Source organism: Mastacembelus armatus, chromosome 5 (assembly GCF_900324485.2).
Source record: "Mastacembelus armatus chromosome 5, fMasArm1.2, whole genome shotgun sequence".
NCBI lineage: Eukaryota > Metazoa > Chordata > Actinopteri > Synbranchiformes > Mastacembelidae > Mastacembelus > Mastacembelus armatus.
The window spans coordinates 7,063,139-7,185,034 of record NC_046637.1 but is presented as its reverse complement, the minus strand read 5'-3'; the positions used below and the strand labels follow the sequence as shown (position 1 = coordinate 7,185,034).

General features: G+C 38.7%; 1 protein-coding gene across 3 annotated transcripts; it reads left to right on the top strand.

Annotated features, from left to right (window-relative positions):
- Window positions 1-1,459: 1,459 nt before the first annotated feature.
- tafa3a (TAFA chemokine like family member 3a) lies at window positions 1,460-81,450 on the top strand. 3 transcript variants are annotated; one of them, XM_026307381.1, is made up of 6 exons: window positions 1,460-1,555; window positions 2,103-2,720; window positions 45,926-46,038; window positions 72,484-72,633; window positions 73,411-73,535; window positions 80,839-81,450. In XM_026307381.1, the coding sequence occupies exons 3-6, from the start codon at window positions 45,927-45,929 to the stop codon at window positions 80,848-80,850; spliced, it is 399 nt and encodes a 132-aa protein (XP_026163166.1). In that variant the 5' UTR covers window positions 1,460-1,555; window positions 2,103-2,720; window position 45,926; the 3' UTR covers window positions 80,851-81,450. The 3 variants fall into 3 exon arrangements, with proteins under 3 accessions (XP_026163166.1, XP_026163168.1, XP_026163169.1); XM_026307383.1 differs by lacking the exon at window positions 1,460-1,555 and adding an exon at window positions 1,703-1,736; XM_026307384.1 differs by lacking the exons at window positions 1,460-1,555; window positions 2,103-2,720 and adding an exon at window positions 11,231-11,308.
- The last annotated feature ends 40,446 nt before the right edge of the window (window positions 81,451-121,896 follow it).

Genomic DNA, 121,896 nt, shown 5'->3' with positions numbered 1-121,896 from the left:
ATGGTTTCTTTCTTTTACATAACTTTTTTTTTTTTTTTTTAGTTGATATTTTCTTCTTTCCTGCCCCATTAATCACCTCATGATTCTATGAATTTATCTTGTGGAAGGTGTCCAAACCATACACCAGGAACCACTAGACAAAACTACCCAACTGTATAAAAAGTAGTTACAACTAGCTCTGCCTCAGCCAGCTACAGTCTGTCTTTTTTGTGGACACTATTTCTTTTTATGTGGTTACAGCTGCCCACATGGTATCTGAGAGAGTTGGTGCAGTTGGAAACTCCATTAGGACGGGTCCCTGATGAAAACCCATTAATGGCTCCGCAATCAGGATTGAGGTCGGGGGAAAGACCTGGCAGTGCAACTGCACACAAAGCCATAAAGCCTGATGTAGCTGCCTCTCATCCAGTATCTGCAGCTGAGGAAGAATAACTGTCCCGGTGTTTGCAGACCTGTTGAATTAAAGGGGGCATTAAGTGCAGCTTCCTCTGCATTATTGATGGCCGACTCCATTCCTGAGGCCATTATGCCTCCTATTTTTCCTCTTGCAATTTTCTAGTAGACGTCCCACTGTCTTCAAACACACTTCAGCGGTGAAGGCGAGTGAGGGTTCAGACAGAGGCCTCGCAATGCTCCCTGCAGGGTGCTGTTATTTTAAGGTGAACCACTACAGTCGAGATGTCAGGCCACAAAGCACCCACAACTTTTGTTCCCTGTGTGAAGTGAAAGTAATCACAGGATGACAAGCATGGGATGATGCATGTTATGCAAGTCACCACCTACAGAACAAAACCTAAAGAGGCAGCGAGCTTTCACTGTGAGGGGCCAAGTCACACAGCATCTCAAGCTCAACTGATGTTTGTTTCTCCTTCTGGTGTGGCCTCAGAGAGAAAACCCAAAGACTTTTAGAAGATTTTGATGCCAAATGCTCACTAACTGGGATTATGTCATGACTCACCTCAGCTGCCACCTATAGTACATTTGCTTTTGAGTTCTCCTACTGCTGGCTTTATCTGCTCTCACACAGCTTGAGACACCTTACCTCATAGCTGACCTTATCCTGTCATATGATTTAATGAGCAGAGCTGTGTCACAAACCACAGTGTCAGGAGTGTGACAGGATAGGTCTATACAGTGCACTAAAGATTAATGAGGTCATCTCTCAGCTCAGCGAATTTGCGTGTGTGACAGAGAGGGTGGAAAAAAGAAACTTGATGACTTTGGGAATTACATAATAAATGACCTAAATAGAGTCAAAATAACAGCTTCTGTATTCATAAGCAATTATTGAGAGATATGAGACCTGGCTCTGGTCTACATATCTGCTTTGAATTTTATAGTTCAGCCAGTCAGTGATAATAGGTTGACTTTTTTTTTTTTTTATTCAGGCCTTTAGGATTTGTGTATTCTGTATATGTGTGTGTTGCATGGGTGTGTTATCTATGAGGAAGTAGATGGCTTTGGCTTTATGATGATAACACTCTCTGAGGGTGTCCAAAATCAATCAAATCCAAATCCGAATGTTTGGCTCTCATCTCCACAGGCTTTTTCAAAGGTTGGTATTGATTATTCCACTCATTCCTGCCTTTCAGGGTGGCCAGACGAAAGAGTCTGCTTGAGAAATGGAGAGATGATAATGCAATTACTGGGGGGAAGCCTTTGTAGACAGGGCAGTAATGCTCAAGGAAAACGGAAGTTGAATGTCAGAGACAAACAGATGTATTATCATAACCTTGGTAAGTAATGCCTCATAACATGCAAGTTTGTTTTGAGTAAGGGGCTGTATGCAAATTATTAGGGAAAGGGCACGTGAGGATCTTTTAGTTTTATGTTTATTTGGTTTTATAATTGATTTTATTGCATATTTTACATGAGCAAGGACTTTTATACAACAATGAAGCAACAGAAACATAACATAACGAATAGTAGGTTAAAAAGCACAAAGCCGCTCCTGCTTCACTATACAAAACCAATCAGTCAATCTAGAATGTAAATCTAAAAGCTAATGCTGGAAGTCATTCAACATGTAGTGACAAGGACGCTTATGGTTCCACACTGTTTTTATTTACTGCTAATATATATCGTGTTGCTGCCTTCAACAGGGCTCAATCATCCATTTATCACAATGTGAAGCAGCTGAGGTAAACATCTGCACTCCTTCCGGACACTAACACAGACCTGGATCACAAGCTCTCCACTGGATGGAGCTATATCACCAACAAGCGTCCACACACGGTGTGATGACTCCGGCTGCTCTCTCATCCCTCGGACGCCTCAAATCTGTTTATCTCAACTGCATGAAGACGCTGCCAAAAGCGCACCTGCAGCCAGAATGTGGAAGGAGGATTGTCAAAAATCGCATCATGCTTGAATCCGGAAAGTATGAGTGACGTTCGGGTGTGTTGTCCAGCTGCTGTGTCGCTCTGGCGGATGGGAAGTTGTGAGTCACAGCCGGAGGACCAGCAACTTTTATAGACTTTTAAGTCCACCGCCTGCAAGTAGACAGCAGCCCCAGTGTAGACTTCTTGCACTCGGATTGTGCGTCTGGAGAGCTGTGACGGCAGAGCGGCGGTGTTTTTAGGTTATGTGCTGTCGAGGGCGTCTTGAAGCGACAGGGAAATGGCATTTCTCTAAAAAAGACGATTCTGTTGTTTTGGGGTTGACAATGGAAAATAAATGAGAGGGACGTTTCCCGGGATTAATTGACAGCACAACGACAGGTAGGTTGACATACACTGAAAAACACTTTGTCATACATTTTGCACAGTTAACTGTAAATTCTTTGGCTTTTATTTAGATTAAGTAGAATTGATTATATTTATTATTGTGAATTTCTAGAGCCTCCCCCAGCTCACGTGTGACATGCGAAATAACCAAACAGCCAGATCTCTGATTTAGACTGTTGATTGTTTCCACTATAATAAATAATTATTAACTTGTGAGACTGCAAAATAATGACTTAAGGTGGCGTACAGGTGTAGCTGGCAAATGTTCAGCTGAATACTAGATCCAGAGAATATCAGATCAGTGCAGCAACGTGAGCTCATCATCCCCCTGCTTTAATTAGACAATAGAAAAAAAATCAAGTTCCCCCTCTTGGGAGATCTGCCTACTCATTTCGAGGGGGCACAGGAAGACACAATAGGAGCCATCTGTGAAACTTTCCTTTATATTATTACTCATATATATATATATATAAAGTCGTGTATGTCTGTGTGTGTGGTAATATCTGCATGAAGAAAAGTTGTTGTGTGACCATGGGATTAAAAGAAGAATCTAAAAACTGCCTAATTATTGATAATCTTGTGCAAACTTGCATCTAATAATCGCTCTATCTCTTCTCATCTGTTTATCTAAAAAAGAAAAAAAAAAGATGCATAATGTTTTCTCAGCTTTTCCACTAATCTGAATCCTAGTGTCTTGGCCATTGAACCCCGAACATAAATCAGCCAAATCATCTTGCTGCCCTGAAATGGGACCTGGAGCTAAATTCATATCATGGGCCATTTTCTCAGTCCGTGTGATTTCGCCCCTCCACCCCCCACCCCCCACCCCCTTTAATAGAAGAATAAAGCCACCACAAGCATCCTCCTTGTATAATTAAGAAAGGTGCAATGCTTTTATCTTGCTGAAATATGTAGAGAAAACCCACATGGAGTTCCTAATGAAAACTGACTCTTGCATTTGCTGTCAGGTGTTCTCCACACAGACTGTAGATATTGATGATACACACGGCTGTATTTCTTTTTCTACAACCTCTCCTCTCTTCATTCTCCACCTCCCGCTTCCTCTCTTCTTTTTTCTATCTGTCTATCTCCTTGTTCACCTTGTTCTTTTATCTGGCCTTCATCCTCTTGACAAGTGTCATGTGGTCAGCTGTTTTTTTTTTCTTCCTCTCAATTAGTGCTATCATTGTGTTTCATCCTGTGGAATATGAGGATGGTAATAACCTTACACTCATACTGCGGGGTGATACAATTCTGCTGTGATTAATTGAAGTCCCCTCAGAGAGTCAGAGGAGGCGTAGATCTTCCCTTTCACACTTACTGACAGGCAAGCCATTATATTGTTTTATAGATCGCCGTCAGTAGCCCTTGAAGCTGGCTGTGGCCCACTGTTGTTCTGGAGGGTTTTATTGTGCAGTGTTATTGGTCGGTATTGCTGACAGGCAGAGCAAAGGCCACCCTGGGATTACTTGAGATTGGATCCCTGTGACAGTTCCACTGTATTTGACAGCAACACTGGAAACTTGGAAAAGATTTGTGTGCTCTGCAGTGGTTGTTGAGAAAAGTGGGAATTTGTTATGGAGCTTAGGGCTTATAATACAGTTGTGTCTCTCCCTGTAAACACCCTGCTACCATAACCTTGCCATAGTGCACTTTGCCATGCATATTCCCAGTATTTGTTTCACCCAACAGGTGGAACAAAAAAAGTTACTTCTGCTGGTTTGGAGGCAGCAAAACACCCCACATCTTCGCCAAAAAACCCAAGTACAGAGGTTAGACATAATGCAGAGGTTAAAAAGATTAGCTTGCAATTTTAGTTTCCTGTGTGTATATATTTTTTAAAGCCACCATCACACAGATATTGAAACAAACAGCAGAGCCTGCAGAAGGTAGAATGCAGACTGAGGCTTGAAGAGAATACTTGATATGCATGAGCCACCAGGTGATTTCCAGAGGAAGTGAACACCATGGATAAGAGGCTTGTCTCTAGTTTTAAAGAGCCACCCCAGGCAGTATTTGTGTTCTCTGCCAGCTTTATGCTCACTGTGTCAGATCAATAGGACATAATATGCGAGGCTGGCCTGTGTTTGGAGACATGAGACAAAACAATACATGTACTTTAGTTTTTAGATTCTGTATGTATGCACAGCACTGTGGTAGTTGTACTGTTAAAACTGCATTTTGAGACTGCAATCCTTACATATGTTTCCATGTAAGATTGACGTTTTTACATTTCCTGCGGTGTGGCCATGCTAAACATGCCAGTTTATGAAGTATGCATACCCAATATGTGTGACAGCCCAGTATCTTGTCACAGAGAACATAACACTGCTGCATCATGAGTTAACCATAAAATCCTAGGTGTTGCATCATTTCAGAAAGTGACCGGTATTCATCTCCTACCCTGCAGATTTGGGCTTAACGGCACAATACAAAGTCAGCTATCTATCTATGTGATTACACCTGATTTCAGCATCCTGACATTTACTGCTCAGCAGTGTCCATAGGCTAATGTATTTAGAAAGTGCAGTTTGTTCCACCGCTCAAAGCTACTGGGGTGAATTCGTCGGGTGTTTCAAGGAAATTCAAAGCCTTTCCATAGCAAATGAAATGCAGCATTGTGATGCTCATGTGCAGCTTCATCATGTATGGAGGAGGAGGAGGACATGGGGAGAACACATCCCATGTTTTATAGATGCCATTTAAAGGAGCATACCCAAGATGGGCTGGCTGCAATGAACTGTAACCACCAACAAAACACCAAGACAATAAACAAACAAATTGGTTTCCTGGAAGCCAGCAGTGTCCCACTCACTCGTTCGGGCTGATCTTTGCCGATGCGGCAAGCTGTTCTTTCCTTAGAGATTAGGCTGTGAAGCACAACTCCATCTCTTATTTATTCATGCTGATTTGCTATGTGCATGTTTGGTTGGTGGTGTGTGTGTGTGTGAGAAAGTGTGTGTCTGTCTACAATTGGAGTGCATCGGTATTTGTAAAAGTGAGTGTTTTCTTGATTGTTTCTGTGAATGATGTGTGTACAGGCTTCTGTTTCTCATATTGCTCTATCAACGCTGTGTGTGTGTGTTTTGATGCCATTGTATTATATCAGTTCCTTCAATTGCTCGCTCATGGTACATGACTGGAGTACAGACTGTGACCTTACAAGGTTTGATCATGTAAAGTTCAAATGACTGTTGTAAAAAATTACACAGCTTGTGTCATTTAAAGGCTTTGTTCTAATTGATTTTACTTTTAACTTAAAATCCTGGATTTTTTTAAGTGTTAGAAGTATTTCTCTGCTAAATCACAGTCTATGGCATTCAAAGTGGGAAGAGCTTTTTAAGTGATCCCCAGTTTCGGAGTTAAAGGTCCCATTGACTTTTCATACAAACGGTGTGGATAGCCATGAAATTCTTCTGTAGAAATGATGAATAGCTTCATTCAAAAATATCTTGTTCTTTGAATAAAAGTCAAACGTGCCAGGTTGTGTCCATAAAAATATAATGTGAGGAATTAACTAGAATTTCCAAGATACATTTTCCTAAGAAACATGCAATCACAGACCTTAAAGCGAAACTTAAAACCATTCTGAATACACGAGACCTCTTTGGTGTCAAGCCTGCTGTGGTCAGAAAAATCCTCTGTTGCACCTATAACAGAGATGTCAGTGTATATAGTAATACGTTATTGTTGCAGGGTGATATGTTAAATCGAGGGAGGTCAGCAAAAACAAGTTTTTCAGGTTTGCCTCCAGTATTAATAAAAAAGCCAAGATTTGAGAGAAGTCAGAAAAGGTAGTATTTCTAATCATCTTTTAATCCTCAGATTTAGTATTTAGAAAAGTATTAAAGTTTCAGTTCATAATATTATAGTGCTTTCAAAAGATTATATTACTATCAAAAGATTTAAAATCATTTTTAATATATGCATTCTCTCATTACTTTTTGTGTATGATTGACATATTGTATGTAAGCAAATTCTCATACCTAAAGCCAAAGTAGTCTGAACGTGGTCTGTGTACAGTGGAAGAATCCCGTGATTCTGCCTGGGAGTTTCTTTAGCTGACACTCTGAGAGCTCTGGACACTGAAGACAATAAAGTTTGAGTGGAGGAGAGACCCAGCAGAGCTTAGGAATTCATGATGCCAGGATGAGGATTTTAGCTTTGTTGGGCATCACACATTTCTAGCAACCCTCTCTTTCTGCTTCCTTCTTCAGTCTTTACTCCCTGGGTTCAATTTCCTTGAGGTAGTCAGTATTTGGCAGCTTTCACTCTCTATCTTGTGCCATTGTGCTGACTTCCCATCAATTCCTTCTGCAGCACAGCAGAGAGGAACTCAATTCTCCAAGCCCTTAACCATTGGCCCAGTGAAAAGGCTGGGGAATTGCAGATTTCTAAACCCTGGATCCTATGGAGTAAGAGAGCTCTCATTTTTTGTTTTTTTTTTTTTTTTACTGCTCTCTCTCCCTCTCTTGTGGTGCCTAAGGGAACTTAGCAATATGTTTTTTTTTTTCTCCTACTTTTTTTTCTAGTATTGTCAAGCTCCACCTCATGCATGTAATCATTAGATCACAATTTGGGTAGAAAATTGTAATTATAGGGTTTAAAAATGAGCCAGTTATCTTCCTTTCTTGTTAGTTGTTTTCTCGAGAATGGCAGCCTTGTTTTCATTATAATGAAATAAATTGGCAATGAAAATAGCAATCAGTGTCAAAGGTCTCTCCACATATTTCGCAGAGGTACTGGTCGCGTTTAAAGAGTTTTTTTTTTTTTTTTTTGGCTATTGAATTTTTGCATGGGACTTTGACGAGGCAGTTTTCTTTATCATTAGATTAGAACAACGAAGAGCCGAAGGCTTTTCTTAGCAGGTTCCTGGCATCATATGAAATGTATCCAAGACCTTAAATGTATTGTGCAGAAGCCAGCATCTGAGCCTTGATCTAATGTACTAGATGAGAGTGAGAAACCGTAATCTGGGTACTTCTGTTATCTCTCCACCATGGTAGAATTAGCTCAAGGGTAGCTGCAGTTCACGCTTCTCTTTCATCTGTTCAAACACACCTCTTCTGTCAGTCAGTTATGTGCACAATGTATTTCTGCTATAAATACATACAGAACATTTCACTTCTAATTATTCTTATTGAGTCTGACTTATGAGTGAGTAAGCACAGTCATGCGTGCAACCTATGTAAGTATAGATTTACCGCATTGCAAATGTTGGGGCTGATTATGAGCTGGGGCTGATTATGAGCTGTTTCAGTCAGGATTGTTTGCAGATTTACCAGATAACAGATACTAGTTTCATTCGGTTGTTGTGAACTTAAGCTGGTGACACTTTGACATGATTACATGTTTCTTTAGTACTTGTATGGTGTAGGGGTATAATGTACTGCACATATCTTCTAGAAAGAAGTGTTTGTGTTTAACAAATCAGTGTAGAAGCAACATAGAAGAGAAACACCATTGCCCAAACTACACACATCTGCAAGACAAACATAAAAGAATTCTGCTCATTATGGGGCAATGACATCAATTTAAGTGCCTTGAAGAGGATTTTATTACCCTGTGCACTTGCTGGATTATTATTTGTGACAGTACAGCAGAGTGTACGCCGAACTCTGAAAGCAAAAAAAAAAAAAAAGAGAAGAACTTTGCAACAGGGTGTTGAATCAGCCAATTAGCTGTCTTCATCTGCAGGTTTAACTCACAAAATACTTTTGATAGAGCTTATGAAAATAAAAAAACTGTTAAAAGCATTGATCTCGCCCTTTATTTTTATGGGGAACAATTAGGTGGTGGGAAGTTGTAGCATTTATGGGCTTCATTTACATTTAAGGACCATGTAGCATGGCTTGTAAAGAATTTTATGCTTTACGGGCCATTTTCATGAGGGCATACTTTGGCTTAAACCCTGTTGAAGTCTCAAAGCTCAAACTCTGAAGTTTTTGCAGAGCTTCTTCTAATTTTCGGATCTTCCTTTTGTGGCCACTGTATCCGAACAGTGGGAGGCTTTTCCTGTTACTGCAGCAGATTTCTGATGCTTTGATTGATGCCTTTTTTCCACACCAGCATCAATTTTCAGATATAAGGCGGATTTTTAAGCCTTGGGATGGAAACCAATCTCTTCCTCTCTGCTCAGTGTCGTCTCTTTCCTTCACACACACACACACACACACACACACACACACACACACACACACACACACACACACACACACAATAACTCCCTGCATGTGTGGGGTGACTAATTTCTCTTGGGCTTTGGACTTTGGCGTGAGAGAGGGTGAGAAGGAGAAAATGAAAGAGAGAGGAGAAGCAGTGGTGCACTGGCAGCTCGGGGGAAACCGCCCACATCATGATACCACCTCTCATCTCGTCTTTTTGGCCGCCTGTCTGTCTGTGCTGTCTCGGAAACCAGTCTGAGCCCAGAGCAGCCAGCATGCGTGTAGCCTCTTTGGGCTTGTGTCAATTTGATCATTGTTTACTCTCCAGTTGCAGGTGCTGGAGACAAATCACATGCAATATATGTGGTGCTCCCATCTGTGAGGAGAAATTGAAATCTAAGTGTGCTGTTTTTGCATCCAATTTGAGTTGTCTTTGCTGTGTTCTGTAGAGTGGAACGGCTGCCAATCAGTAGGGCTTTGTTTACTCTCTCTGTCCTGCTGACAACTGGCTGGTACAAATATCAGCTGCTGTAGTGTCACATACTGTGTCTTTGTACAACTGATTAAACACTGAATGGAAATAGATTATGTTGCACTTGGGCTATATAAGTTATTCTCATATAGTACTCATATAGAGTTTTAAGAGTCATTTATGGAACTTTTTTTTTTTTATGGATTCGTCACCAAATAAAATAATTTGTTTTTTGGACAAAATAACTAATGAAATAAAGCTTCATTTCCTAAAATCTCAAAGAAAATAAAGTAGTTTATTAAAAGGAAAGTAGTCAAAAAAAATTATCTACAGCTATAATTTCAAAGGCCAGTGAGCTGTTTTTCCCAGCACAGACTGAGGGACTGAGGTTGAAATTCTTGGCAGCAATTCAACAGGAACATTTATTAGCTGTGTGTAGGTAAACATGCCCATAGAAAGGTTTCCCTCAGACTTCAAAATAGTAGTGAGGAGGAAGTCTGGTACTGTTTTCTAACTCAGGTGTTCACTGTGTTGCATTCAGTTTGTGTTATGTCTCTGTCATGTCTCCACCATAGTTTCTGAAGTAACCCGTGTTTAAGCTGAATTCATGAGCGACATTAGGAAATTGTTTTGCCTTTTTTGTGTTTCACAGGGTACTTTTGCTGCATACAATATCCTCTTTCCTGTTTTTTTCCTGCATAACCCATCTTATCATCCAATGAATTTGAAAAATGTCCAAAAGTAATATCAAAAAATCTTCCAAACAGTGCCAAATTCAAACAAACCAAGTTTCATCTTTTAAGGAAAACAAATGCCACTCAGATACATTTTTCACAACCTGCTAACCATACATTTCTTCCTAGTAACTGGTTTCTAAAGCATCAAAAAGGCCACTATAGTTACAACTTAGAGTTGCAATGCGTGGCGGGGAGTACAACAATGCTAGCACGGAGAAGGTTGTGAAGGACTGCCAGGTAGAGCAGAAGAGGAATCAAGATCAACAGCTCCAAATGTTGCAGGTACCAAATTAAATACAAGAAAAGATGAGGCAGACTTACCCGTGGCTTCACCCATATTATGGGCTGTTAGAGTGACCACAGTTTGTTCTATGTCTCGAAACATTAGCTGCTGACAGTATGAAGCTGATTGAGTTAAGATGACATTTCAATGAATTGGATAGACTGGATAAGGCAACAACTATGGGGATTGGCATGAACATATTTCACCCCATTAATCACATGATTTGGCAAGTTTTATTTCCGACACAGGACACAGTCCTTCATGATTGCAAACATAAATGAGATATTTGCTGCCAGTCCCTTTCTCCCACTTGTACATTTCTTAACAGTGCTTCCCCTGGCCCTGATTCAGTTAAACATTTAAAACAGGGGCCTCAATTATTCATGTCCCCTAGCCGTCTGTGGCCGTGGCCTGGCCCCCTGCGGCACTTCAGTGCACAGTGTGTCTGCATGGACACATTCCCAGGTTGCTCATTAATTGATGCCTCAGTTGATGCCAGAGGTCTAATGCACTATCGCTCTCTGCTTGCTTTCCCTGCATGTCATCTCTTCCCTCTCTCTCACGGAGGGCGTGAAGCATTTTCACAGAAAGCATGATGTCATGTTAAAAAGGTTCTTCACCCATTGGCCTGCTAAGAGGCAAGACTGTGTTAGACAAGGGGTTAGATCTGAAGGAAAACTCAGTTCAGAGCCAGACTGCAGGAGTCAAGTCTTGTCTAAGTGGTCAAAGGGCATTTTTCTTTTTTTTCTTTCTTTCTGTCCTCATTTTATTTCTCTAGAGCTGGATCTCATATTCTCCATCATTCTGCCCAGTATGTGGGTGGTGGTTACCTCCTCTGCCTATTTTAAAGAGCGGACTGCACCAGAAGGAAAGGTTCAAGAAGGTCATTACATTGAACATTCACCATGGGAAGCACATCATGAAGGGTAAAACAAGATGAAAAGTTAAGTAATTAAGAGTTGCAAAATCATACAAGAAAGACTTTCTTTTTGCTGTCTGAGTAGATGACAAGAGGAATTAGCTTTGGGCAAAACAGAAGCTTAAGATGAAGAAATGCAGTAGTTTCTTGTTTTTTAGTGAGCCATTAATGCGTTTTGCAGTGGCCTCTAATTCTTTTGGCTTCTGACGCTGTAAAAAAATTATAAAATGTACAACTTCAGATTTTGTAAGTGTAGTGAAGGATAAATTGCTCTACTGTCACTCAATGCCAGCATATTCTGCTAGTGTATTCTGGACTTCTGTGACCTAACCAGAAAGACTCTAGATTTTTATACATTTAAAGGTCCAGGCACAGAAAACATATAGAAGCAATGTAACACTGGAGACTTCCTGGCATCCTGCCTTTAAATAATGTAAATCTTGTTATATATAGATTTCAGCCTTTGAATATTGTAGATTCGGTCTTGTTTTCTGGTCTGCTTGCTGTCATTGCCCATAATAGGCATTCCATCAGAGGCAGCCAGATCAGGAATTGTAAATGTCAAACATGTTTGATATTTATGCTCCTGATCGAGTTGGAGCCTCCCAACTACATCATGAGCAGTAAATAATATATAATTATATTGACATTACACACGAGGATTATTTAGACAAATAATCAGTTGCAAAAAAATGTTGAATCAGGTCACTCCCCCACGATTGTTGGTGTCAGCTTTAGGTTTAGAAATCACTGCCACATTCATAGTTAATAGTTTTGTGCATCATTATTAGGTTAATTTAGAAACTGTGACCTACAATAACTGGAGCTGAATGTTTCTTCAAGGGATTTTTGTTTTGATTGCTAGTGCTGACCTTGACAACAAGCTGTAGAAATTAAGTCTTGACTTAAAGTGTTTTTTTTTTTCTTTCTTGAAATACAAAGCCTGCAGTACAGGGGCCTGTCATGGATGCCTGAGTGCCAGTCTGACCACTGTATTAGAACTGTGGAAAAAAATCAATTCAGGAAATATATAGGCAATTATTTTGTCTCCCACATTCGCTGACAAAGTAGCAGATAAGCATGCCAAGAAGAAAATACAGAATTAAAGAGAAGAAAATAAATAAGTCTGTACTGTGGGTTTGGGGACTGTATATAGAACATGGGGGTGATTTGAAATGCTGTATACCTCTGCAAAGGAGCTGTAATTAATGAGAACTGTGAATGTTATTGATCTGCTGAAATGTGCTGATATTTTAGTGTGGTGGAAACACAGACTTAGATTTGCATCAACTTTAAAGTCAGGGAAGAGAGAATTAAGCATCAACTGTTGTTTTATTTCTGTGACCATGTTACCTATATAGTCAGTGTTTTGTATGGGTCTTTTGGATAGATTAATGATGCACAGTATATCTGTGGTCATGTCTGCTAAGTTCATTCAGTGTCAGACAAGGCCATGTTGTAGAAAATACATTAGTTCTACATGTTATCCTCTTTTTGTTATCCTAGGTGTTTTGTAGAGTACATTGTAAGCTTCCTTAAAGTTGCTGATTGGTTGAATTTAATAACGGCAGAATACATTTTTGCTGCTGGAGGTAGCAGAGCTGAAGATGTTGAGGTTCTCTCTGGGAGTGACGAGGATGGATAGGATCAGGAATGAGGACATCAGAGGGACAGCTCATGTTAGATGTTTTGGAGAAAAAGCCAGGGAAGCCAGACTGAGGTGGTTTGGACATGTTCAGAGGAGGGACAGTGAATACATTGGTAAAAGGATGCTGAGGTTAGAGCTGCCAGGAAGGAGGCCTAGAGGAAGACCAAAGAGGAGGTTCTTGGAGGACATGAGGATAGTTGGTGTGGATGAGGAGGATATAGAGGATAGGGTTAAATGGAGGCAGATGATTCACTGTGGCGACCCCTGAAGGGAGCAGCCGGAGGGAAAAGAAGAAGATGAATACATTTTTATGATTACAGCAGACTATTAGGAATGTAGGTGAATACACTTTCTGAGGACTTACATCATTAAATTGTTCTGATGTTGTAAACTTTAGCCATTTCCTACAAAAAATACTGGGAAAAATACTGTAAAATGAAATAAAACTCTGGGAATCATTTTACTGATTTATGAGTTATAGTCACCACTATCAAATCTTTCTCATCAGTATCTTTTATTATTCAAAATGAATACCTGATTGATTCCATCTCTCAATTCTGTCAAACTGTGTGAGTTCTGGCATTTACTCCCTAATCATATCTCAGAGCTTCATTATGCTCACAGGTCTCTTATGCAGCGCTTTTCAGGCTTTTATTTTGCTGTCAAATGAGGTGTGCAAAGATCAGCTGTAAGCCATCAGCAACAGAGGCCAAACGGAAGGGTAATATACTCCACCTTATGCAAAGATGCAAAGATGCACAGCTGCAATTTATGTATTAACATTTTGGAGAAACTCAAACCTCATAATCCTTGGGATAATTAAAAAGGACACTTTCCCCTTGTATGACCTGTTATTTGCAAATGAGGTCTATAAGAACTGAGAGCGAGAGAGGGGAAAAAGAGGGACTTGATCGCTTGACAGTTAACAGTTTGTGGAGCTTCTTTAGAATTAATGGTATGAGACTTGATAGACAGTTATTCTGTATTAAGATATGACATATCTTGCCCTGAAGGCTTCTTGGACATGGATTGGACAATTGAATTACACCGAGGGCTGTGAACGCATTTCCCCTCATAGTGCTGTAGTGGAGTGAAGAGAAGGCGAGACTGGATAGAGCATGTCCTTTCCACAGAGCATGTTCTGTCAGTTTCTTGTAGTTGTGTCAACGAACATCATCCTGACTGCTGTGAAAAAAAAAAAGAATAAATCTTCACTGAAAAGGCAGGAAAATGAAATGTCATCAAATCTAGCATGGAACTATACACTGGCAGTTTCTTAGGTATTCCTAACTAAAAGCAATTCAGTCTAAAAAAGCAGTCCTACATTAAATCCATCTTTTATGAAGGCGATAATGTTAATTTCTTGTTCAAACTGTTTTTAGAGATGGTGCTTCCAATGTGCCACATCACACAGTCCTGGCCCATGATTTTAGCAAAGCTAATCAATGATTTATTTTTTTTTGCATACAAGAAAAAAAAACCAAACAAAAAAGCAAAACGACAGCTGCTAGGACATAAAACCAGACAACAATGTGAGTAGCTATGTCATTGTTTTTTTCATCCATACTTTCATCCATATTCATGAAAATACCCAAAACATGCTAGCTGTGAATCTCTACAGTTATTACACACGTCTGAGTTAACGATGACCCCTCCACTGGCTCATTGACTCACCTCTACTGCTGAGGCGTGATGTTTAGCCTGCCAACATCTGCTTATGGGAAATTGTTTGTTAAAAGCAGCTGAAAACATACACTGGGCTCTGTTTGAAGGCTGGACTTGTAGCTGTTATCGATGATAGAAATCTAAGCAGGATTTTGAATTAGGCTTTCTTACTTCTGGAAATCTAATTAAACTTCTAAAGCTCAGTTCTGATTAGTGCATGGGAGTACTTGACATCATCTGTTTTTAACAGCGCTCCGCCCATTTCCACCCAACATAAATCTCACTTGATGTACACAAACTTGTTCTTACTTTGGCGGAAAAGACCCCATCACTCATAGTAAGATGCTAATTAAGAAAACGGTTTTTCAGTCCATTTATTGACAGTATTGGTTTTCACTTTAACCAACAGTAACATTTGCTGTTGGCTTTTTCCTTATTAATTAGCCTTCTCTCTCTCTCTCTCTCTCTCTCTCTCTCTCTCTCTCTCTCTCTCTCTCTAACCTCTCAGCTTTTCTTACCTGCTCAGAATTTCAATTACTGAGATTTTTTTCTAGAACACTGCTACACTGCATAAGTGTATCTTATATGTTTGCTGTTCATTATTAATATACATAAATATTTGTGTCTGTGTATGGGTGTAAGAAGCACACAGTTCTGTTTATGAGTGCCCTGATAGTTGTGCCCTGTGAAGGGGTGGAGCAGAGACTGTACTAAGACACACCTATTCATCACTCTGAAGAAGGGAGTTCATTAAAATAGCCCACGCAACCTCCTCTGTGGCTCCTGAAACTCAGCTAGCTTTTCTTGCTAAACAAACAGGGTCAAAAAGTGATTTCAGCAATAACAATTGTTGGAAAAAATCCTCAAGATACAAAAGTTGTTGGTTACTGTGTTTTTACACCAATAATTGACTCTGATGGCTTTTGTTTAAATGATATTTACCTACAGTTAATACAGAATTGTATTATTATATTTTTATTGGTCTGTTTCTGCTGTGATGGACTGGTGACCTGTCCAGGATGTACCCCTGCCTTTCATCCTATTACATAGTAATATGTAGTAATAGGTTGTGGTAACATGTAATCACAGTTAAGGAACTTGGCTTTTTACTACATTCTCCTCTTTGAAATATTCAGCAATATACTGTAGAGATTAAAAAAAAGCAGACAGAGAGAAACAGTTACTGACTTTTCGCCTCATTTACGGTGCTTAATTAACAAAGATCAAAAACCAGAGGAAGGGAAAAGTCAATGCTTACAGCAAAGGCTTCTCCACTAATACTCTGCACTCGTTACTCAATCCATATAGTGTAGAATAAGAAAATAAAAATCTTTAGAGATAAAAAAGAGAACTGTCTAAAGGTTCAAGCCATTACTGAAACAATTATGTTGATTAAAGACTCATATCACAGAAACACCACAAAATGCCCATAATAATTCTTTAAACGTCTCTCAAAATACAGGGTATATGACAGTTAATCAGAGCCAAAGCCAAAGGTAGTAAAGACTGTATATCAAAGTTAATATTATTGACTATTTTAATTTTTCTGAGTTTTTGTATAATTTGAGACCTTGATTGGAGTCACACACATCCCCACAATCACTTTTTCTGCAGAAGGTTTTCTTGGGGCAGAATATTTCTGTTTAGACTCCTATATGTCTTTATATAGTAGCTGCATGGATACTTGTTTCCCTTCTTATGTGCCTTGTATATACCAGCTACAGTGGTTTTGGAGCTCTGTGTTTTTTCACAGTGCAGTACAGGAACATTGAGAACACAGACAAGCAGAGTCATAGAGCTCCTCTATGTGTGTTTCCATTTGACTTTGTATTATAAATCTGAATGAGAACATAAGACAATTTTATCTGAATCTTTGAAAATGACATTGACAAAGACACAATAGACTTGCTAGCTGCAAAAAAATATCATTATTATCATCATTAATTTTGGGAGAGTTACTCCAGTATAATAATGCAGTGTTGTCTAGGTTGGTTGACGGTACAAATTATACAAATTATACTGTCATTAAACAATGTCGTCCTCCTTACTGGCTGTTTTTACCTTTTAAGTGTGGCACAGCATGAAATTGCTTTCAATACATCCTATGATAGGAAAGGACATGGGAATAACAGTAACTGAAGGGCAATTTGATAAGACCAGATAACTGAGACAACTCACTGCAAAAGTGAAATATAGTTGGTCACAAATCTGGAAAGTATATTATTGAATACTGAATAGTGACAGTAGTTGATAGGGAAATTGCTTATAATGTAAAAAATATTTATTTGAAATTGATATTTATCAGTAAATATTCTTTCTACCAAAGTTGCATCACATTTTATTAAAATGTGCAATAACAAAAAAGCTGACAAAGAAACGTAACTAACAAAACTTTTTATCTGTGGGGAAAAATACCACAAAAAATTTGACACTGGCACGTTGCAGCTCAGCCAATCTCCTCGCATCATTTCCATGCTCATACACAGTTGCACAGCATGTGAATTTATTGCACACACAAGTACAGCAGAGTTCATACAGTGAGCCAACAAAACACAGACAGTTGGTCGGATTTTGCTGGACTTCATTTGTCGTGTGACCAGTGGGCGTTTGGTTCTCAGTATGTGCAGCCTGGGTGACCTCTGAAGGCCATCCTCAACCATTTCTAAAACATGACAGCTGTGCATGCATCGTTTGGCTCTATGTGGGTTAGGGTTAACCAAAAATTAGGTTGTATATTAATGTTTTTTTTTGTTTGTTTTTTTGAGGTGGTTAATCATCAGTATAAGCTCTTCCCATGTGTGTTAAATATAGATAATATTCTGTGTGTTCAGTGAGTGCTGTTTTCTGGTGTACTTTTATATTTTATGGTTGGCGGATGGTGGTGCACTGGAGCAGATGTGGCATTTAAATGGCCTTCTTTTTGGGAAGCAGGTGGCTGAGTGTGATAGATCATAGATGTCATCTCTGGCTCTGCTTTGTTCTGTACTAGTACTACCAGAATGAGTTCCTGTCTTGAGATGTGAACAGGCACACACACGCATGACAATCCTCATGCAAACATTCACATTCACTTTTGTGTACTTACACACAAACACACACACACACACACCCACACACCTGCAGGGAAGAGCAAACCAGCTATGATAAAGGAGCATTACTGAAATCCCACAGCAGCGCAGTGTCAGCCCTATCCTACTCTCTAATGACCTTTGAAAGTCCACCAGCATCGAGTCAAAGTATAATGTAGTTTGATGTGGAAAATATTTTAGTCAGGTGTGTGCTGTGCTAACACTTGAACTGAAACACCTGATTTCCAGCTCCTAAACTGTCATTTCTTCCAGTTTACACCCATCCCCATATTGACCCACTGTAAAAAAAAAAAAAAAAAAAAAAAAAAAAAGAAACCTAGTGATCATAATTATGGTTTTATCTGGTTTTCTAATGATGTGTGTGCCCTGTGTACATCCTCCTCAGGGCCTGCTCTATTTCTCTTTTCAGGCTGCTGCTCTTTATTCCCGGGGAGGAGAGAGGGCGTTTTGAACAAGCCCATAGCAAACAGGACTAAAAATAATGACTCTTGCTCTGTTTGAGCTTTGCTGCTCTTTGCCTTCCCCTCAGGAACAGCTCTCTAAATACATGCAGTGCTGAGGCTGTGGTGCAGCTCTGGACTGTCTGTGTGCCTCCTCAGTCCTTTACTTAAAATATCCAAAAGCTTTATTGATCTGGTCCCTGCCAGCCTCAGATGCATGTGATCTCTCCACTGCCATTTTCAATATAAGTTGTGTGTGTTTTTGTTTGCTCTGGCTTTGTGAAAACTGAAGAAAAATCAAGTAGAAAACCAACTGCAAGCAGCTGAGAAAGCACACTAAAATATTATTATTATCCCATAATGACATCATCTCTCAGAGGATCATGAACAGAGTTTGTGAACAATCTTTCCAAAACATCAGATTATTTATTTTTTTTATGTGCAGCCGCATGTTCTGACAGTGCTCCCAACTGCTCAATTAATTTTAATCAAATGTTTACAATGCACTAACAGCTTGGAATTTTGTGTGTTATAATGATGCAAAATTAAACTTTGTTTGAAATGATCGCCCCAAACAAACAGTAATTAGTTTGCTGCGAGAGGTGATGTATTTATGCTGTCCAATCACAGGCAGAAAGGGAGAAGCAGCAGGAATTGTAGATAATTGAGCTCCTACTGTTCATTCTATCAGTCGCCATAGATCTTTGTGCCATACGTACATTTCTTTTTTTTTTCTGTTGCCCTCATTTCACTGCTTAGTTTCATCTCTCCTCATTTACTTTCTCCATCTATTTCTTTTTCTGTCTTCTTGCCTCTTTTGTTGTTTCTAAATACATCCACTCAGTGTTTTCAGACTTTCTTCTTCTTTTCTTGTCCCTCCACTTTCATCCTTCAATTGCTAATTTTTCCCTTCCTGGGTGTCTCTAGTTTTCTTACTCTGTTTAATTCTTCTTTTTCTGCCTCAGCTCCTCTTTTTGCTTTTTCACTCCCTCTTAGCTCTGAAAGCCTCCCTCTCTCCCTCTGTGTCGTCTTGAGCATCACTCCTGCAGCCTCTCCCACCTGTCTTCACTGAGAGGCACCACACATGGCCTTCTGGTCTTTGCCTGAGTGTGTTTACTGTTCACTGGTGCTCTGCTAAGGGGTGGCTGATACTCTTCGACTGGGGATCCGGCAGCCTTGATTCCAGCTACTTTCTCTGTGCAAATTTTTGTCTGTGAAAGATTGATAACCCATCTCTCCAAGCTTGCAATTTGTCAAGTAAATTCACTTACAATGAGCTGAAGGCTTCAAAGAAGGTACCTTAAGATACTGCTGCTTGGAATGTCAGCTTGCATATTTTTTTGCAGTCATTTACTGTTGCTACACTATGTCCTCAGGCTCCAGCTGTGAATATCAAACTTGTTGTTATCCACAGCCCTCACCTTACACTGAGTTTACAAATTCAAGAATGTGCAGTTGATACTTTGTGGTGGTGCAGAACATTTTTCCAAACTTGTCTCGGAGAAAACAGGCACCTGAGGACCAGGAGTGCAGACATAACACCTTCACAGTTGAATGGTACTTGTTTATTTCAGCTGAGTGTTGAGCAAAAACACCAGTGAGCACTTAATTAAGAATGGGGAGTAAGTGTGTTTCTATTCCAGAAAAAGTGACAGTCTCACTAGTGAAATCTGCATATGCTGTGGTAGCAGTGCATTATGGGCTTTTGGCCGCTGTCTTTTGGCTAATATCTCTGCCTGGTCTGCAATACTGTAGCATTGTGTCTGTGTCAGTGTTAAGTATTGGGGAATCTAGAGAGAAGCCTTTGCTGTTCGGTTGTAAGCGACTACTCACCTACAATATGTACTGTTGTTATTAGGCTACATAATTTACACATTTGTGCTGTCAAGCCTGTTTGTAGCTGCAAATACCTGAATGCTATGTCACTTACATTCTGGTAGGAGACATGAAAAATAAACCACCAAACAAAGAGCCCACAGCTGATGCATAAATTGTGCTGCACCAGTAGCTTTTTATAGTCACTGCTAGGTGTTGAAGGTGGTGGAGATAAGCAAAGCAGTCACATCTAATAACACTTGGATGTGATATTTCTTTCAGGCTTCCCATTCATTGTCATTTTGTCATTATCGCCCAGTTACCATCTGGTGCATCCTCAGTTGGCAAATAATTAATAAATACCAATCTACAGTCTATCCATTCTGTGTGTTTTGTTTTAGATTTGAACAGCTAGTAATTGCTAGTAATTACTTAATGAATAGTAGAGGAAATAATATTGCACCACATTAAAAAAAGTTGTAGAAAATAAATAAATAATTATCAGCTGGGGACAGTTGTTGAGCCCAAGCTGGATTGGCTTAGGGCCCATCTGGGTAAACGGTGTTTAATAATGATAATTCTTAACCTTTTGTGAGTATCAAATGTTTGGGCTTAGTCAGTAATTCCATTAGTGCGAGTAAAACAAAATTTGCATCCCTTAGGCTATTGTGTTTTCTGTTGGCCCTGTGATCAGTAGGTTAGTAGTGTTTAGCCATGTCTCTAGAGATGGCTGTGGTGGTCTGTTGGTCCTCCAGCTTTGTCCAGACTGTTCTAGGGACAATATCTCATCATCTGTGTTAAGGATGGCACCTCAGTTTCATCAGCCATAGCTGTAGGTTATTAGTTTAGTTTTATTGATAAGTAGCAAATGTTAATGCACTGACATGCTATATTATTGTTGTAAACATTACACCTGCTGAACACCAGCGTGTTAGTGTTATCATCGTGAGTATGCCAGCATGCCTCTATTTAGCTCAAAGCAGTTGCTCTGGCAAAGTGCAATGTCACAGAGCTGCTGGCATGGCTGCGGACTCTTAGTCTTGTTTCCTCTTGTTTGCCATATTTTAAATTACTTTTGTGTCCTTTGATCTTTAATTTTCTTTTAAGCCTTGTGAGTTTTAGTGTAGTAAACTGTTGCAAACATATTGAGAAAATAAAAGTGACTGAAAATGCATCATTCTCTAGCTCTGCTTAACACAGACCTCACTAACATTGAACTCTTTCACAACAACCAGGATGAAGCAATCATGTCACACCATTGATTATGTGATTGCAGTTTTAGCCTTGTGGACAGCTGCACTCCCGACGCCTTAACCTGCATGAGGTGAATATTGCACACTACTGGGGACTGATTGAATATGTTTATTTCATTTCTGTCCAGAGGCGAGACAGGCAGCTCAATGTCTGATTACCACAGGGTGTTACTTGAAGTTTGAAATATTTGAGAAATGGTGTGTTTTCTGAAACACAGGGTGGCAGCAGAAATAGAAACGCATTGTGGTGGTTTAGATGTAATGCTTCCTGTGGGTTAGATCCTTTTTGCAGCGTAATGAATCTTTCTCACGTCACTTGTATCGTAAATGCCTCCTCCATGTGATTCACCACTGCAGATCAAACTTTCTCTCTATGCTCTCTCAAGCAAGACCATATCCCTTTAACAGATTCTTCACACAGAAGATAGTCTGACAATAAAAGCAGATATTCATGCCCCGGTATAGCATTTTGTCAAAAGATAAAAGCTTTCCTCCCCTCTATCTCCCTTTTCATCAATACAGAAGAACACAGTGTAGAGGCAAACCCCATTTTCTTCTGCACTCCAAATGTCTCCACAGTGCAATGTGGAGGGTGTCATTTGTAATGAATAGCCCTGAGGTAATTAGAAACATGCTGCTCTTCCAGGAGGAAAACAAGATCTTGAAAAAGTGATGATGAATAAATAGAAAATAGAAAAAACAAAATAGGACAAAGGAGGGATGGGCCCTCCTGGCTGAGAAACAGATGCCAGGGCTGTATTGTTGATTCTCTCTGCTGTTTGGCAGAGGATGCAGGGGGCTTTTGTCAGTTCATTAACCAGTCTAGTAGGGAGACTTCACACTGTCTCTAGTATATATTCATTTTACTCAAACTAGAAACACTGCCTACTTGTCTTGTGAGTCACAAGCATGTTTGGGTGATGGCGGAGTGTTCATGTGTGTCTGAATGGTAATTATGTCTGTTTGCACAGACATCTGTGTTTGAATCTCAGAGGCCGAAAGAGCCTGAGTGAGATGGGAAATGATTTAGTGTAATTGAGAACTATAAGGCCCAATGGCCTTTATCAAATGTGACCCCAGCAAAATATATTTGCATTTGACTAATTTGCTTGTAACATGGTTTGGAGTATGAAGCATGTGACATGAGACTGCAGAAGGTTTTGTTGTATTTAGATGCTAAAACACTGAGTTTTTAATACTCAAACTGTACATGACCTGCCCAACACCAAACAACAGACAAAATGTGAAAATAGTGGAGCATTTAGTCTCTAAAGAGAGCGATGTTACCCCTGTGAGTTGGTGGTGAACATAAACAGAGCTAAAAGGAAACTGAATGTTGAAATTATAATTTAAAGGTGACCAGAAAGACAACTTCAAATGATTGCTAGATTTTCATTTTAAAGGGTGAACATGGTTCACTCTATGTTAAAGTTTTTAATAAATTTTGGAAAGGACATGCTGTGCCAATGTTGGTTTCTCATCTTCTCACGCTGAAGGTTACAAAAAATTGCGCATTTCAGCTTTATGGTTAGATAAAGATTGTAATTGTGGTTAAACACTGACAAAGTACATGCATCTCATACACCTTCCAACTTTTCTAAACCAACAACATGATCTTTTCCTAAACTTAGCCAAGTGCTTGGAGTTTTGCAGACATAACGGTGAAACATTAATCTTTGAGTTGCCAGATATCACAGAGGGAACAAATTAAATATGCTGAGTGAACATTTTGCATATATGGCCAGTATTGTTACCAAAACACACACTTCTGGGACAGATAACCTTTTCTCCAAAAGATATTTCTCCGCTTATATTAGTTGCTTATGAAAATAGTTTTAAGAGATTTTAGAAGACAGTTTAGTGTCAGAATATTTTTACCTTGGTTGGAAATCAGTCGATATTTTAATTTCCTTTCTCTTGTCTTTGCTGAAATACATCAAATCATAATTTGACCTAAACTACAATAGCAAGACACAACAACAAAATCTACAGGAAGAGTACAGGGAGGAAGTCTGCCAAGAGTTTGAATAAATCATCACTTCTAACCTGGTGCTTTGAGCTGCCATGTTATTAGACACATTGATTCAGTGCAGTATAACTTACAGGCAAATAGACATCGGATAGAGTGTTAGTCATTGCTGAGTGTGACATGTATGGAAAAGGAAAGATGCTCAGACTAATAGAGAAGTCGATGTTCACCATTGTGTAAGTTAAATGAGTTTTTCTGATCAAAAGATGGGCAGATTGACCTGATAATTCCAGCCAGCTTTCGATCAGGCTTGTACAGATGTCAGTGCAGCTGTCTCTGAGCTCCTGCAATGAATCATATGCAGCCTTTGTGTGTACAATGTGCATGCTGGTTATTGTCTGTTTATCAGTTTCTTCATGTTTTTTCATGAGTATGTTTATTGTTTTTGTGTAATAAGAGTGGGGAGGTAAATGTAGATGTGCGATAAAAAATGTGTTCAACTTCTCACACATCAGATGCCTTCAGTGGAAGCTCAACAGTTCCTTTCTCACTTTCGGAGTCATGTGCTGGGTTGTTTCTGTGACTGTTTGCAAACACACAAACGTCACTTTTTGTTCTTGTTTTCTTCTTGGAAACATCATGTACCACCATTTTCCGAAGCTTGCACAGTTTGAGATTATTCTATTTGTATTTTGGTAACCATTCCAGTCAGCTATGGTGTTTCAATTAAAGATTAGTTTGTTAAGGTCTGTACAGTAGTTCATTACATTATTGGTTATTTATTATGCAATATGAATTAAAATGAATGCAGATGCATGTATATGTTCACTGTGCAACTCAATCGTTTTTGTGGTATATTTTTTTCATATGTAGAGAAATGCAGATATGCTAGCTGTAATGTAAAGTATATATGACTTAATAGACTTGGAAGTAAATACTTTATGATTATTTAAATGCGGAGGCAATGTGGCTGCTAGAATGTCATAAATACTGGTGTCTTAATTTCCCCAGGGCCACAATTCTTGTATTAGACCACCAAAAATGTTCTTTAAATGGGAAATTCCCATTCTCTTTATTCATTTAAGTGTTGAAATATTCTGTTAATTGTATCTGCCCGTATAAATTGTATGCACAAGGTTTTTTCATTATACAAGAAACATTATTCTGGTAGACACAGTAAGTATAAAACTACAGAACGATTAAAGAACTGATTTCCTGAAAATGAAAACAAACACACTTGAAACATTCTCCCTCCTTGGCTGAGACAGCTGTGTGAACATGAGATTTACATAAACAAGCAAATGAGGAATTATGTGAAATGAGTTAATGAAACATATCACGTATGCATAAAAAATAGCAACACTGCCAAATGAAGCATGCAGACCATTTTGAATTTTTGTCATTTTACTTTCTCCTCCTGGGCCATAGCAACTGCATAGTTACAGCTGCTGTCCTGTCTGTGTTGAGTTTGTCTGTTAGGTGAAACATTTCAATTGTCCTTTGTAATGCAGCTTAACAGAGCTGAGCATGAGTCAGAATACTAAGCCTCTCAGGTTGCAGCATAGTGTCAATAGACACTCAGCTTCACTACTGAGAGATGACCAGTAAACGTAGCATAACAATAATCTGTGGGTGACTGACTGATGTAGTGGGTGGTCTTGGCAGAAATATTTGCCTTCTAACAATTTTTACTACTTCTCTGTCACAACTGCTTGCACTGAAACTCTTAAAATAATCTAACCATTTGCAGCCCGACCAAAAAACACTTGCATGCTTTAATATTTTGTTTGCGTTTGGCTTCGATTAGGGCACAAGATTGTCACAGCATATTTTCAATTCACAGTTTTTGGTCAAGATTTAGTGTTTATAATGGAAGAGTCATTCCACTTTTGTAAAGTCTTCTCCAACACATCCCTTTGATCGAGAAAAAGTCAGGAAAATGAGCCCACTCTTTCATAATTTGAGCCAATGAATCTTTGTTTGCACTGTTGTCCAGGAATATACCTGTGCCATCCATTAATGAGATAAACCTGGCCATTTAGTACATTCAGGTAGTCTGCTAACTTTACTGCCATTTAACGCTGGCGAATAATTGAATTAATTTAAATTATTCAACCCCAGATTATAATAGCACCTCCAAAAGGGCACAGATATGATAGGTGCATTTCTTCATGCACTTCCCTTCTTACCGATAGGGATCTATTAATCGGGAAGAGGAAGAATCTGGACTAATAAGAACACATCATCTTGTTCCTGTGATCCTAAGACCAATCTTTAGGCCCATTGTGTGTGTGGCAATGATCTTCCTTTCACTAATAAATGTAGCTTTGATTTAAACTATGATGCAACTTTATCTAGCTCTAAATGATCTCCAGTCAAACCACATTTCTTCTCTGAAGTCAAATGTTTATCATTATACTTCCAGTTTGTAATAATGTGTTGGACATTCATCACCCAACACAACACAATCCTTAGTTGCCTTGTTTGCTATATGCAAGCCAATAACTTTATGACTACAGTTTATTAAAACTTTTTTTACTGTTTTGGACATAATTTTCAGTTAATTGAACATACTGCAAGTGGGCTGCATTTGATTTCAATAGAGTGAAATTGCCACTCTTAGATACCTTATTAAACTGTCAAGAAAATGGAAAGTTAGGACTAAATATGAATGTGTCTTAGGTGAAGAGGTTTTCTTAATTATCTCTTGTTTCATGTTTTGTTGTTTTTTGTTTCTAATTTCAGGCAGTTTTGCTGTTATGTCGACATGTCTAAGTTGTCAGTTTAATTATACTTAGACATGCTTAGCAGGAGAAAACGTGACTCTGTGTTGTTTGACATGAGAACTGAATGCAGGAACATTGAGAGAGAAATCCTGGAGATGGAAATGCTTTGATCAGATTCAAGAGGAACTGAATGTGAAATGTGATGAAAGAAGAGAAGATGGAAAATAAACCTCTCACACACACACACACACACACACACAAACAAAAAAAAAACATTTAAGATAAGCTATGATTTTCAGGTGTTGCTTAAATATTATGTTTTTCAAAGACAGCAACTCTACACTGGGTTTGCTCATACTTTTTTAGCATTATGGAAAAAGGAGAAATCTCTGGTGCATATTTTACATTCATGCCAGGAGATTATTCACTTGATCCATGCTAATGCTTTGGCGTACTTAGAAAAAAAAGGTCACTGTGGCAGTAGACCTTTTTCTCTCTTATCTACACCTCTGCTGCAGAACAGTAGTGCAAAAACAGGCTTATTCTACTGTATGGGCTGTACAGAACATATTGTTGACTGGAAGGTGATACTGGGAGTTGAAAGGACAGCTGCCATAGACGAAGTAGGTGTAGGAGGAGAGGGAAAGAAGAGAAAAGGAAAATGCAGGGGAAAAACCAGATGAGAGCAGAGGAGAAGCAAGGCAAAAACCTTGGAGTCAGCAGTCAGCAACCTGTCAAAGTCCACATTATGTGGGCATACCAGAGGGGCAGTAACACACATGGTAATGCTCACATCTCAGAAGGCATATTTTAAGGTGCATCTAGTAGAAGAATTAAAGAAATACACTCACTAATTGGTTTGTGATCTCCTCTCCTGTTAAGAGTGAGAGTGTGTATGTGTGGTTTTTAGTGTGCTGCTTTGCTGGTTACACCGCGGAGATTATGCTAAGCAAGCTTATACAATCCATTTATAATACGCACTGTAATAAAGCATTAACATGCACAATCACAGGCCGAATAAATCATGAGTAAAAAAGTGGTGAATCTTCAGCAACTATTTTAGTCACACAATAAAGGGTCGATCAAAGAGAAGTCAAAAACAAGCCCTGTTTTTTTTTTTTTTTTTTAATATTGACAGTCCAAATATAGAACATCAAGTAGTTTTGAATTTTGTGTGTGACCAGTTTGCCTCACATTGTGCACACTGTTGATCTGAGATGCTGTGTCCTAGAAAAGTAGAGAAATTTCTGAATTGTCAAACAAGATAATGTATAAATGTATAAATAGAAGGATCTATTTTCATTCCTTGAAGCATCTCATTAAAACGCAGTGACAGGGACTGATGTTTGTCATCTCCATCTCTGCCTTACATTCTCAGCCTCAGACAAATGTCAGTCATTTAGGTGGTTAAAAAAATAATGTATAAATCTGCTTCCATTGACTTTCCATCTTCGAAGATCAGCTGTCATGGCTGTGCTGTGAAACCATCAGCACCTTCTGTTATGTGACACAACTTCTGTTGCTCCTGCTGCATGATCTCTTCTCAGAGTTTCTCAGAGGAATCGTGTCATTTGTCACATTATTCATCATGTAAACTATGGACAGTTGAATCACAGCATATCTACAGTAATGTGGTGCCAATGTGTTTACAGGTTGCGTATGGTTGTATAAATAGAAAGCATAGACTGTGTGCACTAGTGTAAATTAAAGCCTCAATCAAGACAAGAAATTCTTAGTAATTTTAAAACATTGTATCCTTAAAGAATGAATTTAATTTAAATTAATTCAAATTAAACTATGGATTTTGCCAGATTATAGGATAGCTCTCACTAATATATTTTGTTAGGTAGCTCAGTTATTTGGGTGAGATTTATGTCTCTGGCTAATATTTTTATGTTTTTAGCATAATCTTAAAACTAGATCCATGTAAATAGAGCTATGATCTTACATGTGTACTTGATGGTTACATGAATGATATTGTGCTCATAGATGGAGGCTCAAGCTTTATGTCCCACATAAATGTTAGCATGCTCAGAAGACAAGAAAATACACATTATTCCTCTTGTATTGCATTGTAGAATTAGTAAGTGCTAGTAAAAAATGTGTTTTTAATATCACCAGAGAAAAGGCTTTTAGAAGGAGAACTAATCGATATGTCTGACAAACACAATGTTATATTATGGGTAACTTTGACTGTGATGGATGGACTCTAACTTTCCCCACTTCAAAAAAAGAACAATGATATTGTGAACATGCTGCCTGTGGTTTGAGTCTGCAAGCTTATTACATATATACTGCAGGTGTTTATAGTAGTGTTATAATAGCTCTACATTTCAGAACTAATTTAAAGAGAGTAACAGTGTTTGCTCTGAAACATTCTGGTCAATTAAATGCCAGACATAACGACAAACGAATAAATTAGAGTAGGAGAACATGTAATACCACCAAACCTTCCCCTGTGTTTACTCTTTCCTGTCTTTCTTAAGTTTAGCTATAAAATATTTTAAATACTGTGCAAACTAGATTGATTAAACCTTTCCTCTTCACATAAACCCATCTGTTGAACCAATCAGGCCTTTCCTAATGCATGACCCAGTCTGTGGCCCAGAGCTGTGTTTAATCCAGCATCTTACATTAAAAGAGCACACGTAGAGTGGGGCTGTGCAGTCACCACCACGAGCTGAATAGGTACTAATGCCGAAAGCGTTTTGAGAGTGGTGGTTAGAGGAATTAGTGTAGACTCGTGCACAGCAGAGTGGACTCCTGATTTTGTGTTTAATAGCCTGTGCACTCCCTCCTGTTCATTCCCTTCTCCTCCTCCTACAACATATGTGCATGGCTCATTCCCAGGGGGCCCGCTGAATATGGGCAACACTAAGTGGAAAAGAGTGTTAAGTGTGGTTAAAATGGATAGAAGGGATAGCAAACAGGAAAAAAAGTGGAAACCACCTACACTTCGGCAGCACAGAAAGTGTTGTTCACAGCGGTAGTGTGGTGTAAGGTAATCCTTTAATGAGCTTCGGTTAGTAGATCATAACTGGAGTCCCCACTGAGGCAATACAGCACTCAGGTCAAAGGACGGGCATTAGAAAGAAATGCTGTCACTGAGCTGTCACTCAGGCAAGCTTTTAATGATCATCAAGCTTCCAGCCTGACAGAAACACTCTTGCTGTTCTTCAGATGATGCATTTCCACTGCACTAACTCTTGTGTTGACTGTGTTGATATTTTGTCATAAATTTTGCAGCCTGGCTCAGGTGCAGTCATTACCTCAATTCAGTGTAACTGTTTACAGGCAAAGTCAGTGTCTTAGATGGAGCATTTTCTTAGCTCGGCCTCGATGCTGATGGGACCTGCGACGTGTTTGAGGAACACAAACCGATGTCTGGATTACCTGTGTATTTGCCTATGAAAGTTCACAAAGAATTTTCATATCAACAACATATAGGTTTTCTGTATAAAATTTAAGGCTGCATGACATACTGGTGATCACAAAGACATATTTTACGAAACAGGCCTTCTCAGTCTAGTGAGGGGAGTATTCATGGTAAAGCTTCCTCACTTTTCTGGGTCAGATAGCGTCCATAAATCTTTCTTATTGAAAATGTCATTTTTGCCCTATGACTACTGCTTCCTCATTCAGAAATGAAAAAGTAAACAAAGAACAAAGGCAGAATAAAAATGGTTCACTAGACATATGTTGTGTAAGGACAGATAATTGAGGCTTTCCATCCTTGATCTGGAGATTAAATTTTTTATTCAGGAAATAAAATACAAAGCTCAGAAAAAACCACAGTGAAACTGATAACACAGCACATATCAACATGCACCTGACATTACAGTGGTAGAATGTAGGAAGAATGCCATTATAATATGTGCTGTGCTATCATTTCAGGCCAAACACAATGAAAGCAGTTTTCAACCTTGAGGCCTTGAGCTTGGTTTGCAGTCTGGCAACTGCACTACCAATTATTTCATCACAATGAAAAGGTTGCATAGTTTTCACATTTTAGGCCCCCACCCCATGAAACCACTAGAATTGAACACTAAATATAATATCAGCCATTTTCATTAATTTAGCATTTGATATTATAATTTGATGTCTGTCTGATTGACATTCGAGATATTAGTGTCTTGTAAATGTCTAGTATAAAGTGGTGTCAACTAGTGTCCAAAGTGTAGAATTAGACTGAGATTGTGATAACTAAGCAGACAGTAGCTAATTGAGTTTTGCTTATGCCTCAGAGTACAGTTTCATATATCAGTAATCCTATATGACCTCAACCACTTGAGACCAGGGAGTGTTGTCTAAGGCACAGAAAACTCACTTATATATAGAATGATGTAATAGATTTCACTTTCTCCATTAACAGATCATTTGACACTGTAATTAAAAACAGCTCACAGTGATGAATTAATCAATTCCCCTGAGCGCATTTGTAAGATAAGCTCAGAGCAGTTTCTCCCACACTGTGGAGCAGAAGGTAAGTGCAGTCTTTAGACTTTGGAGAGAAAACTGACAGAAAATGTGATTCAAGTAAAATTAAAAGGGTGAGGTAACGAAAGAAGAAACCAAGGGGGAAGTGTGAGGGAAGGAAAGAACACAGGAAACAGCAACGCATGACAGATATTTAATGGGAAAAGCTGTGCGCACATACAAAAGACTAATATATATTTTATATAAATGCTTCACCTAAATTATTGGTATTTGTTTAAAACGTATCTACTGACACAGTGACTTTACATTATTAGTGGTTATTATATATATTATTCAAAAGCGCGCATTGGAGACAGACAGGAAAGCAGGGTGGGAGAGAGAAGGGGGAGAATAAAAAGGGTCTGTGGCCTTTACCACCTCCAGACCTGAACCACGGATGTTACTCACACCAATGTGCATCAGCACATAGACGCCCGCCAAAGTGGAGTGTTGAATTGTAAACTAAATGACAAATGCAAAATTAAATGACAGAAGCAAAAAAATTTAATATTTTGTACATCTTTTACATAAAATATTAAGTCTGTAGAAATGTTTTTCATTTATTTAAGAGACATAACACGAAGGACATTTAAGAAAGTACCCTATCTCTCTGCCTCCAAACATAAATGCATACACACGTGATAACACACTGCCGTAATCAGTAAAGCTAATTATCCCTGAAGGGTGCCATGTAAACCACTTGTTACCTGCGAAATGAGTTTTACTAAGATACAAACTCATGTCAGTCTGCAGGGTTCACTGAAATGTGATGACATTTCGAAAAGTGTCCTCTTTAGGCATAAATCACCACTGTTGTTCAAGATTTATCATTGGGATTTTATTAGGTTTTGGACATCTTTCCCTAACTTTACCAACTTGTGGGAAATTATGATACAAACTTAAATTCATCTGCCCATTAACTACACTGCTTTGGAGGGGAGTGCTGGAGCTGATCCCAGTTCTCCTGGTGCCTGCATGGGCACATGCAAACAGCAGGTGGCCTCCCCACAAACTCTGGTCTCTGGTGTTAGTTTTATGGTTTGTATACCTAACAATCCCCTCATCTATTTGTCTTCGTCATTTCTGTGCATAGTGAAAGCATGACGTTAGATTGGAAAAAGTCACTCAGCTTTAATAGCAAACTGGCTCTGTCATTGACTTGTACACTTCTGGTGTATACAATTGTTGGAGTTCATTTGTTTTAAGTGGCCTGAAACTGGATATAATACAATATGATGGCACCATATGATTCTTTACTGTAATATAATTATGCCATATTATACTTCATATAGTGCAACTTATGGAATAGTAATTGAATTCTGTAATCATATGCAGCTGCACAGGAGCCAGCATCCTGAATATAGGTGAAACATACAGTATAAGCAGAAAATTTGCTACTGTCAAAAATGCAGGCTAGTTTTTACTATAAATTACAGTAGCTTGCACAAATAGGCTAGGTTGTGTCCGGAAAACACAAACACATGACTCCCTGCTTGAAAAGGCACAGAGGCACAGCAGAGAACAAATCTTTTGAAGTGACTGTAACAGGGAATTAAACAGGCCTGTCAAAAAATTAAACTGGCTCCGATTTGAAAAGGGATTCTTTTAGCTCCTGTCTTCTACCTCACCATTTCTTCCCCCAGATAACATGGGGCCCTGCCAAGACACTGCAGTCCACACTGCAGATCTTTCTCCCATGGAGGAAAACCTCACAGTTTTTATTAGTTGTTGCCTTACAGTTCAACACTTTTATTAAAAATATAAAGACTTATAAGTCAGTGTATTGTTGCTACAAATATATTTTTTTAATAGGCCACAACAGGTCATTCAAACAGAGTTAGGTGTCCTCTACTAGACTGGAAATTAATCTTCTCTTTACAGCTGACTCCAGCGCATTGCGTAATGTTATAAAGAAGATTTTCAGGTTGACTTGCCGTACTGTAAGGCAGCAACAGTTGTGTGGTGTGATACTAATTAAATGTTTGGCTAAATATTTCACTGTTCCCCAAACTAATAAAAAATACTTTGAGCAAGAGTTTTAGCAGGCAACATTCACAAACACTACAAGAAACACAGATGCCAAAAAGAAACATGTTTGTGCTGACATTTTCACTGATTTGTGATTATGTTTTTGTTATATTTTCTTAAGTAACTGCTCCTGGCATCAATAATTTGACTGCGCTTCCTGTATTGTACATGAACACAATTAATTGGACCAAAGTATATTAAAAAAAAAATGGCAGCACATAACTAATGTTTGTGTATGGCTGTGTCAAGAGAGCCCAGGAGCTTTGTATGGAGAAAAACTAAAGTTCTAAATTGCTCTGAGAATTAGCTTGTCCAAACATGTCAGAGGACGCAGTTAGACATCCAATTATGGCTCCTGCTCTCCCAGGGCTATCAGCTGTAACAACTTTTATTAACTGCTCTCTTATGAAAAATGAATATAAACATTCTGCAAATCCTCACTAGATCGGTGAGAGGTTGGGGTTGACATCTAATCCCATTTGAAAGGTTGATTTATATGCTACCAGTCATGTCAGTCTATATGGACTCTCACCAGCAGCTAGAAAAAAGAGTTACTGTAGATAAGTGGCAGTTGCATGGAAACATGCAATAGACTGTGTCTTTGTGTATTTCGGCTTAGCTGTCACAAGTGTCAGTGAAAGTCTCTCACTGTGCGTTATATTTAATTGTAGTAAATGAAATATCCATCTTAGCTGGAGCAATCCCTTTCCTGCTTTCTTCCTCCTGCCAGACAGTCATTAGATCAGTTTAGTACAGTGGCAGTGTGCCCAAATGCTTCCAGATATGCAAATTTTGTTTATCTTTTATGATGTGCCCTTGTTTTTTCTGTCTGCATTTTGTGATTTGGTGTTTAGTTCTTCATGGGTGACTGCTGCGTCCACAGTGTTTTACCCATATCTGGATTAAGCAGCTTTGTTCTCTTTCATGTTGTGTGACTGGGCATCTCTTCATGCTTGCTCTTCCCTGTTCCCATGTGTTGTGCTGCACATTTATTATTTATAAATACATGCAAAGCTACTTCTGTGGAAGCAAATGGAATGAGAACATAGCCTTGCTCCAGTGTAAATAATGCATTTGGCATGGACTTGGAGTCTTTCAGAGGTATTGGTGGACCTTTAGGTGGTGGAGCATAGTGTTGGCATGAAGCACCATGAATACTGGCCCATGTCCCAAAGTGTTGCTCTTTAGAGTGTCTGGCAACTACTCCGCTGTCCTAAAGGAGGGCTAATGAGGTGCAGCATAGTAGTTATTTTTTGACCCCGCACTTATTATGATGCAGAACAGAGACTCGAGCAGCAGCAGCGAGGGAACTCATTATTTAAGTGGTGCTAAGGCTGGTAAGGGTGGCTTGTTTTCCTAGAAAGCTCTGCTATGCTACAGTCTGTCCATGAACATGACAACACAGCTAAATCTTGGCTGCAAGGACAACAAAACAAACTTTCTGCTCCCAACGAAGACCATTCAAAATGCATATCAGTGACCCAAAACTGATTCAGCTGTATCAGATTCAGGAGCCCTTGGTCAGCATGATTGCAGAGAACTCCCCACTCCCAGTCACTATTTAATACCCAGTACAGTAACTTATATGATTGATTGCTGTGTGCAGCTAACTGTGTTAAAGTGACATCATGAAGCTGTCATTTTTTTGAGAGACACACACCAGTCACTTTAATGTTGGTGCAGAATGTAGGTCAGGAAAAGTTTGGTACCTCTGGAGCTGAATCACATAAAGCCACATGGGAAGATTTGATTGTCAGGTACATACAGAGTTATAGAATAGGTAATTCTGTAAACAGCTGCTTTCTTTAAAATGTGATCAAATATGTTCAAAGGGGAGGTTTTTTGAACATACAGAAATATACAAATGGCTGACATTCATTTGAAATAAAGGTAATGAAATTAGAAATAAATAGAACTGTATAATTTCCTGTTGCATTATAACCACTCTAATTTTCTGAAGAGACTATGAAAATTTGATGCTTTTTTGATTTTGTCAAGTTACCGGACTATACGGTACTTAAGTAGATCATAATCACAGGTCACGAATGAAAGTAAACCTGCCTTTTTCATCTACAGCTGGAACGAAGAAGGTATGCAGAAGGTGTGATTCATTTGGCATAAAGCTCCGAAACTGCTACCGGTTCACTGAAGTGAAGTAAATTTCTCTTTTCCTTCTCCATGTTTACACTTGTGCATGGAAGAGCTCTGTACCCAAGGGATGTATCGTAGACGTTGTCAAACAAGGCGAGAGAAAACAACAATGTCAGGGCACTGTGAGGCTTCAGTTTCCTTGCTACTGCTGGAGCCTTGCTGGTGTTATACATTACTTGGGATAAAAGAACTGCCTCACCTACATGATTATTTTTATTCTCAGTCACTGTTGAGACTGTCCTTCCACCCCATGGTTATGTTTTATTGTTAAACAACATTTAGTGGCATCAGTCTTTTCAACAAACACTGCAAATAAGCACAGCAGGAGGTCATGTGATATTATATACTGAAGTCTGAGTCTAGTAGGTTGGGGTGAGTTGATGGATCAACAAATTTGGACTTTAACAAACTCACTTCTTGTCAAACTGATAGTCAGTATGGTTTATTTTAACCATAACCATAATAATTCTATAACCTTAACCATGGGTTTGGGAAATGCTCTTATAGGTCATATCAGAAGGTGGAACTAATGGTCATTTACATTGAAGGACTTGTTGGCCATGTCGTTCGGCATAGGTTTGTGTTGAGTTGAAACTGTATAAGACTGTCTTTGAGCTTGTTGATGTGACAGGCAAAATGTTAGGAATTATATTTTAGCTTTCCTGAGTGTTAAGGGGATAGATTGTTAAGAAGACAATGTGCCCCTGGGCACCGATATGTAAAAGGCCACCACCTCCTTTATACTCCTTGGAACAAGACTCACAGACTGAGCAACCACATGACTTGTAGTCAGTTTGTGTTTTCTTGTGGTTGTTTTTTTTCTTTTTGTTTGTCTGTTTTATGGCAATTTTTATTCATTTTACATCTCTTTTCTGTCATTATTCACCTACTTTACTTGTTTTGTGTTTCATTTGTTCATTTTGTATATTTCTGCGGTTGTATTTCTGTCTTTGGTGGTGTATTTTTTGTCTATTTTTTTCTCATTTTGTGGCTTTTTGCAGTTAACTTTGCTGTCAGGCAGTCCCCCTGACCCCTTGTGCCTGAGAGCCTCTGCCTGGGTGGCCCATTCAACAATCTGGCCATGGTTAAGGGCTTACCAGCATAGTCAGTTGACACCTATGTGTATAGAGCTGTTGTCTGATGCTTTCTAAAATTCTAATAGTGAAGCCACTGAAGCTTTCACAGGCTTTTTGATGAGGTAATTTTAAATTAAACTTGCCCCAGCTGGCAGTATCCAAAAACTGCTAGACACAAAAAATGTATCTGATAATGCATTTAAAAAAAACAAAAAACTAGGCTTTGCATTAGAGGTTTTTATGAGCATTGCAATTTTAACCACATAGAGCAATTAAAACTGAATGGTGGTTTGTGGTGATGGAATTTGCTCTTTGTGTGGAGGCAGGAAACAATAGAAGAGGTTTAGAAATGTGTCTAGTGCCTGAAAATCATTGAACATAAATGTTAACTCCACACATACAGATTGTTGGTCAGCTGGTTTAATACCATCATTACTCATTTTACCTGGGCTTCATTTCTTGATGGGTCTTATCTGCTCAGTCATTGGGGCTTAATTGCATGAGGACCTGAGTGAACAGTGTTTATTCTAGAGTGACTTATATTTCTTTAAAGCAGCAGAACAATTTTCTGCTTCAGCGGACACATTGTTGGATGAAATGTGGAAATAAAGCTTGAAGATCCACTTAGCATTACTTTGATCTTATTACAGCTTATGCCTGGCTCTCACATTCAGTTTATATCAAAACACTTTTCACGGTATTGAATATTCATCTAAGATGGTAGTATGTGCAGCACAGTCCTAAACGGCATTTTGTGACTGACTTAATGTCAGATGTAACAACAGAGCTGCTCAGGGAAAAAAAAATAAGAAATTTTAGAAAAATAACCAGAAAATTCAAGAATCCTATCTTGGTATTTAAAAATCCAATTTCTCAGAAGTATTTAAGATATCATAAAGTGTGTGTGAGTAAAATGTTAATGCAACCAATTATCACCATAATTTGGTTTCTGAATTCTGGCCGCGTTTTAGGTCTTACATGCTGTTATTCTTTGGCAGCCACTATTTGCAGAAAAGATCCCCACTCATACAGAATTTCAAATTAGAGATCTTCAGAAATCCTGACTGTAGCATTGTACATCCAACCAGTTGATAGCAAACTGACAAAAACATTTGACAATTTTATGTTATTGACAACTTAGCCAGAAAGTGTTGTTATAGTAAATATACAGTAAGATTTTTCCATATTTCTTGATGTATTTTTCCATAATTATAACTTTTCCATTAAACCTCAAAAACTGCTGCATGAACACTGATTAAATAGCTGCAGTCATATGTGATAATATATTAACATGTATTGGCATCTTTATCTGTTCATTCTTCAGGCTGATTTAAAACTGTTTGTAGATGTTTTTTTAATTTGCTTAGTTGTCACTGAAAGAATTATTTATGAATTACTTAGATCTGAATACTTTATTCATATTTGTAATAAGCACAATAAATAAATTATTAGTCATAAATATGAATAATGTTTTATTACAGCTTACATAATGTCAATCATTTGTTGTCTGTTGCAAATTCTTCGTTGGGTGAATTACTTAAAATGCTAATAAAAAATATCTGCTTACAATTGCAGTGTTTTATAATCCATTCAGAAATTGATTATCTATGGTGAATTAATTCATTATAGTGGGCATAAGGTTCGTACTAATGATTTCCTTTGCTGGGAAACCTCTGTTCATCACCACTGCATTTTTTCTTTATGGAATTTAAGGAGGACACATAAGTTTGTCTGAGGCATGTTAAAAAGTGTGAATGGTGAATTATGAATATGAAACTAACAGTAAGTCATGAATACTTTTTTTTTTCCTTTTTAATTTTCAATGAACTATTGTGATGACAGTTATAAGATAGAGATATGTGCAGTGTGCCCAGCTCAGTTTGGTGAGTCATTTGCATAAAAAGTAAAAGGGGGGAAAAAACAGAGCTCTAATGTTAGCGGCACTCTTTTAAACCTCTGCAGTGGCCGCTCTCACTCCCTTGCCTGTGCAGTGTGATGATGCAGTAGGACAGTTATCTGATCCCTGCTGCGTTGTACCGTGTGTCCGGTAGCACAGAACATGCTGTGAGGATGCAGGATGAGTCAGAAGCAAGTAGACCTCACTGAACGCAGAATAGCTGGGGAGATAGAGAGGGACAGAGTGAGATAGAGGGACTAGCCAAGTGTGTCAGAGAACTCCAGCTACACTGAGATGACCTCTGCCTCTGCACCCAAAGGGATGTTTTCCAACAGGTCAGAGCCTAATGTTGGCTTCTGGAACTCAGTACTCGGCCTCCCCTGGTCTGCTGTTTCCAAAATAACACCATACGCCCCGGCGGGGAGTAAACGCTGGAACATGGCCTCCACCCCTGCCCACTAAATTTATTGCTGTTTTTCATAACTCTCTCAATTTTCTCTGTCAGCATTAGACACGATGGTAGTCTGCAAGTACAGTTTTTTTTATTGTGGTGGGTTATTGAACCAGAAATAACTATAAATATCTAGTTTTTACAGAGCAGAGCGGAAACTCTCTTTCTCCCTTGCTCTGTCCATCCGTCTTACTATGTTTAAAACTTCACATCAATAACCACAAATTCAAGATCTGCAGAAGAAGAAGTCTCAATGGAAGGCAAATTGTTCGCAAGATGGCTATCTCAGAGACATTGTTCAATAGTGTGGACAAATAGGTCTGTGGACACATAATATTGACAGAATTTATGCATTTTGGACTCATGTCAATTCAAAATGCTTAACCTTCTCTCTCTGTCTCCATATAGAGGTTTACCTTTAGAAATAGGGGGTCAACATAAAAAAAAAAACTAATTTCCTCAGTTAATGTGCATTTATATCCACAACAGGTTATGGTGATAAATGCTTTTATAATAATTGTAGAATACCACAAAATTAGAAAGCTAATTTGCTGCATTATTTACCATGTAGGGTTACTGCATAAATAATGCATACTGTGCTTTGTTTCCTCAATGATAAATTATGATTTATAGCCATCTTTACTATAAAGATCCCTTCATTTACATTAAATTCTATTCTTTTTTAATGAGACCGGTAACTCAGTCCAATTAGTGTAAAAACATAGATTCAAATGTTTCAACCCAGAATCATGTCAACACACTTTTTTCTGTCTTGTCTGAAATTTTCCTGTCAGGCTAAAAACAGGCTAAATCCAATGCAAAGCACTTCTAGCTTCTTCTCCAGCTTGCTATGACAACACTCTAATAATGTAAGGTGACTTATATGAACACATTAGATGAAAATATATGAACATTTTTATCAGTTCAGACAAATCTTTGCATTATATCAGTTGGACAGTAAATCAAACTCAAATTGCAAAAGTGGGACAAATATATATATATATATATATATATATATATATTTTTTTCAAAGTAATGGAGACATTTCCAGTGGAAATTATTTTGTGTGTTTTGTGAAGAAATGTAAAGAATACAGTTGTCTAGTATGATATGACTGATATGAAATGCAGCCTATGTTGGTAAATTGTTCAGGTAATAATCAGATTGTGACGACATAATGTCATTGTTACCTTTCTGAAGCTGCAAACTGAAGAAATAGAGCAATGACCCTGCCTGGCTTGGTTTTCAGTTTGATATGGTGCTGTCGTATGCAGGGCCTCCATTTCTGCATCACTGCCAACTGAGCGATATGCTGAATTTGATTACATGCCATGCACTATTTCCTGACAAGTGGCAATAATTTTGTCAGGTAATCAGTCCAGCTGAGGTAAAGTTGTCTGATGTTCATCTGTCACTTGTGTTACATGGCAGTCTGTAGTCTGCAATGTGCAAATCTTTTACTTGTTTCCAGTTCTAGTATCGGTAGGATTGGACAGGATTTTGTGAGTACAAAAACACGCTTGGGGCAAATTCCATCACTTTATGGAAATGGCCATTCCCTCGATCCATTCATCTAGGGATTTAAGTAGCTCACATTCCCGCTCATCTTTTCATTACAATCCTTTTGTAAAACCGTCGTTCCAGCAGCATTTTGGATTGGCAGCATCTCTGTTTCCACGATACTCTTAGACTTCTATTATTATCAGGAAAACAAGAGAGAACAGAAATACATGTCAGAAGGCAGAAGAACTAAGACTGCTGTAAATGTTCATCTTCACCACAGTCAATGAGGCATCACAGATCCATTAGCCAGAGAACAGCAATTCATCACTGACTCTCTTTCTGATCTACATATTAGATTGACATTATCATTTTGTTTGTCGTTTGCTTTGTGTGCGTTGTATATGTTCATGGTTTAGGTTTCTGTGTAGTTTAAATGACTGTCGGTGATGTGATGTAAAATAGATTCTGAAGATCCAAGGCTTGGATTTAACTGTGATTTATACTGAAGTGAAAGAATGCATTGTGGGTTTTTACACACTGGTGCAATAAACCACTGAACACATGTTCTAACCACATTGTTCATTACGTATACTGAGGCACAGCCCTCAGGCTCGTTGGCCTTAAGATTAACACAATTCCTGGTGTTCTTTGACTCCATCAGGGAATTGATTTTTAGAAACCATCATGACTTAACCAGAAGGTCAATGAACCAGTTGAAGACTGTGTACTATACTCAACTGCGTATAAGTGTACAGAAACAGAATTTCCTGCAAGAAAGTAATTTATAGACTTCTTCCTATTGAGTTTAGCTCAGATTTTTCAATATTTAGTTACATTTAATTGCACAGTATTACAGTCTCTTTCACCAAAATACTGTTTCATAAATAGATTTAACTGTTTAGACTTTATGGAAAAATGTTGAGTTTTAAAGTGTGTATTGTTAATAATAGTCAGATTTATGTTTAATCAGAATAATCATCAGTCGCTGCCCTATCTATAACCTAATATATTACTCTTTAGTGAAGGATGTTTGGTGTGAATCACCAGGGGTATAATAAGGTTTTAGCTCTCAAGCCTGTTTCATTAACACCTTTACAAGCAGTGACCTTGCTTGTGTGGCAGTCCTTATTAACTAATGCAGTGTCAACCAATGTTCAGATCTGTAGATGCTTGTAGAGGAGGTCTCAAGACTTTCAGCAATATTAAATATGCTGGAGCCAATTTTTGTCCGGAGGACCTACTGATTAAAGTGCATACTGTACCACACAACTGCCATATCCACAGGTTGATTCCTGGCTGGAGGATCTTTGTTGCATGTTGTCTCTCTCTCTCTCTCTCACTGCCCTTGTTTTCCATTGCTCTTTCTGTCTCTGGACAGTTAACTATCAAATTATATCATGAATGTCAAAAATTATCTTTTAAAATTACAACACCTAAACTGATTTAATTTAGCTGGACTGATGTACTATGTTTTAACATGTTTTCTGCAGTATTTCAGTATACCAGCTGTTTATGCAACTGAGGGAAGGTTTAGCCTGGGGCATGACTGCTGGTACACAGCCAGCAGTGTGTCATATTTAGATAAGAGAGGGACAGAAATACCTAACATAAAAACAGAACTGGTTTTGTTTTGCCCTCCAACCACAGCAGCCACCTTGCGCTCGTCCACTCCTGTGTCATGTATCAGCTGTAAACACACTCCTCTGTCTTATTGGTCCCATTGACTCACTACAGCTACAAGGCAATAGGTGCTCTGGGGGAAGTTTGTTTTGTGAAAGATTGTGTGAGTGTGTTTGTGTGTTGATTATGTCTGTTCAAGCTGTAATCAGAGAGGAGGCTTTTTTCAGGAGCCGCTGTGACAATCACTAATAACAGAAAGAAGGCGTTTAAAGGATGTGAGGAGTGTTATTTTACAGTGGTTGCTATGCAACTGAAAAAAGAAAAGGTTAAAGATTAACTTGAAATGTGAAATTCACATGTAGCCACAGCAGCTGTTTATTGAGAAGCCTACTGGTGTTGGTAATTTATTGAGCTCTTTTGGTTTTATGGGTGCAGCCCCGCAAAAATTACTTTCACATACTGCTTAATGGTTTTGTCTGTTACACAATGGCGAAAACATAACTGGGGCCTGGATTATGCTCACAAGCAAACATTTTTCCACAGCTTGTACTGTGCTGAAGTTATAGGGAGGTGGTTGGGGTGGATCAGTGTGACCAGGCTAAACTTTTCAAGTAATTTTACTGCAGTTCATTCTGTTCCCTGTGTCCTGCGGTCTGCTTGTGGTTAGGTTTAGGAAGCTTATCTGATTCATCCCTTAGCTTTATTCTTAAGTGTCACAGTGGGGCTGGAATCCCTGTTCAGCTGACATTAAGGCAAGAAGTGGAGGGAGGGACCAGTCTCTTCCGCACACACTTGGAAAAGATGAATTTAACTTAAATTGAAGAGAACATTTTAAACTTACCTCCAACTTCATTGGTCTTCAGGGGTCGTCTGAGTGATGTCATCACATGTGAGTTAACTAAACCCATGAGATTATAGCTCAAAATAGATCTTTGCAGAACAATGTTCTACTAAATACTAAAAATAATAAAAATGTTTTTAAAAGGTCTATCATGCAAATATTTTTACAGGCTTATCTTGAGTCTTTAAAAGAGTAAAGAGTAAAGAGTAAAACTAAATGATTTTTGATAATGTTTTATCATTTTACCAGCAGTTGTCTTCATTATATTTGAGGACAGTTTTACCAAATGACATTTTACCACTTTAGTCCTACAATATTCTGCCAGTTTTGTGTTTTTCATACAATTATGAACAGAGATCATGAAAATGATGTGAAATGAACCTTTTTAAACAATATTAAGCCGTTTTTCTTCAAAAATAGAAAATCAGTTGTTTATGGAAGTAAAAATCTAGGTGTCACGTCACTGACCAATATTCATTTTTAAAAGTGTTCTTATTTTGCTGATTAAAAAGGTAATCAGGAAGGTATTACATAACATGACATCTAAACCGATCACCACACAAAGTCTACGTTTGCCTCCAGCATGTACAAATCAGACTTAACCTATGGCCAAATAGGTTTACCCTGATCAAGCCATTTTGTGATGAGCCACCTGGTCTCAGTGTCATATCCAGCAGGTGGAATAATTTCCCTGTTAACCAGCTCCAACAAGCCACCTGAACAGTACCAGACACAAAATGGAAATTGGGGAATTAGATGTTTGAAATCTTGTTTGGAATAAAACCAGACTTCCTATTGTCTAAACCAAAAATCTACAAAGTCACAAACTAAGTGCTAAATATTTCACAAGAAGGCAGCATGTATTCAACTCACTCTTGAAGCGTGGCTATTCAAACCGATGTATTGATTTTCTGCTTTCTTATTATTAGGCCTTGCAAATAAGTCAAAATTTGATTGTGAACATGAGCTAAAACAAGGGTCTCCAACTCTGGTCCTCGAGGGCCACTGTCCTGCTTGTTTTCCAACTATCCCTGCCCTTGCAGCAGAGGGTAACAAGCAGGACAGTGGACCTCAAGGACTGGAGTTGGAGACCCCTGATCTAAAATAATTATTGTGGCTGTAATGTTTGTAATGATCAACAGAAATGGAAGCAATTGAAGATAGTCACCTGATAGTGAGGTAAACCTTTCAAACTAGTCTTCAGAGCAAGACACATATTTCAGGAACTGTATTTGCACTGGTGCTCTAAATTTGTTCTGCTAATGTGAAATTAATTTTTTAATCAGGTTACCAATTCATCTGGTCTGGCGTTGTAGGTGTTATGTGTTGGGGTTGTACCAAACTACAGGCTGTGCAGGTGAAAATGAGTTTTCTAACTCTGTGGGAGTAATTTCAGTAATGTCAGGTCCTGATGAACAAAATAAAGATTAAATCAACCACTTCAACTATATTGGATGCTGCACTGTGTATCTGGTTTGTAACATGATGTTCTGCAGAAGCCAGACAAATTCAGACAGTGCCTACAGGCAAGCACAGTGGCCAAGTGGTAAAACCAATATGAAGTAGAGTTTCCTTCATCATAAAATGTTTTCAAAATTCAAAATGTGCATTGATCACATTCATGTTTGCTCATTATCACCTCTTCATCCTTGCCTTCATTGACATTGGTACATTTCTTTGCAAGTCACTCCCACCCTTATATCCCATCACCCTTGCAAATAAACACATGTAAGTATTCTTATGTGGGTGTGCGATACTCTGCTGACTTTTTTTTTTATAATAACTTCAATTGGAAAGCCACAATATTTTTCAGGAAATACAAAATCAAGTCTTTCAACATTTAATGTTAATTTCAGACTCTTAATATGTCCTTTTTCAATATTGTCCAAAATGTTGCTGGTCCACTAAATGTCAGAAGATGCTGTTCTTAGATATTTGTATCTTCATTTTCTCTTGATTGACAGATGTCTCATCCTATTACAGCCAGATTTTATAGTTTCTGCTTTTTCACTGTACCCCGGGTTCATGCAGGCCTTAATCCTTTTGTCCAAAACTGGATTATAGGGATTATTTGGCTTCCAACACTTGACCAGACAGCAATGAGTGTGAATGTAAACTCCAGGTTTCCAATCGTTTTTTCATGAATCTGTGGATGATGATACAGACACTGTCTGTGTTTGTCTTTGGTCTGTTTGCTCATAACACCTGATTGCGTCAGCTGTCTGAGATTGTACAGAATTAGTGCTTCCTGTTATGATCTCATCCAGCTTTAGCTGTTAGTACAAAGACAGTCACAGCGAAATATTTCTCACAGAAGCAGGCCTCTGCCAGATAAGCAAGAGCTCATCTCTTTGCATGAAACCAAGCATTTTACTAATTTTACTGGCTGCATTGGAACAGAGTTCAAAGCAGAGCTGTGATTAGCGATTGCTTTCTCACGAGACAGGAGGGCAGTTCTGTTGGCAGTAAGATGAGTCACTGATTGCATTGCTTGTTCCTCTCGCCACAGGGCTCTCAGATGGAGAGTGCGAGTATTACTGGACAACAGCCTTGTGAAAGTACATGAAGATTACTGAGCAGAGCACATTAAAGCAGACCACACAAACAGCATTACTCACCTCCCAGGTAGCAAGATGACAGCAAGTGGGAATAAAGAGATAGAGAACCTAAACAGACTTCATTTGTTCCCTGTCTCGAGAACTAAATTGGTATTATAAATTGCAGTGTTTATGGATTCTAAAATTATCACCAAATATCCCTGCAAGATCGTAGCCAGGTATCTGCCCAACACAAAGAAGTACATCATTATATATAAATACACATGAATACTTAATGTAATAAAATGGTAATAAAATACACAGTCCAAAAACATGCATGTTAGGTTGATTGGTGACTCTAAATTGCCCATAGGAGTGAGTGTGTGTGGTTGTTTGTCTTTGTGTGTCTATATGTGGCCCTGTGATGGACTGGTGACCTGTCCAGGGTGTACCCCTGCCTTGCACCAGAAAGAGAGCTGGAATGGACTCCAGCAGATCCCTGTAACACTGGTTAAGGAATAAGCAGGTATAGAAAATGGATGGATGGATGGACTGTATGGTGCAATGTAGGCATGGTTAGAACTGCAAAATTCAAAAAATATATGGTGATAAATTTGCTGATGGAATGATAACTTGCAGGGATTGCTGGTAAACCCAGGGAGATAATGGTTAAATTATTGTTCTTTCAGTCCTCTGTACTGAAGTTACTGAAGGGGGAGAACATTCTCTCCTGTTAATGACCCCAAGAACAATTTTGCTAGATCTCAGTGAGCAGGCTTGTTAGGTGAAGAACAGGTTTGCACAGTGTTCAAAGCCGTAGCCCTATTGGTACCACAGTCTGCAAACCATTCCTGTTTTATGAAGCCGTTTATACTCAGTCAGAGGAGAATAAAATAAGTTGGACTGTGTAGCAAGGCTAATAAGCTTCCAATGCTTCCTTTACTGAAAAACCTCATCTCTGAAGTCTGTTTCTTTAAAAATCAACATGGCCAGAGTCACTAAGTTGTAGGTCAAAGTTCACTGAAGTTGAACAGGTTTACTTTTACACAGTTGAACCTGTGTGAGCAAATCAGCTGTTCTTTCACTGAATTAGAAAGTTTAACAATGTAAATATCATATGAGGGGGCCTTAATACAGTATGTATGAGTATGGTACTCATGTAAATTTCCTTGAAATATGTAGCTATAGTTTTGTACACACTGGGGCACCCTGCTGTGTGTAATCCTCAGGGGGCTAATCCCTAACACAGTCAAGGCATCCAGTTGAAGCTCTGTAGATCCAAGCTTTGTGATTTCAGGAGTTACTCTAAATGAACACCTCTGACTGCCAAGTGGAAGCTTTGGGAGGTTGCTGGCATGAGTCCAAGCTTGTGGATCTAAGTGTTCATGTGATGCAAATGTGGCTGACCACTGATGAGTTTTGTCTTACCTTTTTTCCAGAATGCGGCAGAGGGACCTACAGAGCATGTGCAGAAAGGCGCTACTGCTGACTGTCTGTATGGTGTCTCTCTGGGGACAACTGACCAGTGCATCGTCACACAGAAGCCACATAGGTACAACACTGCATGCGATTATTGCTGTTATCTTTCTAAGGATCAATAGTTGAACATGGTGCTTTCTTTCATAAATGTTTTTTCATTCATAATGTAACACATTCACATCAAGATGTACTGTGCTGGGCAAGATTCCCAGAATAACCAAAGCCTACACTTACTGGCTCCACTGGAGAGGGTGAGGATTCAGTTTGGTGTAAGTGTTTTTTTTTTAAATTTCTTTTATATATTATATATTTTACAATTATTGCCAATGAAAAGTCTGATTCAGAAAACAATTTTAATGTGCCTTTTAAAATAATAGAAACTTTTGACAAGGAGAACAGACAGCAGCAGCATCAGACTGTGGCAAATACACCAATTGCATAGAGATATCCTAAATAAATTATGCAGAAGTCACATTACATACCAACTGAATATGTAGTTCCCAGCTCACCTGACTGACGTTAAATGCTATAATAGTGTGCTTCCACCTTTGTGGCATTAGCTTGGGAAAGCTCTCATGATTGGGTGTGGGTAGAATGTCCAAGTGTCTACATTTTTTTTGGCCAAGTTGAAGAGCTTTTTCAATGACTGCAACTCCATCTCTTTCATGGAGGATCACATGTTTACTTTTCACTTTCCCATGTGATACTCTAATCAATACATTTCATATTTAATGAATGTATTTGATGATTGTAGATTGTCACTGGAATGCTGAATCCCAGTTGTTTGACTACAAACATGTCGGATCGACCATTCAGTCGTTAAGCTTACACCACTCTCTCTTTGCATTTGCATTTGTTTTACTCTTGTGGTTTGTGCGCTTATTCCTGTGATTTATTAGGAGAGAGAGGGCCAACACAAGTAACCTGGCCCTATTCTCCCCATGCTGCACTGACACTTAGGTAATCACGCTGCCTGTCCCTGAGTTACGGAGGTTAAGTCAAGGTGGACCCAATAAACAAACGTCTTTAGCCCCTCTGTTTATGGAGGTGGGGGCAATTGAACCTTTCACCATAGCCTGACCGGAGCATGCTGAGCTTACAGCGTGTACACATAAACCCCGTTATAAGACCACTGCATCCCCCAGAGCACCATCTACATTCATTAGCTAGTCATGAAAGAGTGGAGAGGGAGAGGAAGGGTGATAGGAGAGAGGTCTGGAAAGCGAGCGAGCACGATAACAAGTACCTTTTGGCTGTACAATTTATTTTGGTCCCATCAATAGGATTTAGACTGATGATGTGACCAGTTCAAATGGGAGCCTCATTACTCAGCTATTTAGGTACTTGGATACTTTTTTTCCCTTTCCAGTAACTCACTCTGCCTCAATTAAAAAGCAGTAATCAACATCTCTCTGGTTTGTTGGTCAGTGTGAGGGCAAATGCTGAGATGTGGTAGAGAGGAAACCAGGCGTGAAAAACACATTTCCCACCGAGGCTGTGTGATGTAATGCCGCAGCAGCTCCCTCTTCTTGAGATAAAAACACTCTAAGCAGTGCCGTTTACAGGTCGTACTCTGTTATATTTTTAAACATAGGGATATAAGGCTTTATACCATGTGGCTTATGGATAGCTTCACAAATTGGAATCAAAATTACTTTGGAGCACAGGTTTATGCTGGGTTTAAATCAAGGATCTGTTCTATATTCACACGCACACAAGGGGCCATGCAGCCTTATTAATAAGATGAAACTGTGCACTGGCTCTCATTTGAATTCAATGGAATATTTTCATAATTGCTTATGGTAGAGACTTTCTAAAACTGTGTGATGCACTCTAATGGTTCATTCTCAAGCTGATTTTCATGCTTCAGGGGATTTTTTTTTTTTTTTTTTTTTGTATTCTATGTAAATTGGCTCTAACTTTTTTTCCCTCTTGATTTTCAGTGTTTCATATTAGGAACAAACTGATTCTCCAGAGCCCAAATTAATGGCAGAATCCAACAGCATTTTTTCCTCCCCACTGTCCCAGTCAGTTTTTTTGGAAAAGCTATATTAAGATGTGTAACGTAAATAACAACTGTAAGGTAAAATATATTTGTTAGATAAATTAGAATTGTTTCCCTACTGCCAGCCTGAAGGGAGAAAAGATTGTGAACATTTCATGCTTGATGGGTCTTGATGAGATCCACACAGCAGCAAAGTACTTTTTTTAATGTTCAAAGGCTTAGATTATTTTAGATATTAAAAATAACACAATTTGTGACTGTCCAACTTCTAGCTCTGGGGTAGGTTTAGTAATTGTGTTTCTATAATGAAAACTATAATTTAGTAAGAAGTAATAAAGAGACATTGTTATAAATGTATGGTTATATAGCATCGTGGTCTCTTCATTTTAAACAAAACGAGTTCCTGCTTCCTCCTATCACATCCTCACATCCTCTGGAGCCCTAGAACTGGAAAAAATGTATTAAGAGACCATCAAATGAAATTACAGCTGAATACGTTCAGAAATAATGTTAGTTTAATAATTAAAATGGAGAGTAGAAATGATGAAGACAGAGCGAGACACTGCACTTGAAGTCGGTTTGACTGTTGTCACGCCATTCACTGGCTATTATCAGTTGTTATCACAGCCATAAATATGATTGAGGAGCTGCCTCCTGCACATCCCAGTATAGAAGGATATGGTAATTAGGAGACCGTTACTGGGTGGAGTAATTATGAGACGGGCAAAGAAGGAAGTGTGATAGTTTATGTTAGGTGGATGGGTGGGTCATAAAATGTTGGACTTTCCCAACAGAGAGTGGTGTTTGATTTCAGTGTGAAATGTTGATTTTTTTTGTTTATGTGTGTTTTAACTTAAGCCACAGTATGTTCAGAAACCCACTGCATGTATGTTTAGTGTTTTATTATTGTAAGCATGACAATGAAGGAAGGACTGTGCCAAAAATATGCCCTACTGAACACCATAACAGGTGGAATAGGAACCTCCTGATCCATACTACAGTGCAATAACAAGTGATATTGGGTCATTGAATGTCATAACATCAATCGCAGGTACACGTGAAGATGAACGTTAGTACAATACATCAAATGGGAACATGTCTTTATTATTGTACATATTGTATATGAAATAAATAAATAATTAAAAAAGGCCAAATTTATAAGCTTTAGCTTGCTGGCTAAGGGACCATAAAAACTGAGCAGCAGAGAGGAAGAGAACCATCAGACTAACTGTCTACCTCCAAAACAAGCCATAAGTTTAATTTGATATTTTCCAAGTCATTTAGTACCTTATTTATTTGCCTAGACAGATTAGAGCAGAAGAGTTCAAATAAAGACATATTTAGGGGTAGGTTTTGATTTAAGCCAACTACATCGACACTCAATGAAGTGCATTTTCTTTCTCACTATTTCTTATCAGGAGCTTTGGTACACATGTTGTTCCAGTTTACTGTGAAAAGCTCTGTAATGCAGTATACACTCTAAATCTGTGTTGTTTTGTGATTAGCATACATCAGCCTGCGTACCCTTCACAACAGGTCAGTGTGGACCCTTTGCCCAGGGATACAGTGACATTATATCAAGTGGTGGCAGAAATGGTCATCCCCACCCTGGGGAAGCACCGGCCTGTGGCTGCAGAGCATTCCTACTGACATTTGGAGAGCAGGTGGACGACACAATGGTGGACAAAGATAACAAGTAGAGGGAGATTGAGATGGAGATGTGGGGCTGTTTGAGATGCACTGTGGGGATGACAGGGGTCAGCTCGCCCCATCTCCCGGTGGCAGCTACTGAGATTAGAAAACCATCAAACGTCCTCCGCTATGCGCGCCTGAATGGCAGCTGTATAGATGAGCCATGAGTGGCTGTGTGTGGCCTTGATTGCGTCCTCTGTGCGGTTGTGTATCCAACAGAAGGGACCAGGGGGCCAGTATATGTGCTGGGAGAATGTCAATAGTTTTATTCACATGCTCAGAGGAAATCAGAGTTCACCCCTGGGCTTGCTCTTTTTACCGTGTGTGTACTGTTAGGGTGATAAAAATCTGAAAGCTTTTTTTATACATGTGCTACAATGCAGAGTTTAAAGGGAAGTTCCACTAGCACCCTAATTTGTATTTCTGTCCACTCGTTCTTTCCTTAATATTAACATTGTACTCACCAAGATAATTGCAGAGAAAGCAACAGCATTACTGGAAAGACATACAACAGGCAAGAAACACAATCAGACACTGAGACAGGCAAGCCAACCCACAGATTAACCAGACTTGTTTAGGAGAGGGGGAAAAACACTGACAATATTAATAAAACTGTCTGTTGGAACTATGTGTAGAGAATGACTTTGGTGTTTTAATACTTGCTGCTTTTCTGTGGCTGCAGGGATCTATATGATGTACATGTTTGCTAGCAGCCAGTGTTTGCAAGGATACATCCCATAATTTATGACCACATAGACGAAAAGTGCTAACTGCACATGCAAAATGGTCCAACTATGCAAAAATCCAATTGTATGAACAAACTGCCTGTGTCCAGGACCAAAGTGCTGCAGTTGTGTGCAAGTTTTACCCTGCAATGCAGCATTATTACCAGCATATAAGATGCACTCACTTTCACTTTTCCTTCCAAATATGATGGTTTAGATTAGTGGATTTCCATCTTTTTATTCTGACATACCATACAGCTCTATAAAATTGGCAGATGAGCTGACTAAACAGAGTTGGGGTTTTTTTTCCAGTAGTTTTGTTAAGCCCGTGTTTATATTATTGCTATGTGGAATTGCAGAAAACTAATGTTTCAGTCTATTACCTTGAGTTATTTATGTTGACTTTCTGCCTGTTAAATCATTGCATTAAGAGTCTGCAACAGAAGGTGTTAAGATGGTTTGACTGACAGTATTGCTGGAAGACGAATTCATTTGTAATGCAAATTTTCTACTAAATAGAAATGGGCTCATGCATGTACATTTTATCGAAGAATCATTTATAGAAATAGATTTTTGCTGGTAATAACTGGTTTAGATAATCTATTGACTTATATATATCCTGTCTGATTGACCACAGTGTTGCCATGTTATCAGCGTTTAGCTGTTTTAAATATATGTTTCCTGATAAACTATGGCTGCTTACAATCACGAAATAATTTTAGTACATTTCAGTAGCTGTACTCTCACCCCATTAGGGTCAAGATTACATTTAATCAGTGCTTTCAAACAATCACTGGATGATAGCTTAAAGTAAAGTGCATTCTTGTGTTTTGTTGCAACAAATTGAACCCACATTGTGTCAGAATCAGATATGCCAACAGTCTTCTATCTCCATTCCCTCTCTAATTACAGCTCAAATGTAAACCTATTATCCCTCGCCACATTATGAGTTACCTCCAGCCATTCTGAAGCTCAAAGAAATGAGGATTTCTGGATTTTGATAGAAATCGAAGGAGAGGCTGCTGATAACGATTTGAGCTGATGAGAGCAATTAGTGGAGAAGTGCTAACAGCATGGCGGTAATTGGGTCTTACAAACTAAAAGCCTGCCCTTACCCAGCAATTAGAGCAACCTCCTTTAAAGTTAGTCAATTGTATTGCTGTTAATGGTCTATGCTTGGTTGAAGCTTCGCACGAGGAGGTACGGTCCCCTTTCAAATTAGCCAGGGCTCCATTCCTTTTCACAGGGTTTCTGCTCTGTTGAAATTTTAATGTGTTAAAGAATTTTTGAAGTGATTAATTTGTGGTGGCGGGGATTCACTGCTCCACAGACAGCGTTATATAGGAGGCTGTTTGATGCATGTTGCCACATAACATTAACTTTGGAATTATTAACCTATCACAGTTTATCTATCATAAAGAAGATTAGTACCACCTTTCAAACATATTGTTCTTATGCTCAGGTAGTGCTGCTGATATTAAAGATAAGAAGGTGAAACTGCACAATCAAAACTGATATAGTTTTTTATTAATAAATACATGAATGAATGTCTTAAGGATTAAAAAAAAAAAAAAAACACTAAAATAACTGCCGTACTATATAGGCCATGTATAGAACTGATGATTTGCGTTCATGAGCTTGCAGGAAAACCAAATGTGGTTTTAGTCTATTAGTACTATTCTTTTCCATACAATCTTTCAGATTGTACTTTACTGTTTTTTTACAGTCACACTGCTTTTATCCTGATATACTAAAGGACCATGCTAAAGTGTTGCACCCGAAAAATGAAGAGGTCAAAAAAGGTTGTGAAAAAAAATTTCATCCTTCTAGTTTTTGTGGTGGCAACATCTATACAAGCATGTAATCACAAATTACACAAATTACAGTCCTTTTGAAATAATAATAATAATAATAATAAATTTTATTTCATGGCGCCTTTCAAACTCTCAAGGTCACCTTACAGAGAGAAAAAGGAAGCATACAGCATGAAATACATAGAGTGCATTAAAACAACAATAACAACAATGCATAAACAGAGGGCCAGAATGTAAAGGCAAAAGTGCAGAGCATCCAGGAAGTGGGCGATGTACAGCAAAAGCAAATTGAAACACAAAAACCCAGATGACAGAACAACAAATATGAAACAATATGAGACAATATGAAATAGGCAGAGGGTGGTAGAACATCACGGGCTGCTTTGGGAAGTTAAGAGAGTTAGGTGGAAAACGCTATACGGAACAGATACGTTTTGAGTGATGATTTAAAAGTTGATAAGTCCGGAGACGACCGGATGCGATGAGGGAGAATGTTCCAAAGGCGGGGCGCAGTGTGGCTGAAGGATCTAGCGCCCATGGTGGCCAGGCGCACTGTAGGGGTGCAGAGGAGAGTGGAACTGGAGGAGCGGAGAGTACGAGGCGGAGAATAGATATGAAGTAGATCAGTGATGTATGGTGGGGCAATAGAGTGGAGGGCTTTGTAGGTGAGGAGGAGGATTTTATAGTTTATACGGAAGGACACAGGAAGCCAGTGAAGTTGTTTAAGGACAGGGGTAATATGATGTGAGAATGGAGTTCTGGCGATGATTCGGGCAGCAGAGTTCTGGACAAGTTGTAGTTTATGAAGTGATTTGAGAGGTAGACCAGTGAGGAGTGAGTTACAGTAATCCAAACGAGAGGTGACAAAGGCATTAACGAGTATGGCCGTGCTATCGATGGTGAGTGAAGAACGGATGCGGTTTATGTTACGGAGATGGGAGTAGGCCGACCGGGTAGTGGTATTGATATGCTGAGTGAAGGAGAGAGTACTGTCTAGGATGACACCCAGGCTTTTAACTTGGGGGGAGGGGAGGACAGTATTGTTGTCAATTAGAATGGAGAAGGTGCTGGTTTTAGAAAAGGTGGATTTGGTGCCCACGAGGAGAATTTCAGTTTTGTCGGGGTTGAGTTTCAAAAAGTTATGGGTGAACCAGGATTTGATATTATGTAAGCAGGTACGGAGGGAGGGAGGGGGGAGGGCAGAAGATGGAGCAGCAGAGAGGTAGAGCTGGGTGTCGTCTGCATAACAGTGGAAATTGATGTTATGTTGCCTAAAGATATGTCCGAGAGGAAGGAGGTAAATAATGAAGAGGAGGGGCCCCAGGACAGAGCCCTGGGGCACGCCACAACTGACAGTAGAGGGCTGAGAGTGGAAGTTCTGGAGATGGACGGACTGGGTGCGGTCAGAGAGGTAGGAGGTGAACCATGAGAGGACCGAGCCGGCTATGCCGATGGAAGCAAGGCGATGAAGGAGAATATTGTGTGAGATGGTGTCAAAAGCTGCAGTTAGGTCAAGGAGGATGAGGATGGAGACAAGGCCAGAGTCTGTGGCTACTAGGAGGTCGTTGGTGATTTTGACCAGGGCAGTTTCAGTGCTGTGAAGTTGGCGGAAACCAGATTGAAAGTGTTCGTATAGGCTATTGGCGGCAAGGTGGGTATGGACCTGGTGGTGGACAACTTTTTCAAGAATTTTAGAGAGGAACGGGAGATTGGAGATAGGGCGGAAGTTGTTAAGGTTCGCAGGATCGAGACCAGGTTTTTTTAGGATTGGTGTGATGATGGCTGTCTTGAGTGATGGGGGTACGATACCAGAACTGAGGGAAGTGTGAATAATGTGGGTAACATGAGGAAGGAGAGAGGGGAGACAGAGCTTGACGAGGTTGGTTGGTAGGGGGTCAAGTTTGCAGGTTGAGGGTTTGGATTTGAGGATCAGGGAAGAGATAACCGTGGTGGGTGGAATGATAAAACTCGAAAGCAGGGAGGATACTGATAGACAGGGTAAGGTACAGTGGAGGCAGTTCGCAGTGTCACAGATGGGGGGAAATTGCTGGTGTATATTTTCGATTTTTGATGAGAAGAAATCCAGGAAGTTATTGCACAAGGTGGTGGAGAGTGAGGGGAAGAGAGGAGTATCGGGAGGGCCCAATAAATTTTTGACAGTGGAGAAGAGGGAACGCGTGGAGCCAGAGGCGGATACAATAAGAGAGGCATAGAAGTCAGATTTTGTTTGAGTAATGGTTTGCTTGTACTTCAGTATGTGGTTTAGGTATAAGTCCTTGTGGGTGGATGAACCTGAGAGAGAAATGTGCTTTAACAGAATTATTAGATACAATGGTGTGAAAAAGTGTTGGCCCCCTTCCTGATTTCTTATTTTTTTGCATTTTTGTCACACTTTAATGTTTCAGATCATCAAACAAATTTAAATATTAGTCAAAGATAACACAAGTAAACACATCACGCAGTTTTTAAATCTTCTTTTCCTTTCGGCTGCTCCCTCCAGGGGTCGCCACAGCGAATCATCTGCCTCCATTTAACCCTATCCTCTGTATCCTCCTCACCCACACCAACTATCCTCATGTCCTCCTTCACTACATCCAAGAACCTCCTCTTTGGTCTTCCTCTAGGCCTCCTTCCTGGCAGTTCTAACCGCAGCATCTTTTACCAGTGTATTCACTGTTCCTCCTCTGAACATGTCCAAACCATCTCAATCTGGTTTCCCTGGCTTTTTCTCCAAAACATCTAACATGAGCTGTCCCTCTGATGTCCTCATTCCTGATCCTATCCATCCTCGTCACTCCCAGAGAGAACCTCAACATCTTCAGCTCTGCTACCTCCAGCTCTGCCTCCTGTCTTTTTCTCAGTGCCACTGTCTCTAAACCAGACAACATTGCTGCTCTCACCACTGTCTTGTACACCTTTCCTTTCATTCTTGCTGACACTCTTTTGTCACACATCACACCTGACACTTTCCTCCACCCGTTCTGAACCTGCTTGCAAACGTCTCTTAGCTTCTTTTCCACACTCTCCGTTGCTCTGGACTGTTGACCCTAGGTCCTTAAAATCCTCCACCTTCTTCACCTGTACTCCCTGTAACCTCAAAGTTCTACTTGAGTCCCTCTCATTTACACACATGTACTCTGTTTTACTGCGGCTCAGCTTCATTCCTCTCCTTTCCAGAGCAAACCTCCACCTCTCTAGATTTTCCTCCACCTGCTCCCTGCTCTCACTACAGATGACAATGTCATCTGCAAACATCATGGTCCACGGAGATTCCTGTCTAACCTCATCTGTCAGTCTGTCCATCATGCAGCTCACAAATGCTCACTTCTGACCTCAGCCTAGCCTCCACTATTCTTTCCCATAACTTCATTGTGTGACTCACCAGCTTTATTCCTCTGTAGTTTCCACAACTCTGCATGTCTCCCTTGTTCTTAAAGATGGGCACTAGTACACTTCTCCATTCCAGTACACCTCTCACTCTCCAAGATCTTGTTAAGTAGCCCAGTCAAAAACTCTACTGCCACCTCTCCTAAACACTTCCATACCTCCACAGGTATGTCATCAGGACCAACTGCCTTTCCACTCTTCATCCTCTTCAATGCCTTCCTCACGTCATCCTTACTGATCTTTGCTACTTCCTGCTCCACAACAGTCACCTCTTCTACTCTGTGCTCTCTAACATTTTCCTCATTTATCAACTCTTCAAAGTATTCCTTTCATCTTTCCATCACACTTGTGGCACCTGTCAACACATTTCCATCCATGTCCTTAATCACCCTAACCTGCTGCATATCCTTCCCATCTCTGTCTCTCTGCCTCGCCAACCTGTACAAATCCACCTCTCCCTCCTTAGTGTTCAATCTATCATACAAATCCTCATACGCCCTTTGTTTGGCCTTTGCCAAAGGGCTACCTTCACTTTATGCTGCATCTCCCCTCTGTTCTCTTCTGTCCTCTTAGTGCCCCACTTCTTCTTAGCTAACCTTTTCCTCTTAACACACTCCTGAACTTCCTCATTCCACCACCAAATCTCCTTATCTGCTTTCCTCTTTCCAGATGACACACCAAGTACCCTCCTATCTGTCTCCCTGATCACTTTAGCTGTAGCTGTCCAGTTATCTGGAAGAACCTCCTGACCTCCCAGAGCCTGTTTCAGCTCCTCCCTGAAAACCACACAACACTCTTCCTTTTTCAAATTCCACCACTTGGTCCTCTGCTCTGCCCTTGTCCTCTTCATCTTCCTCACCACCAGAGTCATCCTACACACCACCATCCTATGCTGTCTGGATACACTCTCCCCAACCACTACTTTGCAGTCACTGATCTCTTTCAGGTTAAAACGTCTGCACAAGATGTAATCAACTTGTGTGCTTCTGCCTCCAGTCTTATATGTCACCCTATGCTCCTCCCTTTTCTGGAAAAATGTGTTCACTACAGCCATTTCCATCTTTTTTGCGAAGTCTACCACAATCTGTCCTTCTGCATTCCTGTCCTGCATATCAAACTTACCCATCACTTCCTCATCACCTCTGTTTCCCTCACCAACATGTCCATTGAAGTCTGCCCCAAACACCACTCTCTCACCACTAGGGATACCCTGGATCACCTCATCCATCTCCCTCCAGAATTTCTCATTCTCTTCTAACTCACATCCTGCCTATGGGGCATAACCACTGACAACATTCAACATCACACCTTCAACTTCCAGCTTCAGACTCATCACCCTATCTGACACTCTCTTCATCTCTAGAACATTCCTAACAAAATCCTCCTTCAGGATAACTCCTACTCCATTCCTCTTTCCATCCACACCATGATAAAACAGCTTGAACCGTGCTCATAATCTATAGGCCTTGCTACCTTTCCACCTGGTCTCCTGAACACACAAGATATCCACCTTTCTTCTTTCCATCATATCAGCCAACTCTCTAGTTTTCCCTGACAAAGTACCTACATTCAAAATCCCTACTCTAAGTCCTACACTCCCGCCCTTCCTCTTCTCTCTTTGCCCATGAACACGCCTTCCTCTTCTCCTTCTTCGACCAACAGTAGTCCAATTTCCACTGGCACCCTGTAGGTCAACAGCAACCAGTGGCGGTCGTTGTTAACCCAGGCCACGACCGGTATGGAAGTCATATTTGTGATTCGCATGTTTGATTTGGCTTAAATTTTATGTCGGATGCCCTTCCACAACCCTCTGCATTTACCCAGACTTGGGACCGTCACATGAAGACACTGATTGTGCCCCCCTGTGGTGCATTATCATGCAGTTTTTAAATTAAGGTTTTTATTATTAAGGGAAAACAAAATCCCAAACTACATGGCCCTGTGTGAAAAGTGTTTGCTCCCCTGTTAAAACATAACTTAACTGTGGTTTATCACACCTACCTGAGTTCAGTTCCTCTAGCCACACCCAGGTCTGATTACTGCCACACCTGTTCGCAATCAAGAAATCACTTAAATAGGACCTGCCTGACAACGTGAAGTAGACCAAAAGATCCTCAAAAGCTAGACATCATGTCGAGATCCAGAGAAATTCAAAATAAATGAGAAAGAAGGTAATTGGGATCTATCAGTCTGGGAAAGGTTATAAAGCCATTTCTAAAGCTTTGGGTCTGCAACGAACCACAGTGAGAGCCATTATCTACAAATGGCGAAAACATGGAACAATGGAGTACCTTGCCAGGAGTGGCTGGCCGACCAAAATTACCCCAAGAGCACAGCAATGACTCATCCAAGAGGTCACAAAAGACCCCACAACAACATCCAAAGAACTGCAGGCCTCACAGTTAAGGTCACTGTTCATGACTCCACCATAAGAAAGAGTCTGGGCAAAAGTGGTCTGCATGGCAGAATTCCAACACGAAAACTTTTTGGAAGGTGTGTGTCCCATTACGTCTGGCATAAAACTAACACCACATTTCAGAAAAAGAACATCATACCAACAGTAAATATGGTGGTGGTAGTGTGATGGTCTGAGGCTGCTTGTTTCGCTTCAGGACCTGGAAGATTTGCTGTGATAAATGGAACCATGAATTCTACTGTCTGTCAAAAAATTCTGAAGGAGAATGTCCGTCCATCTGTTTGTGACCTCAGGCTGAAGTGAACTTGGATTCTGCAGCAGGACAATGATCCAAAACACACCAGCAAGTCCACCTCTGAATGGCTGAAGAAAAACAAAATGAAGACTTTGGAGTGGCCTAGTCAAGGTCCTGACCTGAATCCGATTGAGATGCTGTGGCATGACCTTAAAATGGCGGTTCATGCTCAAAAACCCTCTAATGTGGCTGAATTACAATTCTGCAAAGATGAGTCGGCCAAAATTCCCCCACAGCGCTAGAACAGACTCATTGCAAGTTATCGCAAACGCTTGATTACAGTTGTTGCTGCTAAAGGTGGTCCAACCAGTTATTAGGTTTAGGGGGCAAACACTTTTTCACACAGGGTCATGCAGTTTTGGATTTTGTTTTCCCTTAATAATAAAAACCTTCATTTAAAAACTGCATGATGTGTTTACTCGTGTTATCTTTATAAATATTTAAATTTGTTTGATGATCTGAAACAAAGTATGACAAACATGCAAAAAAATAAGAAATCAGGAAGGGGGCCACCACTTTTTCACACCACTGTAGATAGATAAATAGATACTTTATTGATTCCAGGAAATTCCAGAAAAGCTTGCTCATATAGAGTACAATGAGCTGCTGCAACTATAAACTGCATGTTAGATTCAGTTAACTTGTAGTATACTAAATCATTTTTAAATGGTTTTAGAGTATTTCTTTAGAGTGGTAGGCAGGTGGTATATGTCTATCCAGTGTATCATAGCAGTTCTAATGGCTTCAGTGGAGCAGGTAGGGATGTCTGTGTCATGATGGAAACGGGAGCAGACAGGTGCAGTCATACTTGAAGCCTGAGACATGTTAGTGCAGAAACAGTCAGATGGAGGACACAGAAAGGCAACCAACAAAGTAAAGTAAAAATTTCATCCATCTTGAGGAATTTGCATTTAGATTTAAAGCACATATATATGCTGTATTCACATTTGGGAGCATGCCTGGCACAGCAATGCACATCTACACATGCAATTCTATATCCAATTATAAAGTAGTACATTAAAGTCAAACATGTAGCATTTTTATATGTGAACCAAACTGATGGTTTGATGCAAACTGATGGTTTGGTACAAATTCAGTCTTGAATCAGTGTCTGATATGAGCTGTTCCTGTTTCATCAAACACATTTGATATTTGCATGCTGGTGTCTAGACACTCACTGTGGTGCGTAGGAAATATGGACAAGTCCGACAATCATCTGCTGAGTTTATAATGCATTCAAGCAAAGAATCATAAGATTTCAGACCTCAGAAATATCTAAATATCTTTATGTATGTCTGAAGTGTGACTCAACACTCAGGGGGCCTTCTTGATAGTCAAGTGAAGATTTACAGATCAGGAAAAGTCTTAAGACATATACAAATATTTATGTATCTTCTGAAGTTACACATGTAGTAATTTGTAACCATGTGGGCACAGTGAATATAATATAGCTCTGAATAGCCAATAAAGGGAATTTATTAGCAAGCATGTCTTTTCAAACATCCATTGGCATTGAGCCGAACTAATTAATATGAATTAAAAGTTATTTTCATAGACACCTGTTAAATGTAGGTTTAATGTTCACACTTTTTAGTACTGTTTTTGGTCTCCACCAGCTCCTGAAGGAAATATCCTGGCTCTCAGCTGCTAAATCTGTCACTGCATTTACCAGGTCATAACTTAACTTTCTGTTTTTGTTGCTTGGAGATGAGCAGATAGATTATGGTGGGGTTTTTCACTGTGACAGAAAACACTGTGAAAGTATTGAGAGTAAACCAAAATAGTAACATTGTGGCCCCCTGAAAATCTCATCTTTCATGTCACACAAAGTAACTTGATCCATTGTGATTGTAGCTGCTTTAAGTAAGCTTTTCATTTCATTCATTTTTGGCTTGCTTTGAGACTTGTAACATGGTTGTCTAATCAGATCAAGTGAAATTCATCTTAAGGATTTCTTCTTGCTTTCTGAGGGCTGGTTACTGTAGCTTTGCTGCCATTAAGACCAGTGAAGGTTTGCTAACAGCTTGGCATCTGTCTCTAAACTGGCATGTAGTATTATTTCAAGATGTCTGAGAACATGTCGAGAAAGTTTAATGTCCTCTCTAAACGCTAATTCCCAGTACTTACTATTACAGATTTGTAGCCCCTAATCATAAATTTAGCACATTTGCCTTAACAACTGTCCCCTGAAACCTCTTTTCCATGCAGTTTGATAATATAAATCCTAACAGACATTTATGAGTGCTCATCTGTAGTCAGGCAATGTTGGGAAAGAAGTCAGAGGGAAACTCATCAGCTATTCAGCCTTGGGTAGTTTCCTCTTTTCTTTTAAAGTAATGCTACGCTATGGCATAGTAGTTATTCACTAGAGGCTGGCTACTGACTGAATAAAGTGAAATATAAGCTTCTAAAATGCAGTCTATCAATTGCTTGCCTCCATCTTCCGGCTGCGCTCCATGACTTTTCGCCTTCTGGCTCACAACTCCCCAGGAATGAAATGCAGTGCCGAGTGTCCACATTGGACCATAAAAACGGCAACCGAGGCAGAGCATCAAGTTTATGTGAATGGACTGGAGCATAAAATGTAATGGGTGGAACCATTGGAGTTCTCCTGAAATGGCTTTTTTAAAAGGTTTGTCGACATATTTTTCAGCAAGATGGTCTATTAAAAAGAGGAACATTTATATTGAGCTGTCTTTGAGTGGACAGGTCAGATGCTACTTTAATAGTGTCCTCAGGTGGCCCGCAATTCAACAGGGGATCAGCCTGGTGGTCGTCTCACTACTAACGAGATAATTTTGTTTTCCAGGACGAGCTTTGAGTAATTTGAAGCAAACCATTTCTATTATTGTCAGACTGCTTCTTCCTCTACCTTTAGCACAGGCCTGTCATCTCCATTTCCATTGCCAAATAGAGAGGGTTTTGTCTGCCCTTCAGATCATGTTGTTACAGAAATGTAGGGGATGAATGGACCGATGAAGGTCCCCCTGTGGAACTAAGTGGGGGACCTTCATCTCCTTTTTTGTTAAACCAATCCTCGGTGTTTCATGACACTGTGCCTGTCATTCAGCTCTGAAAGGCATCATTGGAATCTGCTCAAGATAAAAAAACGTGGGAATCCAGTTAGAGCGCAGAGATGGCAGCCGTTTAGAGCAGACAAGACATCTACATGACAGATAACCAGCATGTGTGCATGTCAGATGAGAGACCAGGCACAGGAGTAGAGGATCTCCAGCTTCTCTTTTGTCTGCCTCTGTGGGGTTGAGCACAGTTATGGTGAATATAAACAAGGAGAGCTAGTGATCACACTGGTTGACAATCCAGTTTCATGTTATGATGTTATTGCCATGTTAAATACTAATCTTACTACAATGAGACTGGCAGCCCATGTGGCCATAAAAGTTGAACTGACTAATTGACTAAATCGAATTAGGAAATACTTTTTGTTGTTGCTGCAAACAATTATGTTTTTATATAAGAAGAAAATTCTCAGATGAACATATCTACCGTTCTGCACTGCATTTTGTAGTGGTCCCTGTAGCATCTGTTCCCAGCAACCAAAGCTTTTTTCTTTTTTTTTTTGGCTACTCAAAACACTTGGCTAAGGTTAGGAAAAGATTTTGATCTTCTTTAAATATTGAAGCTTGAACTGGGAGATGAAATCCATCAGTTTTTTTCAATATGTATCCAAAAACATGATGGTTTCTTTAATTGAATGTATTTCCTATATCCTTCATTCATATTAGACTATCATCAGGAATGTATTATGAAGATTTCCTTTGAGCCATTGATGGCCTTTGCCCAGTTAGCTCTTCTGAAATGCGACAGCACACCCTTTCGACACTGAAATTGAGTTTTGTATCGACTCCATTTCTGAGGTGTCCTTTTTTTTTCAAGCTCTTTTAAAAGACAGAAAACACAGCTTCTTTGTTTCATTAAAGACATGCAAGTATTTATGACAAAAGACTTTTAATTTCAGCTGTTTGTTAGTATTATTTTGGTGAATGTGATTGTAGTAATACAATGCCATTTGCCTATGATGAGTTTATTGAAAAAAATATCAGACACGTATAAGAAATTCAATTTTACATTCGCAAATTTAATTTTAATTAAGTTGTGCCATTTCTTCAGACTTGTTAGATTAAAATTCATTCCCAGTAGTAGTTTTTGGGAAGTTTCATCAGAACTTTAAAACTTTGAAACAATTTCTTTTTTTTCCTTATCACTCTATTGCACAAATTAGAGAACAATGCAAGAGTCAAGATAAGATGGTACAATTTCGACTTGTAATGACAAAGTAAGAATGGCACCAGAGGTGATCTGTAAATTCAAAAATAAAACATTTCTGCAAGTTGAAGTCCATAAGGTCCAAGCGTAATTGGACCAAGATAACAATTACATCTTTATTTAGCCGCCTTTTTCTTCACTTGTTCTACTTTCTAATACTTAGACGATGTAGCTTCGCATATTTGCAGAATGTTTCCAGAAGTGAATGCACAGCATCTTACATGTAGGTCATAGATCATGAAAAATTGTTGATCTTGCAGTGTAATGATGAGATGGTGAAAAATGCACATACCCTAAAAGCACCAGAAATTCACATGTGATGAGAAAAAAACCACTACAGTCTTTCTTTGATGTTGTGTCTGAACATCCCTTATTACATTTTCAGTGACTGTCTAGAGAATGAGTAACAATGTCAAGACAATGCCCTCTTTCCAGAAAGCTTTGAGTCTGCTTTTCTGTCTCTTTGCTGCTGCTGCTGCTGCCACTGCTGTCCTTGGATTTAATAACTTCACTTATAAGGCTGTATGATTCCTTGAGGGACTCCAATTGATCAGTCAGTGGTGGGCTCTAACACTGTGGCAGCCAGATGAATGGTACTGGCATGGACTTCATCTAAAGCATATACTCAGGAAATGTGAGAACCCACTCGTCTGTTTCTATTTTTTTTCTCTCTAATAATCTTCTTCTGTGAATAGGCTAAATGAGTAAACAATAAAAGAGAATTCTGCTATTTCTATCAGCAAAATAATCTATGAGAAGAAAGACAGATGAACGAGCAAGACTCGCATTTTATTTCAGTAACTGAAAGACTTCATGCCGCCTCCATTTGGTAGGTTATGAAATTGGGAAATGAGACAACTCAATAGAGCATCACATAGTTAGTAGGATACCATAATAATGCTACAGCTTTACCTCGAATGGTGGCACAGACAGTCAGCCAGCAGTGACAGAATTGTGATGTGCTGTCATCGGTTCAGAATAGAGAACACCAGTTTAGCTGGGCGATTGTTCCCCTATAAAAGGCCTTAAACTTTACAGCTGTGAAGGTGAGTAAAATGCTGTCTTAACCAATATTCACAATGGGCAATAGTTTGAGAAAAGCATAAAAGTTGACAAATACTTTCCCTTTAAACTAAACTTCTGCTTTGTGAGATTATTTCCTGAATGTTGCTTGGGGTTTATTGTCAGCTCAGCAGGTTTAGCTAGAACTGAGTCAGTTTTTCCTGATTACAGTGAGACCAATTAAACACTGGCCATTTGAGACTTCTGTTTGTGTTTCTCATGAGGCAAGAGGAATCCGTGTTTCATAAACCAGTACCTTAATATGTCACTGGTGTGTTTGCAACCACATTAAAAGATTTTTTTTTTAATGTGGCTGTTTGGATAGTTTTACCTGGCTCTGTTTTTAATACCCACATACATTTCTTTTTAATGAGTGCTTTGGCTGTGTGAAATTGGCAGCTGTGGTCCTTTAGCATCACAGGTTCGATTTTTACCTGGAAAATATGCTGCAGTTAGTTGTGTTCAGCATGCAGAAGTCTTTGAGTCGGCCAAAATGGGTTATTGGCATCTGGAGCAAACAGTATGATTTGAATCATTACTAATTCATAGGGTGTCTCTATTGTAAGGTCTACAACTGCTGTTTTCATGGCTGCTGCTGTTTCTGCGGTTTAGGCTTGTGGCCAGAATGTGACTCTGTTTTGTGTGTTTTGATCTCTTTCTGCATTTGCCGACTGAAAAAGGCTGGCTGGCAGTACGCAACATGAGGCCAGATTGAAACAAAAATACACCGTATATTTTGCTCTCTGTCCTTATGTGGTGGAAGCCCACTGAGGCTGGACTTGTTGCTTCATGCCTCAGTGGATAAAGAAGTTTGTTTCCTGTCAGGCTGATACATCTGTTCATGTCAACAAGGCAGTCAAGAAATAGCATTTGATTTGACATTAATTCAACTGAACATTTTTGGCCACTCGGTTCAGCCTCCCATGATTGTTCTGTCTATCAAGTGTCTGAGCTCTGTACTTGGTATTCAGGCAACCAGGTTCTTGATTAAGTGCAGTTTTATAAGTGTCTAGTTGTGCATTGCTGTGTAATTTGTTTAATTAATAAAACCTTTAAGCTGCTATGTATTTGTGCAATTATATTTTTTTTCTTCCATGCAGTCTCTGCTCCATAAATGCGAGTGAATATATGCGCTGGGCTGTGCATAATGTGACTGACTCTGTATTGATTCTTCTCTCTGTTTCAGATATTAAGATATCCCTGTCACAGGTTATGTAAAAGGTCATTGATATTCAAGACTTTGTGTTTTGTTTTTTTAATCATGTGCCGTGATCAATTATAACCTTTTTATCCACTGAGCACAAGGAGAAAACTCAATAGATTTTATTGTAGTTGAAAAGGTGGTGAGATATTATGGAACCCACATTAAAGATAACCTTAGCCGTTTCTTCTGGCTGTATAATGATGCACTGAAGCTTTAAAAGGTTAAAAGATATTTATTTTATTTATGCAAGTTTTCATTTTAAAGATGTTTTTTTTATTGTGTTGTATAGTAGTTATATGTAATGATATTTAGGTGGGTGAGCTTAAGTAACTAGTGGTAACTACTGACACAATAAAACTTGTATTGTATGAATCTGACAAATATAAACAGTGAGGACATTCTCAGATATGTGTGGCTCTTGATCACTCATTCATTTTGATATAATAGCATCTGAAGCCTGACTGAGACTGAACACTGGAGGGTGCTATTAATATCAGTAGTTGAAATTTGTTTGACATTAGCCAATGTTTATTTTGTTTAACTATTTTTATTTAGTATTTTAAACCAATGATATCACAAATGGTTATACATTTTTAACGTCGTAGCGGTATGCATGCTATAGTAAATCTATTTATAAGATACATTCAAAACATAAAAATTGTTCAAAAAAGCAATGATTGTAGAGATCTAAATTCTGGGTTTTCATGGGCGTGGTGTTAAACTTCTGCACACGACTGTATTTATAATTTTGTCTTTGATAGTGATAGTAGGGAATAATGACATGCAACAAAGGTTTCAACCGTGGACATAATGATTATAATATATGCATCTAAACCACTAAACACTACACTACTGCTAGTATTCCTTTATTGACATTATTACATAATATAAACACATTGTTAAATGAATCAGCAAGATTTGTTTTTATTTGCCCTCTTTTGAGACATGGGAAGACACATAAGAGTCTCTCTCACACTCTTTAAGTTCAGTATGAAGCAGCAGACTGCAGTCTCTGAGCTTTGCTTAGTATATGGAGTGGAAATGGAGGAACAGCTATCTTGACTGTGACCAAAAGTAATAAAATCCACCCATCACCACCTCTAATGCTAAATGATTATGAACAAGTTATATCTCCTTTGTTTAATGTTTTTGTTTTTTTTTGTTTTTTTTAAAAAAGATTTGCTGTAAAAAAAAAAAAAAAAAAAAAAATTCATACAGAGTACAACAAATTTAAGGAGTCTCTGCTGGTTGCCTGGCAACCTCATGGTGATAATATTATTTCCAACCGGTAAAATCACAGCCTGTTGCATTTACACTTCAGAGTGAATACATATTTTATATGACATTGTGTACTGGAAATGAGCTGACATGAATGCATATATTGCAGATACTGATAGATATGTAATAAGCTGATATTAACTGCCCAATATGTCACTCAGAATATCTGTTATCATCTCCGTAGTTATTTGACACTTGGAGACACTCCTGCTGGTGAAAAGTGTTGATTGGGTTTCTCTGGTTTTACCCGCTTAGTTGACAGTTAATGATGTCATCAAACCTGATCGTTTCTATAAATAATGAATTTGGTTTTCCATGGTGTTGTTATTGCACACCAGCAGCAGCAAGGTAAATTAGCTTTGCAACAACCCTAAATGTTCCATCATTTTTGATGTAGCTGTCAAGCAATGGATGTCAACTTTAATAAGTGCTTGGTGATGTTAAGTGTTTTTTTTTATGGTAGGTCTCTCCAATTGTTTTAACATTCAGACATTTAAAGCAAGAAATAATGCTGTGTTGTGTTGAGATCATTTTTAAAAAGATGCTAAGTAAAATTTCTGCTTGAAGAAACTTCCAGTGAACTATTCCAAGAGTTCATACATAATTTAATCTTAATGGCAGACTCTTTAGGACTTAATAATATACTTGTGATAGATGTCTGATTGAGATGGAATTTTTAATTTTTTTTTTTTTTTAACAGAATAGCTCCTCGCCATGACACCATGACAAATGAAACATCCTCAGTCAGTGACATTTCCTTGTCAACATTAGAATGAACTTCTGTTTTCCATGTAATCCCCTGTTGTGTTCCTATTACTGTATCATATGCTTCACTGGCCAAGTGAGACTGATATAGCCAGCCATGCAGCTGACAGAACACTGTGTCATTCTTAATGCATCCATACCTGCGTATTAGTTCAATTGTTTGATTGCAGCTGAAGCTGAAAATGACCTGTGGTTTTGGTCAACATGTTATTTCTGTGTCTGTGATTAAAAAAAAAAAAAAAAAAGAAACACAGCCGACACTTTACCCACACATTAGCAACTGCTTTCATTATACACATGAATATACCATGCTGTCCCATATGTTTCATTCTGTAGTGAAATTTCTCAAGGGTTTTCTCAACTGGGACCTGATTTATTTGACAAACAGTATGCTTTTTAAATTGTGAATCTCAGTTTAACAAGAATCATCCATATATAATCAGTGCTATTACTGTAATCCATTCAGGTCTCTTTATTGTCACTTCATTAAGGGTGGAATTCAGAAACATGTCTCACTGCATGGTTTTCCTGCTGTCTTTATGTAATAGTGTTTGGAACATAAAGACATTTGTGAAAAACAAAATACCTACTGTAACAAATGCAAATTTACCCATGAACACTCTTTAAAAATGAACTTGAAGGAAATGTTTTTTCTTTTTCCTGTATGCCATTTGTCATCACATTAGCCAACTCCTGCATATAAAACATGATTTAAAGTCAGAAAGAGTACAACGGGCAATGTGACAAGTAAAATAAGCAAATTGAAAGGAGAGTGCATCCATCAGCTCTTCTTTTTTATATCGGAAGAGTCACACATCCACACTTTATTTGTAAATGCCCTACACCCTCATAAAAAATGAAAGATAAAAATGATGCATTACTTTTTAGATGTTCTTCAACATTGATCAACTAATGCACAGTGGTGTGTAATTCACAGTGTAACTGCTTGACAGAATTCAATAACCACTGGTTAAAGTGAAATCAATATCTTAGTTTTAATGCAATTTTTGTATTTCATATGGGGGTGCCATGCGTGACATTACATTTGTTGTTATATGACACACAGTCAATGTAACTCCTCTGTTTCCTTTGTTGGATTACATTCATGTACTGTATTGTTTGCTAATATATTCGTCCAGTTCATTACAGTACGTGGCTCTGCCTCCAGAGAAGAATATTGACCTTGTTCATTTTAGGCAATTTAAATGACTGGTTAAGCTTAGGGAATGACTGTGGTAACTTAGAACAAAAGGTAAAAGAGTTGTAGGTCTGGGATGAGATGAGATGAATGAGAAGTTCAGTCTGCTACTTAAAAGCTGGAAGACTTCATGTTCTAGTTTTCACTTTGTTATATGAAAGGCATGCTACTTTTCGCACAGTGTACGTCAATGATGATAGAAGAGGTTTTGTTTATTTGTCATAAAATATAAAGGAAATGGTTTGGTTATGCCCATATTAGCAAATAAGTGTCTTCTTAGGTAACACATTATCATTATTATACAGTACATAGCTGAGCCTAACATGAATGGGTGGCTATAACACAAATAGAAAATGTAACATCTGTGCATCACATATGGGGCCAGTTTATACAGTATATCCTTTAATTATTGTCAAATGTCACAATATACAGATAAGAGAACATGAGAACATGTTTTATCACACAGTTTCAGGAGACATCCTGTTTGAATGCTGTAATATATTGAAAGTGATATGAGTATCTCATGTCCATCATACAGCACTTATTTAGATATAGAAGATGACTCTCTTTTTTCCATTCCAGCTCTGTGAAGGTTCTGTTTTTTTATTGGTGTTTATCAATCATAGATCGATGAAAATTATTGTAGAGCAGAGTGCTTTGCTTCAGAGTGCTATTGATTGACTGAAGGACTGGGCCTTATGCCAGTTCTCATTAGTGGTCTCTGTCCTTTCACCTTTCTTTGTCTCTTATCTCTCCCTCCTGCTGACGTGGATGCCTGGCGATTCTAACTGATGACAGTCCTAAGTGCTTTAATAGAAAAGTATTGATCACATATGTTGTGAGCCACTTACACAGCTGCCTAAATACACACACATGCTATAGCACATGGAGAAATAACACAAGGTGAAGACAGGCAGCTTTGTTCCAACATGCATTTGTTCCACTTCACAACTCTTGAACTGGTTTGTACTGTAAACAATGTGATCCTGGTGGTAAGTTCATTTCACAAGCAGAGACTCTGGGGACCAGTGGTCATCCCCTCATTTTCAAGGTGTCCTTGAGTGACACATTGAGCTTTTATGTAACTTTTACTAAACAGGACATTTGAAGAAGTAAATTATCGTAACATACATGTTTGTGCACTGTTTTAATAAGCCTAGAGCCCAGTGACCTTTTATAACAAAAAAATATTAAAGAGCAAGTATAAAAACATAAGACCATTACAACTGCTATTGTCATTAACTACTTACAAATTCTCAGTCAAGTAACTTTTACTTAATTTGTAACAAAAATGTAAATACATTCATGTTGGATCTACTTAACAAAAGCAGTAGTAGTAGTAGTTCATCTTAAATTTTAAAAACAGGGAAGAAACTATTTTGTAACCTGACTTTCAAACTTCCTTCCTGACCTTGGAAACAGTAGCTGTTCTATAGCTTTCAATCATCTACATGAGGTTTGTCAGCAGATGGAGTAAAACCACTTGAATTTTCAAATTACCATGTTTCTAAGTGCTTTAACGCTTTTGTTTTTAAAATATTGCTAAAGTTTGAGGTTCAAGGCTTATTCCTAATTTTGGAAACAGCAATTTAGAAAGTAATTTTATATTTTTTTTATACTCCCCTAGTTATTTACATTTACATGAACTAAGCTGTTTCTTCGACTGTATATACAGTATATAGTCTCAATGGTTTGGCCAGACAGGTCATGGTTGTATCTTCTCACATGGATCATTACCAGCTCACGCCAACCGCCGCGCCCTGCTCTCTGACCTCTCACACTGCATGGTGATTTTGGGTCCATCCTCAGTCAGTGACCTTGGCCCGCAGCTCCAGTTTTAATCAGCAGTTCTCTCCACACGGGCAGCTCCAACCAGCAGATTCCAGCACCTTAATGAATGGAGAGTCCCAGGCCAGACCCAGCTGTAACTCATGCTGTAGCTCTTTCGTCCTTTTTACTACGCAGCAGAGTGAGTACACATAGAGCAAAACCGCACCCAGTGATGCGCATCAGTGTGCGGACAAGGTTGAGGAGATTTTAAAGGCTTTAAATGTGCCATCTGTCCCTTGACACTTTCATTTTTGACAGTTAATTCAGCTATATTAGGTTATTAGGAGAAATAGAGAAATATTATCTTATGCTATTGCACCCATGATTCATAATGCTGCCCCACGTTTGTTTTCCTTTATTACCAGGTGATTTACTCTGATTGTCTTTGCTCATCTCACCTCTTGTGATTACTTATTGTCCATGTACATCTGTCTCTTAAACAAAGTTTGAATATTCTAGCCAAGCTATTCCAACTTTTGAAATTAACTTTGACCAGGGGGCGTGCTAGTGGCTTAAAGATAATCTCATCAAGGGCATGGAGCCTGACCTGTTTTTGCATCAGTAAGTTTCTGCTGGGTGAAAAGCACTCAATCGGCAATTGTTGTCTTGCCTTTTGTGGGAATGTGAATAGAACCTTATTGATTGGAAGCAAAATGTTTTTAATGTTGTAGATGAGATTTCTGGATCGCTAACTAATGGGAAGATGGAAGCTCACTGCAATCTATTTTCAAGTCAAGTTCCAAATTGAAAATCTTTACAGGTATAATTAAAGCTTATCTGAAAGGAATGTCAAAACTTTTCAAATGCTTTTCTTTTTTTCCCCCCACCCATCCAATTCTGATTATGTGTAAATACACAAACATGCTCTGAATGGAGATGAGTCTATGTAGAAAATTAATGAATATAAATAGAGAGCAGTATTGATGTTTGATCCAACCTAATGGCAGTGAAACAGTGGCAAAGTGAATGGTATTGTAATGATCTATATTGTAAATTAAGCAGTTTAGTGATGTTAAATCCATTTCTAGAAGCATGTGTTTTCTTAATGTTATGTAACTTCATTTGGCCTGTCCCAGTGTAGAAATGCTCTGTTCATCCTCTGGTTGGGGTGCAGGGTCAGTGGATTAAGAGTGTTGTTCAAGGATACATGGACTAGGTTCAAAGCCAGGCTTCTCCACCAGGGGGATGACCTGGATTTCAAGTAGCCCTTGTTTCTGGATGTTTGAAAAAAAAAGTCTGTGCTGAGAAATTACTCAGACATCCTCACAGGACACTGTTTATACAAAAGGAGATGTGGAGGCACTCCGCTGAGGAAACCAGGTTCTATCTTCTATAGTACTAGATTTATATATTGGTTTAAAGTTTTACACCCTCCTTTTGGAGAGCATCACAAGACAGGAATCTCTCTTCCTCAATGATGCATCTGTATTGAACATTTTCTCAGTACTGTGTGTTCTATTTTGTATGAACAGTGTACTTGGATCTCTGCATAATACAGGACTGGTGTCAAGGAAGACTTTTTTATGCTGAACAGTGGAGATTCATGGGAGAAATGAGCATTCCAGTAGGTCTCTTTCCTGGGTGGTTGATAGTACACCTCATCCATTGCAGTTTGTGTCAAGGAATACTTCAACCTTGTCAGAGATATGTTTATTCATTTTTTTTCTATCAAGACTTTGCTGTCTGTTGGGTAAATATGGATCCATTGCCACTGCTATTGTATCTTAGTACTAGACTTGAGACAGATGGAAACAACTAGTCTGACTCTGGCTAAAAGTACCTGCCCACCAGCACCTCTTTATATTAAAACACAGCTGAGCTAGCTGTTTCCCCTTGTTTTCAGTCTTTGTACTAAGTTGTTACTGCATAGAAATTTCAAAAATCAAATTGACTTTACTCACATTTGTTACCACAGAAAATTTTCAGAGCAAAACCAAAAATGAATTGATGAAGCTAACAAGTCTTGCCTGTCTAGTGACTTTGTACTATACAACTGTTATCCAGACATGATTAAAAACACATCTATAGGCCACAGATGTTTCATCATTACTATGTATATGGGCACAGTAGTTTATTTTTTGTTAAACCCATTTGCACCATCCTAGAACTGTAAATTATTATTATTGCTGGGTTTTTAGTTTTTGTAAAGTGCCTTGAGATTATTTGTATTGTGATTTGGCGCTATGCAAATAAAGTGAATTGAATTGAATTGAATTAATCCACGACTGAAACTAGTCCGCAATAAATGCCGTATTTTCTCATGCCTGAGGAATCTAGCATTTAACAGTGTCTAACAGACAGGTAGAGACAGAGTCCGAAAGTTTGAAGAAAATGAGAAACCAACAATTTTAACACTTTGTGGAAAAAAGTATAGAATTAGACTAGTCTTATTTACAGCAATTTGAAAACAAATCACAAGCGAGCCCTATAGTTGTACCGATTATGTTTATTTGTTGCTGTAATGTCTTTGGTGAAAAACTTCAAGAAATGTGGAGTTTCCAGCATGTCACACCGGGGCCATTACATGCTTTCTAAACTTTGCATATGTTTGTGCTTCCAGTTCATGTGAAAGCAGGAACCTGTGAGGTAATTGCTGCGCACCGATGCTGCAACAAGAACAAGATCGAAGAGCGATCCCAGACTGTCAAATGTTCCTGCTTCCCTGGACAGGTGGCGGGAACAACAAGAGCCGCTCCATCTTGTGTAGACGGTATGCCAGGCTTCTCATTACTTTTCGGTAATGATTTGAGACCGTCTTCTGATTAGAGTAGAAATGTGGTACGGTGCTGTCACACCTGTCACTGTAGCTCTGGTGCTTATTTTTGTGAATTCTTGGGGAAGGTTTTATTATATCAAAGAAAAAAAAAATTCATTGTTGAGATTTTCATGATCCTGCTCATGTGTCCCAGTAGTTATAGTCTTTAAAATCTAACCGCCCACCGGTTCATTCATTCTTCGACTTTTTGAGGCTCAGACTTTGTGTGCAGCAGAGTAAACAATAAACCAGGTTATTTAATATCATGTCAAAATGGCCTCCTTTACAGGTGAATCGATTGCTATCACCTTTTTTCACTGAAATGGCTCTGACAGAGGCATCCACAGTTTTGACAGTTTTTGTTTCACTTTAGAAATCAGGGAAGCTGTTTCTCCCCCTGTGGGTCTCCTCAAAGCAACTTAAGACCTTGACGCACCAATCTCTGCTGCACCCTTTGTTATCCCTCCTACATACAAACATCTACCCTCCTCACACTGAACACGCCTGTTCACAACACTGACTGGCTTGACATTGACCCATGCCCTGTAATTCAGACCTGAAAACACACTGGGGCAGGTCTGACAGGTCTCTGTCAGCCAGACATCAAAGGACACTCACTGTGATGAATATGAAAACCATATTTCTACTACACTTTCAAACAGCATTTCATTATAATTGTATCCAGTACAGCCCCTTTTTAAAAGAGTTTTCCTTCTTTTATTTTCCTCACAGCATCCATAGTTGCACAGAAGTGGTGGTGCCAGATGCATCCATGCATGGATGGTGAAGAGTGTAAAGTGCTGCCAGATCTCAAAGGATGGAGCTGCAGTACAGGAAACAAAGTTAAGACAACTAAGGTGGGTTTAATTCCCAAAACATTTGTGGGAGGATAGCAGGAAATAGTATGTAGTTTTAAAATTATTGTCCTTTAAAAGTCAGGGTTCTTAGATTTCTATGCCAGAAAAATACAGAAAATTGTAATTGAAACAGAATGATGGAGGAAGGCTATTAGAGAGTGTTAGAGAGCACTGACAGTTATTTTATGAAATTTGGCTGAGCAGAGTAGGAGGCAGCAAGAGAGGAGAAAGAATGAAATGTTTCGTGAAGCAATTGGTTTACAACAGTACAAGTGTCAGTAAAGTTCATGTACCTACTACTCACATTTTGTTTTAAAAGCCTAACTACAGGCAGATTATTGTATTTTACTTAAACTGCTCATTTGACAAAGCCAAGTAGATCCACTTGGTTCGAATGTTGTCATGCCAGGTTAATCCAGGTTCATTTTGATGCTGGGATGAGTGAGTTGCAAACAGCTAGCTGTAGGCTGAAACAAAGTCTGAACTGGATTAGCAACAAAGTGCATTCTCCTTTTAATATTTATTTATATAGATTTTTGTTCATTTTCTCGCAAACGGGCCTGGACAGATCCTACCAGCAGGAGGAGTGAACACTCTCAAATGGCTTTGAGTGATTTTGATTTTGGTTCACTTGAATATTTTTGTAGGAAAAGACATTAAGTCAGGAGGGATGTGCAACCAGTTTGGATCAGCGCTTACAAACTATACATTTGAAAATACGTTTGGGGTCCTTTCTCAGTCCTGCCTGTTTGATTTGGTTTAAACAATTTCAGGTGTATTTTCCTATTTGGCTCAGTTTTATTTGTCTAGCAATTAGACATGAAAAATGAGGGGTTTGTTTGCTTCTTTATATATTACATTCAAAGTATTTTATTTCATTAGAACATTTCTTGCAGGTATATAAAACTAATTAAATACAAAATTAAAACAATATAAATGCTGAAAGCGTAAAATACTTTATTGGTTTAGTTGGTTTTGCAAATGTTTCCTATGAGCAATTTATTGTATTTATTACAATAAATTACATTATGACATTTAGAAAGATTTGATCAAACTTGTAAACAAACAAAACCATTTTATTTTTTCATAAAAATCATTTTAACACTTATTCTGTGATTCTAGTGCGTTTACCATAGTCATTAAATATTCTTGGCTCCATTCACAAGCTGTCAAAATTTTCCTTAAGACAGAATCTAACAGTAACACAAAATATGTATTTAGTGTCAAAATTATTCATGAATTTACTTGGTGTGCCGCATCAATATATGCAACAAGACATTTCCTTCTTTCTACAAGGCCTTACTGTGCAATTTCATAAGAAATTACAGACTTGACAGAACATATGTCAGTTGTTCTCTTGAAAATAAGAATAGAAGTAAATGTTCTGTTGACAATAAAAAAAATATGCATAAAAATAGCTAAAATAAATTTAGAAGCAACATAATCATCATGAGACTCACAGTTCTCAGTGGGTGACTTAGGTGAGAAATGAGATATGGATGCATATAGCACATGACAACTTCACAAATGGAAAATCAATTATCACTTCAGTAATAACACGACCGTACACCAGGAATTTATTTAGTACAAGCCTGTGGGGAAACACAAAACATTGTTATGGAAGAAAACTAGCTCACATGTATCCATCTCACCTCATGGTTTAAAGGGTAAGAGAGAGCCAGCAGGTCCTGCCTTTGAGAAGTCAGAGTGGGCTTGCATATGGCTTCAAAAGTGCCATTGAGAAGCAAAACAAAGGCAAGCGAATGCGAGACAGACAAACAACAAACAAAAATCCCACTAGGAAGGCAAATTGTTGAGTGGGATGTGCTGAGCCAGGGCAGGAGGGCTCAAGCTGTAGCACTTCCAGAGATTAATAGAGGTTATCTAGATGGGTGTTTTGGGTTTCAGGGTGTGGTAGACCTGGAGTAGATGGTAGGTGAGGAGGGGGGTACACTGTGGGCCCTTAGCCATCCATCATGGCCCAGTGTTTGACTCACCAAACGCCTGTAGTTGAGCTGCCTCTTCCATTATTCATGGCTACAGGAGGCCTGGATGAAGCAGAGCTTTTTATTTTAGCCGGGTTAATAATTCATGCCCTTTCACACAGCCACAGGAAAGCAGAAACAGAGGCAAAGACAAGCAGGGGTCCAGGTCGCTAGTAGAGCCCGTCTCTTTTTTGATTTGGGAGTCAGCGGGGGTCGCTCCATGCTCATGGCCCTGCTGGCTCCCACTGAGAGCCAGAAAGCGACAGTCTGTGTATGCTGGAGGGCTCTGTACCCAAGCATCCTGGACAGTTAACATCATTCTGAGGCGTGAACACAAGTACGCTGCCGGTGTAGTGACTGTTTCTGTGAAGTCTTTTGCTGTCCAAATAATATTCCAACATGGAAAAATGGAAAAAAAAAAAAAAAGGTCTTTTTGGTTGTTTGAAAATTCAGAAACATATATTCAATCTGTCTTGCATAATTTGGATAATCAAAAATATATTTTTCATACTTTTTTGTAGCATCAGCCTAAAAAATGATACTGTTGGACAGTAGCTATAGAACTACACTACTTCAAATTCAACACCTCAGTGTTTACAGTGTTAAGTCAAATTGAAGTCTAAGCAGATCTTGGACTTGATGCTTAGCTTGGCTAGAAAGTCAAGGAGCTTTTTTTTCTGTGCTTTACTAGGGAAAGATGTTTTAAATCTCTTTTTAAATATGATTTTGTTTTTATCTCTTCTGTCATAAATTGTAACAAACGTTTGTGTTTTTTAATTACTGGTGTGAACAATAACTGTAAATGAAGCTGTCTGATATATATGTAAATGCTGTGTGCTTAGTTGTTAATGTACACCTCTGAAAAATGCTATACTATATTTTTTTTCATATGAATAGTAAAAAAAAGAAGGAATTGAGTTAATATTTTCCTAAATTCATCCATAATGTAGGTGTAAACAAACTGGAGCACATCCCTCATGCCTTACTATAAATCCTTTTTTCCACGATGTCCCGCGGTGGCATTGTTGACAAAAAATGACGGTGTCATTTCACCTCACAAAGTCGCATTAATAAATCAGACATCTTAACACCCTGCAGGCCCCTTCTCGGACAACTCCCGTTGTTCCCTCTTTCTCTGCATGTCTGGGAGCAGCTGGTTTTATAGTCCTGCTGGTAATGTCAGGAATTATAACCTCAGCAGCTCCTGCTTTTCACTTCCTATCAGTCAGAAGGAAGAAGAAAAAAGAACCACAGAGCCTCACCACTTGACAGGTGCTATGACACTTGTAGAAAATACATTGAAAGTTGGTGATGGATAGCTGTCTGAAGTGGATTTCTTTTAAAACATGATAATAAAAAAAAAAATCCCTAAATTTACTACAGCACATATGTAGCAGTTTGAAACTGTTTTCATTTCTCCCTTTATTCTCTCCAATGTGGTATGGCTAGTTCGCCTGCACTGGGGCCTTATTACATGGACATTCACAGATTCACACCCGATACAACAGTCCTGATTTTTGCTGTTTGTTTGTTTTTTTTAAATCCTGCCATCCAGTATAGCTGCCTTCTTGCACTGGCACAGGTCAGCAAAAATATCATTCTTTCATTCAAGAAATGCTTCCCTGAACAGAATCCAGCCAGTGATTACGTTGCCACTAAAAAAGAAAGGGGGAAAACAATTTAGTAATCTATAAATATATATTCTGGAGCTGATGCTGAAAAGTAATAGTAACTAGTAATCAACCAGCAGGAATCACTAGTGCAGTGAGGACATGGTTTATTTTGATCAATTCCCATGTTACTATAGATGTTCTTAAACATTCTTCAGACATGTTGAAATTAAATTTTAACTTTATTTGTGATCTTGGAAAAACTATTTTTCAGAAACATCTCTCTTCAAGATCCATTTAGTAAATGTCACTAAATCAACCTTGAGATGGGATTGTTTCATTAACTGGCAGTTGGACAGTATTAGTTGCTTCATACAACCAAGCTGCCTCCATTTAAACCCTGGTCTATACAATATCCGTCCATCCATTATCTATACCCGCTTATTCCTTAACTAGGGTCACAGGAATCTGCTGGAGCCTGGTCTATAAAATATGTGTTAATAAAATAATGCATTAGCAGCACTTAACATTTTTTGCGAGTTTTATTATTATTATTTAGGGAATCGAGCTAGTTCAAACAGTTCATTATGTCCTTGTGGTGGCTGTTCTAATTTTTCTTCTTCTAAAGTAAAAATACTTCACTTGTACTTTCCCCCGATTATGAACAACATGTACTAAACCAAAAAGGGTAACAAGGTCAAGGTATACTTGCACAAGCCCTAAACACAATATGAAGGGTGATAGAGATAAAGTCCTTGATTGCATTTAAAGGAGTCAAGTAAAGCCACATTTTCTTAAGTTTAAGTTTTGTAAAGACATGAAAATTAGACTTCCATTTGTAGGTTTTCCTCCACTTTCAACCAGCCATGTAGCTCTTAACTAAATAAATAAATAATGCTTCAAACTTCAACTAGTTGTGTTAATTCATATTTCTACTCCTTATTGTCAGTCCAAAACAGTGTATGAATAAAAGTGATTTGCGATTTAAAAGGCTGAAAGAAGGAATAAGACATTTAATCAGTGGGTACTCTGGAAAGATGAGCTAATTTATTCTATTGATGAATGATTTGATTTTATAGCCCATTATGACACTGCTGGAGGCTGGCTTTGACATGCAAGTTGCCATTATAATGATATTTACTGTATTTCAGTGAGTTTTGAAAAAACCAAGACCAAGATCCATGCAGTCAGAACTGTGAATGTTCTGAGGTGTTTAGCTTTTTATTAAAGAGCATGTGATAAACACGCACATCCACATGCACATACATTCACACATGTGCTTCAGTAGCTCTCCGTCGAAGGTAGGGTCTTAGTTTGTTTATCAATGGGACTTTGAACCTGCAGCTGGCCAGTCAAGTGTGGTCTTTCATCCTGAAGCAGCTTAAGCATCAAATCATGAGGAGCTGCCTTCTGTTCTCCTGATTCCCCTTTGTGTGTTTATTCACTACTAACCCTCACAGTGATACGAGCAACGCCACAGCATGCTTATTGCTGAGATAAATTTTCACTCGTTTTTAGCGTTTTTGTTTCTTCTGCCATATACATTTTTTACTCTGTAAATGTTGTCTAAACTCTTTTATCCCTTCCACATGCCGCTTATGAGATGAAATTCTCTTTCAAAACTGTGCCTAAATTAAAAATGTGTTCCTATTTTTATGTCTTATTATGCTATTTTTTATATAACGATGAAGAAAATTGAACTCAGAACATGTGTCAAATGATATACGTAATTATATATACTGCAAAAATCAGTATGACTGCGCTTGTAATTGTGTTTATGGGTTGATTATTGCGGCATAGCAGTAAATCTGAACTGCTGCTGCCACTGTAAACATGCTGGAGGCCAATGCCAAAAACATTTACTTCGGGTAATTTAGTAACTGAATAACATTGCTTAAATTATTATATGAATGTATGTCTACAACCTGATATTGCTAATGCAGCAGCAGGGTACAATCATTTTCATATACTCTCTGACGTCCATGATTCCTGAGGATTGTGGTATGAAAGTGTAAATTAAATTGTGTCTCCCCAAACAGTGTCTACTGTGTCTTCAGACGCAGCTGTAAGCAGCAGAAAAATCACACTTCTGCCAAGATTTAGAATTGGATTTCTCAGAAGACTGATTGCATGCGCTCTACCTCTTGTTGTTTCAACTGACGAGACCCCACCAACTGCTAATTGAATGACATTAATATGCAAATATTCAGTCAAAAATACCTGTATTTATTTCTCCATCTGTATGTGTGTGTTTCATAGTGTCTTCTACATCAGAAGGCGAGTCAGAAAAGATACTTGTGTTCTACTTTTAAAGGGCAAACCAGCAAAGAACAGCATTCACCTACCAGAGTATTTTTAGAGTTATCCTTAAAGTGAGAGTAGTACAAACTGCATCTTTCAGTCCTTTAGATTAATATTCATGAAGATGTCTGTGAATACTTACGCCAGCAGTATGCCATTGTGAATAATAACACACACCCCCCCCCCCAACCCCCCCGTTTGCATGGAGATTATTGAGCATAATGTACATTGCATTACGTCTGACTTTTAGCTGCACACTGTCTTCCCACTTTAGCTATATAATGCCATAGAAGTCGGAATATTAAACACGGCAACTGGGAATACACACACACTGAAGCTGTCACACTTTTGACAGATAGGCTATTAGTAGATGTGCAGCATCAAAACAAGAGTTTGTTTTAATGAGATAGCCACATTTTGACATAGAGCTAAAATAATTAGTTGCATCAGAGTCTGTAGCCATGCTACTGCCTTAGTCAGGTTATGTTTGTGCACAGTGGTGATTTGAGAAAAATACTATCATGTGCATGAGGACAGTGCTCATTAAAATGTGTAGCTGGCGTTATTTACAGTGTTTACCATCTCAGGTTTCCGATTACTTTTCTAATCTTAATGTACAAGTACAACAAAGGCTGATGGGCCATTGAGTTTTTACTCATGAATGAGAGTAAAGGAGAAATTAAAATTTGATAGTATGGCTGAATTAAAAAAGATAAGGGACCACTACATTTATTATAGTTCATCCCGAATCAGTCACAAACGTTTATACTAAAGTTCATGATAGTTGAATATTCCTGATATATGAGAAGTTGTTAAGGCTCAATCAAAACTGAACGTGTCAATGTTTTTGTAGCAATGGGGGGAAACATCAGGAGATCGCCATACTCATTAAGATTCATCCTCTGCATTACATGAATGTCTGTACAAAAATTCATAGTATGTCATTGAGATATTTCAATCCGGACCACTGTGTTGCACCCAGAGACTCAGCAAATAACAGGCTGACATTGCCAACACTTGATCTGCGCTGCTATTGTGGATAAAATAATCCCCTGTTCACAAATAATTTCAGCTTCCGCCACTGTAGGTCTCTGTGAAAATGTGTGTATTTTTCACCATTTTATGATATTTTATAGGCTAGACGATCAATAACTACACATATTAATTGTCAGATTTAGCAATAATGAAAATGAATGAAAATTTGAAAAAGGTGATGCCTGCTTCTACTGATTTTAATGATTTTACTCCTCTCAGTTTCTGTCACACTGAATGTCACATGCTTTTGAGAGCATTGCTACTGGTATTCGTCATCATTAATGAGTCAGATCCCTTTGATTCTCCTTATCCATGCATGTCACTGACACAATTTTTCTTGCGTTTCCTGTTTTTCTTTCCCTTTCTTTCTAGGTCACACGATAGTCGTCTGTTTCCGGAATAACGTTGTCTGGAGCCAGATGTGTATTTCTTTGCCCAGCACCATAGGATATTTGGATATCATGTATTTTGGTGGAAACCAGGGACCAACAAGGGCAAACATTATGGACATTCCACTGAACGAATGAAAGGAAAGGACATGGAAGCAACATAAAAGACTACATATCCAAAAAAATTCCTAACTTTAGATCCAGCATTAACAGTAGCTTCTCTGAACTCTACTGCCCACCAAATCTCTCTTTGTATTATAATTTTATTCCTATGGACTAGAAGACTCAACCATGAAGACATTTATTACCTAAGAGACTATGGATTACACTAGAAAAAAAAATCACGCTTAAAACAAAACCATGTGATGTGAAACATTTGTGTTCTTTTCCTGCCACAAAGAACCATTGGACTGCATATCTGTGTTTAAGATCTAGTGAGATCATAAGCATTGTTATTTCTTTTAGGCTTAAGGAGCAGATATATGTTCGGTTTATCTTTTGTTGATTTGACTATATGAAGTGTTTGGCTTTCTCAAGTTTATTAGGACACAAAGTCTACTTTTCAAAGACAAACGTCGATGCCACAACAATAAAACCCAGAAAAAAATATAAGGATGTTTGACTACAAGTCACCAAGGATCAACACAGCTGAGTTCTGGTTAAGTTAATGTATCTGTTGTTTTCAAAGCCTGGTGACTATCATTGATTACAAATGTCAATATTATCTCAATAAATCTAATTCAATGGATATCAGTGTATGGAACAAATGGGATTTTCACAGTCAGTGTTAATGCTCCTTTTTACATCAGACCACACTGTTGTATAGGCAGGAGCTGTTGGGAGTTAAAATTAGGAGGTCAAGCAATCTGACATAAAAAGAATAATGGCAAAAAGCTCATAGCTAAACAGGGTTGTGTTCATGATAGGAATGAAATATGAATGTCAGCAAATGCAAAAATAGGCCATGTTGAAAAATATAAAAGAGAAAATCTCACTGCACTGTTTTCTTAAAATGAACAGACTTCACAAAAAGCCATCTGAAACCTGGTCCAGGGAGAGACTGATAATTAGTTCTCACCCTAGAACAGTCCTAATCCTATGTGATTCATTTCTAAAGCTAGATGCTGTCATCATCCAAACCTTCATCTATTCTGTTAAATTAATGCTACCCATCACCAACCAAGCCAGAGTATTTTTATTTCTTTTTCATAATGATTTCCTGTAAGGCTCTGCCTGACAGAAATCCCAAAAGTATTGTTAGTGCATGTCATTAAAAGCTTTACAGAAAATAAACCTGAGGGACTTCGAACTGGTTGCATGAAGTAAGAGACTGGAGAAATGGGCAAAAGGCAGAAGCCAAAGCACAAGAGAAATGGACTTTTTTTGGCCCTTGTGATTATGATAGCCTTCTCAGTCTGTGGGCTTTTGAAGCCATTTTACTATTGTGTATGAATAAAACTGCAGTTTTGCCCATCAATCTACACCCAGTAACCGCAAATACCAAGTGAAAACATATTTTTTAGAAAGTGTGCATATGGTATGTATGTACAAAAATGAAATTTTTCAAATACATAAGTCTTCTCAGAAGCCTCGTAAACAACAGTTATTCCTTTGAGTCTCTATAAGTCTATGCACAAGCTTCACACAACTGGATTTGGGAAGGTTTTCCACATTCTTCCTGGCACATCGTCTCAAGCTCTGTCAAATTAGATGGAAAGTGTCTGTGAACTACCATATTCAACAGATGTTCTCTGGGGTTAAAGTGCAGGCTTTGGCTCAGCTCTTCAAGGGCAGTCACGGACTTGTCCCGAAGTCACTCAAGCGTTGTCTCAGTTGTATACTTCGGGTCATTGTCGTGCTGAAAGGTCACACACACACACACACACTCTGGAGCAGGTTTTCTTCAAGGACCTCACTGTGTTTTGTTGCATTTTTCCTTCACTCAATTGCTGCTGCTGACAAGCACTCCCAAAGCTTAATGCTGCTACCGCGATTGATCGTAGGAATGGCATTAGCCAGGTGATGAGCACTGCCTGGTGTTCACCAGACACAGTTTGTTTGGAGAGTTAGTCTCGTTATTTACATGGCATTTGGCATACTCCAGGGGAACACTCAGAGCTTTATAAATGGTTTTATATCCTTTCCCTGATTTATAACTTGCCACAATTTTATTACAGAGGTCTACGGAGAGGTCTTTGAACTTAATGGCTTAGTTTTTGTACTGACACGCGGTGTGAATTGTGAGACTTTACACAGATGTGTACCTCTCGAAGCTATGACCAGGTGAACTCTGGCCAGGTTAGAGACAAATCTCAAGGATTAAAAAACAAACAAACAAACAAACAAAAAAACAGGATGCACTCGAGAACAACTTAGAGTGCCGCAGCAAAGGTCCTGAATACTTTCGTAAATGAAAGATTTCAGACTTTCATTTCATACCATCTATGTAGAAAAATCAAATAATAAAAAATATAGTTAATACTAAACTTACATAAATCCACACATTAACATAAAGAAATCTTTAAACTCAAAGCAAACTGCCACTTTGTGGGAAATTTCATATTTTGTAAGTCTGTAATTGAAACAGTGAATTTGCTGCATAATGCTTCTTATTCTAAACATAATTAATTAAGCAAAAATTTAGAAGACTTGCTCCCAAAGATCAGACCCAAGGGGCCACCACTGAAAGGGAGGAGTGAGCAGGGCTGCTATGGTTAGCAATCCAGGTTGCCTCTTGTTTGGTTAGAAATCATTAAATTACAGTAATGACTAATTTCTCAATCCTGCATGCAATTCGCCAGAGACCACCATGGATTTAATAAAGAGCCTGCGATGAATTACAAACAGGGAGCGGCTGAGGAAAGGCTACGTGATTATACAAAGTAATTCAAAAGTGCATTAATAAAACAATACAGAAACATTGCTAAATCATTTGAGATAAAGGCTATTTGCATAATTCATTAAGATTTATCAGACCAGGCAATCCACCACAGTGCTCCGAGGAACAGAGAGGGAAGACATGAATCCAGTCCCCTGGAAAAACCCTTTCTATCTACAAACAATGATACAAATCTACCCATGGATCAGAGTATTAACCTCTGTGCACTTCACAGCCCCTTCAGTGTTGAAACACAATCCTTCAGTCATTCACCTTTATGTGGGCTAATATTCTATTAATAATGAAGCATCTTTTCATACTATAGCTCCCTTGAAATCTGTTGCTCTGCCATAAAAGACCTCTACAAAAGCTGAATAAAAATGCATTCTGCGTTTTCTGGAAGATGCAGTGTGGCTCTGAGGTCTCTATGCTCCTACTGACTTCTGTGTTTCACTCTGTACTAAATTGAGTTGGGGAGGATACACATGGGAGCAGTAAGGCAGTGGTCACAGATCACACACTGTACGTGTGTCACCTGGTGTGCACATAGAGCAGACCTATAACCACTGTAATCCTCACGTTAGTCGTATTAGCTCAGGTTTGACTGCATGTTGGAAGATTTCCTCATACATGGACAAATCATTAAACTGAAAACGAAGTGAGCAGCTAATATTCTTCTGTCAAACTCCTGGTAAATTCACATATCTAAAGCTCACTAAAAAGCACCTTAACACTGACATACTTAGTTTGACATACTGTACAGACATGAAATTATTCTCATATAACCCCCAGAATGAAAGTGAATAAATGTATTTACAAATATGTTAAACTGTTTAACCTCGTTAGTATTTTACATCAGTGTTAAATGTTCTTTGTTCTAGTTCCCTGTGAAATTATTCAGATTTTTTTTCTAAAATTTAGTTCCTATCAGCAAGGATGATCCCTCAAACATGCCTCAAAAACTGAATTTATTGTCCTGCGCATTAAACATCTCCAGTGTTACTCCTATTAATGCAATTCTTTGAGGTGGGTTATAATGTGTAGGTTATTAGCGTATAGCTGGCTTCATTGCAGGTTTTATAGACTGAAGTCTTTGAAGTTGTTGATTAAAATCCTCCGTATCTCCTTCAGAATAAATTCCCTGGCTAGCCATCTGAAATAGAAAATAATATTAGTAAAATGGCATTTTCTATTTGTGGTCATGGAAGTGCACATATCTTATTGGAAGTAGATGGCACTGACTCACCAATCCCCTTTTTAATGGAAGGGCAATATTAGATTAAAATATCACATCTTTATCTCAAGGTTGCAGCTTTCTATTTGTAGCATCAAGAGAATTAGTGAATATAAATTGAAGAGCACTAACAACCAATTTCTTTTTTAGACTTATCAAAATCAAACAAGGTAGTAATCATAGACACTTTTCACAGAAAAACAAACAAAACACAATGCACATCTAGATCTAAATCAAGAAGAGCCATGCACTTAATGAAGTGAACACACCAAAAACAAAGTTCTCAGTTACACAAACACCATCTGGTAGGTTTGCCACGGCTTTATCTTGACAGGATAAATTAGTTTGAAAAACTGTCAGATACACCATGCAAAATTAGGTTTTCTTAGTTCATAATGAAAGCTGACAGACTGTAATGAAAAACAACTCGATCTTAAAAACGCCCAAGATGAACTGTAAGTCTGGCTGGAAAAATTTTCCCACTTTTTTGTAATCTATTTGTGTTGTCCTCTCATTCAGTGACTGGAGTATTTTTTTTTTATCCCTAAATTGGATGTTCTAATTCACTTTGGGCCGGAGTTTGATGTTATTTCTGACGGCTGTTTGTGTTATTCTCGTCAACCATAAGCAGTTTATTTTAAAGACAGTTGTGCCTCCCCTGTGTGTGCACTGCTGTGACCTGAGGCATAATGGGATTATCCTGCTCAAGGCCAGATGCAGATGCCTCAAATTCTAATATCAAAGCATTCACTATACTTACAGTAACACCTCCTCCTCTCTGTGTTTCTCATGCCTGACTGGACCGTTAGGCGATTAGTCTGTGAATTACAACACAACCCACAAGCTTCTTCAGCAAGTAAGTCACACATTCTGTGAGGCTTCCTATCCAAATGGTTATTTTTTCTTCTTTGTCTTTTTACAGCATCACATACTGTAGCTTCACACACACACACACACACACACACACACACACACACACACACACACACACACACACACACACACACACACACACCAGTAAAGTATCAGCTAATCATACTGAGATTTTTTTATGGCCCAAAATGCTTTAGAGGAATCTGACCGACCCCAAAACGCTATAAGGAAATCTGACTGAGCTTCCCTGCTCAGCAAGTCTGAAGCTGTGCAATACCCTATAGACACTCATGTCCAGGTATGGTGTTGACAAGACATTAGTGCTGACCAGTGCATTTGCTCGCGCCCCTCATCAGAGACACTTTCTACTCCCACACTGCATTATCACAATGCCCTTGGGTCAGTGAAAAGGCCTGGTGTAATTTGAAAAGGAAATTATCTTTTGTGGAACTTACTCAGACAGACCAAAAGTAGGGAAAGAAGAAGAAGGTGGAGGTGAGTGGGTGTCTATAGGCAGTGGGCGTTGATAGAAAAGTGAAAAATACTACTTCCTCTCTTGGCAACCTGAGAACAGGTTAATGGGAGTGAAGTTTGCAATGAGCTGATATATATCCGGATGGGCAGAGAGGGAGAGGGAGAGACACACAAAATGACATTCTGATGGATTTCTAACTGCCTTTTTTATCCTTGGCCCCATTTTGTGACACATAACAGTGGATTTATTTATTTATTTAACTCCTTTCTTGACGCCGTAAATAGCATCTATTTCTTTGCTAATGGTCAGGTCACACTGCACTATGAGCAGGGCCGTTCCCTGTGCGACACTTGATGATTGAGGGGACTAGAAGAAGATGCCAGTGAAATTAAAGTATTTTAATGTTTTCTTTTATAGGTAGGTGGGGTCAATGGACTGTCATTCTGCTAAAAGGAAACCTTCATTATGTTTGTGGTGAGCAAATGCACTGCAGCACTTTGAATGCAGCTGGATTGCTTGTTCTTTTAGCCACACATTCATTCCACTGTTGTGGTCCAGAGTGAAATATCTTAACAAATACTGAATGCATTGCAATGAAATTTTATACAGACATTCCTGGTCCCCAGAGGATGAAGCCAAGTGACTGTAGTGACATTTCATGTCACACCAGCATGAAACTGATATAATTTTTTAATGAAATATCACTGATTGCTCTATGTGGTAAAGATATTTTGAGTTCCCCATGACATGAAGTGCAATGATTTTGGTGACTTCTGGTTTTACTTTTCACCTAGCAGCAATCTGTGGGTGGTGGTTAAAACTGGGAAGAAAGTTACAGGTTTGAATCTGATTCAAAACTGGAGCCTTTCTGTGCGGAGTTTCTATGTTCTCCCCATGTCTGTGTGGTTTTCTCCACCAGCATCATCCCACAGTCCAAAGACATGCGGGTTGGGGTTAGGATAATTAGTGACTCTAAATTGCCCATTGCTGTGAATGTGAGTGTTTTTCCATCTCTATGTGTCAGCCCCATGATAGGCTGGAGATTTGTCCGTGGTGTACACACAGATGGTGACTGGGGACTATTAAAGAATTCAGTTTGGCAGTTCAGTACAATGTAAGCGCCACCTTGTTAATTACTTGAACCACTCACAACAATTCACAATCAGAAATTACACATATGTCTCTTTAAAAGAATGTAAGTTTTAACTGAAAGGAGAATTTGTGTTTTAAATAGAAAACATAGAAACATTTCCCATGTGCACTAAAGACTGATTTTTAAGACTGAGATGAGAGATTAGAATGGCAATGATAAGATTCGAGAAAGTTCGAAGTTTTTTAAAATGTTTAATTGAGGTTAGTTTTCCACTACATTGGGACAGACTAAGGTTTGCACACCACACTGTTACAGCCATATGGAAGTGTACAGGTGGACCTGGGTGATTAATACAAATGATTTATCAAAGTAAATAGCTCGAGCTGCTCACGCTCTACTCTGAGCCAAGAGTGACTCAAGATCTGCAGCCCATGAGGTACAAGGGAACTTCCTCCAACAGATGTTCCTGACTAATTATCTATTGTAGCACAGATCCCACAATCCCTCTGTTCCTCCGCTGTCTTCCGGTGGGAGCCTGGTCATCCCTGTTTCATATCCTTGGCTTGCTCTCCACTTACCTGGGGCACTCCTCTCCATCTGCAAAGGGAACTGGAGAGACACACAAACTATCCCACCAGCAACATGCACCACCATACACACACTTTTGGCTGTCATTTTCAAATGCAAACACCCATCTATCCTGCTGTTTAAACTCCACAGGAGAGGAGTTATATAAAGTGCAACAGTCTACAGCTGTTATTTTTAAATGTGCTTTGCGAAAAACAGCTGTAGCAGGATGTACTAATATTTCATGAAATTATGTGGTTATATATGGAAACAGACCTTTGAACATATTTACTAGTTAGGCATTTTAAATTCTGACCAGATATCCATTCAGATACATTTCATCTGAGCATCTGAGGTGGAAATGATTTTTCTGCTCTTAATACTGGTTTCTTCCATGAACACATTGGCACATTTATTCCAGATGAATAATTTAGCAAAAGCGCATTTGCATCCAGAGCAAATTGAAACAGTGTGCACACTCTCACAAACACAGCCTGAATATTTCAGGAGGAAAGGTCAGGGAAAAATACCAATACCTCTGCTTCTGTCAGCTGTCTAAAACTTCCCAGTCCTTACTAGCATCTTCCATTCGAAAATGTGGACTAGCTGGTTGAGAACACTTTTTCTACACAAGGAGAACTCCAGCATCACCTTAGACAACCCAGGCTACACCAAAGCAGAGCTACAATGGATTAAGATATGCTTGACTACCTTTTGCAGTCCTGTCAGTGTGGGCTCGGTGTCTGTGCTGCACAGATCAGAGAGACGCAGGAAGGTCATCGCCGCTGGGAAAAGGAGGCAGTGAAAATATTGTCCTGACAAGATGTAGAGTGACTTTTGCAACCTGAGGCTTGTGTTTTAGATTAAACCATGTTGGCTGATAGAAGAGGTGAAGTCAAAGGAGGTGTAAAAGGGGGGCTTGAAGGGTGTTGATGCCGCCACCTTGGAATTTGCTGTCTCCTCCTCTGAAGGAGTTTACAGATGAATTTTGGAGGATACTGGTGAAAAATTAATACATTTTCTCCCAGTTATAAAACCAATGGACCCATGGTGTTAAATTTTAGCTATGTTACTCTGTGCTTTTGTGTTATAACCCCAAATATGTCATCAAAAAATGAAAAGTTGCATGGTATACACACAAAGTACAATAATGTATATTTCAGTTACTTTGGTTTTTCAGTAAGAACCTTTTTCTTTCATTGTATGGTTTAATTATGTTTTGTTCCATGACACATTTCTTTTTATAGAGAGGCTGTATCTTACAAGGGAAGCTTCTTTTTAGACAAATAATGTTTCATTCTTCCTGCTAGTTCATACCACCTTGTTTTTTCCCCCTTTATTGCTCATTAGGCTTGCCAGTTATAGAACCGTCGTGGAGATTTCTCAGTGCATTGGCATTTTAGGTGCAGTTCTGGTAAGGTCTCAGCAGCACTCTCCATAAGTTAGGCTGATTCAGGCTGTTAGCCATTTTTAATTTCCCATTAGACCCACAAAAGCTCTATTCATGGTCTCTCTCAGGTAACTCATTAATTTGCCGTGATGCATATGAGATAGTGAGTGAGGGTCTTTTGCCAAGAATTGGTTAGCTTTTTATGCATAGAAGAAATACAGAGCGGAGCAGATGGTTACATTAGGGGCTGATGATGCTGACACAATGCAGCATGTGAATATGTCTGTGTTTGTGTGTGGGTACAAACAAATTACACACTATGTGTTTGTCTATTATATCAGCATATTAGGGAGTGATCATTTCTGTAGAGCCTGTATTGCATGCGTTTGTTGTGTCTGCGTGTATCACATTGCTGTTTGGAAATACGTGCTGTTAACTATCCATAACCCTATCCTCTTCAGGTTTAAAAGGATTTTGTAAAAGTTTAGAGAAAAGAAAGCAAAACTCAGACGTGGAAAAACACATTAAATCTTGCAGTTTGGGGAACACACACAAAAAAGAAAAAAAAAAAAACTTGCTCATGTAGATGGCACATATTTGCCTATAGTGTCAGAACAAGTGAGGCCTAACAGAAGGCTTGGCTGGCCCAACACTGCATGACTTCACTTTCATTAAACTCCATGTGAGTCTCAGCACACTTGCCTTTTGTTCAGCCTGCTCTCTGCACACTACCACAATATTTCACGGCCCTGTATGCAGCTGGAGCACCACCACATGACTCCATTTTATGAGTGTTCTATAAGGTAAGTTGGCGCTGTGGTAGATTTAATTATGTGATATACAGGAGTTTCACTGTAGTTGACAAATGAAACAAACCTCATCACCTTAGCTCGTGTGATCTACAATAAATCTAAACTAAACTGTTTATGAACATGGATTTAGAGCTACAAATAATGATTGTTTTTGTTATTGATTCATCTCAATGAATTATCTCAGAGCTGTAGGTATTATCTTCAGATGACTTGTTTTCCAACCAGTAGTCTAAAACCCAAACACACTCCGTTTACATTGACACATACAGAGAAAAACAGGAGATCTTCGCATTTGAGAAGCTCAAACTATCACAACTGGTTGTGTGTGCATTTAGACAATATAATAGAAAAAGACATACTATTACTAATAATTCAAGTGGCTGACTCTTTACAGAAAGACTTACATGTGCAAACTATTGTACTGGAATAATACTACAGCCAGCATACATTGGTTGCTCTGTATGCTTTACTTGTTTTTGCTATTGATAGCCTACCTTATATATATATATATATATATATATATATATATATAGGCGTTTGGAGTTCAGTGAAAAGTCAAGAGTAAGCGCTTGGATGGGGGTGCTGTCAGTACATTCCAAATGCAGACGTTTGATTGTTTGGCAGACTGTGGTGGAAAATGGAAATGCTGTAGTAAATTGAAATATTGGGTTTAAATCTTTCACATGAAGTCTGTAGACCATTAAAATAACATGTAGGTTTCTCAAGAATGGCAAAGATGAGGCATGGAAATAGTAATCAGTGAGAAGAAGAAAAAAAAGCTAAGAAACCCAAGTGGAAGAAGCTCTGAGGGGCTGGAGACATTGCAATTATAGAAACTATTGACTTGTGTTTCCCAAGGTATGATCAATTGCAGTGAAATAATGACATCTCTGTGTTGTTTTGACCCATTCACAGTGAAGGCAATTTATTTTGTGTGACAGGAGGCTTGCAAGGGACACCTCAGCTGATGTGTGCCAGAGATCAGGGAGAGGAGAGTTCTCAGCTGGAAAGACAGAGAAGAAAATCAGTGGAAGGTCATTACTTTGTAAATTGACTTCTTTTAGGGTGTGGCTTCAAATGCTTTATTTAAAATGCTGATTGAGCTTTGAATATATTATATAATAACTTTGTGTTTAGTAGTGTAATTAGAATTTCTTAACTGTCAAATACAATAAAATATTGGTCTGATTTTCAGTTTCAGTAGCCTTAACACTGGTATTTGCTTCAATAAAACGCAACAGGTACTAAAAAAAAACAACATAATACTTCCTCTTAAAAAAAAAGAAAGAAGAAATTAGTATCCTTCCTCCACTGTCTATTATCTGCACATTTGAAGGTTAACTGTTTGTTTTTTTTTATTATTATTAAATGTAACACTTTCGTTTTTTTTTTCTCCAACCTGCTATGTAAACCTCCTCTGTTGAATAAAGTTGGGAGCTTCCACTATGGCGGTTTAAATAAAGATGCCTATTTTGCTGAGTTGACTCTGCACCTGGAACATCTGACTCCACCTGCGGATTTAAGTTATTTTTGTAGAGGAATAACCGTTTATTTTATTTTTTCGCCATGTGGCTGCTGTGGAATTTCTGCGCTTAAGTTTGATGGGTTTTTTGGGGGGGGCCCTGAAAATGCCACTTTTATTCGGGAGCGAGCTTTCTTTGTCCTGCTCCTGGGACCTTCAGACCTCCGTGGATCTTCCCAACTCCGCGCAGACACTCGTCTTCACTAAGCTAAGTGTGTGCTGCTTGTTTTATTATCGCTGTGTCCAGTGGAACAAAGAAAATTACATATGAAGTCATAATACAACGGGCCTGGTAACGTTTGGACGTGCCATAGTGGGAAAAGCGCAGGTGTTCCCAATAACATTAATGACGCTTTGGATGCGTTTAAGTGTCCCAGCGTGACGACTCAGCCAATATGAAATATAGTCAGCTAAACAGAATTCACCTATCACTAATACAAGTAAAGAAAGCTGTGCCCCTTTGATGTACAGAGGAAATTGAAGTGGTAGCTTCCTGAAGCTGCATAAAATCAAAATAAATGGAGAATGTTGATGAGACAGCTCCAGAAAACAGCCTAGAAAACAAAACAAAACATAAAGAATAAATCAATGATACAGTAGCGAGTGTAGTGGATGCTGCACATACACGTGTATGTAATGTGGATTTGGAAGTTCATGTGTTTGTTCAGTAGCTGCTTGTTAGTCTGGGCCTTTGTTTGTGATTAATGTTGTGTCCTTAGTTGGAAATGAATGTCTGCTGTTATGGTTCCATGTACCTGACACTCATTTTTTGGATATTATTCTTTCATAGACATATACATTTTGTTTTTGTGCCATAGTTTCTACTATTGTTGCCTTTGTTTTGTGGTTTTCCTACTGATCTACTACAGGCTTCACTTTGTGGACTGGCATTGATGATGGAAAACTAAAGTCTGTTGATTCAACAGAAATACATTTACATACATGCATTGTATTTTTTTATGCAATAATTGTTCCATTTATGAATCAAGTGTTATTTATGACTCAAAGGCTTACTGCTGAGTCAAGTGGCTGCCACTGTCTACTGTGGTGATTACAATGATTCACATGATACGTCCTCCTGGCGTATATCCACATGACTTCCCCCCCCTTTTTTTTTTGTTTGGAGAGAGCAACATGTAAGAAAACTTCCCGTGGACCTTTCTCTTATCATTATACTAGTGTGTCAGAATTAATGTAGTAATGATTTATTGATGGCAAAATGCTACATGTAGCACCATTAACCAAAGGTGAAATGTTTAGCATATAAATAGACCTTTCCTCATGGACCTCGAAGTGAATATCTGGTTGAGATGGATTAGCAGATCGAAGCGATCATCATACAGTTGTGCTTTCCTCCAGAATGCTCTTCAAAATGAACTTGCACATCTATATTTTGCTGTGACACAGACAAATGGGACAACTGGGGGCAGTAGAAAAAGTACTCCAAGTCCTCTCGCCTGTTCATAGAAAACAATCCATCAGGAACCTGCCGACCCCTCTGCCTGTGCCTCTGCCTTGTCTGCAAATCGCTTATATCCCAATCCGAATTCCACCCACACACCCATCCGTGACTTTATTGCTGCTTTCTCTCATGACTGAATGCCACACAACCCTGTAATCCTTCTACAGGAGGAGCTTATAGATAAGATTAGGCTAACTGGTACAAGTAGCATCCAAAATGTCTTCCTGCCAGATGACTCAGTTGTTGCGATACATAGATATGCTGTACTTCATGTTCTGTTTATGCAGTAGGTGTTTTTTTTTTTTTTTAATTGAAAAAAAAAACTCTTGCTTTTACTTCTAATGTAACTAAATCAGCATGTTGCCCAGTGCTACACAGAGATATGATATTAGGTTAGGAGTTAATGATCATTATTTATAGAGTAAATGGTTGAAATTCTTATCCCCATTGCTTGGTGTCAGTCTGTGGAACATGATATAGTTGTGGCTCATATTTGTTGTCATAATGTTCTGTCATAATGACTGCAGTACATTCTGCCATATAAGTGTGTAATGTTGTGGACTGATGCACCTGTGGTTTGGGCACATGTGTTGTGTAAATAAAATTGTCTGACCTCTATTATGGCCAGTAAACACAGATGCATTAATACATGTAATAATTTCATTTAATGTAATCCAGTTTAAAACAATGCTTGTAAAAGTGATGAATCAAGTCTTTCAAAAAGAGCGCATCATGTTTTTATTCTACCCTTGTGTTTTAGCTACATCCTGTAGACCTTACAGTCACAGTAGCCTCAGGTTAGAGTCACAGACACTGTTCCCACTGCACCACAGCTTCTGTCCTGTTTCTGTGTTAGTGAATCTGAAACTGTTGTATAATTCAACACATTAACACCACCCGTTGTCACAGTGGTATGTATTGTTCTTCACCAGAACAGGGTTAATTTGGTAGTACAGTTTAGGGCTCTTTATTTAAAGTTGACATTAATAAGATTTTGCTGTGATGTTTGCTTCTACTGTCAACAGTTCTACATAATTTTTACCTTTGAGTCACTGTAGGTGAACAAACTTTTTGAATTTTCAAGCTCAGACACCATGGCTATTTGCAGTAATTTATTTATTAATTTTTAATTTTTGACTTCTTTTCTTTTGCAAAATTGTGATTTTTTTTTTTTTCCATTAATCAAGACTCGATAACTAATAATGACAATGGCATTTTTGAAAAATAATTTAAAATCAAAAACTGAAATTTGCTGTCCAGATTGTGGTCAGGTACATCCTGTTTGCTGTAATTATCCTTGAGATGTCTGGAACTTGATTAGAGTCCGCCTGTGACAAATTAAATAAGACTCCATAATTTTATCACCTTGAAATTAAATCTACAACACACAGTGTGCAAAAAGTGAAGGGGTCTGCATACTTCCCAAAAGCACTGTATGTGCGACAAACCCTGTAAAGGTGTAATGCAGCAAACATCAGCGAGTATGTCTAGTCATAAGTGGAACAGTGAGAGGGAGATTTACAATCACCTTCCTTTTTCCTCAGTGATGAAGTGTGTGCTTAGAAAGAAGCACACATTTCATGATGCCGTTTCTTTAATTAGTCACCAGAGTTGTGAGAAAAAAAAAAAAAAAAAAAAAAAAACAATGGAGGGGAATGGAGGATGAGGAGGAAGGAGATGAGGTTGTTAATTCCACTGCTGTCTGCTTGCATTTGAGTGCTCATTAATCTGGGACAGGGCACACCCTGTTGTCTTGCTGAGCATCTTTTATAAAAACCAGCATTAGCACTTTTGCTGCGCTGAGAAATTGTCAGTGGTGTTTCACGGGAGATGTGCCGAGAGCGAGAGCGGGAGAGATGTATGCCTGTAGCATACTGAGCTTCTCTGCTCTCCCTCCCCACAACATTTGGGGCCTCCTAGCCAACAATTGAATCCATAACACTTTTCCACACGTGTATGAGCTCCTGGACTACGACCTTCAAGGTTTACTACAAATACCGAGTGTGACCACTTCAAAGTTAAACGTATTGTGTTACAGTTAATTGAGTTATTGTTGGTAAAGATGATCAAGCTAGCTCCATTTGTTTTGCCATTAATACTGAACAATTTAGACATATTTTCTTTTCCCTCAGTTACAGTAATGTAATCTATGTTTATAGAATACATCTCCATGCACTAAAAATATCCATTGTAATTGGAAACCAGGCAATAAATTTAGCACAGGATAAGTCAATGAAAATTGAAGAAAAGGGCCTATGTTTGTGTCATTAACTCAGTGCAGTTGCCAATTTATATGCTTTGGGTTGAGCTTGTAAACATCTTCTACACATGGATGCATATTCATTACCCATGCCACTCAATTCACAGAGCAAGAAGTCTGAACAAAGGTGAATGAGAGGCCGAACCCTCTAAACCATTCATTATCATCTCTACTAGAGGTGTGGTGGGAGGGTGGTACCAGTGATGTTGCGTGAACTAAAGGCGCAAAGAGTTTCTGCTCTCATTCCTCTCCCCACTCTACCTTAGACAATGGCACCTCCTCACTCCTTTGCACCTCCATTTTGCCCAGAGGAGAGCACCATTCAGCTGGGTCCAGGGCACAACCAGTCCCCCCACACCCTAACCTCGTTGCCATTAATCCACTCCTTCGGCAGACAGAATCCATCTCCCCTCGGCACCTGTTTGACAGAGGGTAAAAACAGGGATGAGATAGCAGGGCACAGATCAATCCCTTCGATCCCCTTCTCCATCTCAGCGGTCATTCATCAGCCAGTGGTTGTTGTTGTTGATGTTAGTGTTGTTGTTTGGGTTGACACTGAGTCATGCCAGAACGGGCCAGCTGAATTATAGTTAAGTAGAGCGATATCCAAGAGTGAAATTAGTCGAGTAATGTTTTTGGTAGATATGTAAACAAATGAAGTGATATAAAAAGTTTTATTTCTTCAGATTTCTGAGAAAATTGCCTGGCAACTTATTTGGCAATCTTTCAACCTGTCAGTAGTTCGTCACAAATAATACCACAGGTTTTCTGTGAACATTTGCTGCTTTTCATTCACTCAATGAGACACACTCACCTTCAGTTAGAGGTGCATTGAGTTTTACTGTATATGTGTTTCCAATAACCTGTGTGCCCTAATGTTCCTGTCCCTGTCACTATGTCCCTTGTTTTTAATGATACAGAACCCGGTGCAGTGCAGCTACTGCTGACAGCTTTGATGTTTGTCCTTTCTGTTTCCCCAATAACACATTGCAGTTTAAAGTGATTGGTAAGGGGTGGGACAGTGGCCGTCCTCTAACCTTACTTTGAGTTGGAAGTGATAAGAAACAATACCAGTAAAACATAAGCAACTGTATGTGGCAGTCCAAAATGCATAAATGATAACTGTGTGTACAGATATTGTATGTATATCCTAATTTATTAAGTGAATTGGGGGAAGACAACACATTTTATTTTTTGACATGTTGATTTGTTTTTGTGTTTTAGAAGTACAAAATAGTCTCACTTGGTCATTGAATACTAGGGTTTTAAAAAAAGGATTTTATAAAGACAGAGACTTAGAGTTTATGACACCTGAGAGCATGGGACAGTTATTTTGTGATTTGCAATTAATATTTATGATTGTGCAGAAATGTTGTTTTAATGCTCCCTAGCCACTTGTGGGTACTTGTTTTTGACTTCTTATGAAACCTAGATGATGTAAACACAAAGGTCAAACAAAAAAGGGAGCAAACAAAACATGCACAAAAAGAATAGAAGATCTGAATAAAATCCTTGTGTTGCATCCTTAAGGGAGATGATTCCACTGCCTGTTGCACTCATTGCTGCACAAAAGTATCTGCAACATCTTAATGATCTCAAGGACCATTCGGTCACCACAAAACCATCAATCATGCTGCACATCATCAAAACAAAAAGAAACAACTGGACCACGCAAGGTACTTGATGTCCAAAAAAATGCTGTGAACTCAAGATAGCAGCCTTTGTTGGGGGGGATGAAAGGGAGCATTCAAAATGCACAAAACTGGCAGTCTAGTACAGCTCTAGTACTTTACTTTAAAAAGTAGTTAATGATATACATCAGTTGGCTCTTTATTCTCAGCCCTGCTGAAACCATTGGTTACAGAGTTCTGTATTTCTCCAACATTAAAATCCAGCTTTTTCTCAGAGAGGTTTAATTTTGCAGAACTTTTGAAATGAACAAACATTCAAATTACTATAGAACATGAAATGGTCAGTGTGGAGCCCACTGAGAACCACTCAAGCTAATCTCAGCTTGTACCTTGCTCATGTTTTGGTCCTGAGCTGTATACCTGTTTGCGATGCTGCTTAAATGTGTCCACTTTGAGTGAACTGGGTAGATGTGATTGGCACAGGTCTTTGATATATTACATTAACACAGCTGGATTGTTACTTGATTTTTTTTTTTTTTTTGTTGGTGTTTATGGTTAACTGTTTTTTTTTTTTCCCAAGTGAGTTGTAGCAGATACACATGGCTGTATGTTTATTTGTTAAAAAAAAACATCCCTGCTGTCTGTGTTTGTGTGAGTGTGTTGACAGTAAAAATCTTTTCAGCCTTGAGACCTACAGACCAGTTTGTAAAACAGTTTGTAGGTTACTGTATAAATAAGACCAAGTTTACTTGTGACAGAGAAGTCTGGTGGTTTTTTCCCTTCATCTTTGTGCTAAGCTAAGCTAAACACGGTTGATGTCGTTATTGGGCTTCTGGTCTGACTCTTGGTAAGATGGTAAACAAGTATATTTCCCCCAAATGTTCCACTGTTCTGTGCTTTGCACTTGGAGACTTTAGCAAATGTCAAATTTGTGGGTGTAATCAAACCAGGAAAGGTTATAGCTCTAAGCAGTAAGAATGGAAATAGTGGTGATAGTAGTAGCGATATTGGAACTGTGGGTGTTTAGTAAAGTTGAAGTTGAACTTTAAAGGGCTTATCAATTTAACAAAAGCAAGTGATCACTCAGTGAAGAGTTAGCTCTACAGGTGACTGCTACTGATGCTTTGCTTGAAACAAAACCATTTCCATCGCCATACTGCACAATGTGGACTTGTAATGTTTGGCAGTTATTTCTTTTTTGTCACACATTTTGTCAGTTAATATACATGAAAATGTATTATATTATTATGTATAAATGTATTATTATACTAAAAGGGAATTATACACTCAGACAATGTATATCTTTCCAAACTTATAATTCTCCACAGATGTGTTTCTAAGGTTCACTGCATGGCCACAGTGACCATGCTGGTTTAAGGAGAGTAGCTTCTTGATTGTTGTTAGATGTTGTTTGATTGGATTGAATGTTTTTAGAGATAGACTTCAACAACAGAGACAGCTCTTCCTCTTATACTGTCATAGGACTGGCTGAATAGCCAGGATGGACTTCTGATCTTAGAGAAATAGCACAGCGCTGCTCTCCTTAATGACACCTGGTCAAACTGTAGCTGTTAATGTTAATACTTTAAGTAATGTGTTCAACAGGCCAAAATAAAACTTGTCTGCTTTTGAGTTAAAAGGCTCTCTGAAGCCAGCATCTGTGGTCAGATAGATATCCTTTGTGGGTTAAGATTAGACGGGGTTTTTTTTGTAGTTTCAGCAACTCCAAAAGAGTGAGACATCATCTCGTACATCCCAAATAATTTTAAGCTTATAAATATAACAGTTTCACAGATTAAGTTGCTGGTGGAAAAGATGGTGCATCTTTTTAGGCTATTGCTGTTATTTCACCATGTCAGATATTTTGTCAACCCCTTTGTTATTTCCTTTAAGTAATTAGTAGACAAAGATGAAACTTGCGTCATCTGTTTGTGGTGACTGTCGGCTGTACTTTTTAAGCACCGTATTGCCCCAGAGAGTGAGAACACTGAAAGCTGCAGGGTTTTTTTTTTTTTTGGTGCAGTGATGCAGAGTGCATGCTAAACCACTGGTGTCTGAGATGCCCTTGTGTGACTGAGTGGGCCATCATCACAACCCGGCGTGATGTGCAGGCTTTCACAGTGTGCTCTGTGTAAGGTGAGAAAACTGGGAAGTGCTATGATGTACTCTATCAAGAGTGAGCTCACGGTGCTGCTTTGAGCCATGAGATGAGAAAAATGTCAGTACAGATGAAAGTGTTTCGCTGTATTAAAATAAAACTTCTAAATAAAAGAGAAGTAGTAAGAGTTTTAAATTTACAATAGGAAGCCTGGTTTGTTTGCACAGCCAGTGTTCTGTTTATTTGAGGACCAGTGGAGGTAAAAATAACAATAAAAATAATAATAAAGCATGGGAAAGATGGGAAAACAGCAAATTCTATAGTAAATCATGCATTGGAGGCAAAATCACAGTTAATGTAAGTTGGCAGTGGACCTTTAAGAGTGTTGTAACACTCAATTTTAGCTGTGGGGACTAAAGCGGGGTGTGCCCTGGGGTCTGATTCAGCTCCTCAGTAACCCCACTGTCCTCTAGCAGGGAGATCATTGTGTGTTGAAAACATAAAAGAAATTGAAGGAATTTTAATGATGGAGCAGTCTTGTTTAAAATGTGACAGACTTGTTGGTGACAAAACATGATTGCTTCAATAAATACAGACCACTAAACCCCAAGGAATGGAGTTAAATAATTGCATCAATAACTTTTACAGAAGTTTCCCTGCTCTCCCTGTACCATTTATATGCTAACCATGTCCCTGATGTTCCCTCCCTTTCTGTTTAATTTCAGCTATGTCTTTTTAATCATTTTCATTTCTCTCACAGCAGCTTGAATACCGATAATGTATTTATTTATTTATTTATTTATTGTATCAGGAGTACATGTGTGAAGCATCAATTATTCGATGACAAAGGGCCAACAGACCATGATTGCATTGATTTAATGGTCTCTCACCCTGAGAAGATTGTTTTTTGTTTTTTAAGTGAATGTGATGCTCAGCGTGGTTCATTGGTTTATAAGATCTATGTCAAAAGAAACAGTCTTCCCTGACGGAGAAAGAAAGAGAGAGATGGACAGGGCTGGGCATGCTATAGGGGAGAGAAAATGAAAATACAAATGGCACGAAAACAGCCAGCGAGGATGAGCCTGGGATAAAATCAGCTAGTCTGTAGTCACAGGGCAGCACAGAACGACATCTAACCTTGCTGTCTTGATGACAGGTTATTGTGGGGATGGAGCATATGCTGAGAGCAGGTTTGTAAATTGATTCGGTGTAAATGACACTGAGAAGAGCTTTAAAAATCCATAAACGTGTACACAGAGTATATGCACATTATAGCTGGTAATGTTCTGTGCAGTATGTGATGCAAATCTGAAGTATCTGATGTACATGCTTAAGTATCTTGAGTACAATACCGTGTCAAGAGAAATTCCCTATGGCCCCTTTAGGTAAAGTATTTAGACTTCTCATGATCAGGATACAGGCACAGGACTACATAAATATACTCTCAGGTTGCCCCACAGTGGGTTTAGGGGCAAACCACCCACACTCATTTCAGTTCCTTCCAGCAATCAGTGCTGTCTCGTTTGACCCATTTAGTGTAACATTATGCTTAGCCAGCTGGTATGGTTTCAGCCTCCTTTGCCCTCCCCTGTTATTCCCATCCAACCAAACTACCCAGATGAGAAATCCAAGGTACTGATGAACAAGCAGGCTGTTAATAAACATTTATATTAAGCCTTCTGAACATTAGCCTTCCTCTACCTTGCTGCTTTTGTCCTAATAGTGGTGCCAGAGCCTTGGTTTGCAATGCAGCAGCTGCAGCAGCAGGCTGCCTCTGATCTGAGTGACCCACAGAGAGGGGTCCAGGGGCTGGGCTGCCTGTGGAGAATACAGATCAACCTCCTACATGTCCTGAACCCTGTCCTCTCCGCTCATTACCTCTCACATTCACTTACCAGGGGGTGGTGTTGATGCCGCAAAATAAACCTCCCGTTCAACACTTTTGGTGACTCCTAAGGAGAATGTGGAAGGTTGCTGATGCACATAGAAGAAAAGCAGCACTTAATGGCATGTAATTCTGCAATAGACTGGCTTTGTGCATATTTTTAGTGTAAACAGTTCATTCAGTTGCTTCAGGGTGGAGAATTTTCTCTGTTGTAGCCTTTTAATGTAACAGTTAATAAACAGCTCTCTAGTGTGTCAGCTGCTGTAATTGCCTACAGAATGACTAATTCCATAGTCAGTCAAATTGACGGTTTATTTTTGTCATTTAGGAGATACAGTGCATCAGCTTAATAAGAAATGTCTTGTAGCACCCTGCTGAAAAGCTAAGTATTAATGAATACCAAGACATAATAATGAAAGCAGTTTATTTGCTTTTGAGACCACTGTGCAGTACTTAAGTATTTTGGCTTTGTCTCAGGGTTGTGAAATGTTTTTCACAGATACTGTAAGTAGTCATCAGTTACGCCATAAAAACAGGTGGAATAAAGTCATTGCTCTGGGAGATGCAAGTTTAAAGTCCAGAGTGAACTCATGCACAAGAGATTACAACAGCCCTGTACATCCTGTGCCACAGGACCCATGGCTGTGCACCATGTTTGACATTGTCATCTTTTAGCAGACTGAATAATATCCATTTAAATTGCATGGCATCTGTATTTTGTTAAAAAAAAAGCTTTTACTAGCAAAGCCATGGTCTTCGTTGGCTTGGAAGGTGGCATTTAAAACAGCAGTTTTCTCTACAAAGAACAGCAGTTATGGTCTGTTACTGTTTAAGCTGAAGTTAAGTTCTCAGTGCAACCACCTTAAATCACCCCTGCATGACACTTCCCATAGCTGCTGCTCAACGTTTTATACTTAGTATGTTCTACTTAGTTATATTTTTGCCACAATATCCAAAATATCAGTACAAACACAGTTTGTGTTTGCTGCTCACTAACTGTGAGTTATAAGTGTTAAGGTTTTTTCGAGTTGCAATTCTTACTTTATTTTGTTGAGTCAAAATTCATCTGAGTATCATCTGATTTCAAGGCATGAAAAATAGAAAACACAGTGTGGACCCAGAAACGTTCTCTTTCAATGTTGTCCACTGATTTAGTGACAATATCCTTGCAGAGGTATAACTTTGCTTCACAGAATTGTCTCATTAAAATTGAACATCTGCTGTTGATTAGGACATTCTCATGAATGTCAGGCTGATGTGTGATAACGTATTTCCATATTTGTAAGAAAAAGTACAAAACTGTAGCAGTATTATGCCTCCAGAGGTGGATTTTCTCAGCATTCAGGTTGTTCAGCTGTGCGAGCTCAAACAAAGCCCACTTCATTGTAAGAGCTCTCTGTCACAGTGGATTGAAAGCCCTTGTAATGAATAATTATATCAGGGGGAAGGAACATTGAGGAGGGGTGGGGTTTGCAAGGGGTGGGAAACTGTTGAGAGAACAGGTGTGTGCCATGAATAATACATTTGGAGAAATGCCACCATACTCGATGTATGCATTTCTAGTAGTGTTGTGCTTAGTTATGTTTGCAGTCACAAACTAACTCATAAAAAGGTAAATGTGCAGTTATGGTGGTTTTCGAGGAACATGGTCCATTTTTAGATTCAAGTTAGTGAAGAAATCCACCTTTGGGGAGTACATAGAAATTAATTAGAGGGGACACATGCACTGCATGCACATGCTACCTTGCCCATGCAAAAAAACACTATTAATTACACACAAACCATTAGCACACATGCCACAGGCTCTCTCTGGTGTCCTTGCTCGAAGCCATGCTCCCTGTGCTCTGGGCACAGAGGTGGGAGCAGCAAGCCGCGCAAGCTGAAACTTCAAGCTCAACAGTTCTGCCCGCCCTCAACATCCCCCTGGCCTTGATAATAAACCAGCTAATCCTGGACCAACTTATAAAGAATGATGACCCATCAAGGCTTTCTGTCCTACAAGTCTGGCTACAAAAAGCAGCCAGATTAAATTCATCAAACCATGTTGAATGATGCCAAGATGTAGCCTCCAGGCTACATGGCATCACCTGTCGCTTTCAATGTGACTGCTTTTTTTTTAACATCCACTGTAGCACAGACAGATGGTTTGCAGGCAGATTATAAACAAAACGATATAAACAACATATTAATATCACAACTTTCTTCCCTGTTACAGCAGAGGATCTAATGAATGTCATATGTTTTGAAACTGCAAAAACAGGTATTGGACAAAATAAACATCTTGTTCTTAATTTCCACTTATATGTTGGTTAGTCCATCAAAGGCATAGTCAGGGTTTTTGTATTTTGGATTGGAATTGAATTTTGGGTTTAAACTCCCCCAGAAATATTTAAAATATTATCTTCATATAACTTTTTTGGTCCACCGAGAAGACAAAAACACCTGGATATTACCACAACAGTGAAACTGAGCAGAGCAGTGTAATAGCTGCTGTGGCTGTAGAGTCTAGTGTGCCACCACTGTCTGCTACCTGTATCCAGATGCAGTGGAACACTAATGTTGTTAGCAATAAACCAAGCCCAAAGACTGCTATAATGGACTATGTGTCATTATTAAAAAAAACCCTGGACTCTGTGACGGTGATTGGGAAAACATTTATTTTCCTGGCTACATGCCTGCAACAACAGTCTTTTCCTGTGGTGAATCAAGATTGTACTTTGTTTCCAGTTTTTAAATTCTCATTAATAAATAAAAACCCTGGACCTGACTACTGCACCTCTACCTTCCATGACTTGACTTTGACCTGCTAGTGTTTTGTTTTTGTTTTTTGTTTTTTTTTTTTGTAGAAAATGGAACTGTCATTTAGCTAAAGATTTGTTATAACAGCATTATGAAGATAACTGGAATGAGCAGGAATATAACCTAAAATCTTGACTAATGTAGTTGATAAATGTTAATAAGCATAGATGGGGCTGTAGCTAGGCTATAGCATGCATAATACAGAAAAACAAACAGATAGCACTAAATTTAGAAAGGAGTTAATGAAAAACAAGCTTACATTCCGAAACTGAAAGGAAGAAATTAATGTCTTATATTTTTTGAATGAGACACCACATGAATGTTCATCGAAGAGCAGTGCACTGTAGATGTCAGTCTGCAGGGTGGATGGCTAATTAGTTGCTCGACTCTAGCATGTTAAATAACAACTTACTTGCAAATATCACTTCAGTGTGCTTACTCATGGACCTCACTCATTAATACCAGTACAAACACACGTCTGCCCATGACATGCACTGTAGCTTGGAGCAAGTTTGTATACCTTGTCTTTTGTTCCATATGCTGTCAATCGACAAGTCGGTCAGCTGCTGCCAGTCAAACCAACATACTGATATGAAAAAAAATAACTAATATTTCCGCTTTTTGTGTATATTAGAAAACTGTTTGAAACAAGGTGTGTCATCAATATGTATCAACTTACATAGATTCCGAAGTTTGCAAGAATATGGCATATGATTGCAGTTAGCTCTTCATGTGGGGATGACCTCAGTGCAGAATGAAATCCATCAAATGAGACATGCGTATATGTCCATGTCAGAAGACAGCTGTGTAGTCGATTGTGATGACCTGTATTTCTAATTTCTTCTCTTGAAAGAAGGTGGAGTGCACCGACGGTGTCAGTAATTGGTTGCCTTTCAGTCCTTCTTATGCTGTGATTTGAATATGATCACTCATTCACAATCCAGGGTGAAATCCCTCTCATGTAATGACATGTGGTTTCTGGGATGGAGGTTTTTGTGTGTGTGTGTGTGTGTGTGTGTGTGTGTGGCGGGAAGTGTATTTATCTTCACATACACCTGCAAAGAATATTATACTGTCTAGGGCTGTCTCCTGTCTTACCTCCAACATCCTCTGCCTGTCCTTGACATATCACATGGATATTGGCTGCCTGCTTAAGAAATAACACCTCTCATCTAGTTGATAGAGGAGCTCTGAGGAACCAGCTTCTCTTCCACTCTCTCTGGGATGTTTACATCCAATCCTCCAGGGTGCCATCTCAGCAATGATCATGTATTCAGTGGGGATTTTTTTTTTTTTTTCCAGCGGGGGTAGGGATGATGGGATATAAGTGCTCCTATGGGAAATAAGGGTCACTTCTTTAATCTCTCATGCAGGAGATTTGTCCAGCCTGTGTATTTGATATAAATATGTTGTTATTCAGGACACTGGATAGCCTGCTTGTTGACTATATACACTCTCTATACAGTATTTGATCTTGGTGTTGGTTCTCTTGTTGATGGAGTAATAAGGAACGCACCACCTATGGATTATTGGACGTTCACTACAGATGTAAAAAAAGAAATGCTAACATCTGCAGTAAAGTAAATTTATTCATTCGAGTGAGTAAAACATTTAGTTCATTGAGATGATAGTAATACCTAACTCAATAAAATGAACGCTCATAAATTAGGCACTTTAAAGAAAAGTCTATTTTTTTTGTCAGCCAAATCATTAACTTCTGCTGTAGTTTACATTTTTGTACAGTGTCCGTTATGTGGTAAGGTAAATCATTAAGTGTGTATAGGTTGAGATGTATGATGGGATTATACCAAGTTTGAATTTCATGCAAGAGATAATCACAGCCTTTCTTCCCTGACCTTAAAGGTGTAATTTATATTTTTATAATGACAATGTGTCAAATAACAGTGTGTAATGTGAGTGGCACAGCTTGTAATGAAGAACCTACAGAGAGTTGCCACCCAAGTCACAGCTCCTTTTAGTTCTATGGAGCTTTAGAGTGAGTTTCAGCTCACTGCCTAGTGCTCTGGTCCACAATTATACAGTTGTGGTTCACTCTTACTGCTATCATAATGTTTTCAGCTGCAGCAACATACCGTCAAACTCTACTCTACCTGCTCAGCACCAAACAACGGAAGGGAAAAAAAGCTAGCCACTAGCTGGTGGGCATATTGGAGCATTTAGCAGCTGGAGAACTAGATATTTTCCTCAGGGCAAGAACTGAGTGAAAAGTGAGTGAATATTACATTTGCCAGGTCAACAGAAACACAGCAAATGTATAATAAAGTTCCTCTTTTGGGAGTGTGGATGTAGTTGTCTTTTCTAACTTCTCATAACAACAATCTTCCTATAAGAAATTTGATGACCTAAATATGAATAGAGAAGCACTGCTGATATATCTTCATCCTATCAATTCCTGGTCTAGGTCAGAGAAATGCATCTGTATGTTATTTACCTTCCATCACCAAATTGGTTGGTTGAGCTCTATAATTTGGAACAACTGCTCCTGGTCAGACGTTACTGGTGCCATTGCCTCACTTGCCCCTTACTGTACCTACCAAATGACAATAGTCAGAAAAAGAAACCTACAAATAATAAGGTGATACTGAAGGAAAAAAAAGTAAATTTACTCACTGACTCACATTTACTCAATGCCATTTCTATATATTTCACAGCAAACTGTAAAGATGCTGATATTATGTTGTGTATGGGTATGCTGACAAGCAGCTCTAATAGAAATAGTACTGTATGTCTTTGGCTGACTTTTCTTGCTTATTTGTCTCTCTTGCATACTGTAATGCCACGGAAAAGGAAATCTCCCTCACTGAAAGTTTGCACTGTTATTTCTGACTTCACTCCCTCAGCTGCTTTGGCAGCTTTTAGTGTGAAATCCGCTGGGAGTTGTTTCAACAAGTCGCCAGCTTTTTAGGGTTGAAGCTCTTAATTATGCTGGGTGTAAACGAGAGGACTGAAGTGAAGGCTAGCCAGGGGCCCCATGTGAGGGTGACAAAGCTTCTAGCACTGACGCTTATAGGCTCTGCACAGATGAAAGGAGGAAAGAAGACAAAACATAAGGCATGTAGGGCTAATGTGTCAACTCAGTAAGCTGCCAAAGAAAAAGTGATACAGTGAGATACACGTTACTAATTACATACGGCTAAAGCAAATGCCTTTAGATAGTATGTTGTATATGTTCATGTTGTTCTGACCTTTGATTATTACTTTGAGACCTACTCTTTTGCAGATTTCCAATAACATTTTACTGCCACTCAGTTTAAAGTTGTTCTAGCAGCATGGGAACTTCCAGTGTATCAGTAATACACAAGGAAAAATTACTGAGAAAATATAACATTAGAATTCTTGCTATAGTATGTGTCTTTTGGGAGTGATTCAGCCATATTGTGTATCCACCTTTCTCATTGTGCCAGGTGCAAAACCACAGTAAAAGCAATGTGACTTCAGTGAACGATTAGACAGACTGAGGCTAGAAGAAAATTATACAGAAGCATAATAAAAGGGTATCATTTCACAACACATATTTACCCTTGTAGCTGATTTATACATCACATCAATGGCAATGTATCAAAAGTCCCATTGCATCCCATCATCAGCAATGCTCAGGAAGGAGTTTTTTTTTTTTTTTTCCTTTAAATTACAACATAATTATGTAGTGAGGAGAATCAGCAGCCTTTCACATCTCTATTGAAATTGATTGGTGCTTTTATTTCTGCTTAGGTCATTTTCTCAAAAATGTGATACAAGAGTCAGATTGAGTGTTCATGTGATAGCAAAATTCATTTGATTAAGGAATATACATTTGAAAAATACACTTATTTGCTGTCTTGCAGAGAGTTAGATGAGATCAATACCAAATATCAATACCACTCTCCTCACATAACATTAAGCTAGAACCAGCAGATGGTTGGCTTATCTTTGCATAAACACTGGAAACACACAACAGTCAGCCTAGTTCAGTTTGAACGTAATAAAAGACTTCCTATCTATATCTGTATCTCATTATCACATACGTTATGTAGTGTTTGTTTAATCAGATGGAAATTAAAGTAGTGTCATAACAAAAGGGGTGTCATATAAAATTAAAAGCAAACAGAGTTCTGTATGTATTCTGTCATAGTGCTGGGCATGTGGGAGTCCACAGTTCTTGTCAGTTCAACATGCCATGTGCTGTTGATTTAGACTAAATGTCCCCTTTTTTATGAAATCTGTCTGGGTGAGCTCCATAACCTATAACATTTATTGTCAGTAAACGGATTGAGAGGGTGATAATTTTTGCAGGTTGACTTTAGGGGTCTGCATGTTTTATTTTTCACATTTCTTTTACAGATTTGCATGTCTAAACCAACTAGACCAACAAACCCAAAGTCTGCAGGATACAAATTCTTTCCGTTAGGTGCTGGATTCAAAGGCTTTTTTTTCACAGGGCTGAAGGATGTGGACAGCAGGAGTCAGTCACTGGGTGGGAGACAAAAAGGGAGGAAAATACAGCAGAGAGGCAGAAAGATAGAAAGTGAGAGATGAAGTGAGAGATATACATAGAGATGCAAGAGAGACCACAAGAGAGAGACTGAGAAGTTGAGAGAAAATGTGATTTGGTCTGGGTGTTTTGGACTGCATGCTCCATTTGCCCTCCCTGACAGAGAGGGAGAGTGACAGGCATTGGCAGGAATTGAATCAGTAGATTAAACACCCCCTCCTTCTCGTCCTCCCTCTTCCCATCTCCTCTCCCCTCTCTCCCCTCCTTACCTCCCCTCTGTTCTCCTCTCCACCTATTCTCCTGTTCCATTGATGGGGGGAAATGTGGTGGAGATTGCAGGCAGAGATGTTCTTGCCAAATGTACCTAAGGAGCCTTTGTCGCAGGTAAGATTGATTTGCTGATTAAATATCCAGCGGTAGAGTATTAGCAGCCATTCTTGACCATTAGTGCCAGGCAGCAGCAGAGATGCATTAAGAAACCATCTGTGGCAAAGGCAGAACCTTTACTCCAAGTTATCAAATCATCCTCTCATGATGGAATTCACTCTAACCCCGTAGAAGCAAAATCGAAGTCAAGGTAATAAAAGCATAGTCTTTACATCGAGGCCATCTGTGACAGAAACTGATGGCCCTCATCACATACAGCAAATGTCCAACGAGTGTACACATCTGTTCTGTTGGAACTTTTGGGCCTGCTGATACTCTACATGTACAGTATGACTCTGCTGACCACTCTGTGGTTCTGGGGTTTGCTGTATTATGTGTTTGTGCCACAACATGTTGGCTCATACTGTCTAATAAGATGGCATTACATGTGTTTTCTGATCTTCCACACGATTTAGAAAACAAACACACGTCCCTGTTATCCACGGCAGAAATAGCTAAGTGACAGATTGGCTTACTGTGCTCACCGTAGCAGCCGTGTTGGTGAACACTGCAGCATAAAGTTGTGAAAATTCCACTGAGTTTTTTGGCAGCTGTCAAGTTTAGCTAGCTATCTGAGGCCCATACTAATGCCAAACTACTGTCTTCAACAGAAGCAGCAAGCAGCTGCTCAATGATGCAGACTGGCAGCTGAGCGTCAGACAGCAGAAAGCACCATTCTATTCACGAGGCTGATTTTTTTTTTTTTTTTGGGAGAAGCGGTACCAAACATGCTTTGAGAATAATCAACAAATGTAACGAACTGCATAAGCGATGCCATCATGCTGTACTTGTAGAAGAATTTTATCAGTGGCAGTGAATATTGAAAGAATTCCTTGACTTAGAGTTGGTACAACAGTGTTTGTGCATCCCAGAGACTTCTGTCCCAGCCGAGCAGGTGTTTCTACCAGCTGTGCTAAAGTTAGCTGTGTGTATTGTCTCTCAGAAACTTCTTCATTTAAGAAAAGCTACAGGTCATTTACTGTTGAAAGGTACTGCTCTATTTATAATGAAAAAAAATGGCCAGACATTTAATTGTAGTATATGTCCAACATGTGTGGTGTAATGTATATTCTTCAATGAAACCTAGAACTTGTGCAACATTGTTTTCTGTGTTTAATACCTTGAATTTTTACCAAATCAATCAGTGAAAATCAACAGATGAGAGAGGAACCACTGCAATTTTAGATTAGATCACTTTCTGTTTGTTAATTTATATTTCATGTAACTCTGTGTTTGCTTAATCTGTTATTTCATTTTCTAATTGATGCTTGTTTGAGGCGAATTAGTGGTTAAACAATGTTGCTGAAATTTGTTCTTCACTTAGGTACTGTAGCTTGGTGATCGATCAGTCAACCAATCAATCTTTATTTAGAGACTCGAGGTCAATAAAACAAGAAAGGAAAAAGAAAAAAACAAAACTACCAAAGGTAAACCCACAATTTCTACAACAGATAAGCACCTGATATCGCTCAAAGCCGGATTAACAACCATTTTAACAATCTCATTTTCTGAGCCATTTACCCAGCAGCTAAATATATAGCTCAAGTGTCTTATTGTAGCTTCAAAAGTATGAATTTCCATCCTGCGAAATTTCTCACTAGCAGCATGAAATCTTGGCTGTCTCATCAGGATCCGTAGGCAGTCATTATATGCAGCCTTCTTGATATTAGTCCACAGGGGCACAGTGTTCAGAGGTAAACAAAAGTCTTACTTTGACTACATTAGAGCACTTATCAAACTTCACTGCCATTTGTCATTAAGTGACAAAATGAAATGAATTACACTTAAATGTCAGCCTATAAAGTAGTTTTAAAAGCGTGGTTGTAATGATGCAAATCTGGAGTAAGCTGAAGCTGTGGTGGATCACTGCCCTGAGTTTCTCATATCGGTGCTTTAAGGTGAGCTGGTGTTAGCAACTCCAGTTTGACAATCTATTGCTGGAAATTGATGAAGTCAGGCTGAGGGGGGTTTGAACCTTTTCCTGTTTGTTACCCAAAGCAGTCTTCCAGTTTAGCTGTTGCCTGCAAATGGAATACAACATAATACAATTAGTTTACATCTTAAATCTGGACTTGGCACATGTTTCCAATCAACATGTTTGTATAACTGAGTAAATAAAATGACAGTGACTCATGGATGAATAATGACTTGGATCTCTCAATGTTCAAGGTCTACCAAGACATATGGTTTGTTTGTCTTCTTTGGTGGCCAGTGGAAATGTTGCTGTGATATTTTGCAGTATAGCAGAAATCAGAATAATTATCTCTATTTGTGGAGGAATGCCGCATAGTTTATGTCAATATCAGTCCAAGTATCACACTAATCCATACTTTTTCTATTGATCCACATTGAAAATCACAAAGTGCTTTCTTACTGTAGTCTGCACAATATGTATCAGCACAACCTGACTTAAGCTTGACATCTTCTGAACCAGCACTTTTTTTGTGATGAAAAGCCTCTTTTTGCAGCCAGCCAAAGTAGTTCTTCAGCTGACTAAAGTGGACTTAAGCCATAGTGTCATTTTCCAGGTAGATAAACCTCTTCGCCATGCACAGTCTCCGAGTTATCGTAGACCCTTGATGCTCCATACTGACCTTTACTTTGAGGTGGTTACGCTGACCTGGAAATTCCACAGTACTGATTGGTTTAAGGGCTGGAGATGCAATGTGCTGATGAATACTGAAAAGGTCAAGGCAACCTCTCTGAAGCAAGCCATTCTGTTGGGTTACACGCTCTCTAAAATGCATTTGATAACGCTGCTTTCTCAGTCTCTCTCTTTTCTCTCATTCATTTTCTTTTCGACTGTTGGTTGACCATCGCGTTTTCAGTGCCCCTTTGGAGCATTTTGTGTTTCTATTGACATAGACCAGAAAGGGATCCAATAATTTGAAAAAGGCCCTTATGTACAGTTTGTATTTTAGTACAATACATAACCTACTGATTTTGAGCTTAAATTGACACTTTGTAATGTTTATATTGTTTCAATCTACTTAGTTGCCAAATGTTCAGACAGAACATTTATTTATTTTCCTTTACTAACAAGGAATCCAGTGTGTGAGTGTGTGTGTGTGTGTGTGTGTGTGATGTGAAATGGGTTGTTGGCAGTGATGATCCCTTAAAAAAACAAGTTTTCACCACTAAAGTTTATTTTTAGCCACTCATCAACGCTTCAAGCAGCACCAGGCAGAAACTTAGACTGTTAAGATGTTAATGACCCACAATCTATTCTCAGGAATTTTATCAGACCAGAACAGAAAAAAGTGCATCGAGCATTGGACCTAATTTACACCAAAACAACACCAAACATAACTGTTTGCTAGATATGAAAAAAGGCAATTGTTTAGTTACCTCCATCCATCCATCCATCCATCCATCCATCCATCCATTATTTATGCTGCTTCTCCTTTTGAGGCTTGCAAAAGGAGGCTAGAGCCAATCCTAACCAGCTTGGATGAGAGGTTGGACTGGTCCACTGTGGGAGGGAGCTGGAGTACCTCAAGGACACAAACAAACACCTTCTTGCTTTGAAGTGACGTTACTGACCACTGCTCCATAGTACCGACCTGTTTGCTAACATGTTAGCTGTACTTTTAAGAAGTGATAATATGTTAATGTGTTTTGGAGCTCTTCCCTCTCCAAGAGGAAAAAAAAAAAGAGTTAATTCAGCTTTAGTTATCCCTCATTACAGTCTTGTTTTTGTCTTTATACAAGTTAAAAATGCCATAAAGTCTTTATGAATCTATAGAATATAAAATAAAATGTTTAAATTTTAATTTTAAATCATATGAGCATTTTTTTTTTTGTTGTTGTTTTGTTATTTCCATAAGGAAGAATAGATATTGGTCCTCATTTGCACCTTGTAATGTTGTAATGTTGATACAGTACATCTCATTCGGGGCCTAAATGTCACTCCAGGAAAGTCTAGGCTTCTTTGGTAATAGCAAATGGTTGCAAATGTCACGAAAAGTGCATTGCTGATGAGTGACTGTTGTCTGGCAACCTACGTGGCTCTGATGCAAATTGGCTCTTATAAGGGAAAAATAAAGGTTCCCCTGTGAACTGGATATACTGTATACTAAGTTAAAGCTGGACAGGATTTATGTGAGCTGTGCTCTTCTCATAGAAATAAGACAAGTGTTCCATATGTAAGTTGTTTCTGTATATCTGTCTAGAAATGGGGTAGATTATAATCATAGACAGAGGGACAACTATTACACTTTCAGAAAAATCTTGATATTAGATGAAATTTCAAAGTATATCCCCTGCAGACTGTTATGGTTATATATAATGTCATATCTATAGCTGGGTGGTATGTTGCACTGTTGCCACACATACAGCAAGAAGGTTCTTAGTTTGAACATGCACTGGTTTCCTCTGGCTACTCCAGTTTCTTTCCACAATCCAAATACATGCAGGCTTAGATTAACTGGCAACCCTTAACTTGTCTGTAGGTGTGAATATTTATCTGTCTCTATGTTTCGGGCCTGTGACAGACTGGGAACGGTACAGGGTGTTTCTTGCCTCTTGCCCAGTCCCTGCTGAAAATGGTAGTCTTAGTAGTTAACAAAATGTTCAGATTAGCTCAGTTGCTCATGGAACTGTAGGTCAACACAGTTTTCTGAAGCAGCTTATACTTTGATATTAAGAAGGTCTGGAATCACACTGTAATTAATTGAATTCACTAAAACTTTTCACTCTACATGATCACACCAGCATGATTAGGATTGGACCACCTTCATGAAACTGTTTCTATAGCTCTTAAAATTTTAGTGCAACTTCTGAAATTCATACAAGGATTTCTGCACCATCTTATTTTTACTGGTGGTTCCTGAGGCTGCCACCTTGACTCTCAACAAGATGGGATGCTGTAATGCTGCCCAATCCTCTGTCACATGCATTGGGTTCCATCTGCCTTCTTTTTTGTACACTTCAAGCCTGAGCTTCTTTCCTACTGCTGAGTGAAATTCCATAGTAGCCAAGATTATTATCTATATAGGAGGAATCATTTTTCTCTCTTACTCTCCCTTGACTTCTCTCTCTCTTTCCTCAGTATTCGACTTGCCTTCCAAGGCCTGAGAATGATTCTGACTTCAGAGGGATATCTCCCCCTCACATCCGTGGCTCGCACCCTGCCAATGCAGAGTTAGCCTTTCCTTTCATGCTGTGCCCCTGGGATTATCATATCAATCTGCGTGACCTGATTACCATGCTGCGGTTGACTGCCAGAGCAATGGATCAAGCGATCCCTTCATCGCTGCTGTCTAATTAACACTAGCGTGTCATTGCTGCACATCCTTACTGAATCCTCCTCAAAATGTAGTTTGACAGCTATTCTTGCTTCACCCAGAGCGTTCTGATAGGTCAGTGCACACAGAATGAATACAACAATCTCTGTATGCAATGTACAATAGAGAGGGGATGACTTTTTCCTGTATTTGCACTAGGCACTGCTGTGTAATAGAGCTGAAATTGCTTAGTCGGTTATTGTATAAGTTGTTTGATACCGCTGAAAATGTTGATAGTTGTGTAATTGTAGAACTTATTTGTAGTCAGTTACACAGTAGGGTGACAAAAAAGGATCATCAACAGCTCTTTTGGTAATTTATTAATCATTTTTAATAATTTAACAAGACCAAACAAGTGATCTGCATATTTAGAATATGAATCCATTAATCAGCGGACTGTTTCAATGAAGACGCCACTGTGTGCTCTGGACTTTGTGGTGTCAATTTAACTTTTTTCATATTTAAAGATAAAACAGTCAAGTAATCAACAGATTAACTAATAAAAGTGATGTTAGCTACAGTTCTGCATAGCTCAATGACTTAAGTTGCTGTTTATATGGAGGATCCATGCTGAAAATGTATGTAGCCATGCTACAGTGGTGCTCTAGATAAAAGCGTATGTTGAAACAGCATATGTTGTGGTAGTTAGCGTGATCACAGGCACATCAGTGAGTTCCGATTATGAGAAGTAGCAACTGCCATAACAATGTGATCAGGTATCACACCCAGATGGATATTAGAGGAAACTGTTCCTGTGGCCTATCATTAACAGGTGTGTAATTAATTCCCCATGATGGGCCTGTGTGACGTTAATGCGGGTTGACTGTGTGATGGTCCGCTCTGCGGCACTTAAATGACGACAGCCAGCCAGACGTGTCCTTGTCATGCTTGTGTCTGTGTGGCCTCATTACTTCTCTGGCCAGCCAGGCTTCTCCTCCTCCTTCTCCTCCTCTGCTGCACTCTTATTTTTCTCTGGCACACTGTACCCCTCTCATGGCTGGATCGATCTGTGCCACCGGATGGGGGTTTATTTGTGGTGTTGGATTTAGTTTGAAGCATCTGAGGACAGACAGTTCAGCCCTTTTTATTAGAAGTGAACTGGGTAAAGGGGAATCACTGCCCTCAGAAAGAAGGTTTGTGTTTCTGTGTGAAAAGAGAACATTTGGATATCACCTGACCAGGTTGCACAGGTTGTGTGTTGTACTAAAGAAATGGTTTGAGATGTGTTACTCATGGCCAATAAATACATTTGAATTATTTAGAACAAATGGAGAAATTAATGATGTCCCCCAATTAGCATTTTGGCATAATTGAAAGAAAAAGATGAGAAGAAAAGATGGAATAATAAATCACGGCCTCCTTTTACATGAAAGACCCACCGGCATTATCCGTCCAACCCATCTCTTCTTTTCAGCAACAATTTTTTTTTTTTTTTTTTTTTTTTTTTTTTTTGTTCATCTGCCATTCGTATGCTTTTCATTACCTATCTGCTCCCTCATGACATACCAGTAATAGCCTTGGAGGCATGCTGGTAAACAGTTTTGACAAATTAAAATCACCCAGCCCAAGTGGAGAGACTATAGCTGTAAAGTAAGGAAAGGAGGAGGGAGCTCACTCAGTTCTCCACCGCCAAAGCCAACTCAAATACACACTGTGTAGTTGTCACGGCTTTACCCAGTGAGCTGTGGCTGCATAACAGTTCATTTCACTGAAATCAATTGCCCACTCAAATATGTCATCTGTGAGGATGTTAAGATAGCAAAGTGGCATTAAATATCACTAATTGTTGTAAATGCATCTCAACCTTTGTTTGCCATGTGCTACAGGAGTTCCCCCGGTGATGATTAGCACCTCAGGCTCCTGGGTTTTTATCATGGGTAGAAATGTGTGCGATGATGACAGACATGCAACACAGATTGAAGAATAATCCATTAATGATGAAAAACATTATTAATCCTGTGAAAATAAAAATATGCTTGACAGGCATATAAAACCTAAAAGAGGCTTATCCGTTCTAGGACAACTATGTGTTATTTTTGCTCTACTGTATAGTATTTACAGTACATAAAAAATACTGAATAAAAAAGCTATATATAAATATTAAATCATCAAACTCAGACCTCCAGGTCAAACATAAAAGCAAGCTTTTGATATGCGAACTTATCAACAACAAAAAATGCCCTGACTGAAAACAAGAATTCTTAAAAAGTCTGAATGAAAACATATTTGACTTTAAAAATCTTACCTATAATTTATGTCATTCGTACCTACACTACAGTCGGTTACTGTGCAACATTATCATTACAAAAATGTTCTTAACTTTCTGCTCGACAAAATCACTTCCCATCCAAGACACTATCCATCTTCATTTCCTATCCTGGCTTAGTGACAGGGGTTTCCATCATGTGTCATTATTGGTGCATGAGGCAACTCAGCAGAACAATCCGCCACTCTGGGAAATGCATCAATCACAGACTCCTTGTCCCACCCTGACAGCGCAGCTTAGAGACAACAGGAGCTGTATCCCAACATAAGGACATGCTTGAAACTGAGGTAAATCGGCTCAAGCAGACTCAGCCTATACAGAGTAGGTAATTAAGATTCAGGACTAAATACATGACAGCAGGAATACATGCCTGAATGGCTGTCAGGCTTTACTTTGTCTGTTAATGTTGACAAACAAAGTAGACATAACTGTCAGAAGAAAGCACCAGCAGAGACGGGTGTTGGGACCCAGAATGAGACAGGAAAACATTAAGAAAATAATAGATGAATTAGGCTGTTTATAAGATAAAGGTTGCCAAGTGATACAGTCGAGACACCTTGTGATGATGTATGGTCGAGACACTTTGTGATGTACTGTAAATTGCAAATCATCAGTTGAGAAAACAACAAAATGTGGTTAAGCAAAATGCACATTACTATGTTCATATTTTATGTATTTCATAGTTGGTTTTACAATGCCATGATCAAAAGGGTTTTAATTGAAAAGGCTCCTTTACTGATTTTACTCATGAAGGGCACACAAAAATAGTATGTTTTCTACAGATGTAAAGGGAGCTTTTTAGTGTCTGTATTACTAGGCACATGTCACTGTCGAGATAGGGAATCTAATGTCAGGTTCACGTCATATAGAGGGAAGACATAAATGTCAGTAACATGCATATCAGTGGATAAATCAATGCACCTGAAATATACTATAACATTATATCTGTTAAAGTCAGATTTAATCCGCCTGCTATGACTAGTAGTTAATGTTTGTTGTTTAACTGCAAGATGCTGCATTATAACTTGCTTTATGCCAGAACTGGAACTAGAACAGCAGACCTCAACATATTTTGCAAAAATGGTGATGTGTCATTCAGCTGCTTGTTTTTCCAGATTCAGGGGGCTTCAACTGACAGGGAGTCCTGGATGACATTCAGACTAAATACATACATGGACATGTATTTCATTAAATGAACAAATAAAAGTATGGAGGTGGGGGTGGGGGTGAATATACTGATAAAAACTAAGAGAATGAAAAATTGAGTGTTGCTTGGGTCATCTGTTAGATCTAAGATGTTGTGACTTGGTTTGACTTCAATTAAATCCCGGGGGAGGCTTCCCAGTCAATCTGTGATCTTTATCAAGGCGCTGCCTCTCAGATCTTTATCTCTCTCTGCGACCCATGGGAAATGGAGACTACTTTCATGACAATAGTTTGGACTCCATGCTATTTCTGGCTGGCTCCTCTCCCTCCTCTGCCTAACAATGCTGTGACTCTATTGATAACTTCAACCTTGAGTGCGAGTCCCAAGTCTGACATACTTTTTTCCTTCTCGCCTTTATGCTTTCAAAGCAAGTAAAGAGGCTGAATTTTTGTTTTTATGCAGAAAATGAGTCACTCACTGCTTTTTCAGCACTGCACTTGATAATTCATGACTGAAAAGACAAATTTTTATTTCTCAATGTATCTTTTTTCTTTTTTTAACAAAAGAAAAATGATTTACATACTCTAGCCAATTAAAAGCAAGTTAAAGAACAATGTATGCTCACCAGTGTACCTTACACTCAAGTGCATAAACACAAGACACACATAAACTTATCAGAACAGCTGCTACAGAGCAGAGCACCTTGTTTTTCATCCAGACATGATCGACGCACTCCCCACCAACTCCCTTAATCTCTGGCTCTCCTCCCTCCCTGGACACTCTCCTCTGATGGTTAATTACATGCTTTGATCTGGGTTTGTTCCATCTGTATGATATTTCCAAACTATAACTATGGTGAATATTCACAGGGCCTGTCATCTGAGTCCTAGCTCTGCCAACCTGCACTGGCTGTCTTCGTTTGGTACACAGGCTGTCTGCGTCTAAGGCAGGAGGAAATGTTTAAATTGTGTCAGGAGATATTGAATACTGTGAAATGCACCACATGCACTAAACAGTGCTTAGATAGCAGATCTGGAAGCCGGATGAGAAAATCTCCTCTATGGACTCGCAGAAAATTAAATTCGCTATTACAAAATCAATCCCTTAAACTTCTCCCTCAACACTGACACCACATGCATTTATTGGACACATGAGAAGAATATAACATCTCTGATACCCTCAGCACACAGTACAGGTAACCTTCAAAATGATCATGTTGTTGAATACACACTTCTCTAGAGGAGTTTAAACAAAAACTAAACATTATCACTATCATGAAGAAAGGTTTTAATACTAGCTGTTATGTTAGACTGAATTAGTTTTAGCTAGGTGTACCTAATAAACTGGTAACTGAAGTCTGGTGTGAACTGGTGTGAAGTATGTGGAGGTGTCTCAGTATCAGTAAAAAAAAAAATAAAAGCAAATAAATCAAACTATGTCATATCTAATGAGAAAGATTATGATAAAAATTATGAAAATGATAATCTGTGTAATTTCAATTTAATTCGATTTCATGTTTCTATACTAGGAGAGTTTTTAATACAAGAACTGACAGAACGTGACGATCAGGTGTGATCATCTAATACTGTGTGGCAGTTTTTACAGTACTGTTTCTGTTTCTGTGGTTTCTGTTTCTGTGGTAATTTTGGGTTGGAAACAAACATTGAAAGCAAACAAACATCTGCTAATTCATCTCTTTAGCTTAAACTGTGCACTTCACAAATCCAGGTTTTCTTTTTGGGCCATTAGGATGCATTAGGTCAAGTAGACTTACAGAAAGATGCTCCAAAGTTTGTAAAAAAAAAAAATTATAATACATTACCAAACACTGTATTTTCTGATTTGAAATATGTATAGCCTACTAGGAAATTTCAACGTATTGTGCTTCACCAGTGCTAGTGAGAGGTCTAGCAAAAACTGACTGCTTTTAGTGAACCTGTGTAATAGAACAAATAACCTGCCCTGGGTAAATTGTGCATAATAAGCACAGAAAACCAGCTATAGAAGACATAAACATAATGACATAAATGCTGGTCTCTCACCACAATTGATTGGCTTGAAATAAAAATGTATCATGAAAAGTTTAGTGAATTATTCCTTTAACGTTGCTTAAAATATTCAAACAAAAATTCTGCTCACAGTGTGTGCTAATAGATGTGTCAAAACACAGCAGATCAAACCTGAAGCTAAAATATATTTCACAAACATTTATATGCATTGTTTTTTTCATTTGGGAATTCAATAATGGAAGTTATTCAGAATTGCCAAACATGCACCATTAATTAATTATTCCTCCTCAAATTGTGCCACAAGCTCTGAAATCCAAAATCATTCACACGTTTTTAGTTGAGGGACAGCGACTCCTCTCTACAAAATGCTCCGTTCATAGTTTGGCACATGATGGATTTCAGTGCAGTGCTCTTTCCATCTCCTGACTGCAGAGATTGCCTGGGGATGCTGGCAGGTCCCTGACAAGCAGGGCCTCCTCCATGCCTCACCTTGATCAACATTCAGCGTTGCCCCTTGAATCCATCATGGGCTGTGACAACACGCCCTGTTTTGGGCTTTTTATATCATAGTGGCTGCTGCCAGTAGCCGCTGGTGGTGAGGACAATTGTGATGTAGTGGTGGTCTCAAAAATGGATAGAGAATCTTTTATTGAAATTTGATGTATACAGTATTTTTGATTAATAATAAATAGATGCACTCATCATTTAAATCCCTGTCAGGGCTGAAGCTGGGTGAATAATGTATTATACAAGACTAAGCAATGTCCTGAAGCAATGACAACAGCTATCTAGATTTTTTATTTTATTTTATTTTTTCATTTCCAGCTCTAAGTAATAATTATGGTGATGGTGTATCAGAAAAGCTCATGTCCTTTCTGTGTCCTGCTGGGAACCATATGATTCCTTATTACATTTTACAGGCAGAAACTGGATTTACAAAGCCTGAACAGTGAGCATGAGACTCTTGGAAAAAAATAAAACAAAATAAAATAAAAAAAACGTGATAAATTTTAGACTGCACAGTCAAGGTAAATATTTGAGTTCTTGTCTTTGTTTTATCTACTAAGTGATTTAAAATAACTTCAATACAGAACTCAAAAAGCTGATGATATTTCGGTGATAATCACTTGTTTGATCTGACATAATTATTGATTCTAATCTGCTTACCTCATGAGCTCATCTTGTGTAAATGTTTTTGTATAGATTAACTGCCATGGTTTACCTCATTAAACCCAACTTGTCAGATGGCTTTATCATCAGTGGGACATGTTGAGAACAAAGCTGTGAGACAATTAAATATAAATCCACATCATGTAAATGAAATTCATAATTATGATCGTATGTCAGAAAAATAATTTGCATGTTATTTGATCATATCCCCCACAGACAGATACCGCCGCAGTAAACAAATATCTGATGGGTGACACATGAGTTGTCGTTAGTCAAACACTCATTTGGAATAATGCTTTAACAATTATCGTTCATGGGGGATGCTGTGCTGTAGTGTAAATCACCTCCCTGTTAAATTTTTACTCAGCACTTAATGTGATAAATCCTTCTATTGTGAATGAAATGTATTGTGGGGAATGTGGTTTCTTCAGGCAAACTGACAGGGTTATTTTGGCAAAGAAAATAATGGTTGTATGTCAGAAGCTGAAAAAAGATGTTACCACCACCTTATCCAGCACCTTGGAAGCAGTGTTTTTTTTTTTGTAAGAATAGACACTCTGCCTTTTTCAGGATGAAAACCACTTGAAAATAGCCCATAATATCTTCTGTAAATACCATTGACTTCAAAGACAAATTTCACTCTCCCTCTGTGTCTTGTGCTCCCTCACTGCAGTGTTGGTGCCATTCCCTCCAGATGACTGCTTTTATTTGATATCAAACTAATGAGATTTCCATTCTCAAAGCATATCCTCTCACCCCCAGACTTAGAGAAGATTCCATTTATGTATATATCTTGGATTGATGGTTGTTTTGCATAGTTGCATAAGACATATCCACCCTATCTATATGTTTTCCAAATGCCAATGTTTTATTCATATATTTCTCTATTTGCTTTTCATATCCTCTGCCACTTAAACCACATAAACTGTCAAAAAGAGTGATATCTAGTATTGGTGTATTGAACATATAATTTAGTTTCCAGCCTATGTGGGCGGGTGTATGTGGGTATTATATGCCCGAATACATAGACTCACAATCCACTAGAGAAATTATAATTGATATGCTTTGAATAGAAGTTATTGAAAAATTACTTTGCTCTATATTTTTACAGTATGCCTGTTTTCTTTGGGTTTGCTTAGAGGAATGATAAATTAAAACAGCTAAATTACATTATGTGCTGGTTTATTCCAAGACTGCTGTCTATTTACTGAACTGTATTTGGCAGCAGTAGAACCAAAAATGAAGAACATCTCCTCAGAGCTCCAGT

Coding starts and splice junctions, on each gene's coding strand:
- tafa3a (XM_026307381.1), top strand. CDS start 45,927: ATGCGGCAGAGGGACCTACAGAGCATGTGCAGAAAGGCGCTACTGCTG. Junction 46,039..72,483: donor GTCACACAGAAGCCACATAG/GTACAACACTGC, acceptor TTGTGCTTCCAG/TTCATGTGAAAGCAGGAACC. Junction 72,634..73,410: donor CGCTCCATCTTGTGTAGACG/GTATGCCAGGCT, acceptor TTTTCCTCACAG/CATCCATAGTTGCACAGAAG.